Source organism: Homalodisca vitripennis, chromosome 2, assembly GCF_021130785.1.
Source record: "Homalodisca vitripennis isolate AUS2020 chromosome 2, UT_GWSS_2.1, whole genome shotgun sequence".
In the NCBI taxonomy this organism is placed as follows: Eukaryota; Metazoa; Arthropoda; class Insecta; order Hemiptera; family Cicadellidae; genus Homalodisca; species Homalodisca vitripennis.
The window spans coordinates 144,695,052-144,839,230 of record NC_060208.1 but is presented as its reverse complement, the minus strand read 5'-3'; the positions used below and the strand labels follow the sequence as shown (position 1 = coordinate 144,839,230).

At 32.3% G+C, this 144,179-nt stretch overlaps 2 protein-coding genes and 1 long non-coding RNA gene across 3 annotated transcripts; 1 reads left to right on the top strand and 2 right to left on the bottom strand.

Moving 5' to 3' along the window:
• Positions 1 to 18,554: 18,554 nt before the first annotated feature.
• Positions 18,555 to 22,007, top strand: LOC124356346. Its single transcript, XR_006921854.1, has 3 exons — positions 18,555 to 18,936; positions 20,308 to 20,617; positions 21,664 to 22,007. It is a non-coding gene; the product is annotated as an uncharacterized LOC124356346 (long non-coding RNA).
• A 1,798-nt stretch (positions 22,008 to 23,805) lies between these two features.
• Positions 23,806 to 27,182, bottom strand: LOC124354841 (apolipophorins-like). The gene is made up of 4 exons (XM_046805596.1): positions 27,046 to 27,182; positions 25,699 to 26,305; positions 24,747 to 25,038; positions 23,806 to 24,154 (listed from the first exon to the last, which is right to left on the bottom strand). Exons 2-4 carry the CDS (start codon positions 26,102 to 26,104, stop codon positions 23,821 to 23,823), a joined length of 1,032 nt encoding a protein of 343 aa, XP_046661552.1. The 5' UTR covers positions 26,105 to 26,305; positions 27,046 to 27,182; the 3' UTR covers positions 23,806 to 23,820.
• Positions 27,046 to 112,140, bottom strand: LOC124354840. Its single transcript, XM_046805595.1, has 27 exons — positions 111,878 to 112,140; positions 100,423 to 100,482; positions 100,106 to 100,269; positions 95,238 to 95,477; positions 93,283 to 93,452; positions 86,862 to 87,043; positions 86,277 to 86,479; positions 84,380 to 84,577; positions 80,617 to 80,871; positions 79,972 to 80,191; positions 76,639 to 77,896; positions 75,249 to 75,509; positions 73,402 to 73,541; positions 72,518 to 72,750; positions 71,452 to 71,673; positions 69,309 to 69,547; positions 56,971 to 57,201; positions 56,097 to 56,232; positions 53,494 to 53,657; positions 52,916 to 53,174; positions 40,420 to 51,428; positions 39,428 to 39,581; positions 35,057 to 35,339; positions 32,560 to 32,713; positions 31,993 to 32,152; positions 29,658 to 29,926; positions 27,046 to 27,269 (listed from the first exon to the last, which is right to left on the bottom strand). The coding sequence occupies exons 1-27, from the start codon at positions 111,942 to 111,944 to the stop codon at positions 27,182 to 27,184; spliced, it is 17,019 nt and encodes a 5,672-aa protein (XP_046661551.1). The 5' UTR covers positions 111,945 to 112,140; the 3' UTR covers positions 27,046 to 27,181.
• Between the last annotated feature and the right edge of the window lie 32,039 nt (positions 112,141 to 144,179).

The following is a 144,179-nucleotide window of genomic DNA, read 5'->3' as shown; positions in this document are numbered from 1 at the left end:
TTCTGGACTAGCGATGGCTACACAATGGTATTCCTCAACTTTCCATTAAAACGGTACAGCGAATTCCTACTTTTATTGGACTAATCTCAACATTTTGCATATTTACTTGTACTTTAATATAGTTTATATAAGGTAAAAGCAAGGTATGCATTTTGAAGAACTGGATTGAATTAAAAAGGGTTTAGAGTGACTTAATTTTGCACGATCTTTAGTTTTACAGTTGCTAAAGAGATTCCTTTGTTTTGGGTCTCCGTTTCTGTTTAATCCACATTTTGAAGGTCACTATAAAAACAATTAATGTCTTACCGTCTAGAGAAATGTTATTCTTGCCCATATTGGAAAATGTCCAGATAATATACAGATCCACGTTTTACAAAAGACAATTGTGTTTACCTATAAAACTAATCAATTCCTTTGTAAATCGTAATGGGCGGCACAGGGATACGAGACGGGAAAGTCAAATATAAGCATTTTATCAACTAGCTTTTTAATAAATTTAAGGTATTATACCTAACATAATAATAACTCATGAAAAGAATTATTCAAAAAAATAGTTTTGAGAAAGTTTTACAATTTTTTGGGTGATATTTTCAAAATAAAATCCTGTTAATTTTAAAATTTATGTGATGGTAAATTTTAAAAATTATAAAGTAAAGTAATCATAGTGAGAGTGGGAACTACTCAAACAATGAAACAAATACCAACTATTCATTAGCACGATAAAATCTTGTTTAAAAAAAAATATTTTGTGTAGGATGTGTAAATTTACGAATAATTAAAGTTTAAGTTTTAAACTTTGTCCCAATAGGTACCTAAAAAAATACCGAGACAATAAATTACGAGGCTCGTATCTCTTTTATACTGTGTTCCATCGGTCCCATTCGAAAGGGGAATAGATTTGTTGAATTGTTAACTTAACTGTTACAACCTCCGGTTGGCAGGCCTGTTATGCACCTGGCTTGGGCTATCCAATCGGTCATGGAAGGGAAGTAGATTTTGTTAATGTTAACTTAACTGTTTACAACCTCAGTGACAGCCTGTTATGCACCTGCGTGGGTTCCATCGGTCTCATCGCAACGGGAATAGGAGTTTGGTTAATAATTAAACTTAACTGTTACAACCTCATGTGGAAGGCCTGTTACGTAACCTGCTGAGGCGTATATCATTTTTATTTCAGGACGTTATTTCTCCCTCTTTTGGTAATTAATAGTAATGCAAACTTATTATTGGTTTCCCAAAGCCTAAAATGGATTAAGGTATTTAGTATCTCGGAAAAAAAGATTAGATTGGACTTAAATTCCTAAGGAAGGAAAAAGCACCAATTATATGGTTGTGTGTTTGTCGAGTCAACGGACAGTAAAGTGCCTTAACATTTTTTTAAACACTATAGCAATTCATGTGCAAAAGTAATAGATTATTATGACGAATTTTCTAAAATAAGGCTACAATTATTGATTTTATAAAGCGGTATACTTTTAAGCTATAGTATTATAGTAATAACAACTTTTTAAATAAATTCTACTAAAATCTATTTAAAAAAATAGTAACAAAATGTTTGACCAAACGATTTAACTCATGTATTTGATAGGGATTTTGTTTTTATTTTTGTAAATTGAAAATACTAAATACGTGTTCCATCGAATCCACACGTACTTCTTGCACTAAAGTATGGTATTGCATGTCCACAAGGCTAATTGTAACGTGATTTTATTGAAAATAAAATTTAGAATTTCTTTGATTTTTGATGATATTTAACGCTAATCAATACGCAAAATACTCGATTAGAAAGATACCAGTGAAAACCAGTTCATGTTACTAATATGAACTTAGGTTCTTGCACAATATATGATTACAATTTAATACAAGGTCAGGCGTTTTACTTTTAATCTTCATAAATTAATTAATACAACTCTTGCCATGGCTTTGCATTTTACTATCGTACTACTTAAAGAGAAGCTAATAGATTCTGAGTGTGTCCACTAATTATTTTCATAGACAATGGGCCAAAAAATATATAATTTTAATTTTAAAGATTTCAAATCTATATTACATAAACATATGACATACTAGTATATACATTATTAGAAACATTTTTTGTTTAATATTTATGTAATTTGTAAAAAGTTTGAATATAAGTTTTTCTATTTGAAAAGGTTTTAAAAGATTAGAGTATATACCAATAGTCAGTGTTTCTTTTAATATAACTAAAACAACATAATGTGTCCACATTTTAACAAAATAAAAACCACGGTCTTAATTTTTTTTAAATATATAAAAACATCTTCAGTATGCCAATGGCTTAGCTGTAGCGGGTACCAACGATTATCGGCAAGATAACCGGGATCATGCAACGTCCAGCGCAGCGTTGTCTGCTGCTTGGATGGGATGGACCGCAGAGCGATCCTGTCCTTGCAAAGCAGGCCCGCCTGCCCGGCCATTGGTGGTGGGAGGTTCGGTAAGTCACCTTTAAGCCGTTGGTCCCCAGGTTTAAAGTGTTTTATAGAGGGCATCTTCAGCCCTAACTGTCGCCTGGCCGAAATAACACATCTGTAACTTTATCTTTACAAGGGCTTAATTGTCAATTAAAATAAATTTATATAAAATAACAATTTTCACTGTTACCCTTACCCATGCTCTACTTACATATTTTGGAAGGTGTTTTTACTTTTAGCTTTGGAATGAGTTATTAAATGTACGCCAATAAACATTCAGTTACTATGTTTCCGTAATAATATATTTTAAATATGTAAGGCTATATGTCTGATCATTCACTTTTTGTGTTTATACAGAGATCTATAATATATCCTTGTAATAAAGAACCTACAAATTATCAATTGTTATGAATTTATCATAAACGATTCTATAAGGGTTTATTTAATTGAGATATTCGTGTCCAACCTGGAGACAAGTACCAGGGAAAATGTAGAATGAATAATTAAGTGTAACGTTTTGTTTTAAATTACGGCATACAAAAAACATAACATTTATTGAGTTATGTTTTTAACGGTGTATGGTTTTCGAGTGTAACAAATTTTCACAAAATAATAAGAACATTGTTTATTAACTTAATATACTATGCTACTAATGATTCATAATTTTCAAAATTAAAAAATACTTAAATTTACAATTGAAATATATGTGTGCTCTCTTTCCCCCCCTCCATACTCATCTTTTTATATTTTATAAATATCTGTGTAGCCAATAGTTCCCTCTTGCATTTAAAACACACACCCACACACACACTCACACAATTTTTTTGTTTGGAGCTTATAAAGAACATAAACGTAACAGACTTACCAAAACGTTCTGACGGACAGTAATCACTTAAACGGTTCCTGCAAGCATTGACGGTTTGTAATAATTACAACCAAAATTACGCGTACCATGTTCATTAATAACTTAATACATTTCTTAGAACAAGGAAAGTGCATGCTCATCACAGAGTAAAAATCAATGTTTAATATGTAAAGTAATCTTTATTAAAAAATTACGTAATTGCTTTATTCAATTATTTATAATATTGGATTCAGATTAAAAAGGAAACAAAAAGATCCTAAGACCGGCTGATGTGCATTACAGCTGGCCAAGAAATACACACTTTTTGCAGATTTTTCTTCATCGTTTGGTAACAGGGCAGGCAACAGGAAGAGCTCCTACCACGTACCAAAGCCTACGAAATCCAATGCAGGGTAACTGATAGTAATATAACTTAAGCCCACATTCTAAATACTTTATACCTATATATCATAAAACCCTAAGCCTGAATTTTTATGTTGAACAGGCAATGCCAGACTCTGTTTTGTAATATCCTGCGGATCGGATGATAAAAGCAAAGTAATTTTTTTCATTGAAACAAACAGACACGGACAGATTATGTATACGAACAGCTGTTTTTTAAAACTACCGTACATTTATTTCTATAAGTTACTGGCAGATATAATAAATGTTTTTTCCGAAAGTGGCCTCTTTAAATTTTATCAAATAACTCGAAATACGCTTATAGTTAAGATTTTTTTATGAAAAAATGCCAAAGGCGGATATGTCAAAAACAACCATGCCAATATCTCCTTCTGTTCCTGTATAGGTAAAAAGTTTTTGAAAAATTAATTTTTAGTTCGTTTTAGCTTACTTACTTACACATTTATCAGTTTTTGTGTTAATTTAATTTCATTAACAATATCCAGAATCAACTAAGGTAGTTTTCAATTCATCACAATCCGCACCATATAGTAATCATTTTCAGATATCAACTGTTCATTACTTTTTACACATTACAATAGCAGTTTTTACATTCAAAATTATTGTGACACTGTGTAAACAAAGTTGCTCCTGAACCTACGATCATTTACCCAACAAAATTATCTAATCTCTTATTTTAAATTGCTTTATTTAAGTAAAGCATTTGAGAATATTCAAAATTATTATTTTGGAAGAAAAGTATGTCTATAATTCTATTCTTATACCAAAGAAATGTAAATGCCAAAATATTGCCAAAATCCTTCCACTTTGATTTTGTTGTGATTGACTATCCGCATAATCCAAACATATTCAAACATTTTAGAAATTGCATACGCTTGCTAGCTTGTATCTTGCGATGTGTCTAAAGTTCTCGAACTTAAACAATGCACTTTTATTTAGAAAAAATATAAAACTAAAGATATGATTTGTCATCTTGAATTATCTATACTTCATAACACAAATATAAAAATATATTATTTTCGGTTATATTCTGTATTCTAATTCTAGTAAATCGGACCGCATATGTTTCTTTTATATCACAGTTTACAATCAAAACTCACACTTTAGGCACTTAATATTTCCCTCTTGGACTGTAATATGTTTACTATTTCAATTCCTATAAGTGAATCTTGTCATTGTCTGGTATTAATCTTGTTTGGTTTGTACGTTTTGTAATTTTGTAAACATTTAACACAAAAGTATGGAATATTTGACATGATTAACGGCACTAAGCCTTGAGGACATCGCTTATACGTGTCCGCGCCGGGAACCACAAGGACGCGAGGACTGAAAGAGTGAAAGTGATTCAATATTTGCACATCGTCTACAACACGAGTTAATACTATACTCAAAATGGCGTTCTTCTTGACACCGAGGGGGAACTATTCTGAATTTAGCGCTTGCCACCCACATTGGTTTCATCAACATTTCTAAAGTATCGGAGCAGCGATAATGGACACATTTTGGACTAATCTCAATAATAACTGCCATATCGGCTTGCTTGTACATATAATTTTACAGAAGATAAACGTGTCATGAAAGACTGGATTAGATCACAGGACATTTCATAAGCTGGACTGTCGCTCCTAGGTTTCAGGAGTCCATTATATTTAAAAACAATGTAAGAGTACGCCGCACCACTTATTCGTGGACAAGGTTTCGTGTGTTAATTGTATTCAAAATTTCAAGTACATAGTGTTTAGAATGTTTTTTCTCCATTCTTGTGTTCAGTTTGTTTGCAAACTTAAAGTTACCAAAAAGCCCGTACTGGTAAACGTTACGCGCGCAAGCTCGCAGCCAAAATACCCTGGAGTGACATTTACAAGCACCCTAAACTGGTTAATTCCTTGAAAATTAAATTATCTTAAATGCAAAACGTTTTGTCTACACGATATGCTCGTTGTTTCGAGAAGATTTTTAACCTACGGTACAGAGTATATACGAATTAAATTTTCCAGAGCCTCTTGAGTGACTGGCTTCGCTGGACGCTCAAGTCAACAATTGTTCAAAGGGCCTTTCCTTTATTTTTAAACCTCTCTAAAACTGAATAGTCATCATTTTAAATATCATCCCGGAAGTAAAAAACCAACTTACCCAAGATAAATTGAAATTACAGATTAAAGAATGTTAGACAAATTCCAGAAAAAAAGTTTAAAATCTCCGTTACATCTAATAGTAAGAAAGAGCCACTACACTCCGTATAATCTTCGATTGTATATTAATAGTACGGGATCATACGCATGAGTTTTAATATAGGTTATGACCTACGCAACTCATTCAATGTCTTTGAGAACTTTAATGATGACCCCGGAAAGAGTGAGAACGAAATATTTTAACTATAAATCATTTGTGAACAAATCTAACAACTAGTTTTAACAACACTGCCCCTTACACTATCATATAAAACTATTGTTTCAAGATTTTAAAAAAATCAAAATTTATCGAATGTACAAGTAGATTTTCAAAAACCACAATAAACAATAGTTCACAAATTCAATAAAATTTATTTTAAAAAGCTTAAAAATCTTGAAAGATTTTATAAAATTTTTGTAAAAAATAATTAAGTTTATAGATAAAAAATTATTTAAAAAATAATTTATTTTACTAAATAGTCCAAATTATTTGCGTACTAAATACAGTGCATGAAGAGTTATGATCAAACTTTTTTCTCTAAGGCTCTAAGAATACATATATTGAAAAAATCAAAATCCAAATATATTATAATCCTATTTAGCATAGTTTCATCTTCAAAAATCAACAACCCCCAATTTATAATATATAAATGACAAAAATTTTAAGAATTAATGAAATGTGTTAAAACCAAATTGGATGTATATCGCTACAAATATTAACACTTAAAAAACGTAAGGATTTATTGGGAGGAAACTTTTTATATAACAGATTACGAAATTCAAAAACAACCCAAAGCATCTAAGTTTAAGAAATAACTACATATATTCATGACTTAGGCCACTGAACAAGAATTGATGAATACAATTAATACAATTACTAATAAACTTTAATAATAATTATTCAATATCAAAAATAATATATAGACATTCTTACAATCTCGTCTGTAAAATCACATTAAAAAAATATTCTATCTCTAATTGCTGAAAAAACAATTTTTGGACATTACTACATATTTAACGAAGCTTAAAATAAGATTAAAATTATTATTGTATATTAAAATGTGTTAGTAGATAATCAAAAACTAAATGGTCAAATAGGTTATATAACGTGAATATGAAATATCAATTAAGTTAAACAATGGACTGAGAAGATGAACTTTCAACCTATAAATATGAAGGCATTTTAATGATGGGACCGATTTACTTTCGAGCTGGTTAATAATATAACTGTCGGTGAACAAAATGTCAGTATTTTATTTTTATTTTTAAACAAATTCTGATGAACATAGCTTTTAATAGCTACGATTAAAAACTAACATTCATCTATGTTACCTAAATTAGTAGCATACAAGTTTTTTTAAATTAGAGTAACCTAAACGAAGGAAATTATTGTGTATGAAGTTATACAGATGTAATAGTGTAACACTTTCAATTTGTTAATGCCCCAATGTTGGTACTGCTACATTAGGTTATTATTATGAAGGTTCAGGCGCCAATCATACTACCAGTTGACTGACTAACTACCCTAAACTTGTGAAAAAAATAGACTATACATCGGTAACAAATCAGTAATATATGAAACATATATTACAGTTAGCTAACTGTCCAACCCGTTTTGGTTTTTCATTGCAAATTGCCTCAAAATTTACATTCTAATTTCATAGGCATAGTGTTATAAAACAAAATGGTTGTGGTCTTTTGCATCCCAATATTAATTACATAAGAAGAAAAACCAAATAATTACATTTACCTTTTGAAAAAAAGTTGTATGTCTTGTATTATTAATTTCTGAGAAGTTATTTTTATTGCCTCTGTATTATCAGTTTAATTTTTTATATATGTTACAAAACCTGAGGATAGATAAGGGTTTAAACAGCCAAAGAAATTTGAAAGCTACATCAAACAAATGGGGTTAGATGCTTTTAGAGTAAACCTCTCATTTATTTTGGTTATCAAAACATTTATTTAAAGCAGTTCGTGTGTATACTAATTTATTAAACTGTAACTTTTTTAATAAAAACGTCTATGTTACTCTACAATTGTACCTTAGTCATTACAATGATAACCTCACGTAGGACATGATAGCGTTAAAATTATTGTTCAGGTTTTAAAAGAAAGGATTGAGAAAAACATTATATATAAAAAAGAGATAAGAACATAACAAAATATTTGTAGGGATGATACTTTATATCAGATTGTCGATGGAGTTTAATTTACCCCTAAAAATTCCTAAAAGCATTTTGTAAGAATATTTTCTTATATGCAGTCTTGGCAAAGAAATTCATGTATAACATGTTATTTTTCTAACTGCATGGTAATTTTTTTATTGAAATAAAATGTAAGGTTTTTTATTTTCTGCCGAAACCCAATTTATCATCCACAAAAAATACGATTTCGTAAGAATCAGTAATCTGATATTAACTTAGGTTCTTCTACGGTATTATATAATTCCACAATTTTCTTAACCCTCTGTACAATTCACTTTTATACCTGCAGTAGCAAGCTAATTACAAGTCTCTTATTGTGTGGGCACTTTTACTTCGATCTGCCTGAGTGATTATATTCCTAAACCGATGGCCACAATTTATTTATTTTCTTGTGAGTCTAAAATCCATGAACTATATAAATTTAGTTTAATTTATAGATATTATGACAAAACATAAATTATGTAAATTTATGTCTCAGTTTACATACCATTAAAAAACATTTTTAAATAGCTCTTTATATTTTTAATAAGTTTTTTAAATTGTATTTATATAACGTTTGTTTGAATATATTTGAAAACAACATATTTATAAAACAATTGTATAGTTATATATAGTTATAAATTTAGTTATAACTAAAACCTTTAATGTTGTGAGGAGGATTTATTCAAATTGAGCTTAACTCCATTTCAACTCAATTTGTGCATCTAATAAGACAATGAGAATAACTTTCACTTTCATTTGGGATTACACTAGATGGCTTTCTCGAAAAACCAGGACACCCGTTTTCCACACAAAAATTTTTATTTTGTCTCAGATAATATGGAATAAAACCACAAAATCGTATTATTAGTGAAAAATGTATTGAGGATAAAAAATGCATATCTATTTATATATATAAGAATATATACTTTTATATATGTATAGGGGTAGTTTTGAATATTATATATATCTTATTTATAGATATATTTTATCATGTATATACCATACATACATATATAAACATATAATACACACAACACATCCAAGTTGACGATACTGGAGATACATTTTTAAGATTTATGTTTTACTATATTACTATTTTTAAGATCATTATTTATTTATATGTAAGATCAAATGTTTGAATTTATTTTTGTTCAATAACGTCATCATAATTATGTAATGTTTAAAATTCCGTTTTTTAGGATATCATTTAATAGACATTCTAGCATTAATAAAGTAATAAAAGTCAATACTTATTAAATTTGTACGAAAAAAGATGACAATATTGATAATCAGATATTTTAACACCATAATAATACTATTTTCATAGTACATTTCTTTTTGGTTTTTTTTTTTTTTTTTTTCTAAATTTGGCCTTACAAAGTAAGAATGTTGGCTAAAAATTTAAATCTTATATCCTTACCAATTATAAAACGTTAAAAATTACAAAATATTTTTACTACTGTTTGCTAGACTTAATCATTGTTCCAACCAAAATATTATATCTCTGTAAAATATTTAGGAATACATAAATAGGTAGAGACATACTAAAGTAGTTAACTGGTTTTTATAATCAACAATCATCAACCCCTTTGAATTTAGATTTGTTTACCCATATATGTACTATCATCGAGAGATGTTTTTCAAACAATCACTAGCCAGATGGTATAGCAATCTCCCAAAAAAAATCCCAAAATCAGGATTTAAACAGCAATAATAAAAACCATGGGTGCTTACTAAAACTGGAGAAAAATAAAACTGTGAAAAATCTCGTTTACGCTGGGAAAACAGGAAATATTCTGTTTAATTATAAAGATTACGTTAAAAAATTTCATAAATTTCTCTAAATTTGGGGTTAGTTTTACGAATATTCAGTATTAATGCAGGATAGTATAATTCAAAATATTTTTTGTTAACCAAAAAACCCAGTATTTCACTTTTAAAAACATCAAATCCTGATAGAGTCAATTTTTCTTACTTATTACCATGTAAAAGGGTGTTTAAAAGTTTTCTATTAAAGACTAAAAAACCAATGTGTTTTATAGTAATTCATAAAAACACAAAAAAGAAATTTTAAAATTATAGATTAACCTGTCAAAGTCAATCGGAATCTAGGAGACTAGTAAACCTTTAGCAATAAGAAATAGGACAAATATTTTTTTTTATTTCCTGAGTCCTTATAAAAGGACCCCCTCTATTTTTTCGGAACAGATCCTATCTTTTTCCAGGATTTTTACAAGAGCTGTTACTGTAAGAGAGGGCTACAATATCTTAAAGATTTGGCTCTACCAGAAATGCTATCAGACTATCTAGACAAAGGGCGTACGATTTTTCCAATTCTTTAGAAATCGCCTTTAATAACCAGCACCCCAGTCGAAGGACAACTTTGTCACTTTCATCAGTTTTCCATTAGAGCATTTCGTGCTTCCCTCTGAGTGACTAGAGCAGGGTTGTCAAGCGCCATAAAATGCTTCCTGACTGTCCCTGATTGGTATTAAGTATTCCCCATCCTTCCAGCTCCAGAAATGAATTTTGTAGATTGGTTGCCTTTGTATTCCATTTGACTTCTTTTTTAAATGGTGGCATTGTGTGGAGGTAATGATAACAACGTCTTTACTCCGGAAACGTCTTTGTTAAATTAATGATGCTAAATATTTTAACCTCCTGTCTTAGAGGGGCGATGTATCATTGTACCACTTCCAGAGCCACAGTTGGAACAGGAGTTTTTATTGGCGCTTGTATATACAAGCCACAACAGTGCTCTGAGGTCGTATTTTAATTTTTAGGTCCCTTTTCATCTGGCATTTTTTTTCAAGATATCATCCACCACCTTCAAACATTAATCAGCATACAAAGGTTAATGGAAATAAAAAATTGTCATTATTCACATATTTACCAATAATTTATTTTACCATAGTATTTAATTATTATCTTAGCAAACATGGAAATCCGAACTGCCTAGAATATACTACTGCACTAGAAGGACAAAACCCATTCATATACAGAGGAGTTTATAATTTAAGAGTAAAACGTTTAGAAAAAACATTTTGTTGCAGGATGAAAAAGATGTAATTTTTTTAAATTATAAAATTAATGGTGCGATAGTTAAAATTCTTTTCTTATAATTATTATTCAGCCAATATTTTTATTACCCTTATCAAAAATTTGGCATTTAAGCTTTTTTATTATTTTATATATGATACTATGTCCACACACACACAAAAACATTATTTCTTCCACATAAAGGATAGTTTGTTCATAACGTTCACTCAGAGCAAGTTAACATAAATTTTCTAAATAACATTTTAAAATTTAATTTTAATAGAATAATACTACAATCTAAACAAATACGTTGTGTGGTGGAAAAGTGTGTGGTATGTGGTGTGTGTGTGTGTGTGTCTGTGTGTGTGTGTGTGTGTGTGTGTGTGTGTGTGTGTGTGTGTGTGTGTGTGTGTGTCACTTAAGGAGAGTTTATATTTTTTTAAGTGGATTTTATTTCATGTATACGAGTGTTTTGCATTATACGTTTCTTGTATACTATTTAGTATCTAGTGATATTAATTTTATAGAAGTCTTTTTCCAAAGAAGGCTAGGTTTATTCTAATATATATTAAATTATTGTTACCGAAGATGCTGACACTTCTCATTGACGTTTTCGTCTTCGCATTCCCCGTGGAGAATGACAGTCTCGAAGTGAGGGAGATTACAGATATAGAAAAAGATGATGAGGAACACAACAGATTGTACATCGGAGACTATGGACCAAGAGAGACATGACTCGGACTCTGAGGGTTTCCATTGACATATACATAGGGAGACGAAGACTTGAGCGGTGTAAAACCATCCCGGACCTCAGACGGAGAGGTCTATGAAGGCTACAAGAAAGATCAGAACCACCTGCTGGAGAAGAGACTAACATATAAACAAACCGGACTCGAGAGGACAGATAACGGAGAATGTCTCACGAGGATAATTTAAATGATGATGAAAACGGTTAAGATTTTCTTTTTTGTCTTTTCGTTGTTCCTTTAAAAATAATGCGACGAATTTTTGATAATATTCACAATAATTCCGTTGACAGCGAATAGACTACAACACAGTACATTGTATGTTGAAGAGATTTAAAGTAACACTGGTGTTAGAGTGTTTGGATAACTACACTTTCAGAAAAAAATAATCTCGATTTACTACTGTAGTATGGTATTTTAAGAAATCTTATCAACCTTAAACGTATGTAATTAACTTCATTGTAATCTGATATCTTCTTAGAGGAACGTAGGGATAATAAATGGCGTCTGTAATTCTTGTATGGACAATATTAATCCCAGTTTAAAAATTATTCAACCATTTAACGTAAAAAATCTTTAGTAAAGAAAAATTAAATATTTCCATGGGAGAAGAATGATAATTCGGATTTCAAAAGAATCCTAAAATATTTAAAAATCAATTAGTTTCATAGATTATTGTTTCAAGTTCAGATATACTATAATTAGTATATCTTAAATTATACGGTATTATATCTACAGTAAGGGTCATTTAAGTTTTATGTATTCATAGTTTTTAAAGTTAACTTTATTAAAGTAAGTTACAGTAGGACACTTGTATTTTTTTTGAATTAATTGATAAAACGTTTTTTTAAACAAGGATTGTGTTTACCGTCGTTGTGTGTAATATATTTAACAGATCGAAACTCAAATACAATATGTATAAATCAACTGTGTACAGTGTAAATTAGAGAAACAACTATACTAAACTGCACAGAGGAAGACTTCCAAAAAGTATTAAATTAATGTATCAACAATATTCATGAAAGTACGTTTTTTTGTAGCAATTGTTCCAATTAATATTATAAAAAATTGGTTTTTTTAAATGCTATATATAACAATACTCTTTATGAGACCAAGTTTTGGCCTTTAAGGATTATCCTAATCGTATTGTTATTTTTTACCAAACAGGTAACAACAACCATGCCAGCTGAGAAGTTAAAAGTAATTGGCTAACGAGTTTTGCCAGGGAGAAAGATGAGCAAGTTACGCTAGTAATCGTCCTGAACGACATTCCCGGGTCGCGACCTTTATGGTACCTGTTAAAATGTCTACTGTTGTTATTTTCGAAGACAAAATAATCAACGGTAATGAAGCATTAATGATGGCAATATTAATTTTTGTAATTAAAAAAATCAAGTATATTCAATTATGTTTTATCCAATCCCTGCTAGCCCATTTAAATTCGAATAATTTTATTTTCTAATATTGTAATATTTATAATGTATTTCTAATTGTACCTAATAAAAATGCAATTGTATTATGAAATATACTTTTCTCAACCAGCTTTACCACCCTGAATAACGATTCTGTAATATATTAAAATCAACTATATTTTCCTATTTCCCCCTCTGCCATGTGACAATGAATATGATTGTTTATGGTATTCGATAAATTGCCATTGAAATAAGTACAAACTTGATTAATAGGTACCAGTCTTTCTTATAACAGTGTAAAAATTACTAACTCAATAATTGGCTTATGAAAAATAATTATAATACAAATTAAAAAATACAAGAACAAAAATATCTTAATAATAAAACTAAAATCCAACTAATATTTTAAAATAAAAAAAATTTTAACATTTCAAATGTTACAATACAAATGTTTCTAATACTGGTATTTTTCATTTGTTTTTTCAGAGTTTGTTTACACTTCTATGTTTTAATTTACTACTGGCGCGCATAAATATATTTTTAAAGTATAAATTCATCATTGGACTTTGCCAAATTTAACGGTACATTCATAAAAATGTTAATGCGTAAAAGCTAATATTGCTATGTCCTACTATGTTCTATTTTTTCTAATTATTTTTCTACTATAGTTCTTTAAACTTCATTGTAATCTGTTATTTTGATGAGCGCGTCATTACCACCTCATTTCGCGTGCTGTGACTGCAGCATCAGAGAAGTGTCGGAGAAAGATCCCTGACTCTTTCAAAATTTATGTCAGTCGATGAATGAGCTCAGCATTTGCATTGAAACAAACGCGGAGAAATTGGAGAAATTTGGAAAATTGACTGTAGATAATGAGTTATTTTTTATATTTTGTTGTCTTACATTAATACAGTTTCTTTTTTAAGGTGTTTATTATGAAGGAAATGAAAGATTAATGTCTCAGGCCAGCATGCGTGTTTTGGCCTAATATGAAAGGATTCTCTCAATTTTCTCGGAAACGGAACATTTTGGTCATCCCCAATGTGTATTAGAAAAAAAGTTTGTATTCACATCCATTTTATCAACCACCTAGTGCAAAACATGATCAGAAATCCTCCTGTTTATAATCAAATATATTATGGCGAAATTCCAGGCATGATAGGAAAAAAGGTGTGTAGTGAAAAAAAACGTTTTCATCTCGTACTTAGTTCGTTACGAAAACGTCCTCAGGCAATTAAATAAAAGATACTATCTATACCCTAGAAATGAATTTTTGACCTTGATCCAGTTTAAAAAAAAAAAAAATACTGGAGTAAGATGAGAAGATTTGGTTTATTATAAACTGACAGCAATAAAATCTTTAATCAAATAAATTGCAAATTACCAAGCTTGTTAAATATGTTGATATGGTTTATTAAGCCAGAGAATTCAATGGTATTGGTAAATGCAAGAATTGTTTAGTATGGTTTCTATGTACATAATGTGTGTCTAGCACAACCCCCCCCCCCGGGGTCTCAATACCTTTATTTGTAAATGCCACTTGTGTATAAGGGCCCAATCACGAAAGCAAAGAGAGGGTATCATTGCTAACTTTCGATTTCCAAATAAACTAAAAGCATTTCAATTGGAACGCAGTATTTTAATAAATCTTCTTTCTCAACCTACATTTACCATTATTCACTATTAAATTCCTCTAAAAAGTTTTAGTTAAAAAGTTTGCATTTTTATTACCTACTAATGAAGTAAACGGTCCAGTGATTAATGTGACAAAAAGGACGACACTTTCACTGTTTTCCATTCATAAAAGAGGTTTATTATCTTCCTAAAAAATTAAATAATTCACTGGACAGTAACATGTCCCCTTGATTAAATGGAACTAAATACTAAAGAATGGTTTAAAACAAATAAATATTTAAAACAGGTTTGAAACTTTAAGCGTGACCACGACGTAGAAGTTATACTGTTTAAAATGGTAGTTGTCACTAGTTCGTCTACACGGAACTAACTAAAAAAACGTTAACCAATTCAACGTTTTATCACCCATCCTTCATAGATTTAAATCGGTGAATAGGATATAAACATAGCTTGACAAGAGAATCATATGGTAACATTACGTATATGTAGGAACAGGTTCGTAACTACTCGTATGCAAGTGACAATCAATGGCAGGTTCAAGGTAATGTTGCAGTCCTCTGTCGACTGCCTTATCAGCTATCCATAGGGATTTGAAAATCTATAAAGAAAAATGCAAAAAAATATATGCATTTTGAAAATTAAATACTCACTATAATATAAAATGTGAGAATGTGATGGTATAAGAATCTATTTAGGCAAGGTCTTTACTACCGAACAAGTGAGAATGCCAGTGGCCATTCACATTTTGACGACTATGGTTACTCCATCTGTGTCAGGATAGATATCGATCACTCTTCTCAGTGGTAATGTGTGGGTCAGTGAGTTTCGATGTATAAGAACTAAGTCATTTATTTCAAGATTAGGTTGATACGTAGTCCAATTTCCTCTCTTCTGTAGAGTGTGAATTTATTCAACCCTCAAATTCTGCTAAAGTTGCTGAGTCATGACTTGAAGAGCTGTCCACCGTTTCAAACGGTTTCAACACGTTTTCTTCATAGTTTAGTTCGAGGATTAAAACCGTGGGTCGACTATTAAGGAAATGACGTGAGGTCCATCCATTTCAATGGATATCGAAGGAAGAGTGGTCGTAAATTCAATATTGTCTTTACACATGCATCAGTTTTAAATTCTTCTATAGTAAGTAAATTAGTGCCTATGACTATCTTCAGAAGGACGTTAGCACTTTTAATACATGTTTTTATAAACTGCGTATGTGGATTATATGTGGGAATCAAATGAAATTTGACGCGGTAAAAATCCACTATTAATGAAGAAAATAAGTGTAAATGTAAGAAGAAACGGAATTTTGAAAAAAATTTCAAATTGGCATTATTCATTCGTCCTCCCACTCTTACCAAACGAATCTTATCCAAAAATACAAATAAGCTTCTTGACAGATTTGAGCATAGATTGTTTCACGTAAGATTGTCACGTCCATTGACAACACTTAATTTTTAACCATTTTACATATTTTATAGTGGCATTTTTTGTAGTACATTAGTAGAGAGACTGTCGTTGAAGTTTTAACGAAGGTTTGGATGCGTTGTGTTTGGATCGTGCAATGTGTCCGACTACTCGTTGAAGTTTAAACCAAGATTTTATTTGCAATGATCTATACATAGAATCAATTTATTGTCTAAATACGGGAAGATCAAACATACTACACCATCATGCCACATGCAGGAAAATATTCAGTGGGATCCTTAGTAGTAATCGCACTATTCTAATGATAAATGACTTACCGACTTACATCTTCTGTAACATAGACGGTCACTGGTTGGGTACTTTTTTTATAATGGAATGTTCCAAATTTACGTTGAAATTTAGACATTTTTGATAAAATAAAGTTTGTGTTTTGTGTCAATTACTACACAGGTAGGAAGACCAAGTAAAATACTTTCATTTTATAAATCGTTCTTTGTCATTTATAATAACTTCTTGTGAAAGTTATTTTTGTTGCTTTAGTATTATATCAGCTTCCTACAATCAATTCAAAACCCAAGGACGGAAACACTATTTCCACTGGTTCTTATATCAGGTCTAACGTGTGATAAAGTATTCTTGATTCTGATGAATTATATTAAAAACACAACATGATAGATTTTCGTAATTTCCACGATCAAATACATACTCGGTCTGAGAAATCTACTTTAGTCAAAAAGTGTGTTCATCCGAGCCTTATAGTCATCTCTCTTACTAAGTTATTCTCGATGTAGGGCGTCAATGTAAAATTTGCATTGAAATTACAAACAAAATGTGTGTATGTTTGAAAGACCTTCTATCGTTACTAACAAAGTTTAAACAAAGAATATTTGTATTGTCACCCCGATCAAGAAAATATTCGTACGTTTGTGTCAAAAGTTTACTTTTGAAAAAGCTTCTACTTTACGCTCAATTTAATCTACTTTGCAAGGCGTTAAAGAGCGTTTGCATTGTTTTTCAAATTCATAAAATATATAAATAAGTATATCTGCAAAGTCTACTCTGGTTAAAAAAAAGACTTTGCAGACTACTGGTTACAATGACCGAAAGTAAATTTTCGGTCACTGTAGTTTACTTCCGGTCCAAGATGTCGTTGAGACATACAAGCATAACATCGTGGGTCCCGACATAGAAAATATATATGTATGCAGGTTTACAAAGTCTTTGTTGGTCAATAAAGTGTACTTATTTTAAGATTAAACTTTTAGCCTAGGTATTTCGGCGCTATAGTAGCGTTTGCTTGTCAAAGAAGTTGGGCAGGAAAGTATCCTTTGGTCAAAATTTCCCAACTTCTGGTACCTAAGTAGCGTTTGCATCACTGCTCCGATAAAGAATAAATGTATGAACCCATTTCAAGTCCTATGAAATGTTTCATTTTTATGAAAGTTCTTTTCATTTTCCCTGTAAGTTATGAAACACATATGTGTCAAATGTCTCCTCTCTAGGACATTGAGAAATTTGAAAAATAAAAATATAGTTCTTCTAAGCGTTGCAACCCCACTTCAATCCCAATGGATAGTTGTTGATCATCTAGAAACTTATTTTGAGGGATTTTGAAAAAACCAAATATATTTCTTCTAAGGATTGCAATCCTCATTCCAGGCACATAATCATAGAAAATATGTACTCTGTATGTAGAAAGCTTAAGCCACGTGGGCATTTAATTTGCGTCATCAGGAAGTTGGAGAACAAAAACATCGTAGTCCTTATAGAGGTTCTAACCATATTTCTGCCCCAATGCATGGTTAATCTTACGAAAATCTTTTATTTGTCTGTGTCTAAAGCATAAGGCATGTGTGTGTCAAATTAATTTCTAGGACATTGACTAGTTAATAAACAAAATATAGTTTTTCCAGGGGTTGCAGCCATATTTCATCCTGTGTGGAAATTGATCTTCATGAAAATGCTAAAGTTATTTCTATTTAAGCCATGAAATTCCCGAATGCTAAATTTTCTTTGTTATCGGGATGATTGTGTAAGTGAGAGAGTGAGGGCTTTGCCTTTTTATATAGAGATTAATATTTCAGAATTTATTGAGATGTTTTATAAGGCTACAATTTAAAAATATAATTAAAGTGGTTCTTCAGGTTATAAATAAACATTGCCAAACTCCTTTAACTATACAAAACAACAAAATGTTATGCAATTCTTTTAATTAGATTGACGATCTATTTTATTTTATATATGTAACTGAAAAGTATTAAAAGCATGTTTATGTATAGTTGATACGCGCTTTTTGCAAGGAATTATGTACAGGGTATCCATTTTACTTTGCTAATTATATGTCATTTATTGCAATAAAATTTAATTTCTTGATGTGTGCTAAACCTATCTATCAACCTCAAACCGCATTCAATTTCGAAGATCGAGTAATTACCACGAATTTATGACTTGCACAATATATGACCACAATTTATCAAATCTCAGACGTTCACTTTTATCATGCAGTGCAGAATGATAAATTATCTTCAGTCTGCTAAGAGTGAAACTGCAAGAGTCACTACAGAGTACGAGTATGTTGGAAGGAGTTTCTTAGACCATGGCCAAAATATATAAGTTGCACGTGAGTTTCAAATCTATTACTTATATATTAATCTTATTCTGGACATTGCACTGAAAATAACTTGTGTAATTTTAATTTCCTTTTAATAAGTTTTAAATTGCAACTTTTAGTTTTATTAATTCCAATAGCCGACGATTTGGTCACGCATTTATATTTTTTTTCAAAAACAAGATTTATAAAACATAACAACAAAACCATGTTTTATCCGTTACGAGATAAATACATTTATATAATTTTTACAATTATACTATTCACTTTTTTCATGTACTACTACATTTTCTAAATGGTTATTTTTAGTTACAGATTTTCGTTTATAGTACATAACCTACATTTTTGTAGTATGGTCCAGTCAATTTATTTCAAAGATGTGAATATGATAATAAATAGTTCGTTATGAACAATTGTAATACTACGAATTAAAATTTATCATCATTACGAATTAATCATGAATATTCGTAATACTCATAGTTAACTGTCTTAATTAACAATATTAGCTACTCATTAGCTGTACTTGTTTTTAATCACTTACAAAGTACCTATGTTTATGGAAGATAATTAAGCATATTAGTGACTAGCTAACTGAATATATTTTTATTTGATGAGAAACAAAATCTCATTTTCTTATATCTTTGTTCATATAAATATTTTCCTGCCTTATTATATAACTGTGTCTCTAAAGTTTTCATAGCATGAGCCTATAAAGAACATTAAATTTATTAGTTATAAGACTACCAAATGAAGAACTAAGAAAATGAAGTCTAAAAAATAGTGATAGAGTTGCATTTTCTACAGCGAAGCCACCTCAAATTCAGTTAACTAACATTCTTCCAGCCTCAAGCATAGTAACCGTTTAACGATTCTATGACAATTTGGAATATCTATGTAAAATTGGAAGATTATTTAATTTTAAATTCATAAAACCGCTTAGTGAATTAATCTTAGTAACCCAATGTAATAATATAGTCTTAAAATATTATTCTTCCTTATATAATGGCACCTAAATTATTGTCATTATAGATAAATTGACTTTTCTTCTTGTACTTGTATGGTAAATAATTTGCAATATCGTGAACATTCTATGTATTCTCTATTCTTCAGCATCAACATTTAATTATTTCAGAAAGTATTAATAAAATATTAATTCCATTTTGCATAGTTATAATGTATACATTTTATAACATTCAGTGTATATGAATCACAGAGTATAATATTTTTAATGGTATAGTAAATTGTAAGCAATGATATTTCAAAAGTAATTTTTTATACATTATATTTTCTTTATTATTCACTTATATTATATTATCCAGGGAGTTTTACAGAGATTTCCCCAATGAAATTGAGTTGTTTCTAATAAATTACTTTTTATCAAAGACGCTGACACTTCTAATTGACGTTTTTCGTCTCCGCATTAACCCGTGAAGAAAGACATTCACCATCTAAGTTTCGAAGAGGAAGAACAAGAAGACACTGTGTACGGGGAAGGTCTTCAAAAGTACCACTCCACTGACTTCCATGATGACTCCACATTCCACATTGACTTGGTAGAAGAGTTTAAGCGATACCATCGTCTGGGACCGTAGGCGGAGATCCTTGGAGGCTACAGAGAAGATCAGTACCACCACTCTTGCTGGAGAAGACTTGGTTTACGAGCAAGCTGGACGAAGGAAAGGAAGATGAGACGGTAGGTTCTTCTTTTGTTAGTTCTATTATGAAAATACAGGCAAAAAGAGAACAATTTGTTTTCTGACAATAATCATTGACAGCAAAATACAGTAGTACAATTCTGGTATGTTACAAGATTGAACTAATAATGTATTAAAAAGCTTATTTATAACTGAACTTCCATTACTTAATTTTTGTTTATTAATAAACACGCTTAAACAATATATTTTAACGAATAAAGAATGCTAATATATAAAGAATATGTTTAACAATCTTAAACATATTCTTAGGCATATATATTTCAATCCATTTTTTTATCTTAACTTCACTGTAGCAAAGGGGTAAGGTTGTAACTCTCTATTCTAGATGTTAGACTTATTCTTAGTCGGTTCAATATTAGGCTACTACTTCGAGATGTCCCAAATCAAATCGTACAAGATAAAAAATGTTTCAATAGATCGAAATGTTTAAAATCGACGATTTATTAGATTACTAGCACTTAGTTGTTTCGCGCAATTTCCTGCTAGGTAACAAACGTGTCTGTATACGCATAACATTCAAAATGAAACACCAAACACTCCAGAGACAAGTAATGAGGATATGCTCCATCGAGAGGCTGTCAATTTCATGCTGAGTAACAAACGTGTCTGTATATGCATAACATTCAAAATGAAACACCAAACACTCCAGAGACAAGTAATGAGGATATGCTCCATCGAGAGGCTGTCAATTTCATGCTAACGGAATCTATGTCTATCCCTAGATTCTAAATTATTAATTATATTTATCCAAGATTCCATAATTATATATTTTTTATTTATTTATTATTGAGTTAAAACTGCTATTTTTGACTTTATTTGTTCTAAAAAACATTCAATATACTGAGAAACGCTTGTATGAACACTGTTATTTATCGCTGCATTATTAATGTATTTCTTACTTGTAAGTTTTACTTGTAATTTCCAGCTAAGCCATAACAAATAGTTTGTTTTAACATTGTTACCAAAACTGTTAGTGTACTGTGTTACTGTGAACTGCTTGTTATTAATACGTTACTTTCAATAGACAACATCAATGCCTGAGGATGAAGGGAAAATGGGCTAAAGAAGAATGCCGCAAGAAGAGGTGGAAAATGTTAACAGATGTTATCAGTTACAACAGACATTGGTTTATCGGTACGGTTTGCAATAAATACTGTTGTTTTTTACCAATTTTTGCGACCAGAAATCCCTTACTTGTAAGTAAGATCTCTAAACAAGTATTTCCTACTATATTGTTTTGTATTTTGCGTGTTTTTGTACTATGAATAAAACTTATATTTTTACTATGAGTCTTTAAACTAGTAATTTATTTTGTAATTATTAGTGTTTGTATATACAATCTATTCAAAGTCTGTCTAATTATAATAAAATTATTGGGGGGGGGTGGGGGGGGGGGGGGGTGGGGGGGGGGGGGGGTGGGGGGGGGGGGGGGTGGGGGGGGGGGGGGGTGGGGGGGGGGGGGGGTGGGGGGGGGAACATTATGAAATCTTACCTGATAATATTACGATACAAATGAATGATAACCTTGAGATCTATAAAAAGGAATACAATTTCAAGTAAAGCCAAAATTATCAGCCCATACTCCCTATCAACTCTCACTACCTTTCGTTTATTGATGTCCTATACCTATTTTATAAAAATATGTTATGATGATCAAGGTGACATTAAAATATTATGATGAGCATAAGGTCCTACATGATCATCAACAGCTTTCTACAGCTATGGTGGGAAGGGTTGATTCAATGTGATTCTTGGGTTTAGCTCAAACACCTTCCTCTTAGACCAGTGTCTGGAATCTGAAACTGTAATAGACCTACTTGACTCCTGGAATATGGAGTTATGTTCACCTGATTGTATACCTGAGAATGAGTATACTTCTTTACCTAGATTACTCTCTCTGGCTTTAATGTAGGTAAGAGATGTTTGATATTGTGGCATACAATTGTTTAGTTGTTAAGTGTGATTTTGAAGTGTTCATTACCAAGTTTACCAGTGAACTCGAATGTTGTGTTTTAGTTTTTCACATATGAATTGATGATCTATATATGAAATCCTTTTTTTTTAAGTATATTGTAGTAAATGCATAAATAAATAAACACACGCCTCATTAAATTGAACTCAATTTATACGGAACACTATATTACTCCAACTGAACTATAGCCACCATCAGTTAGTATTTTTTATCAAATTAGATGGTAAATATAGAATATATTGCAACACTACATTTTTATACAAAATAGGATTTAGAATTTTATATTAATTTTGAACACTGATCATTCAAACTTATGCAAATATTTATTTAGGGAGGTCTACAAAAAATTTATAAATATTATTAATAATACTGCAAAATCCATCTTCTGAAAATATTTATTGATAAGCGTTTCTCTTTAATACTAAAAACATAGGACTCCATCCTCAAGACTATCCTTACATTATGAACTGATTTGATCCCTTTTGAGTCCACAAACTAATCCAAAACATAAAATTTTGAATCTGGAAATGCATTAGCCTTAAATCATTCAGTATGTTTATTGCTGATATAACTTATTTTATATACAGAGTTTAAAGGTAAATTAAAAAAAGAAAGAAAATTAAAGCAGGCCATTTTCTATCCAAATTTAAATAACTCCATGACTCACTGAGTGTTAATGATTTAAGCCATTGATGTGCTTATTGGATGAGCATCACTCAGAGTACCTGGCTTTTGTCTGTCTGTCAGCAAGATATTTTGAGAATGAATTGAGCTGGTAACTTGAAATATTGCATTAGCTACTATATAAACAAGATCAAGTTGGATATTGATTCATGTCTTTCAATCCATCCTTAGTGAAGCTTGTCACTGACACATGGCAGCCTACTCCTATGTGACTATTTCAATCTTTTAAGGTTCTAAATTAGTGTGAGTTCTTACATTCTTAAAAGTATTATGATTATATTAAAATGACAACCATTTGAGTTATCATACCATAAATGTTACTCAAATTAACCTTTAAATTAATAATAAATCTTCAGATTGATATTTTTAGAAGACAGCCAACATTTATTCACTAAAAAAAATTGTAGTCTTAGAAAGAAAGCTAAATCTCACACAACCAATACATTCTTTATTCATATTTACTACGAAATACATACTTTAAGTATACATGTCTCAAATTGATAAAGGACAAATAGCATGCAAATTTTAAAACAAGAACACTACCTGGTGAAGCAGTTGAGGGTCTGGAGAGGCATTCCTAAACAGTCGTTTCCTTGGGTAAGCCCCACTCTTCTCCAAGCCTATAACCTTACTGACACCTTTGCCTTTGCGACCTGCCAGATGAGCCCTCTGCAGCACATGGAGAGTGATGTCGGTGCGTGAGAATCGTTCCAGTAGTGCACCATAGTTTTCTGTGTGTGGACAGTCTGAGCAGTGCACTAATACTGCAGCCTTGGTTGCACCTGGACGATACGGTAAATCAGCAGCAAACTGCAGTGCTGAAGTGTACAGCGACTGACCTTCCGAGCTCTCTATACGGCTGTAAAAGTTTTAAAATATTAGTTATTTTTGTAAATTTTTCACAGTTGTCCTTCCAAATTTAAGACATAGTAAATTAAGTTATATGTAGTGTTGCCAATGTACTGAATTTAGTATTTCAAGCATAATTTAGAGCTTATTATATTTTTGTAACTTTATAGATCTTATGTATAGTAGAACTCTTACACAAAATTTTTATTTTATACCCAATTAGAAATTTTAAACTTAATTAGGAAGAAAATAAAGTTTTTTATAAAATTTTAATATATATGCATTGCAAGTCTTTATGGAATTGAGTGGTAGTTTCTTAATGTCTTTCTTATCATTCACATATTGAATAAAGGCTTTTCATATGTTTTTTCCGTCATGTTAAATGCAATAGTGATTATCTTGAATATCTGCTTATAGACGTAATCAACTCTGCAAACCATTCATACTTCATCTATACATTTTCACTCTTTTTCATTGTTGATCAAAGTGAAATATAACATCTTCTTGAATAAATTGGTTTGTAAATAAAGTTTATTGAAAAACTAATAAATATTTATGAGTAAAAATTTCTATTTTCTGTCCTACACGCTCCATTTACTTACTTAACGGCAGCAACCAATCGTTTTTCGTCTCCTGTCCAAACTTCTCCGTTGATCGTGTGAATCTGGACATTCTTGCTGTTGAATGAGATAAGGGCAAACTTGTTGTCGGTGAGGCCCTTGGCATTCAGGTCAGAGTTCAGATTGGCCAGAAGAACACCAAAGTTCAGTTTGTCACTGGATAGACAGTCTGCTTCCTCCATGATAAAAACCACATCAGCTGACATCTTAGCTGGCACTTCTATAAAATCTGGATATTCAGATTCCCTGAAGCTGTTGGATATTGATGAGTCAACTGTGTGAACAAAAACATGATTTTTAAATACAATAACATAGGGGTTCAATAACAGAACTGTCTTTGGACATAAGGGTTCTTATCGTGAAATTGATGTTTTTCAACTTTTTTATGTGTTTAGAGGATTGTTGGATGTGAATATACTGAACAAGCTTTCCAAAACTATTTTAATGGTATGATGTACATGTTGAGTAATTGCATTGTAGAAAAAAATAAACATTTTAAAAACTGGTAATGTTGATGCAGTTAAGTTATGAGATCTGTGATTTTCAAAATTGAACAATGTAATACTTTAAAGTGAAATTTTACAGAGATTCCTTGATAATGTAAAATTTTTGAAACATAATTTACCAATGAATTATAAAGGAGTGTAAAAAGTTACAAATTCTCCAAAACCTATTCCAGAAATTAAAAAGAAATGTTGGTTTTAATCTTTAACAAAAATAAATATTATTTTAATTTTATTGTCCCGTTCTATACATGGAACAAGGGGAGAGACTCAAATAGAGGCAAGAAAATACAAAAATGTAGTTTATGTTATAAATAACATCTGACCGAATAACTCAAATTATAGAACATGTTGTAACTAAATGTAGCACCAATCTATCATATACTTTTGTAAAATTAATGTAAACCATTACTAGGTTTACCAGGCCTCACCACAAAATTCAGGCATCCATAGTTGTACACCTGCTGAGGTGCATTTGGTAAGATATGCCATTACTGCCGAACACGTGCTGTCATGGCTGGCAGTAGAAAGGCACATCTCGGAGAAGGACTTGGGGTCCACCACATGGAAGCATGGAAAGAAAGGCGATGACTGAGATGAGAAGAACATCTCACACATTTCATAATGTCTTGAGTCTCCGACAGAGGTGGACAGATCCCAGTCTGTCTCAGTCCCACACTGCTTGGCCTCAATGGACCAAGAATCAATGAACTCCCTGATGTTGCCACTCGGTTGTCGGTCAGGACTGACAAAGTCATCGGATGGTTCATGGTTGTAGGTGCCCAAAAGTCCTGCTGTTTTTCCCATGTACCAGCCATCCAGATGGAACTTGCACATATCCTGGAAGGAGCTGCACTCCAGACTGAACCCTTCTCCGCTCTTAATTAGAACACTGTGTACTTTGCGTTCTAAAGTAAGTTGTTTTCCACTGTGCAAAACCAATGGCAAGTCTTCTAGCTTTCCATTTACATGAACTTCCAAATTGTTCTTCACCAGGATTTCCAACTCTCCAGTAATCAACAGGATGTCCCTTTTGTTCTGAAACAAAGATTCATACGTTTATTTATTTAATACAGTACCTTAAATTAATACTAACTTTTAGGTTGAACTACTAGGCCTAGGAAAAGAAGATATATGACTAGTAGTTGGGATACTAAAAGGTCATAGCCTCTTAGAAAAAATCAAATGAAAAAGGATTTAAGCCAGAGTGATCAATGTAGACTCTGTGGAGCAACAGAAGAAATGCTGGCACATATTTAGCTAATTTCCTGTTACTTGTGCTAAGGAAAATGTGCCTACGAGTTTATATCCAGAGGCCAAAGGAGATCCAAAAACAGAAACTTACAAATCTTATGGGTTTTACTCTAGTCTCATATTTGATGAATAAAAGTTATATGCATAGTAAATATATTTTTTCCTTAAGTTGATTTTTTGAATAAGTGACATTGTAGATAGGTGTGCCAATATGTAGCCATCTTGATTTATACATCAGTCAAGATAAAAAAGTATTTCAATGTAAATTATGAAATAAATAAATAAACAAAAAGCAGGTATTATAGGAATCTAAGTTTACATGCAGGATCTTCATTCCATCCCTCAGAAGGAAAAACTTAGTTTAATTTCACTTAAGCAAACTTGGTATTAATAGAGGAAATGGAACAACTTCTTATTTAGAATTCAAACAAAAATCCAAATTGCTGTATATAAAAATTCCACTTCATTATGCCTAGAATTAGTGACTGAAATTGAACTATAACTAATGTAAATTTGCCACTGACCTGTTCATCGTAGTTTGCTAACAGAGAAAACGAGTTGTGGTAGAGGTCACTGGCTAGGAGGTAAGATCCACAGCCACCACGGAAGAGATAGAAGGTGTTATCGAAAGTGATGTAGCTGTCACCAGAGATGATAGCGTCAGATCCAAAGGGAGGTAGTAGATATGGCAGGAGTTTTGCATCTTGCCAGAGATAGTTTTGCCATTGTATGTACCATGTTGCTGTATCTTGGGATACAAACACAGTAATATACATTAATTTGTTCAGAATAAGCGACCCAACATTTCTAAATAATAAAAAACCTTTTTATATTTAGATTTTATACTAAAATAGTGTAAGAAACCAAATTTTATATACAATGAAAATATGTTTAACAGTTAGAACTTTGAATTTAGGACTGAAATTATTTGAAGAATAGTACAGTGCTGTTGTATGTGTACAAAATAATTGTTTAGAATGTGTACTGCAAACCTGTATCTTAAGTAACCACACAGAATTTTAATTCAAACCAATTAGCAGCTTGCTTAGTGTAATAGGTGAGTTGAATAAAGTTGCGTGCCTCCTTTCAGTTGAATAAAAAAACTCAGACTTGACTCAAACGATAAGTATGCTCTCATGTTGTGAGTTTGGCAATTATTCGTGTCTACTCCAGTTTTTAGGTGAATAAAGTTGAAGCCTACTCACACAACAGAGAACATACTCACAAATTAGCGAGTGTACTTGGTAGCAGATTCACCACCACCAAAAGTACTCTCACTGTAGTTATCATCTCTGAATTTATGCCAGTGTGTAAGCACAAATTGTACAGAGTAAGGAGAAATGCATAGGAAGACAATTACAGAACTTGGTACCGATTCGAGATGGGTGCTAAATGTTGAATAGATGAGTAAAATATTTCTTAAACAAAGATTTAGGAAGCCGTGGTGGGGCTATTTCAAATAAATCCTGAATGAAAATATTTTTCATTATGTTGGGGACTTATCAAAATATGAAGAAGAAAACATCAACGGGGTTGCAGATAAAAACATGCATATAATTATTTAGTTATTGTAACAAATTTTATAATAATTTATACAGTAATGGTTCTAAATAATAAAAGAATTTATTATTAATAATTAAAATAAAACATTATTATAAAAATATATTTGAATAAAATGCATCAAAATGTGAAAGAGTAGGCCTATACATGCATATTTTGTGTCTGGGCAAGTAGGCCCTCACGCATGTATGTATTGCTGATGTTTGAGATGGGTTTTGTTTTTCATATTCTTAAATACATTAGTGAAAATGTCGAAAAAGTGTATATGTATCTAATTAAGCAATGTGTGCTGTGGAGGGAGTCCCAGTGGTGTGTTAGAGGCCAGGGCTAGTCAGCTAGTGTTCCTGTTCGGACCTGTATGCTCCTCTTCACCGCAGGTTATGAGAGCATGCTCATATTTTATACTTCTCCGTGAGTGGACTCTCACCTTTTTGTCAAAACTTTACTCAACCGAAACTAGACTCACATTTGCATGTAGGCTTTCAAATCCTTAGGAATGCCCTCTCACGAGTGCCTCCTCAGCTTTATTCAACTCACCCAATATGATGTTTGTACTCATATTCCTAATAAGTCCATGCAATGGAAGAGTCCTTCTCATTGTCGAAAACCTCAATCTGATCATTCATCTAATATATTTTAATGAAAAATATTGTACCTCTTCAAATAGATTGTGATACTAGAGACGATTGCACTACTGATTAGTTTTCATGGATTTTTCTGAACAATAAAAGTAAATATATAAATTTTACTCTTTGGAGTGAAATCATGCAATCAATTCACTCATTTAAGCCATGTCCCTCAATGGAACAATACCTTTAAACAAATTTTAGGTCTATCTGACGCGATCCTTTAGATGGGATTGAAGTGGAGCTCCTTTTAGTCATCGATAAAAAAATATTACTGTATGGAAACTGTTCAATCTTGTTTTGCCGTATGATCAAAAATAGACAGGCCGTTTTGCATGATTCCACATCGATACAATGTGCATTTATAGGCAGCTGGCATGACAGGACATCATGTCAGTTCACTGTCCAGCTGTATATAAAACATTGTATCAGTTGTTTGTTGCACTTTCATGTTCATGCAATATGAGATGCATTTTTTGCACTTTGTCATAACAAAGTGTTCAAATGAATCTGAATTGTTTATTGCTGGAGAAACAAACTACTTATTTTGAGTAAAATTGATTGATTACAAGTTGACGCATGACGAAGTTTACTACAAGTTTTGCTTTAAGTATTGATATGAGGGGCATCTAATTAACAATGTAACCACAAGAATCAGAGGCAATAGGCATTCAGATTGAAGGTTAATGACTGATCTGAGTGTTAAGTAAGAAATAATTAATGTTTTGTACATTTTCCAACTGTTATTCTTGCATAGTCTAAATAAATTCCAAGATATTAGAAAGCATAAGTTATTTACATTTATATTTTTGTTGTGTAATGTATTGGCTGATATCTGTCTTAAAAGTGTCAGGCAAATATAGAATTGTGTCTTGTTTATTTCTCACAATACATTTAATTTACAAATTTTAAATTACCAACTAATTGCAACAGTAATAGGAAATACTTACTCTTGTGCAGGAAAGGACAATGGGTTGGAGTTCATCTCTGTTTTGTAATCCGGCAGTTGATTGAATCCTCGCCACTCAAAAGGCAACTCTTGAGTGAATGTCAAGGAATTGTTTTCTGCATTGTAAACATATTCGGACCTTAACTCTCCTTCGTCTCTGTCCAACTGTTTCTCCAGCTCATCCAGGTTTGCTTTCATATTCTCAAAGTACTGCTTCATGGCATCTCTTAACCTTTCACTCAGTTTCGCATAGTTCCAAAACCATTTGATCTAGAATTAAAGTATAAGGTTTTCATAACAATTTATGTACACTCACCTGAACTTTTGAAAATCCTACATAGAATTAAAAAGTAGAAATGCGTTGTTTTACAGTTTTAAATGTACCAATTTCTAGATTAGTAGATATACATCAAGACAATGACCATATTGTGTTTACATATTGGCATGAGGCAGCTCTTCTTATGCTCTACTGGAACTATTAGAACCATCAGTGATGTTTTATTTACAAAGTGATGTGTTTTAGCTGCATATGTGACACAGTACGATAAACTGTCTGACATGACAAATAGTCAATAGTCAATATTTCCTACTAACGATATCAACCAAAAATGTTACATTGTCAATAAATAATAGTAGTCCAAAAATTACTTTACTGTTCTTTGTGGCTGCTCAAGAAAATAATTCTTGTATGGTGGGGGAAGCCTTGCCTTACAGCCACTTCCTGGTGAACATTTTCCTTTACATTTTCTTCATGGTGAAAGGGTTTCAGTATTTCAGTCTTCTGGTAGGTTGTTAAATATCTTTACCCCTGCATATAATTAATTGATTTCTTTCAAACATAGCTGTTCTATGGACTGGCATTATATTGTTAGCTCCATATCTGGTAATATATGCGAACATGCCAATTTATTTTGGAGGATCTTTGGTCACATACTATAGGACTTTTTTAAAATGTAAATGCAAGGAACCATCAGAATGCTCAGAATTGAGAATAACAAAAAAAACTCAATTGAATACATTGAAACTGGAGCCTTGCACATTATAGCTGATCATTACATGGACCTCAAGTATTTGCTGTCAGCAGGTGATGCACGCATGTTATTATTATATTGTTTACTTTGTTGTTAACCTCATAATGTTTACTTCTTCATAGTTATGTGTGAAAGCAAAGTAAAGTGTGTATTACAAGTGTGACATGTTTGAAGTACCAGTGTGAAAATGTCCTATTCTGACAAAAAACAAAAACTGTGAAAACTTCCTCTAAGAACTGCCCTAACCAACCATTTTCATGCCTCCATTTTTTCAAACCTAAAACTCAAGTAAAAACTGTAACATATCCTAAGTAGTGCATAGCAAATAATTTTGTTAAGACTTTAATCCCTTTCTATTTAAAATACGAATTCAGTAATGCTATAATTGATAATTTAATTTTTAGACAGGTCTTAAAACTGGTAAATATAAGTATTTTGACTAAGACTCATCTAACTCTATACTTTCATTTGTAAACATATTTTCTGAAATGTTAACTATCTATAAATAATTAATTACTATCTGCTATTCATATACGGTATATCTAATCTAATATTCAAGTTGTATTCATACAAAATTGTTTAATTTCATCAACTTAAAAAAAATTAACTCCAAAATTCTTATTATTAGTGAGTATAGATCAACTGTACTACTATTAGATCAACATTTCTATGTGACAAGGATAAGAACAGCTAAAAACACTTTAACACTTTAATGTGTAACTAATCTTTATAAAGTTTATTTTAGTAATAACAACTGTGAAACATTAATTATGACCTGTAATAACAAATATTAATCATAATAAAAGGTTTTACTTTATTTAAATATACTACTACGTAAATATGATAAAGTGATAATTGAAAAGAAACGCATGATATAAAACAAAGTCCAGTGGCTTAGTAAACAAATATTATTTTATTGAATAAAACATACTAGGGTTTATTATTTATTAATTTTGAAACGATAAACTACTAAAAGAATAAAGTATTCTCACTTAAATCTATAGTTATCTATAGTTTAAATAGAGATAAAGAGTGTTATAGCATATTAATTTTAATATCATAATAGGTTTAAAGAATATATTGTATAAATATATAGGGCTTGTGTGTTATGTGGTTTAATTTTTTATATTTAACATCACTTATAAAAAGCCAAACAAATCTTTTTATTTTAAATTATTTGATTTGAAAATGTAACTAATAAATAATTAAAGATTTCTAACTTAATAAAATAAATATTCTCTAAAATATAATTATTAGGCTGTTAACAAAACAGGTATGCAAATTAAATTGATTAGTGTCAAATACCTTTTCATAAACCTGAATGATAGCATTCTTCATGTAATGAACCTGAGGTATTTTGCTCACTTCTTCATACTGTCCCTCCAACAGGTGCTTGACATGCACCAAATACACCTCGTATTCTCCAAAGTTTCTTTCTATGTCAGATGTAATAAGATGAACGATCCTGTAAAACCATTTTAGTTTTTATTTGTGCTATTATTTAATAATGTTTGTTATTTCTCCACAAATAACCACTTCAAGTCACACCCCTGTGTATTCTGATTTCTCTTGTAAACCCAACACTTCTGAAGCTCATAGTTCTTTGATCCTTGTTTTATTACTAGTCATTTACTATAGTCAACTCAATAAACCTCCCACTCAATGTTTACATCATATCAAGAAACTAATCTATAGTAAAACATCATTAGCTACAACTATTGCAGAAACTGTTATTGCGTACTGGAAGTATGGTATCCAAATTAATGGTGCATTTGATGCAACATCTAAAAGTGTATTAATAGTTTTATTTAACTTCAAAAATCTACAGATAATTTTGAAAATTTCTTGATTATTCCAATAGAATTTTCTCACCTGTCAATGTAAGCATCAATCTCCCTTAGGTAAGTCTTCAATTGGAAGTCTCTGTACCAATAGTCGACAACCTCGAGGCATCTGACAAGCCTGTCCAAGCCATATCTCACCTCTTCAATCTGATAGATGCCATCTGTGACAATCTCAATCATACCTGGAAAATATATTGTTAAGTGCAAGATCAGTTTCTGGATACTTATAAACAAATAAATATCAAGTTTTTATCTTTATTTCATCATCAGAAAGAACCTAAGGTGGAAGATTGAACAATCAATAGATTTTTTGCTTGGATAAATTATTTTTCATTAGAATTTGGACAAACCTATGTTATTGAAAGAATATCTTAATGTTTTTCTGGTTTTTTAGACAACCTATCTAAAATTACAATTTTACATACAAATTTTATACCAACTGAATGCTATTATCATTAGCTTCATTCATATTTGAAACATCAGCTATTATTATTAGATGAGCTAAATTTACACGATAGATAACATTTTGGTAAAAATATGTATACATATTGAAAAAGTAACCTGCAAATTGAGCTAAAATTTGTTTTTTTAAATAGTTTGCATATTTACATAATTTTACATTGAGTCCAATAATATTGCCTGTTATAGTTTCATTCTCATTAGCCTACTGCATGCAGTGGGGGATATCCTTGAGTTGACATTCACTATTATTTAGGTCTCATCAATTATACTATAGTCTAGTACATAATTGAGAGTGTATATGTGGATGGTGGTGAACCAACATTTATCCTTGGGAAGAAGGGCTTGCAACAAGACCGCAGGTTTTCTAAGCTATTGGCTTTAAAATAAATCCCTAATACACAAAAAGTCTCTGGGTGAAGTACAGGGTTATCATAAAAGAATATGTGGTTTCAGTAATTCGTAGGAAGATAATAGGGAAATTTCTAGGAGTTATATTGGTATCTCTGAAAGGCTTAAACCGAAAAGTTTGTTAGTAAGCTGTTCTAACCTCAAAATCATTTCTCGTATTGTTGTTGCGGTGCGTTAGTGAGTTTCCTATGTAGTCAGATAAAGATAAAGTGAAGTGTGTTTTATTGTTGCCTGAATTAAAATCCGTAATTTTAGTTCAACGTGCGTTCTAACGTGAATTTGGAAGAGATCCACCAAACAAAAATAACATAACAAGTTGGTTTAAACAATTTGAAGAAACTGAATCTGTTAAGAAACAGAAATCAACTGGCAGACCAGTACCAGACAAAACGGTTGAACTAATTAAACAATCAGCAATTAAAAGTCCTGAGAAATCCATCCCTCGTCGAAGCGTTGAATTGGATTTTCCAAAAACAACAGAACACAAAGTTTAACGTAAAAAACTCAAATTACACACTTATAAAATCCAGATACTGCAGAAATTGAAACCCAATGATTGTATAAACCATTAAAATTTCGCTGTTGACATTATATAGATTAAGTAAAAAAGAATCATTTTAGATAATATAATTTTTACAGACGAAGTTATTACCCATATGAATGGATGTATTAACAGACACAATTCACGAATTTGGGGCTCTGAAAACCCACACGTAATTGTTTGGAAACAACGTGATGCGCAAAAAGATAATGTTTGGTGTGGTGTGATGAAAAATCACGTAATAGGACTTTTCTTCTTTGCTGAAAAAACAATTAATGGAGTTGTGTATCTTGACATGTCAACCAATTATTGCTTTTCTTAGCTAGATGAACTCGAAAACATTCATCAAGTACATTTCCAACAAGATGGTGCTCTCCCACACTTCAGTGCATTGGTCACGGACGCTTTGAACGAAAAGTTTGGAGATCGATAGATAGGCTGGCAAGGACCTATGCTGTGGCCTTTTAGGAATCCAGACCTGATACCTTTAGATTTTTCTTATGGGGGGGGTACATTAAAAGCATTGTTTATTCACAAAAATCACGACCCAAACCACTTAAAACACAGGATTAATGAAGCAATAACAACCATAACCGAAGAAATATTAACCAATGTTTGGAGAGAAGTTGAGTATCGTTTGGACATTTGTCGAGCAACTAAGGGTGCATATATTGAAATTTATTAACTATGTAGAAAAAACTGTTTGAGGCAACAAATTAGATGAATAAACAACATTAACTGTAAGTACTTAGGTTTTTCTTTCAAACATGTTAGAAACCGCACCATTCTTTTGTGATAAAGCTATATATTAGTGACAACAGCTTCCACAGATGTGGAACAATAAATCTTAACATAATGGTGAGATGACCACAGATACTATTTAAATTTATAGTCATTAAGTATAATCATTATTTTACTATCTCATTAAGTTTTGTTAATATAGTGCACAATTTTAATATGTGCACTGGAGACTATTGGAGTTAATTTAGGAGTATAGACAAGTATGGGAAATAGTTTTTATTTCTCATACTACATTATCAGATTTCAAGTCATGGACGAATATTTGTTAAGCAACCAACACATACAATGAGAGTGTTTGTACGTTTTATAATACCTTGCACTGTGTCCCTAAGAACAGAAAACCCAGCCAGGATCGTATCCTTGTAGTTAATGGCTCGCTGTAGGTATAGGCCCAGGGTATGCTGAACATCTCTAATCAGATGGTTGACAGCTAGTTCAGCCTCTGTCAGAATGTCAACTGATCGCTGTTCAAGCTGAGTGAGCTGTACTTGGGCTGTTGCCACCGCTTGTCTTGCATAGTCCATCAGGCTGTGGCGGAAATGCTGGTAGTTGTCAATCAGTTTTGACAGGTGCTTCACTGGTGATTCTCCTCCAACCTGTAGCATACAATTCATATATTTCATTTACAAAATACAATAAGTAATCAAATCTCAATTTTGGGAACCATACAGGGAGTACCAAAATTTCCTATGGAAACTTTAGAATATTGTTCCCTGGGTAAAATGAAGAAAAAACTCAAATCCAACCAATGATCTATCTCTTTCTGTTAACCATCTGGATGTCTGTATGTGTTTTTCAGTTTTATTTCTTATTGTAAAAACTAGTATAGATATCAAACTAACATTAGATACATCTTTTCTTTCAATCTATAATCATAACAAAAATTAATATTATATTTTCATATCACGTTGAGGATGGCGGATGGTTAAAATTGTTTTAAAGCTTAAGAACGTAAAAACTAATAACATTATTTTTAAAGAATAACAAAAGTTGTTACATTTAATTATAAATATTGTTCCACCAATAATATAAAAATTTACCAAGAAATAACGTATATGTAAGCTTTTAACTGTTGTAATGCATGGAAAAATTTTCATACATGTTTATGTTATTTAGCAAGTTTTATTATCCTTTAAAAATGTTCATAATGTTGTTATATTTTTACATTAGGCTTAAAACTTCAACCATCCGCCATCTGGAAACATGATATAATAATATAATAATAGGTACATTTTCTCATTACTTGAAAACTTCAAGAAAAATTATTATTGTACTGAATTTCATTTTAATATCTTTATTGGTTTATAAAGTAAAATATAAAAACTTAAAAACACATATAGGTAGACAGTTAGCAAAAAGAGATATACCATTGGTTGCATTTGATTTACTATTTAATTTTACTTAAGGAACAATATTATAAAGTTTCTATAAAGAGTTTTGTTACACACTCTATATTTGAAATTATACATCTCACAAGATCCTATGAGCAAGACTAATTAAGTAAAATGATTTACAAATTAGCTGTGTTTCTTATGAGAAAAATATAAGATGGTTATTACTAAAATCAGTTCTTAATCTCTTTTATTTATAAGCCTTTGACAAACGAATTATACTAGAAAACATCAGGTTATTGTGGCTGCACAATAAAATATCTCATGAATAATTTGTCACTTAATTAATTATTAACTATATCTTGGATTATCAAATAGTTGGGAAACTGACTATAATTTGACACCTTGATTAGGAATTTGCAAGTATCCCTCCATATGTATTGTATAAGTGATGTTCACAAAATCAGCAATTGTCTTGATTGATAAGCCATGTCTGGATAGACAAAAATCAAATTTTTGGACAGTATTCTATTCCTATTTAATGTTGTTAAATACAAAAATATGGGTCTATTAAATCTGGAAGGTGTTTCAAAACTTTTGAACAATTTATGCACTAATCTGAAAACTTTATGTGTTTATGCATTCACTACTGTATGCTTTATTTGACAATAATTTACATTGAAAAAATGTATGTATACAAGATAGAGTGAACAAATTTCAGGAATGAATATTTTGTTACAAAGCAGAGGTTCTCCAAAAATAGTTTCCGTCCCGTGGCTGAAGCACCACTAATGGAGTAACACAGGTTGAGTTTGCCATTCTTTCTGTTAAAATTTGTATGAAGGACCTATGTCTGTCCAATTTTTAAATGTCATAAATTAAGCAACATGCAAATATGAAATTTTGTGTTTTACTTAGAAATATCCATTTGGCACCCTTAAATTGTTGAAGAAAGCATATGGAATTTCATACTATCAAACCCCAAAACAATCTAAAGATCTTTTATACATCAATATGGAATAAAACTGTTCAAAATTTTGGAATTTTACTTTGTACTGTCAGAGTATCTGTAGTATAAGTTGATCATGTGTGAAAAGAACAACTAAGGTGTGTTTCAAAACAGTATTTAAAACTGTAGTAAAAGTTAGCTACTTTGATAATTGCACTACAATAATAAAAAATCATTTCAAACATAATATTTGCTCAAATGTACAGTTGAAAGTTTAATTTTACCAAAAATCTTCAAACTTCTTATCTGTATGAACTCTGTGCTAAACAGCGAATGTAGAAAAGGTATGAACAAATTTCAAATTTTAGTTAAATTATTTAAACGTATGGCTGTGTTGTATTACAATGTTTACACAGAACACATTTATTCAATTACTAACAAAGGTTTGCACCAATGCACTTCTTATAAGAATTTTTCCAACTTTAGAGACCAGTAAGGTAGAGTCCTAAAAGCAGAGAGAAAAATCGTTTCTTCGAGCGCCTCTAGAACATAATGTGAGCCTAAAATACTAAATTTCATGGATTAATGCAATTAGGCTGAGATATTTTCAAAACTGTTTCTTAGGACTTGTTAAGAAGTAACACAAACTTGTGTACAAAATTACATGTAAATATGTCCTGTTATTTTTTAGATATATGAGTCAGTGGATTTTGTTTTTATATAATTAGATATATATTATTAACACACCAAACTGAAAGATAAAAAAACACTACATTTGTTTTTATATATAAATATGAGGTGAAATTTTTTGATTGACACTTATCTACAACATTAATAATTTTCTTAAAATTGAAGTACATGTGCGATATGAATTATACAAGAATGTATTGAAAAATAATGCAGGTATAAAGATATGCAATAAATGATTTTATACTTTTTAAAATAAAATCACTTCATACGTTATATTGTAATACCAATATCGTTACGCTGTTGAGTATTTAATAAAATGAGTATAAACGAGAAAGACAAAAAGAAATAAACATTAATATTTTTAAATATTGAATTCGTTTAATAATAATCCATAATTAAGATTTTATGTTAGGAATATTCCAATGCAGTGTGAACCAGTAAATTTAGTGACAGTCATGACACTGACCGTGTAAGCCAAAGACCAGAAATTGTGAACCGTTTCCTGTTTCTTATTATACAGGTAGACCACAGGACCTGACAACCCAGAAGGAAGATGCGTTAACAAATTTTTTAAGCTCTATCCCTAAATTATTTTTTCCTTTTGCAATATTCCCATTTAACATGTTCATGACGACATGTACCCCATCAGGTAAACACAATACTTCTTAACTGCCGTTGTGTAATATAAAACGGGTACATTCCGGGCTTTTGTAAAGTGTTTCCTCCACCCGATGGAGTACACGTTGCTATGCATTTTATTATTACGTTTGATCCTGCACTTAAATAAATACCTCAGACTATCATGTACCCTGTCGGGCACACGATTGTTTAATTTTTAAGGTAAATTAATATTTTTAGGTAGTCCTTTGGGGTACACAGAGAATAAAATTGAAAAAACTCATAATTAAATAATTGTTTTTTTGCAAAATTGCAAAGCCAACATATCTTTCTTGTTATACTCAGATGTTTTACCAATTAATGTTTTTTGCCATTATTATTGAAAAATTTGACGGCAAATAAAAAATTCTGGAATAAAGCTGACATCATGAACATGTTAAAAGTGTTTTTATCATAATATGACAATAATAGATATTAATAGATTTATTTCTTATGTGATTAACTTGTGATAAATGTGTCATCCTGAAAACCCTCTAAATTCTTCAATAACTGAGTTGAAAATGTTTAAAACGTTTTAACGCCTACCATAATAGAACAAAATGATATGCCAAGCTGGCCAATTAAAGTGGCTGAGATATTTATAAGATCAATTTTTGTGCTAGTAAGTTAGAACAAAGGATTTACATGAATTCAATATCTTGAAAACCGTTGATATACAAAACAGTTTTTAATTATAAAATATGTATGAAATGTCATTCCAGATCAACTTATACTGTTTATCCAAGTCCATAAGCAACAGAGTTGTAATTATTTTTAAGTAATGGAACTAAATGGTGTACCAAGCTGACCAATGAACTTAACCAAGATATTTATGTGTTTTTTACCAAGTTAATACAGAATACATTTTAATTATTTAATTTTAGCTCCTGAATATTGCTACCACAAAATTTCCACAATCTAGTAATATGTGAATAAATATTCAACTTCTTTTATATTTTGTGTACAAGTACATTCTTTAATAATCACAAAAAATTCACTTAATGAAAACTGCATAATTAAATAATATTTTAAGTAAAAATTATGAATGTGGACTTACACCAGCTTCTCTGATAAAGGTCCTCCACTGAACCAGGACTGACTCCATGACTACCCAAACCCTCTGTGCAATCTCAAATAATGGACCAAAAACATTTTTTGCAACATCAAAAATCACTTCAAATGCACACGACATGTAGCTGTAGATAGAAAACCTGAAAATGGAATTAGTGTGATGTCATCAAAGCTATTTACATAAGAAAATAAAATAAAAAATAAACAATAAACACAATGAAATGGTTAGTAGGTACTAATATATATATATATATATATATATAATAGGCAGGAATACCCCACACCATGTGCTGTGTGTAACAAACTTCGCTGAGGTTGCATGTGAAATTTCAAATTTGTAGTTCATTTCATTCTTGAGATGTTTTGAGGACACGTAGGAACAGTCAGTCATCATCATACAGTAAACAAATTTTATCATCCCTTGTGGGTTATTCACCATCATAGCATTTATTCTTGTCTATGTAGACAATTTTTTATCTGTCAATTTAAATCTATAAATGATCAGTCTCAAGATATCTTGCCACGTGATACACTCACATTCTTGTTCATTGAGTTAGGTTTTACAGCAGTCTTTAAATAATAAAAATTCCGTTGATGTAGAGATGGTACGGTACCCAACTCAAGAGTGCAGTCAGATAAAATATTGTCACCAACTTTTAACTTTCACTTTTAACCATATAATTATTTCTTTTTACTGTATGAATAAATTACTTACTTAAACTCAGTGTTGTTTATATATAAATGAAGCTTCATGCAAAATGTCTAGTCTAGAGGTTAGTTCACTTTTTAGATATGGTGCGGATAGACAGACAAACAGAAATGATATGTTTCCAGCCCCACTACTAATAGGATTCACTAATGCTTAGCCAATTAATCCTGATAGATAAAGTTCAATAAATTTAACCATAATATAAAATTATCATGATTTTGACTGAGGATAAATAAATCAACATTTATTTTAAAACTAAATATACTTACGCTGAGTGTTTTAAATACTGAAAGCAAGTCTGCAGGTAAAAGTGGTCCTCATCGTACAATTGCTGAGCAATGTCTCCCATGACTTCAACACTTTTGACAACTAATTCCATTTCCATGTAAGTTTGTGAGACTATGACATCAGCTTCATTAGAAATTGCATCAAAAAACAAAGCAATTTTCTTTGAGAAATCCTCTTGGAGGAAATCTGAAAAACCAGATAAAACGGCTTGTGATACCAGTGTGATGTCCGAATATTCCTCCAAAACACCATTGTAAAACTCTGGTCCTACTTGAGTCATTGGAGGTAGTTCAAATCTTCCCCATAGAATTCTGGATGTGTTCAGTCTCAGACTCGCAAAAGCATCGAGACTGGGTTTTCCATACATTGTGTGTGAAAGTTTTGCTGTAATTTCATTATCGTTAGGTATCCCAGCAAAAAATCTATACCTTCGGCTCAAACTGTAACTTAACTCTGTTTCAATGCTGGGATCAGCTACGTTCAGCACCATTTCTAGTTTGAATGGATCCTTTTGATTGACTTTGGTTTCAATGGTCAATCCTGTTAGGTGGTTGTCTTTCGTCCATAAAGACCCTCCTAACCCTATACTATTTCCATTGCTAGTCAACCCTAGGTAGATTCCTGGTGTTTTCTTATTCTTCTTTCCATAAACTGCCAGATACTTAGCTTTATTCACATCTTGGTCTGTGAGATATGCAACAGATAATCCTCCTTCAGTGATATCACTAGCTGTAGTAACATTGGCCACACCAAATACCAGAGTGTTAGTTGCTTGATGGATAACCACAAATCTCACACCAGATCTCTCTTGTTTATTGTCTTCATTCATCCAATAACCAAATTCTAAAGTGATCTCTTCTTCTTTAACTGGAGAATATCGCAAATTGATGCCATAGAGTGTAGTTCTGGCATAAGTAGTAAGAATGAGGTCATTGGGTAACGAAAAATGCTGGAGGGTAAAATAGTGCTTGATTTCATCTTCATTCATTTCTTTCACATAAAACACACCAATATTTTTAGGTACTTTATCACTAGTAGTTGCCCATCTGAGTTGTACTCCTGAATTGTACATACTTGTTGAAATTTCACTGGCAAGTTTACCTTCCAATAAGAGTCCAGGTAGATCTAGTTGCACCAATGAGAATACTCTATTTATATTGTGTTCAAAATTTGATTTGAGGCTCAGCTTTGGGACAAGTAATGAGGGAAGTAATAGATCGACAACACATTTGTATTTTCTGTTGTTCTTTGCAGCATTAATCACAACACCAACCTGAGAAGTATTTCTGTTTAGAAGATCCCAGCAAAAATAGCCATATATATCAACTTCTTCACCAACCTTATACTTGTAATTAAAAACCAAATTTCTCCACTTGCTCAAGATTTTCAATTCCTTCTTATTGGTTGCATCTTCTGTTATGTTTACATTAATTAACTCATTTGAATTCAATGATAAAACAAACTCTGACCCTACTATCTGCCGAGTTCCTGAGAAATGGACTTCTCCTCTTTTAAAACCCTTTAATGGTGTTTCCAAACCAAAGACTAGTTGGATTTTGTTTGCCTGTAAAAATGATTTAGCCCTAAGGAGGAATGTCTTGTTATTTAGGTTCAGTTTGGACTCAACTGCAAACATTTTCCCCTGCCACATGAATGGAGCTGACTCATGAAGTTCAATCTCTAAGCCAATGACTCCAAGATCTGTAAATTCAAAAGTGTAGTTCAACTTGCCAATGTTTAGATTTGGATGAATTTTGTGAAGTGAATAAATTCTAAGCATTTTTACTTGACATTCATACGGGATTCTGATTTGGGCTAAAATAGCATAGTTCAGCAAGCTATCATAATGGAATCCAAAATCAACGCCAAGATCATTTCCAAGTTGAGGAGCACTTCCAATCACTTTTACTACCTTTCCAAATTGTTGGTTTTGCAGTTCTAAATCAATTCCATATTTTTCATGACCCTTTAAAGACGTTTCAATTGTGAATTTACTTCTAAAGTGGCTAGTTTGTAAAACACAAGCATGAGATATCTGTAACATGTGTTTACCATTCCATTCCACAAAATATTTATAGTCATTACGAGGATCTGTTGGAGCCATCCAAGCACCTATTCGTAATCTTGATGCTGAATACTGAACATCCACTTCATCCAATTTGGAATAAAAAGGATTATCTCCATGTTTGAAGTTAATTTTCACAATAAAATCTTCTCGTCTAAATAACAGACTGAGTATGGTATTATCATTGGTTATACTTGCATCGAAAAAATTTATTGCAAACTCATAGTAATCAATTGAAGGCAATTGTAAAACAAATTTATAGTCCGCAAAATATCTTAGTGGAAGTAGAACCATAATTTGTATGTCTTCCTGATCTTTACTTTTCACTACCAAACCTGATGTAATTTTATCATCCTTGGTCAAATAGAAAGATGCTTTATATAACTGAATATCCTCTGAAGAAAGGGCAGCTGAGAAATTCAGTTCAATAGCATGCAAGTGAAAAACATTGAAAACCCCATTTATTTTAGCCTTGTCCATTTTAGAAAATAATGGAGCTTCAATATTGATTTCTAAACTGTTGTTTTTTCTGCAGAGTCCAATGTAGCTTTTAAACAAAGTTGAATTTTGTTTGATTTCAAAAATTCCTGTAACAAGATCTTCTTTTTTCATTCCTAACATAATATCAAGATTATGTTTCAAGAATTGAGAACTAGTTAATGAAACCACCAAAAGAATAGGATTACGAACATGTTTAATGTTTAACCCGTTTCTTTCAGCAAACATGTTACACTGGAATTGTAACTGGAAAACTTCATCACCATTTAAAATGTCCAGTTTTACATCAAAGATGTTTTTTTCTCCTTTTGATAGAGCCATAGTTAAAATATTATTCTTATTTACCTCAAGAAGAAAGTGATACAGTTCTGACTCGAAAAGGAAACTTGCAAATGAACCTTTCAATTCTTTAGAGCTGATTGTCACAATACCATTGGCATTTGGTGAAACCAGTGATAATTTAACTTCATTTTCATGACTGCACTGCATTTGGTAATTGTTGCCAAATATTATTAAATGCAACAGTCCTGATGTGTTGTCTTTAAACGCTTTGAAGATAAAGTCATCATTCATGTTCATTTCAAATTTATCACTGTTAAGACCCACTGTGACAATTAAGAAGTTTTCATCTATGGCTGGTGAATTTATTTTTCCTCTGACAGTGACTTCATTGTCTTTCTCCTCAACATAGACAGATGCTTCATGAGTTTGCTGCCAGATGTCTAGATACATTAGTTCTGCATACCGTGGATTGCTGTCTAAGTAAATGTTTACGAAAGCTTGCTGTGTCAGATGGTTATATATTATTGTCACTGCTGTCTCAAGAGATTGTGGACGCCTATCTACTTTAACTTCCACAGAACATGGACTATCAAATACTGTATGGGAGATGGTTAGTAAGTATATTGGAGAGTACTGTACACTTGCAAAAACAGTCATGTTTTTCTTCAGTTTGTCATTGAACAGATGCGCTGATACTACACTCTGCGTGCTGGAACTGTCTATGAATCCAGAAAATTTGTTCTCATTCAAATAAAACTCTGCAGACCTGTTCATTATAAGTCCACCAAATTTAAGGGTCATATATTCTTTATTCTGTTTGTAAGTGACTGATTTTGTTATTCTTTTCCACTTGACCATTGCATCCATCTTGTTCCGTTGCATTATCAAGTCAGCGATGGCTACATATTGTCTGGAGACAGACTCCAATAAGATATCAGCATGAAGCTTTGGGTTAGAGTCGACTGAAAAGGATTCCAAATTGGGATAACTTATTGAACAATTACCACTAAAAAATAGATTGTCTGCCAGGACCCCATTGTTGAATTGCAACTCATACTTAACAATAGATAACTTATTCATCTCTTTTGTTATGACTATCTTAGGATTGAAATCTTGGAGTGAAAATAGTTCTATTGCATTCAACTGAAATGATCTAATCCATGAATTGGTAGATATTTTTCTGTAGTAGTAAAATGTTGTGTCAATGCCAGGCTTATTTTTTCTAGTAAGTTTCATCTGAAACTTTAAATCTTGTTCTTGAACATTATAATCAAGTAGCAGAGTTTCACCTTCCCACTCTCCATGCACATTTCCATAATAATGAGAATCATTTGAGCTTGTCAGATTAATTTTTAAAACAGTTTTATTGTTAAATTGCAGTTCACCAAATTTGTGAGAAACAGAGTACTGATTTTCTTTAGTGACTTCTTTCTTCATGACGAATATAAGAGATCTATCTATATGATACCGAAGATAAGCAAAAGCATTGTCTTTAATTTTATTAACATAAGCTCTAAAGAGAATTTCTCCACCCATTTGGTGAAAACCAGGCATATTAAACCCAGAAACTTTGAAAGTAGATTGAAGAGCATGAGAAAGTTTGTTCTCATAAGGATACAATTCAAGTAAAATCTGCTTTGTTAGATGAGATAGGTTGATTCCATACTTGCCCCCATAACTAATATCTAACTGGGCTTTATCAATATTAATACTGTGAGTCTTGACAGATGTAGACAAAGAGACAACTTTAAACATTTTATTATATAATTCAACCTTTTCATGGGTCAGATCCAGTTCTAACAAGGAGAACTCATCATTGGAATTAGCTGTATAATGATTAAACCAAACTTTGATGTCTGCATAATCCAAGGGATAGAAAGGTGTTTTGTATTTGACAATGACTGCAGGATCAATATTCTGAGGCAGTTTATTTATGTACAGCTCCACGTAATAATCATCAGCTGGAGTTTTCACTTCTACTAAACTTTTGTGCTCTTCTGGTCTTACTAATCTTTCAAAATTTAGTGAATATAGTTTTCCATCAAATGTGAAGTATCCTTCACCTATTATTTTGTCACCATTGGGTATGGCCTGATACAATCCCTTGCCTTCATATTGTTTTTCATTTTTTAATATTTTCACAATCAATTCTTTCTTGTTATTCACATTAAGTGTAATGTTAACTTGAATGTTTTGGTCAGAAGTAATGTGACAGAAAATGGACCCATCCTTGTAGTTTACCACAGTATATCCCCATTCACAGGATTTTAAACCTATATATTTCAATGTGCCTAGACGTTTTCTGTTTTCCTCATTCATACTTCTTGTTATTTCCAGCATTTTAAATTCATCAAGTGAAGATTTTATAGTTAGACGATGTTTATTTGACGTATTATGCCATTCAATACTAAACCAACCTTTTTTCATTGTAATTTCAAATACCTTTACATGATCTGATTTTTTACCCATAAAGAACCAATCTCCAATAAAGGGAAAATTTTTTCCTTGTACTTTAATGCCATTTAACTTATTGGCAATTATATCAGTGACAACTCTTATGTCATGTGGATTTTCCTCAAAAATTTTAAGACTGGCATACAAATTATTTTCACAGTTGTTTTCATATTTGAGGTCAAATGGACTTTTCAGTTCATGATCAGCATACAAATTAAAACTGATATTGGAACACAGATGTGAATCAAATATTGAATGTTTTGTAAACTTTCCACTGAATTTATAGTTTTCAGATGCTGTAGATATTGCACCTAATACTTCTTTATCAATAAGATCCAATGAGTAATCAAGACTTTGTTGTTTCTTTGTCAAGCCAATCCATTTGCTTTGATGTTTCATTTTAGAACACAAATTAAATACACCAGCAGTAATTAAATCCTCACATTCATCTTGCTGAACAAGAGAAAAAACATTATCGTGCATACGGAGCGTCAAGTTTGTAAAAATAATGGATTTTTTACCATTTGAATTTGCAAAGAAATCAATCATTTCATCAATAACGTCAGTGTATTTTATACCCATTTCAGTTAATTCAGAATTCTTATAATACACTTTCATATACGTTTTATCTCCAAGGGTCCTAGTATAATCCAATTCAGACAATCCTGTTTTAGTTATTGTCGGATGTTTCAAATGAAATAACAACTCAAATGGACTCAGTACGCCAACAAATTCTAAGGGCTTATGTGATGATGAGCCCAGAGCAGCTGTGATGTTCAAAACATGAGTGTTTTGCGAGTTGAAGAGAATTGTTGGTAAAGAGTGCTTGTTTTTCACTACATTTGGTGAATCTTCCCAAACATAAGAGATTGAAAAAACGTTGTTATTTTCCCAAGATAATGAACTTAAGTAAACAGCAAGATCTCTTTGAATGCTATAAGAGAACTTAAACTTATCTGATTGCAGAATTTCCTCATCATTCATTTCAGATCTGCCAATATTTATATCACAATAATTGTTTTGTAACAGTAAGGAAAAGATTATTCTTTTCTCATCCGATTTTGAAAGGTATTTGAACAAAATAGTTTTTGCCTCCTCTGTAAAGTTGAATCCAACTTTGATTTGCTTAACAAATGGTAGGAAAAGAGAGTCTGGTAGAATGAGATCAAAAGACATTTGACTGGGATAAGAGATATCAGATGATACATGGAATAAGGTTGAGTCATCCACAAAGAAATTTATCAAATGCGAATACTTTGCATGCTTATCCACACTGTACTTGGCGGAAAGAACAGCATTTTCAAAACCATACCCACCACTAGTGTTCAGATGGAAGAATGTTTGAGCTGAAATATCAGTCCAGGTAAGGTTTGCAATGCACTTGTAATAATCACCATTCATTTTCACTACACTGAAAATACCAGAATTGGGTAAAGCAAGTCTATAGATAAGAGTAATGTCAAATGGAGTATTTATATAATTTGACGAAACAAGTGAGGACAAGAACTGAACATCATAAAGCGAGTTGCTCCTAAGTAAAAGATTAAAATATTTTACATCGTTCACCATAAGTGTAGTCATAACAAATGACTCCTGGTCAAAATTATACTCTCCCAAAATCTTCATGGATTTTAGTGCACCCAGTAAATTCTTGTTAACAATGTTAAATTCCACCTTTGAAGTTTGCTTTGAGATGCTTATTTCTCCCTCGATACCAATAATGTTTTCTTTATTCTGTTCAAACTTTATAGCCACAGTTTTCTTAGCACTCATTGCATCATATCTGGCTTCAAAACTACTAACATGAGGGCCTAACTGTAAACTAAAAGCAAGCTGAGGCATCGCAATGATTTTAACTATTGTCATATTCAAGGAGTAGGTGAAATCAGCTCCATGAAGGTAGCTCACCAAAAATGTATGTTTAGATTCCTCTTTATTAGATGTTATTTCAAAATATCTCTGATGATGGTACAGTGAGGAGAATGAGAACTTCAATCCTGCTGTCTTCTGTAAGTTGTCAGAACCTTCAAGAGATAGCCAAAAGATAGATTTTTGGTTCTTGAAAGCATGTATGTAAGCAGATGAAGATTCATCTTTGGTACCTTTCTGAGCTCCGAGGGATATACTAAACTCATCTTCTCCATTAGTTACTGTTCCTTTCAACTCAATCAGTTTACTCTCAACAATAGCAGATAACTCAATATTCAAAGTTTTTCCATTTCTCTGCAAAAAAAGTCCAGCTTTTTTGTTTCTTCTGTTGAAACTACTAATTAAAGTCATGTCCTCATACCCTTTAATTGGAGTAGCCAGATCGATCCTTGTGGTATCAGGTAAAAAGGATACTGTACCTTCAGCATGTTTCTTGTCTCCATTTACGTTAAACTTCAAATCAACTGAAAAATTAGAATGCAGATCGTAGTTGACATTCACATCAATGAAAAAACTCTTCATTATTACAGATAACAATATTTCACCTTTAGATTTAGTATAAAACCCTTCAGCAGTAGAATAAAACAATTCCTCTCTATTTTTACAAACAGTAAAAGAGACGTTATAGTTTTCTGAGTTAATTATTTTATAGAGAACGCTGAATTGACTCCAATCAGGAATGTTGCTTTGAAACTCTACCATCATCAATTCAAAATTTAACTTAAAAACAACATTTGAATGTAAGTCATTGATATCATAAACTACTATTTTGGTAATGCCAAATCCTTCACTAATATCAGTAAGTGTGAATTTAACTTTTCCTGTCCAATAGCTTTCAGTCTCAAATTTAACACTTCCACGACTATTTATATTGAGGTCCAATGAAAAGTTTGGCAGTGTTCCACTTGTAGTATTAGCAGAAAGTTCAAATGTTGAATGAGACAGCCTGGCTGTTAACCTAAATAAAGCTGGAAGATCAAAATCAGCTTCTAGAGTTTCGTAGCCAGTTCTATTATAAAAAAATGTATTAAAAGTGCTGCCATCTGTAATTTCCCCTTTTATATAAATCAGCTCTGAGCCTCTTATTTTGTAATGTAAAGTACCTCTCACATTTGCAAATCCTTCAATAGGAAGTGATAATAAGAAATCATGTTTGGTGTTTTCTTCAAATGTTTTGTTTTTGAATACTGAATAGTTAAGGGCATATATGTTATTATTCACATGTAATGAGCTTTCAAAATCACATGATATCGATGTTGTACGAGCTTCCATCATGCCATGCATACTTTCCATATGGATTACTGATGAGGTCATATCGTACTCTGCCTGAAGTAATTTGTCTTCTTTAGATATTGAAATGGTTCCACTAATAAAGTCACTGTTGTTGGAAATATGCCAAGAATAAGTATCTTTATCATCAAAAACACGCTTTAAATAAAGCTCAAATTTATGATTTGATGCTGAGAATTTCAAGTTTAAATATCCTGTTCCGTTGATATCAAATGTATTTTCACCTTTGATTGTCGCATACCAGTCATTTATATTTATACTTCCAGAAATCATTTGTTTCCCATGATTTTCAATAATTTTAATACTTAATGAGGAATTATTTATGTTCTCGAATGGAAGAAGTGCTCTATAATTAATTGAGTATGATATCTGATCATTTACTTTTCCAAGTTCTTTTAAATACTTTATGTTTACATCAAAAACGTTGACATCATTATTTTTATAAACAGTCATCACAGTTCCATTGTTGATTCCACTGTTATAGTTAAATAGGGCAGATTTTTTCTGAACTTCTCCAGTAAAAGTATGTTCAAGAAAAAGATTAATCACAAGTGAATTTCTTTCAAGAGTATTTTTTCCAGAAAGAATGAGATACTTTTCATTTATTGCAGTGTTAAGTGCAAAAGTCAAGTTCTTGTAAGACAAAACTGAATAAAAATCCACTGATGTTTTTTTCCAGTCAGCAATAGGCGTTTCTGCAATAAAGCCTACCTTTAGACTGTTTCTTTCGAAAGAGAAATTACCTTGAACATTAATTTTCTGATCAAAATAAGAGGCTACAAGTTTGGCTTTGTTCAATGGAGTTGTAGTATCATATCCACAAAATACATTAATAATATTTTGATTGGAATTGTTGACACTCATTAAAAAATAGGGGTTATCAAAATTTCGTGCTAATTCCATTTCTGATGTCAAACGTTTATCGTCCTTCCACAAAACTGCATTAGCTCTAGAGTTCCTTTCATCAACTTCAAAATGCAGTGTTCCACCAAGTTGGTCGCAATACGGAGAGTGAACATTAAAGGTAGTAGAGTATTGAAGTTCTGTTGAAGTTATGTCAAACTCAACCTTTATTTCTTGATCTTCTATGTATTTCAGTTGTATCTGGTGTTTTGAAGTAGCACCTGTATCAATCAGCAGATCATACCTTACTATTGTAGGATGTGTCCATGGTGTAGTGGTAGAAAATAAAATACTTTTTACTTTACGACTGTCACTGTCTAAGTTAACAGCCACATCAAGATAAGCAACTTCTTTATCCAGTGAGATGGTAGATTTGTGCAGAAAATCTGTCATTTCTGCATTTGCAGACTGTGAGTTCTTTACTATTACTCTATGATATGGTGTTGAAACAACCAAGAAGTGTTGCCAGGTTATATAGTCTGTAAAGAATATAAGGTGTTTTACAAAATACCCACCAGGCAACACTATATCAGTTCTGTAGTTTCCGTTGCCTGGATTCATGAAGAACAATTCAAATTTTTTATCATCATTTCTTTTCAATAATCCAGTAATAACAGAAATACCCTCATAAGAAAGTGAAGCTTCTATTTTATCCTCATTCCAAGAATGTATAAAGTAATGGTTGTCCACCACTCCACTCAACTTTATTTGAGACTTGTAAGTATAGTTTGAGCATGAGTAATGACCTGGAAGTTCAATCACAGTTTGAAGACTCTTGCTTCGTGAAGACAAAGAGGTCAGTTCATCAGAAAATGATAAAAGAGCGCGTCCAGACTTCATTACTTTGCCATTTTTAGTCAAAGTTACAGAGCCAAACTCTTTAATATAATATTCCTGTTGGTTTTTACGAAGTTCATGTTCTAACTCTACAGCCACATCGGGTAAGTATGATGATGATGTTAGGTTCAAGTCACCTTTATAGCCTGATTCAGATTTTTCTAAATTTATTGCAAACAATAAGAAGTCTTTATCTATTTTTGCAAACACTTTTGTATCCACTATTTCGTCATCAATTTGTATGTTATATAGAACTGCTGATTCTTCATATCCTTTGTATGGTGTAGTCAAACTTGCCATAAAACTAATTGGCCAGTTGTACTCACATGTAAAATAAATCTTTTCATTTAAAGGCAGATTTGCTTGGAGAAGAATACCATTTTCTACAAGGGTCATCTTTCCTGATAAAATAACTTCACTGTCAGTTTTGTTTAGTAAACCTGTAGAAATCAAAAGGTTTTCAGGAGTGTACGTGGAATTAAATGTTAATACAGCCCAGTGATTATATGCTGCTTCGATGGCACAGCTTTTTTCTATTGTGTTGGCTATGGAGTCTTTCTGGTTTTGAAGTTCAATCCTAAAATTCAGTATTTTCACAATGTCCAAAGAAGATGAAATATCTGCAGTAAATGTTGAAGATGCATATACGTTCCCATTGTTAAGAAACTTAAAAATGTTAGTAACTTGTTTGGAATGGAAGCTGATGAACTGGTCCTGCCACTTTGTTGAAACCTGGAAAATAAAGTAAATAGTGTTAACAAAGACAGATTAACTTAAACTATAACTGTATAATTTGAATGTTCAATAGCTTATTCCTGAAGTAAATTTAAAAAAATAGTAATCAATAATAGACACAAAATTCAAAAGTATTGCTAAACTTTAGATCCATCTGATACTTATTTGGCATGTGATAAATGATATAAGGATCTAATTATTAAGATGAAAATTTGTAAAGATGGATTTCCGTCTTTGGTAGTCAATATTAATATTCTTTTATACCATAAATTATAATTGGTACTTATAACAAAACAATATTAGAAAAGTCATTATTAAAAGTTGTATATGGTCGAGTCTTGGTCATCCAAGATAATTAAAATTCAAAAGGTGTCATCATACAGTTTACATCAAAGCACTTCATATTTCATACTCATATCAAAGAGTAATGTGATCTACACTTCAAGACCTTGAATACTACACAAGTCTCTTTTTACCTATTTCTCACCCTCCATTAAGTTTTACTGATGGGGTTATATCGTCTTGCAGTATATCCGATGCAGGCACGCAGCGTTCCTCAATATGCCTCCTCTCACACTTTTGAAACCCAGAATATTATTTTATTTTTTACCTACTGGTTATTAAGTTTTCATTATGTTGACTTTCTAGTTTTAATTGGTATTTTGTGTATAGTTGATTTCTGTAATTTTTAAAACTAGTAGCTGAGTTTGATTGTAATTATAATCTTTGTTATGTGATTTTAATGAGCACACTTTTATGAACCCCTAAGAAGGAGAGATACCAAATAAGTTTGTCAAGTGTGAAGCAAGAGGAAAATTGTAATGCTGTAGAAGGGTCAGACATGGACTAATGTAAATAAACTTCTTGATATTCTATCAGCAGAAGATGTTTTATATAATAGATGCCTAGCCTAGCCTGTGTATCTGGGAGAGCTGCACAGCCTCTCCTAACCTTCTTGTGGCAGTATCTGTGAAGAAATCACACTGACTGCTCAGTCACTGGGAAACTTTCATCATGTATAAACCACAACATAACTAATCTGCCAATAAATAATCTGGAATAGTCTAAATTTGTTCTGTTAAAAACTGGTAGAATCAACAAAACATTAATTTTGTGGTAGAATGATATTTTCTTTAAAAATTAAACAAAACAAACAACATCATCAAAAGGTATACCCTAAATAAGGATTGACACACTTGATTTAAAAAAGATATTTTATATAAATTTTCAATTTAAAATTATTATGTAAATTAAGATAAAAATGAATTGAGGGTTCTTAATTCAGTATCATCTTATTATTATTCTGATGTGTTATAGTAAAAAAATTAGTAGCTAGGTAACACTAAGAAAAATTGATAAGAGAAACATTTATAAAATGTAGCTGGTCCTCAAATGTCTCTAACTTTTAGAAAAACTGTACCACATTGCCCTATAATTTCTTGGATATAATCTTGATATAATAGTAAATAAATTTATCTACTCACATCGACAACCCTAGTGACACCATGATCAAAATTATTCCCCAGTGGCCACTGGGCAGTACCGTTTATGTTGAGCTCAAAGCTTTGGTGTTCGAACCCCACGAAAGGAGTCTGAAGATGTACGCTGGTGTGTACTGTGGGTAGCCACACTCCTTCATACAGAGGTGCCATGTCTAACAGCCAATAGGTTGTCAGGAGTATGGCATTATTTGCTGAGCCCTCATTTTCACCCCAAATTGCTGTGATATTCATCGACGAGAATCTGTAACAAAGATGATCATCATAAAGTGATAACAATTCTACATATGTTCAGCCCTGATTCTAGACAAAAATATATTTTCCTAATCGCTTTGACTTTTCTTAGTAACCAGTCATATTGTTTGTTGCTGCCTTGTTCCACAATCAGTCCTATGTTCAACTTTCACAAACTAACTACTTTTAGTACAACTTTAGTATGTTTTACAACAATGTTACTACTGGACTTCTCTTGAAATTTAACTGAAATAAATCAACAAAACTTTCAACATGTACATTATTTGTCAATTTGTACCACTTACTAAAAATACATCATAGCAACATACCCAGGTCCTAACTTGTCTACAGTGAGTGAAGCGTAGTGTCCAGGCATGGATAACACTGCTGTCTCGGACTTGATGTTGTTCCTGTACTGCACCAGCACTGACTGACTTCGGTCTTCCAGATAGTTCCAGAACAGTTGCATGTCAAATGCCATCCACATTTCCAACTGCCAACAAAAACAAATGATATAACAATATCAGTCTAATAAGGCTATTGTTTTCTTGCACCTGAAGTGTATATATATATGGTGATATATGGAATTGAGGCTATAATTAAAAGTCTTAAACCTAAAATATCAGCAGGGTTTGATGAAATCTCAGCAAAAATGTTAAAACACTGCAGTAAAGCATTGATCTTCCTCTGGTAAAAGATTACAAATTTATCCCTTGCTCAAGGACACTTTCCATCAGCCCTCAAACATAGTAAGGTATATCCAAAGCTTAAAAGTGGAAACCACACAGAGGCTACTAACTATAGGCCCATATCTCTGATCCCAACCTGCTCCAAAGTCATTGAAAAAGTAGTTTTGAAAAGACTAATGGATCACTGTGAACTACACAACCTTCTAACAGATAATTAACATGGTTTTATTAAAGGAAGGTCTACAACATCGGTTTCAGCAAAGCTTTTGACTGCCTATGGCATGACCTGATCCTTTACAAACTTGAAAAATTTGGAGTTAAAGGACATGCCAAAGAATGGGTTAAGAGTTATCTATAGGGAAGAAGCCAGACAGTAGATATTCAATATACACAAAAAAGGTTCTCACAAACAATAACATAGAGCCTCTGCCTGTTAAAAGAGGCATACCTCAGGGCTCAGTGTTGGGACCGGTTCTGTTTATTCTCATGACAAATGACATGTCGCAATACTTAGACATGTACTGTGCTCCAGTGATGTATGCCGATGACACAACACTTCTAGTGTCCAAATCCTCACCAAATAACTTAGCCATTAAAACCTATACCGCATTAAACATGGCCTATCAATACTAATACGAAAACGATTTAGTAGTAGTGGATCAGACTAATGGATCCTGAACTGAAAGAACAAAACCATTAGCTTTTGGAAGGAGACCAGAAGAAGTTCTAGGACTGCCTGACGTATCAATGGAAAGTGAGACAAAATTCCTCTGAATGATTATTGATAGTAATTTATCATAGAACAATCACATTGACATACTCTCCAAAAAGCTGAATTCATGCCTATATGTTTTAAAAAGAGTAAAGCATGCCAGTGATCAAGCAACTACAAAAATTGTCTGTTGTTTGTTATTCAAGTCACACTTAAGATACAGCCTTGCAGTTTGGGGAGGTACAAATGCAAGAAACTTAAATAGAATACTGTTACTACAGAAAAGAGCAGTCAGGATCATGTCTGGCCTGGGCCCAAGGGAAAGCTGCAGAGATGCCTTCTCTCACCAGGGAATCATAACGATTATTAAGTCATACATCATACATAAGATAAGTCATAGTCCATATTGACAAAGAGCATGACTTCCATACCTACAACACCCACAATGCTTCAAATTTTCACCTGCCATTACATTACACGGTACTATTTGAAAGGAAACCATCCTACATGGACAGAAAAATCTTCAACCACCTTCCTGAGGATATAAAAATGCTACAAGGACAGAGACTGAAGACAGCACTGACCAAATGTCTCTCTAGCCGTCCATTCTATACCATGGATGAGTTCCTGAACTGGAAAAGAGAAGAGTAATACTCTCAATAAAAACTAACCATGTAATATTTGACGCCATTGCATTTCTTGATTATTTGTAAATAAAGAATTTGTCTATTTCCAATTGTCTATTGTTCCAGTTGCAAAAAGTTACCACTATACTTGTTTTAAAGTTTGTTAACAACAATGGAAAATCTGAAGGTTTACAATTTTGTTATGTGTTATTTTTCGAACATACAACAATGACAAAGTTCTGAAATATTACCACCTCTATAATTGAGCATCAATCTGTCCCACTTTCAATTTAAATCTTTCACTAATACAAGCTATTAATTATTTAGTTATTTCGTATTAGTTAACAAATAACTTTGCTTTAAAATTTATTTTATAACCTGGCTGATAATTCGCTCACGTAAATAATGTTTGTAAAATACATCTAAATGTATATTACCACTTTTAACTACATAGGAATATTCGAAAGAAACAATAGTCTAAAACAACAATAATTGATATTTAACAGTCTTGAATGCAGTAACTGAAGGCCACTTTGAAGTAGGATTCAACATAGGAATAATTAGTAAAATAGTTCATATAATGTGTTTGTGAAAATATGGAAAAAGTTTTTGGAATTGTATAAGTTATCTATAGGCCCCATACTGTACATAAAGAATACAAAAACTCACAAGTGGTTTAATTTAATGTGTTTCAGAACAGCATTTAGTATTCAGTAATATACAGTAATAAACCTAGAATTGGATTTTAAAAAGGAAATGAAGCCCTAAAAACTTTATTTGTTGCATTTTCCAATTTCCATTACCAATAAAGAATAATATTAAGGCATTCAAATTATATATTTAAAAAAACATAAAATATAAAACACACTAGTAGAATATTATCATTATAACAACATTTCACATACCTGGGATGAAAAATAAATGGTCTTTTCTAGGTCCAGACGAACTATGATATTTTTGAGTCCTTCTTTATTGATCAGGACAATATTGCTGCGATATGTATTTTTTGGGAGTTCCAAGAACACCTTCAAATCATGTTTTCTGGAATAAATTATTACATTTAAAATGTGCACAGCTCTACTTATTCTAAGTTTGCTAATGGAACCAATAAATTAATTGTGTTTTCAAAAGGCAAATTGTTTTATTGCTAAAAACTGTATAAACCACACTATAATTTTATGTTTATTTAGCCTATGGAAGATAATGCAAAAATTTTGTAGAGAAAGCCAGACCCTGAAAATGCTAATGCAGCAACAAATTTTAAGCTATAATATAAATAGTAAAACAAATATTTACTAATCAATACAGCAATAGGCGTATCTAGGATGACTTAATGGGGGGATTACCACTAAACGTTTTCTGTATCTTCCAGTCAAGCTGGTGTACGGAAGCAAACCCTCCCTCCAGAGAATATGTTAAATGCTAAAATTGTAAGTTTGACATCCGTCTGAGAGCATTATTTCTATTGTTATTTTATGCTTTACAAGAATGGCCGTAACATAAGCAAACATTTAATCTTTTAGAGACCAACTGATAACACAAATGAATTGCATGAAAACGATGCTGTGTTAAAGATAATAACAGAGGCTCGGGAAAATGGCTTTATCTTAAAAGTAAAAGATACATCCTACACCTTTTACCTATATCCTACTAACTGCATGCTAAACTGTTGTTTTATATTGAAAATAAGCCAAAATAGATTTATGCACAGGAAAAAAAGGAATACAAAAATTCTGGTGTCTAGGGTAAAGTTTAGATTATTCTAAGTTATTGACTCACCCTTCTGGTAGATCCTTGATATATGCCATGCTCAGTTTGTAAGTCTCCTGGTTGATAGTGACTGACATTTCACTGTCACTCAGTATCATCCCCTCTCCGGACCTGGCTGCCCAAATGCCCTCCATCTGGATGGGCTGGTCCCACCCTTCACTCTCCAGACTTCCTTTCACTGTATGTCGGGTGCTCAAGGCCGTCTCTGCCGTTTCGTACAGTCCGCTCGCCATCAGCCATCTGAGACCATGCCAGTCTTATCACTCAATTGTATTACCAAATTCTACAGTTGTACCATTTGTTGCAGAATATAAAATATAAATCATCTGTCCACAGATGATATCTGAATAGCAACAAACAATACTACCCAAAAAGTACTGATTCAGAATGCAATAAACTAAATTGTATATCTACGTCCTGATTGAAAATGTAAATCAAGAAAAATCCTACTATAAAAATAATGAGTAAACTATTTTACATCCCATTATTTTTTCCTGATTCTTACAGGAAAAAATACTGTAGGTATAATGTTTAAAATAAATTCTATTTGTAGTATTATTTTAAACCATTACTATTTTTACCTTTAACACATTCGCTGCAGAAGGCTGCTTTTGCAGTACTGCCGCGCCATGTGACGGGCTGATAAACTGCCCCCTGCTCCACCCAAACTCAGTGCCTCAGTGTAAGATCAGTAACGGGTGGGAAAAACTGTGCTGCTTACCACATACAGTGCTGGTTTCACTTTCTTTTTGCGCAAACCGTTCTTGGATCGCCATCTTGGTTTGTTTTCTCTGTTGTTGTATTTATTGTATTATGACTTTGTATAAGTAACTGCAGTCCATTGGAGGAGGATATTGAACTCATTGAACACTTGTTTTCTGACGGATAAGAATACAATTCAAGTTCAGACAGTTCTAAAGATAAAGTTTTGAATAATGTGTGGGAATTAATATTTTTTGTGGGATAGGTGGGAGGTGGAGAAGGATTGTGAACTGACATAAGTAAATATTTTAAAAATATAAAAAACAAACTGATTTGTGGGTGCCAGTGGGGATGGAGCTGAAAAACCAGGAAAGTTTAGAGCACAGAGCGGATGAGGACCAGTGCCAGGTGAGCTGCTATTCCATCCGCAAAATTGATGTAATCAATTCAAGTCCACAAGGACTTAGTACATGATCATGCATAAAACATGGCTGACTAACTACAATCTTAGTGAAGTGACTCCAGAAAAAGGTGTATTATAATGTGGTGATTGTTCAAAATTATTACTATACTTTGATGCAAAACTTACCAGATTAAACTCAAGTCCAGTCACTTTTAAAATTTTTTCAAAATATTAGTTTATGAAGCAAAAGATGTAAAAACTAAATTGACAACATGAAAGCACTATTATTAATATCAAGTCTTTCTTCTCTTTTGTTCACAATATTAACATTACCAAGACTGTTTTTAACCAATATTAAGGAAAAATCATGTAATATTTCTCTTTAAAAGTTGACACTATCAAGATTCTCATTATAACATTACACATAATCAACAACTAGAAGTTTAGTGTTGTCACACTGATGTTCAAACTCGTAAGCAATTGTAGTGACAATTCACACCCAACTCTAGAAAACACCAACGGTCACCATGTGTACCTCAGTCTGAGAGTAATGCCCCACAGTTGCCTCAGTACCGACGTTGCTCAATGTTCATACTATATAATTACTCATACAGTCTTACCAGTGCTAAAAGGAGATTAATTTACAAAGGGCCAGGCACACCCTGGGTAAAAACCAATTTTACTCTTATTATGAAGGCCATTTTTCACAATACTTAAATGTAAGAACTGGTGTCCCACAGGGATCACTTCTGGGCCCAGTATTTTTTATTATTTACATAAATGATTTACCTGGTTGTATTACTACTAACAATGCAAGCTCTTATATGTTTGCTGATGACCTGGCTGTACAAGTTAAATGTAATAATATTTTATTTGCTAAAGATGTTCTTTCTAATATTAGTGACACTATCGAGGACTGGTCAGCTGACATTTCACTCTGTCTTAATACAGATAAAACCCAGACTCTAGAATTTTGTTTAAAACCGACTAGACAACAGAACGTTGACTATGTTAAATTCTTCAAGTAACAGAGGAGGAGTAACAAGGAGTTATTCTTCAAAGTAACATCAAATGGGATAGGCATGTTGAAATTTTATGCAATAAAGTGTCTAAGGGTATTTTTATATTAATTGTCATACACTCTCATACTTCTCATTACTGTCTACTATGCCTACCTTCAAAGTTTCTTGTCTTATGGAATTATTGTATTGGGGCAATGATTGTAACAAAAAAAAATTAATTTTACAAAAACGTGCTATTAAGATTATAGCTAATGTAAACATAAGGACTCACTGTAAACCTTTATTTAAAAGGTGTGGTATTCTTAAAGTACCTGCACTGTATATTTTAGATTGCCTATTGTATATAAAAAGAAATTTACATGCCATACCTACAAATAGAACCATATACTAACCATATGACTAGAAACTCAAATTCTTTAGAATATCTCAATGTAGTCTTAAAACCACTTTAAATTGTTTTGCTGAAACAGGCATTAAACTTTACAACTCTCTTCCTTCTCATCTTAAATCTCTTGAAATTAATTGTTTCAAGAAAAGTGTATTGCTATTGATATGATAAAAAAAGCTATTGATTAATATCAGCCCATATGACATCAGTGATTATTATGCTGTAATTGGATAGACACTTGTTACTAAGCCTAGGCAATGTACATCATAGATGATAGTTCATGCTGAATTTGTTTCTGACACTGCTATACATCGTAAAGATGTTCTGGCAATACAATTTAAGTTTGAATTTATCCACTGACATATCTAGAAAGCTGACATAATTATATAATTACTTTGATATAAAATACATTTACCATCTTAACAATCTTGACAACTATTATTTTCATTGATGATTCTCATGCTTTGTTTGACCTGAGTAGCCTGCAAAACTTTAAAATCACAGATCAATACTTTTATCCAAATTTTTAAAATTTTTTGGTCTGTGCAGTCTAAACAATTCTCTATTAACAGATAACAGAAAAATCAGGACACCTTTTAAAAAAAATACAGTTCTAATCTATGTGTTTATGTAGTTCAATCCTCATAGCTCTCAGTGCCTGCAATTTTGGAGACACAGTAATACCATAAACATCAGGACTGCTATTGCTCTTTACTGAATTGAAGGAACAATAATTGTGTATTGATTGCAATTAATTGAAAACTGTCAGCCATAGGCCATTGTAATCATACTCTCTCTTTTTATTAATACCATATAATAATGTGTTTAAAATAGGTAATAATAGTTTTTCTAAAATTAAAGTTTATCCTTTCTTATTAGCAACAATTAAAGAACTTATGGAAATGGAAAACCAATAAAATACAATGTTGCTCTATTTGGGGATGAAAATACATCTATTTTAAAAGAATGTGATCTATGTTCTTATATTGACTGCCCAAACCCAAGGCTAACTCACAACCTACAACTATAGAAATAAAAGAATTAACAATGTCCTATATAATGTAAAATTTTCTACAGAGACAACATTTCCACAACCAACAATTTACCTGATGAGCACCCCTCACCAAAAACCCACCACTCAGACCTCCAAATAGAAAATATTGATATAAAATTTTAAATTTAAATAGAGATGAAAGTAATTTACAGTCATCTCTCACCCTAGCCACTGAAGCCGGTGATCCTCTACAACTAAAAAATAAAGAATTGGAAAAGAAACTGCAGGCTATAACTCTCAACTATGTCAACCTTTATTCTCAAATCACTGAAATAAAGAGAGAAAATGAGCTATTGTATGAAGAAAAACTGAAAAACCTGCAAAGTGAAATCGAAACTCTGTTAGTTAGGAAAAACAAACACAGAGAAATAATAAATAACTTAGAAAAGCAGCTAAAACAGAAAAAACAGCAATGAAAAACTCTGGAAAAACTCTTTGAGGAATCAGACAGAGAAAAAGAGGAACTAATTTTAAAAATATGAAAACAAGATAAAAATCCTTGAACGTGAAACAAATGATATGAGGAATGCAGCACATAGCATGGAATCCAATAATAAGACGAAAATCTCTGTATCACATAAATCTCCATCCAAACACACCAATACAGAGGCATAAATGGTAGTCGAAGCCCCTTTCTCCTAACAGAACTAGTACTGTTAGAAGCTAAGGCTATAAAGATGGAGCTTGGCATCAAGTCTTTACAGACACAACTGGACACTAGGTGCCAAACAGAAAATGTCTTGGAACTGAAACATAATCTCCTGGAAGATATAAGCATGCACTGAAGAAACAGCAAAGTATCAGGACAAAAAAAGACATCTGGGAAGAAGAAAAATCGTTTTAGTCAACAGGCTGTAAAATACCAAGCTCAACTTTCAGAACCTTACTAAAACACAGACTATTTCTGTAACAAAACATAAAAAAGGCTATAACAAGCACCATCAACACTGTCACTTGCGTTGCATCAGTTTCTGACAACCACCGCACAACTAGGGAGGAGTGGGAGAGGCAGCCTAATTCCGACACAAAAACTGACTACAAGTATTGTAAACCTGAGAAGAAACCCCCATGAGCCAGAACTTCACTGAGTGATGATGATGGCTCGGAATCCCCAGACTGAAAGTCACCAACTGCCAAGCATCTAAGGAGAACATTTCTAAACATGAATACAGGCCTTATCTCCTATGTACAAAACCAGGATAGATCCAGTCTCCAAAATCTAAAAATGTTTGCTTCCCCCAGAAGAGACGTCTTAACTACACAATACATGGTTGACCAAGACACGACTCTAGCATGTAGTATCACAGTTTTTGATACTGAATACCTCAACTTGTTAAAGCATCCACGTCTACAAAAACACACAATATCAGATCTTAACTAGAGATTCCTTGACAAAGACATATCCTTCAACAATTTTGCCATGTACAAAGGGCACCACATGCATTACAATATTTTCCTTATCTTTACAAAAAACTGGAAAAAGAAAATATACAGATTCCTAGAATTTGCTAATGACTTTATCAAGTTTTCTGCAATCTTCTTCATGAAACTAGAAACACAACTCAACACCATTAGACTAACCCAATCAAGTGTAAGAGAACTGTTACACCTAATTACAGTACTTATGCAATGCTTATCTGCTTTCCAAATGTACACGGAAGACAAAAATATAGAAAAAAAGCAAATTGATGACATATTGGACGCTGTGAGTTGAAAGTTTCAAAGGCGAATCGAATTACGTCCTCAAACAGAGAATATCCTGTACATGGAGAACAATACCAGGATCACTACCTCATCCTGATACCTATGAACCGCCATGCCCAAAGGCAATGAACAATATAGCAAACATGCTGGCTGGCAGCAATAGAAGAGCGGAAGGAACTGTGGAGAGTAAAAGAAAGAAAATCCTGCAAGACCTCATTAAAGTATACAGAGAACATGACATAAGCTATATCTTTGAAGATAGTCTTGACATATAAAACTTCTATAAAAGAAAGAATGAAATAATAAACCTCAAGACAGGGAGAGTGTGGAAAAATAAAGAAACAAAAGAAAGCTATAATTTCAGATTCGATGGTGGGCATCTTCTGCAACTTATAAAAGATAAACATAGCAAATACATAGCAGCTCCAAATAACATTTATCTCAATGAACTTCTTCAAGCCTCATACAACACCCAAATACTCAATGACAATACTCTAAAACAGTATTAAAAACGTGGACACAGTCTAAGAAACTGAACAAAATATCCAACTCATTCAAAGAGTGCCTAGCTGAGGTAAATTCACCTTTATACCGAATAATTATCAACCTGGAGATCTTATTCTATTTCCATCATATGAGTCCACCCAAGATTTCAGGCTATGATTCAGATAACTCAATCCAGAGCAGGACATGAACACACTCAAGGACACTTTCATAACAGTTCTCTCATTTTTCATAAATTCATCTAACCATATTTAACAAGGACACAGCTGCAAATGTTAAAAACGGATGGGACACTAATGATTCATGCAGGAAAAATTCTATTTACAGAAAATTTCTCCTGGAATCATGCTTATTGGTGACAGAAACCAGATTCCCTACATAAACAGATTGGAAGACCCGGAAATGAACTTCCACAAAATTACAGAATTAGCTGAAACAACACAAGAAGTGTTGTTACATATGTACAAAGAGCACCACAGCCATTATATCTACATATTACCTACAAGGAATGCAGACAACAAACAAAACAGAAAACAACCTTAAGACTACTCCATTTGACTCCCTAAACAACCTCAATAAAAATCGTTGATAAAAGTAGACACACTTGCCTTGTACGCAATCAGAAAAACAAGAGCTGAGCAAACTAGGATATGCAACGTCAAAATCAAGGCAGACAAGCCAAAGATGTTATGGAGATACAAACTACCACCAAACCTGAACACATTTACAGCTCCACTCCCCACTGTCCTGTGGGAGTGATATACAAAATTATTTTTGTATAACACCTCTGCTTTAAATACACTATTAACAAGTGGATCCAACATATCAACTCTCCTGGGCCTGTTAAACTTGTTAGGTACTATGTAAATACAAATGCAAAAGTAAACCTCCCTCTAATAAATCTGCTGTGGAAAATGATGTAAACCCAGAAAACCCCTAAAATTATTAAAGGAACAAATGTTTTAATCAACAGCGTCTTAGGGAATACACAAACACAAATCAACAACTTTCTGAAACTCAATCCTGAAGAAAGTTAAGAGACAAGAAAACAGAAGAAACTCAAGGCTAGCAGAGCAGAGCCCAAGAATAAAAACTCACTATTTCTCATCCAGATATCAACTGACTCGAAAAAAGACCAACAAACTAGTACACTTTTTAGTGAGACACAATCAGACTTAATCATAATCTCTGAGCATGGCTTAACACAAGAAATGCTGGATAACACACGAATAGAAAGCTATTCACTGGCAGGAAATTTTGTGCAAATGATCCACAGAAAAGGAGGTATTGTTGGGCATACCAAAAAGGATATGAAAGGACATATACATTTTTTTGAAAGCAAGTGGAGATGAAACTAAGCTGATATGCGAAACTGATCTGTTTGAAATAAAAATCAAGAAGACTACAACTCAAGTAATGGTTATTTACAGACCTCCAGGTGCAAACCTAGAGCAAGTAATAGGTACCTTACATGACCAACTGTATGATGCACTAAGTAGTATGAAACCAACCATCATTATAAGAGACATAAACATGATCTTCAAGGTGATAATGCCAATACTAAGCTAGAGGAACTCCTAAGATCTCTTGACCTGATTAGACTAAAACTACCCCCATCCCAAATCACTGACATCCAAAAGATCAACAGACTGGATATGTAGCAACATCAATGCCCAACAAATACAAAAAACTGTTGTACTAACAGACCCATCAGACCACACAGAACAAATAGTCACACTAAACCTGAAAGCAGATAAATCAAAATAAAGTAAAAGAATTTTCACTCTCAAAAGGTTTATCACTCTCAAATAAAGACTATGGGAAAGTTTCTTCAAAACAGAAAAAAACAGGGTGTTCATTTGAAACTTCAAACTTGTATTAAAAGACTTATAGCCCAAGTATCAAAATTCTGTAAATGGGAGTGTACTAATTGTACTAATTGAAATGCTGAAAAAAAAACAAGTTGGCCGATTAAAATTTTTTTTACAAAATACTGCATTTTTAATGAGTTTCACTTGAAGGTGTCACGAGATATTAGTTGCCATTTCAAAATTTTAGCTTTGGGTACGGGGGGGGGGCATGGGGGTGAGCACCTCCATTTTGAAAATATTTTTGTTCCCCCAATTAGTAGCATACACTCCCATTTACAGAATTTTGATACTTGGGCTATAAGTCTTTTAATATGAGTTTGAAGTTTTCATATAAATGCCCTATATGAAGCCTATAATAATTTTCATAAAATTGTCCAAACAATGCACAATGATACCTGCACCCTAAAACTATCCAAGAAAAAACAAAGCAGAGGGAAGCCATACTGGGGTGATGAATGCACCCAACTTAAGAATCTGTATGTACAAGCTCTTGAAAAAGAACTATGCTATGGATAGCCAGAAGATAAAGCAGAAACTGCAGCAAAGAAAAATGATTATGACCACAGAATTAAAGATGTGTAGATAAAAAACCTTAGACCTAATCCATGGACTCAGACAGAGAGTCAAAGACGTTATAGAACATCATAAATAATGAAAGGAAAGAAAAACCCAGGGCCAATAATCAATGGAAGCTCCAAGTAGAAGAGGAAAAATTAGAAGGTGCCCAAGAAACAGCCAACCACTTCAATAATATTTTTTTGCTACTATAGCAGAAAAAACTTTAGAGACCAATAATATCAGGACTATTATAAACAATACCATACTAATACCTCGACTAACATATCAAGAGCTGCTCTGTCAAGAAACTACGGAAGCTGAAATAAAAACAGCTATAGGCCTTTTAAAACCACAAACATCATCTGGAATTGATGAAATATCAGGAAAACTAGTAAAAACATGTAAAAATGAACTAACCTGCCCCCTTTTAGAACTCGTAAACAAGTCACTCAAACAAGGTGACTTGTAGTTAGGTTCCTCATCTTGGGTAATGGGCACATACCCATAATCATAAATATCCCAAAGAGAGTTTTTATTTCTTCTGTACTGCAGTCTATCCACTGCTGCATCATAGACCTGCGTTTCAATTGGACTGAAGACAAATGCTGATGAGCATAACGGTTGGTTTCCTTTACAATGTGATCTATAATTTCGTCAGTTAAAAATTGACTGAAAACGGACATTGGATCTGTTTTGTCAAGTTAATCTGCAGGTTGGCAAGTCCAGTGAATGGGAATTCATCATTACTGACTTTGATGTCCCCCCAGTTATCAATAGGCCTACCTACTTCGGCTTGTGTGCGTTGAGGCTGTTGAGTTGAAGACAATGGAGCAATTTCTATTTGTCCCAGAATAACAATTATAATAGGATCGGACTCATTTTCAACACTGTGATTAACTAGTGTCAAGTCACTTATTGCATCACCGTCAGCAACACTTTCAAACTGTTCATTATCATTAATGTCTGAAAGTGCATCACCACTATCATCACTATTGTTGTCACTGGAAGGTAGGTATTCACTACCAGAGAACACGAAATCACTCAATTCAGACAAACTGTCATCACCTAAAGCTTCTTCGATATCACTTGAGTCCATTGTGAATGAAATTATGCACAAATAAACTACAAAAACAAATCTGCATTGTAGTTTAATGCATATGTTAGTGGGGTTGTTTTTATATTGGTCAAACAACCCCATGTATAAAAATGATGTTATTAAAAAACATATGACTAGGGACCGTTTTGAGATGCTAATCAAGTGTCTCCACTTTGAAAACAATGAGATGATCTACGCAGATGAGCCTCGTTTATCAAAAATAAAAAAAACTAGTTGAAATGATAAATAAAAGATTTAAGGAAGTGTACGTACCTGAGAAAGACATTGTTGTTAATGAAACAGTGGTGCCATGGCGTGGTAGGCTACTGTCTCGTCAATATAACCCCCAAAAAACCCACAAGTATGGGGTCAAACTGTACAAACTGTGTTACGCAGATGGGTATACGTTCAAAGTAAAAGTGTATGCAGGTAAGGAAGATCTTACAAGAAGTGTCAGCCATGCCCAGAAAGTTGTACTACAACTAATACATGATCTTTTGGATCAAGGTCGCACATCATTTATGGATAATTTTTATAATAGTGTGCCACTTACGGAGTGTTTACTTGACAGACGAACGTATGTATGTAGCACTCTTCGAAGAGACAGGCGAGGAAACCCCAAAAAAGTCTCAGAAAAGAAATTGAAAAAGGGGGAAGTTTATGGTCAGCAAAATGAACAGGTGGTTGAGGTTATAAAATGGGTTGAAAAAAGGAAGGTCCTTATGATATCAACTCGTCCTCAGGACAGCAATAGTCTTGTGCCATCAGAAAAATGTAACAGAAAAAAAGAAGAGATCCTAAAACCTACAAGCATATTAGCATACAACAATGTAAAGAAAGGAGTGGACATCTCCGATCAGATGTCATCTTATTATACTCCTCTATGTAAATCTGTAAATGGTTCAAAAAGGTAGCACTTGAACTTCTTTTAGGTACATGTGTAGTTAATGCATCTTTAATGCTGATCGGCAAAACCGGGACAAGTATACAATGCTTAAGTTCCAAGAATGTATTATCAAGAAACTCTTGGAGAACCAACAAACTCTTCAAGCAACAACACCATCCCCTCTTGGTACATCTAAGACCACTCAGCATGTACTATTGACACTAGCAGCGGGATCGTCAAGAAAAAGGTGCCTTCCATGCTAGAAAAAATGGCAGGTGATGATGGGGTGAAGAAAGCAAGAAATAATACAAAAAGTGTAAAGACGTACTGCAATGGCTGCACTAACACTCCTGCTATGTGTTTGGCCTGCTTCAATAAGAAACATTAACAAATTTGTTTGACTTCGTCCTGTGTTTATCTTAGCTCTCAAAGCATTGTTCATTAATTTTATCGAATTTATTCTGATATTTCATTGTAATAATGACGACCTTTAAAGGCAATTTTCTTATAAATATTGTAAAATAAAATCCAATGTAATTGTAAAAAATGTTTGTATATTTTGCCCTCAAAATAACCGTTAGTGGGTTAAATTTGACCCACTATATCTAAAAACCTTCCATAAATGCTGTTCAACAATATTATGTTGCTTAAAATATAACCGCACAGATTTTGGTTGCTATGGAACTAAACATAATCGTGGGTCACATTAGACCCACTTCGCGCCAGAGTAAAGTGTGGTGTGTGTCAAAACTGACCCATCACGTAACATAAAAATACTCGCAGTGGGTCGACATTGACCCACTGCGGCGTGAACGTGTTAACGTATTGTACTGTTCTCCAGGAAAATGCAAATAAAGATTATTGTCTATTGTCTATTTTCAAGAGTTTCTGGACACCTGCAGTCAACATTTTGTCACCCAGATATAATTTTTCGTTGAATAACACATTTAAAATTTGTTCTCATTTTGCAGTCATACATCATCTCATTTCCTGCAACAATTGTGTTAATGGCATTTTCACATTTATTCATCTAGGTAAATACTACATGTGGTTTTACAGGGTACTCAAATTAGTCTTCAAGCACGAGATTTTATAATAAATTTATAAACAGTTTTTCAAAGTAAGAAATGTGAAAAGTTTTAAGTAGGCTTAATTATAAAACTAAATTACAGGGTGTGATTCATAAACATCGTCACAAACCTAGTCCAAACACAGTTTCAAGTATCTGAGTAAAATTTCTGAAGATGTCCACCAAACTATATGCACTTTAAAGTTTGGAACTAAAACTAAATTTCATACCTTTGATAGGGAGTCCCACTTATTCTTCATTGCAAAGGTTTCATTGCAGTATTAAAACTAAATATTGTGTAATTTGAGGACAGATTATGTACAACCACTGATCATACACTATGCATGCTCATAAAATATAAAAATTGCATTTAACACTTCATTTCTTTGCTTAGATTTTACATCCATGCCCAAATACCAAATTAACACACTATTCTGGTGTGCCAAACCTTCACCTACTCAGTAACACTTCATACTGTGTCAATTATTCTGAGTACATTAGAATTGCCCATATTAAAGTAAAAAAAATTAAAATAAAATAACAGGACCAGCTTGACTTGAATATCCTGAAAAGTTAGTCCCCCCTAAATGAAATTTTAGTAAAATTTCTTATTTATTTCAGGAAACACTTGACATATTTCTAGAAAAATTCTTAATCTACCAAGTTTTACTATATCCTGGTATTTTTGGCTATTATCGTCATAAATTTTATTTTAAAACAAAACCTATACACTTCAACTGAACTTTTAATTAATTATTTTAAGGCTGTCTTAGTTACACATATTGAAACAAATTAATTGAGAAACACTTATGGTTTTCACAAAAATAAATCTAGGAACTAATAGCTTAAGAGGAATTTAAAACTTAACTTGGACATTTTAGTAAAAAAGCTAATCTGAAATGATATCAAGTTATTAATAGATTAAATTTGTGTGTGAGATCAAAAACCAATCATAAATTACCAATGCACTAAAACGTATACATTAGTTCATAATTTATCGATTGTTTATGTCTACTTCAATTTATCATCTTTTGCATTACAAAACAAATTATTGACAAATTATTTTACTGAGGAAAATCATATTACATACCGAGGATTTGCGATTTCACCCCACTTGACAGTGACGTTCCCATTGAAAACCTGACTTGAGGGGTCCGTGGATACTGGAGTCTCCAATCTGCCCTCCAATGCTGCCCGTTCCCAGGGAGTAGCTATCTCCAGCTCCAGACTGCGAAGAGGGTGGTAGTGTTTATAGTCTAACCGAGTGATAAACCGGCTCATTTCATTCAACTGAGCCAGCACATGGCTGTGTACGGTTTCATCAGTAGTCTAGAACAATTAAAGAAGCTTAATAAAAATGTATACAATAAAACATTGTGATATTTGTCTCTCAATAATTAAAAATGTCATGTATCCTACTTAGAGTAACTTTATGAAATAGTCCGTGATAAATTACAACTACTTTAAAAAGGAACACTTTACGGACATTATACATTACTATGTATTTCCTAATTTTCTTCAATCATGACTGCCATAGATATTACACAATGATTCCTATCATACTAATCTATGTTACATGCTTATTTTGTAAATATTTGATTTTGGTCTGAGTTTTTATGGTAGGAGTATCAATAGTCGCCATTATTTAGGATTATGTACACTCCGCTACATACAAAACAGTTTTAAAAGATAATGTGCTCACTATTTTCCAATTAGTGGGATTCGTCTTGTTGACATGGCTTTATTAATCATATAATTTAGTTTGATGTTTGAGTACAATAAAATATTGGGAAAAATCAAAATTACAAAAAACTTTGTCAGTTTCTAAGTAATTCATAAAACGAGTGAAACATTCACTGGACTATAAACAATATTACATTTTATATTTCACTGCGTAATATAATGTTTTTAGTGGCTAAAAAGTAACAGTGTAATTCAATTCAGACTAACAACCTAACATCATGGACTTAATTGTAGTTCTGACGATGTTGATTATTCATGCCAATTTATGTTAAAATATAATTTTACTGTCACTAAGGCGTAAATATAAATGGAGCCTGAATATCTTAAATTAAAAACAAAAGAAAAGTGTAACCTTTTAGATTTCAAAGTTTGATTTATAATTAAATGTAAACATTTTCTGTTGATTTTATATATTAATTATTTTTTAACTACTTTCACCTCAACTGTACCAACAGTGTAAAATAATTGAAGGTTTATTATATGAATAAAATTGCCCATGCGTTAGTCCAGCAGCAGGACCTAATTCATCTCTGCATGCCAGTCATAGAAGCTAACAGGCAAGTGTACAATGTTTAGGTAGTTTAAGGATAAGAGAAAACAGATTAAAGTATTTGTCTTAGTTGTCCTGATCAAGAAGGTATATACATATGTTTGTCTGAAATTAAATTTTTAAAAGTACTACTTTCTGTCACTGTAACCTACTTATAGCTAAGGTGTTCCCGGTACCTGTAGTCTTTTGAGGATGTAATACATATGTGTGTAAAATTTCACCTCTCTAGGACAGCGGGAACTTGAAAAACAGAATATACTTCTTCTAGGGACAAACATATTTCAGCTCCTATGGGTGGTTGAAATTCATAAAAAATCTTTACTTTGTCAAGATCATAAGGCATGTGTATTTCAAATATACTCGTAGAAGTAGGACAGGTGCTGCGCAGAGCTTGATCTTGAAACCAAACCCGTGAAATGTCGCCTACAATGTAATCCTTTGAGTAAAAATGCCTGGATGAGCTTCCTCGTGTGGTACACTGATAGCATTGCCCCGGTCATGGACTTTCAATGAAACACAAAGGCTGAACTGAGTCATGCTGTGAGTGCTTGCCTGGATGGGTGAACACGCCCTGACTCTGGCGATGGAGAAGACCAAAATTGTACTTCTCACGATCTTTACAGATCATTGAATGAGTAAAGATTTCAGTGCTTGCTATATATTCATTTAAAACTAGTAGTATGGTGGAGCATTGTAGTCAAGAGCCCATAACCTTATTCTTAATAGCCATTGATGATGGTGAAGTGCTATTAGGCGATAATTGTGTAAACTACGAATATTTAACATATATATTAATAATCCAGTGTTTAAACTGAGTTCATGCAAAATTTGAATGCAATTTTACACAGTAGTTTTTTGCATAATGGAAGGTCCAATTCCGTCTAAACTTTTACATTTATAATACTTATAGTATTTACAGCAAAAAATATTTGAGGCTCACTTTGTACTGCAATTCTAATCTGTAGTCCAAATTCTTAGTGGGTGATGCCAGACTCAAAAGCAACTCTAAGTTCTTGTTCGTCTCCTGCAGACTGTTGTGATACAACTGCTGGCTCTTCCACTCCGTCTTGCCCACTTTCAGTTCTACACTGCTGTCAAAGTACTTCTCAGTGCGGTAGAGGATCCATCCTAGTTTGCTGCTGAACTGTGGCAATTCACTCATCTGTTGAAGGACGGCCCATTAATAAATGTAACTATAATTATTTTAAAGCAAACAATAAAAAAATAAACACCATGAACTACACATATACAGATTTATAGTTTGATCTGGACTAAATAAGTTTTTGGTTCTTAAAACATAGGATCATCATCAGGACAGTTCACTACATACTTGAAACATATTCAAAACCTTTTACAAATTAGAAAACTTTAGTTTTAGATAAGCAAACATTTCCATTATACACATAAATTTTAAACTAATCTAACAGTAAACATCAATTGTAATTTTATGGGTTATAAAATTTCAGTTTCTGAAACAAACATTATATTTTTAACATTTGTATGATTATACTTAAGACATCAATTTGCTTTAAAAAGATTACCAATATCAGTATTATTATAAATTTACTTTTCTATTCTGTTTATGAAATAATTTCAATTCTCATTAACAAGGAACATAATTTATAACACAAGTTTATTTAATTTAATAATAATAGTGGATATTATTAATAATCATAATTGTTATGACAAATATATGTGAAAATTATATCTTTATTACTGATATACACGATTCAAATAATCATTTTGATTACTTATAAGCCAGAGAATAATTGAATATATGCCAATTAATAACAACATTAATATTTAATACTCATATTTAAGAGAAGTGTACTAAATGCTTTACAACATCAACATATTTTAGAAAAAGAAAAATATTTTAAAGATAATACTGACAGATTCGAATAGAAGTAAAAATGTAGGAATTTATATGTAATTTTCAGATTTAATTCTGTGATTCATACCAGCCTTGATTAGATTTTGCTGAATGTACAGAAACAAAATAATACCTGTAAATTAAGCAGGAGCTGGCGTTTACTGAAGCTTCCCTTCTTGTGGTGCTGAAGTTGTGCCATGAAGTCCACATTCTGTACAGGCTGCTGGCCCAGAACATAGCGTGCCAGAGTCTTGCAGCTGGTCACTGTAGGGTTGGTTATGATCCTGGTGGTGATCTTTACATCTAAGGCCTCTGCTTTAGCAGTGAGAGATGCACCGTAACGACCCTTGGCACTAGTCACATCAGCTGCAATCCAAACAATACTAGTGATTAATAAGAAAACTAAACTATTTGTCTTGGTGTTTAACATCATTTTAAATGAAAGACAATACCTTTTTAAAAAATATAAAACAAAGAAATAAACACGTATATATTGGAACTTATTCCAAAAGTATGTTAAAATTGTATTTTCATGCCATTGATCTAATTTTTATTAATTTTCTTTCTATTTAATGTAATATTATGAAAAAATGGAGCTTCTTAAATTTGCATTTAGAATTTTTTTTATGGTCTTAACTATAATTTTAATAAATGATTAATTTTTTCTTGGGGTTTTTCTTGTTCTCTTTTAATTTCTAGATACCCTTGTTTTCTTGAATATTTTTGTAATTACAGTTAATTTTTTAGATTGATAGCAAAACTGAATTTGATTATAGTCGTATACACTACTTTCTGTAATCACTGCAGCTAATTTTGTGCAATCCAGTCCTATATTTTAATATATTATTAAAACGTATTTGCAAAAATCACAGGTATGAGTACAACTGTAGAGACATACTTCATCCCTAATATCACTTTTGGTAAAATCACAAAAATATATTATGTGATATTAATGAATTTGTTGCACAAGCTGTGGTTTACTAGGAAGTATAATGAATACTGGTAGCTGTAACTCACCAAAGACAGTAATGGGTTCCTTGGTGAGACCGGCAGCAAACAGGTCAGCACTGTATTTGTGGCCCAAAACAATGTTCAGTCGGCCAGTGATATTCACGTACAGGTTAGGTTGGGCCTGCACCAGTAGTGATGGTGAATACCTAGTTTGAAGCAATGTATATTGTAAAGTCAGATGTATTTGCAATACAACAGTTGGGTGTCTGAGATAGACAGGGACTAAGCCACAAAAATACACGACTGCTTATTTTCTTAAACTAACACCTTATTTCTTATTTAAAGCGTTCAGAGTAGTTGGGAAAATGGTTTAAAACTAATTGTATATATATATATATATATATAAAAGATTTTGCTTTTCTTCAAATTTAGAAATTAGGCTTTCAATTGGTCTACTAACACTCACTTGTTTCACACACACACACACACACACACAGTGTGAGTTAAAAGTATGGATACACTCTGTTTAGTTTTTGATGGATAAAGCTGGAGGGATGGAACGCGGGACATATTTCTAGGAAATAGAAGTGAACTTTTTAGTCACAACTACAACACACAACAACAACAACATACAACTTTACCCATGGGGAGGAGCGGCTCAAAAGTTTTAAATTTAAAAACTCATTAAGTGACACCTCATTCGAATGCTGTCGATAAAAGAAGAAGAACAGTGGAAAGTAGAGCTTTCTATCTCAACCTAGTACAAAATGCCAGGTCATTGAAAGTAATTTTTTGCATTTGAAATTTGTGTTGTAATCTGCTGTTGTTATTTATTTGAATATTTTTTTACAATCTAGGGCAAACTTCAATTTAAGACTTTGACTTATTGAGATTTTTAAAGTATGTATCAGCATTTTTTTCTACATCATATTTTTATATGTCACTATTTAAAATGTTTAAAAACTACTTCTGGAGAAAGCATTAGCATAGAAACTCAGCAAAAAACATTTAATATTTGTAATTAATTATAGTTAATTTCTAATAAATCTGCATCAAACTTTGATTTTGATTGTAGACATATTACTAGTTTTAAATGCTTGTAAGTGTTCTTTTAATCTTGTTCTACATTTTTTCAAACCACTTTTAAAGTTTCTCTAATATAGTAGCCGGCAATGTCACTCCAGTTTGAGTATGTCAATCTCATATACAATTTTAAATTACAGTTTTGAAAGAATTTCAACTTTAAAATTATTAAATGATGGCATCTTAAAATGTGATTTGTTTGAAAGAAAGTTAGAATGTGTTTTAACTACATGAGACCCAATTTTTCCCAATTTTTAAACCATACTCAGAGAGCAGAATATTACTAAAATTAAAATTTGACTGGTATTTGAAAACTAACACATCATGTACTGTTGTAAATTTGTCTACAATAAAGTTCCATCATTATTAACATTAAAAATCCTAGTAAAACTGAGTTTTGTAGGGTTACAATAATTAAATTATCCCTGTCAATCCTAAAATTAGAATAAAATGCATATGTGGCAAGGTAGATCATACTAAAGAGCCACCACACTACGCAGCAAATCTACATACTTGTTTACTTAGGCCTGTTTTCAATTTATTCCATTACCATATAAGAAACAAATCACAATTCAGAGTAATCTTTTATGCTTTACATAGTTTTATTACTAAAAATTTGAAAAAGTTGAATAGAATATTTACCATACTGCTTTCTTTTATGAGTAAAATGAAGTATAAAGAATCATATTTGAACTATTTGTATCATTAGCTGTGTTTGAAATATACTTAAAAATACATGAACATTGCCTTAACACACTGTGTCATTACAAGATATTTGTGTAGCAGTTCAAGGGTAAATTAAAAAACATGCCTATTTATTAACTACTTACTTGATCGTCCGTGCAGAGTTCTCCGTCTGTAAGCGTAATCCAATTATGGCATAGTCTTTGTCATTCATACGAGCTCGAAGATCCAGGAATCTGTCTACTGGAGTCACTCCCAACTTGCCACTCAACTGGACACTTCCCACTGGAGACTTTAGGTCCAAGTTGGCCTCTCCACTCTTAGAGTTGAAGGCAAGATCTGCCAACAGTCGCCGGTTCAACTTGGAGCCAGGGGTGTCAACTTCTACGAGAAACTTTCCAGAGTACCTACACAAAAGCTCTCTTTACTTTATGTATTTGAAATACATTAGCAGATATAGTATTGGAGTGTAGTTATAGGAATGATCTTTAAAGGCATTAAACATATTATTGAAATTGTAAGAAGTATTAATTTACTATTATGTTGAATCTACTGTAACTGGATGGAAAACATGCTTATTATACAATTTTTTGCACGATAATAATAAACAAATAATACAAAATAGTAAGAGAATTCAAAATTCAAATTAAAACTACTTTTAATAAATCACTTATGTTTCAAAATAAATATATTATATATATATATATATTCAAAACATTCAGATATAGTGCATAATGATAAGTTATTTTAAAATTCAGTATATATTATTACACAAAGAAATCTATTTTATGATTAATATGTGATTTTATTTTGTGACATTTATACAAATTAAAATATAACTATGTTAAAATACATACATATAATCAATTTATAATAATAATAATAAATTAATACTCTTGGGTTAGTTTGGGGCTTAGATAAATTGACCAATAAATTCAGGCTCAACCAAATTTGGGATCAGAGTCAATGTCACAGAGTTAATTTCATCAGAAAGGAGTATTGCCCTATTTCAAAGTATTATTATCCACACTGTTTTAATTTCTCATTGATTTAGAGTAATTTGAAATCTCAAAACACATATCATTAAGATAAAAAATTTTTATTTAAAAAATTTTTTGTTTTGCTTATAAAATACATACATAAAGCAACATCTTAGCCAAATTTTGTGTGGTTTCACCAAGTTATTGTTTTGTTTCATAGCAGTTTCAATTGTTCAATGTATTTCTCATGAGGATTTTTAAAATTTTGACCTTAAAAGCGTGCTCTTAATATCATCATGTGAGCAATTATAGAAATATTTGGATTTTTCACAAAGAAATCACATATTCTAGCATAAATTCATTCAGCATTCTAGTTAGATTTAGTTTTATTGTTGGGCATGTTTTTCCTTGTAAGGTGTTGTTTATTGCTATAATAATTAAATGACTGTTTATGTTCTATGTACTTTATGTGTTTTTTATTTGTTCTTTGCACTGGCTATTGTATGAACAAAGAAAATGAGGAATGATCACAAATTATACAATAGAATTGGCTTACCTCGCACTATTGAAATCAAACATCTGTTTCAGGTGAACTTCATAGGTATCAAAGCTGTCAGATTTTTGAAGGGCAAGTGCATAATGGAACTTTCCAGTCAAGGGGAAATATGGCGAATTTTCTGTGCCAGAAGCATTTCTCACTGTGTACTGAGAACACACCCTCATTCCACTCATTGTAGGTAGACGTTCGCCTGAGCAAGTGTCATGTTCTGACATCTCTCCCACACCTTCTATCTCTGTAAGCTTACTGCCACGATGTATGTAAACCTCAGATTTAACATTCACTATTTCCACTTTATCTCTTGGTACATTCACAATAAAATCAATAATCTGTCCTTTCTCAATAGATATTTTTGTGTCCAAGTAAGTATTTGAACTCAGGGATCCTTTGGTTTCAACTCCAGCCTGTGTGAAAACAGCGTCTACCATCATTTTTCCATCTATTTTTAAAGCTGCACTCGGATTAATGGACAAACCAACATAGCCTGATTTAATTTTGAGCAAACTCTCCACATCTACTTTTGTGGTCAACTGCATCCCTACTGTCGCTGTAGCATTTACTTCGAGATGTAAAGGAAGTCCAACAATAGTGGGGATAACATATTCTGTGTTGATGAATCTGAATGATTTTGTGTAGTCGATATTATTGTTAGCAAAAAGTGAAGATAGAGATTCCAGGAAGTACTTGAAGGAGTATTTACCCGCTGGTTTCATACTTAAAAACTTGTTCAAATCATAGAATTGTGTTACAAACAACTCATTCCCAAATATTCTTGCAAACATCTGGCCTTGTGGCTCATTTACTGTGCCCTTTGTAAATTGCTCTGAAAATGTTTGGATCACATCATTTTTACTGTCCTCTTGACCTCTCATGTTTTTCAACATCTTCTGCATCCCCTCATCTGGAAAGTAACCTTTAGGACTGAACAAATCCTCCACTACTGACTCAAATCCCTCAAGCCTTGTTCCGATTTCAAAAATATTTACAGCCTCCCCAAAAAGATCCAACGTCAAGTTCAAGGTGGCAGATCTTGGTAGATATGACTTTGTGCTGAACACAACATTGGAATCGATTGTTGCACCAGTCTTTAAAATGTCAGAATATGTGGACATTTCATAGTTTCTTGAGAACTTTCTTGCATCTGTTTTGAATTTGTTTGCTAAATAATTGTCCTGAAGCATTTGGCGGATTTCTTGTTTCCAAATGCTCGTTGATTCTTGGAGATTGGTCAAATGGGTCCACACAAAGGAAAGAACTGAAACAAATTAATGTAACTTTAAACAAATAAAAAGTTACAAAAACATATTTATAAGACTACGGAAATCAGTAAATAATTGATTATATAGAAAACGTAAGTGGCATTTTCCATAGTTTACAAGAAAAAAAGAAAATGATTTTTATAAATGACTTAAACCCTAACTTGATTTATATATAATTTTATCTAATGCTCGACACTCTTGTGAAATCTGGAACACTATAATATTATAACAGTATATCACGTTTTTAATCTGTTGAAATCCCTAGCTATATTCAGTGAAGTTCAATGTCCAATTCAATGTTTATAGAGCAAGTATTTTAACTTATTATGATTCAATGGACCATCATTGGTTTGGACCATAAAATGCTTATTGGCAAAACAGGGATAATTTGGAGCATGGTAAAATTTAAATTCTTTTAGTTTGGGAGCTGATACTACACTGAACCTTGAGCCTACATGGAGTGTTTTATCTTTTTTATTGAAGGTAGCGTAGACCGAAGCAGGTACTATAATGGTGTCTTACCTAGAACTCACTTTTATCAATCGGCCTTATAGATGACAGAAATGAACATATCAACATGCTTTCTCAAAGTATTTTAATCCTTCCTCTTACTGTGTTTCCTTCACAGTCCCCGCTATGTGATTTCCTTTATTCCTATATTTCCTATGAAAACTGAGTGCTTGATTTACCAAAGAGCTCTTACTGATAAGGTTGGACCGAGCCTATTGATAAAAGGACATCCAGATGAGATGAGGCAGAAATTCACATTGAGAAAGATTATGGGTGGTATGTATGTAGGGGTGTGGGTATGGAGTATGAGGAGTTGTGTTCGATTGAAGCTTGTTATATAGGAAGGTGTTGGATTTTGTTATCACTATGTTCCTATATGTTAAAAATGTTCCTTAGCATACTCAGTGCAATCAAGGATGTCGTTCTGAGTGGTTGTACAGTAGTAGTCCATGACCAGCTGTGGTAGCTGGCATGATGGACATCACATGGGCTGTAGATGTCTTTTCTATTCTGTTGTCTATGATCTTTGGAGTTCTTCTTTGACAGAACTCTCAGTCTAGCACATATCACCTCATCCAATATAACTCAAGTGAGCTCTGCTATCGATTTTCTATCACTGAAAGTAGAAGCTACTAATAACCATAACCTGACACAGTTTCTTTTCTAGACTAATCTTTTAGTGGAAGGAGAATGGAAGCTTGCTTTCCTTGCAGTTCAGATTGTTTCGCATAAGGCAAAGGTGCTATTCTTTTACTAATGCTTAAAGATGTTTAGGTAATTGGAATATGTTATAATTAACATATGTTGTTTCATTGTTGAGAAGTTTTCATAGAATTATTACTGTATGATTCAATCTTAGTCAGGATAATATTCCTCCTGTAATTGTGATGGCAGAGCATTGGGGTTTTGTTTATTGGCCAGCTATTTCTCCCTATTCCAACTGATTGCTTTGGAGGTATTTTGCCCTTTCTGTGCACTTTAGTGACCCATTAAATGTTTTTGACCACCACAAACAGTTGAGGCTTGAGATAGAATTTTAGATTTTCAATACTGTATGTGCAGCTCATGAAGACTGAACTTATAAAGCATGGAATCCTTCATATGGAAATTTACAGATAAAACTTCCTCAAAATATGTAAAAATAGCCATCGCTGCAGTTATTATAAGGAATCATTTAAGTTTACATAAGGGTGCTGTCCTTGGTAGGCAAGCTTCAACAACCAAACTGAGGTTGTCTTCAACTGATGGAGAATGGACACCATCATACTGGATCAAGAAGGCTGTTAAGTCACTTACAGTAAAATTTAAAACTGTGCTTACATTTAATAAGCAGATTTCTAGTGTTATAGACCATGTAGTGTGGAACAAGCTGTCTAATAAGTGCATTGCATGAACATTGTACTTGAAAAACATTATGTTAAGTAAAATGTGCATTAAATATTGGGACAAGTACGTACTTAAAATAAAATATATGTTAAGGAAATAGTGCAATTTGCAAAAAAAAAACTACAAATGGAATAATATTCAAAGGGAGAGTGAAACATATGACTGTCAGTGGTACCTTGGTTTGTATCTTCCTTATAGAGTACATCTCGAAGTCTGCTGATGGTAGCTGTGTCAGGACATTGTACTGCAGCCAGATAGGCAGCAATACGCAGTTCCGTGTCCTGACTGTGTTGTTGGAACAGTGGCAGCATGGACAGTTTCTGCAATTTGTCACAGGGGAACCGACGAGTAGCCCCAACAGCGGCAAGTCTCACCTCCATTGGGTTAACCTTGTTCTGGAACAAACCACACAAGTTATCATAAGAATTGATTTAAATATAATTAAGCTTGTGCAACATTTAAATACCTAGGGTATAGTACTACGAGGAAATGAAATAAACATTTAACAAAATTACAGGGTTAGAATTGAAAAAATGTGTAAAATATTTTATTGTAGTGCACAGATTACAGAAACTTAATACCATATTTCCACTATTACAACAAAAAATAAAAATTTGTTATTTGAAATTATTATAATGCTCTGAACTAGAATGTATTCAAAATGTGAATAGGTCTATTCACTCACATCAGCATATTATGAGGGTAGTTTATGAGTTTATTTTTTGTTTATTGTTGAGTTTTTAGATTATGAATAAAATACCTAAAAGATCCCAATTGCTTATACAAAAACTCCTAACAAATAAATTAAAGGTAAACTGACCATGATGCAATTCCTGAGTACACTCAAGGAGCTCATGAATCCCATGTTTCCGATTGCTTTAAGTGCTACCACAACAGTCTCTTGCTGTTCTCTTGTAGTCGAGATGCAAGACTCTCCCAACGTCTGCTCCAGTGCAGACATGATAGCTTGTACCTGTGGCGTGTCTGCACATGCAGGATCTAACCGACAATACGAGTGTACCACAGAACTCACTGCCAACCAGGTTTTCGGATGGTAACCATCTTGCATGAACAGCTGGAAACATAAGACAAACAGTTTAATTTACAATAGTGAGAACTTGTTTTAGGGTTCACTTGTTTATATATTTCACCAATATATCAACCCTTAAACTCTGTATGGATAAAAAGCTATAATAATCTTGTAGCAATCATATACCATTATTAGGTTAATGCCAACATTATTTATCATAATGCTTTTTCTTACATAAGTCACAGAAAAATCTGTAAAAATGTTGGTATTTGCTAGAAACCACTAAAATTTCAAATCTCTAAATCAGAAAGTGAACTAAAAAAAATAAGTTCCATAAATTAGAAATGTCTTTATTCTAATTTATAGCTACACATAGACCTAAGTACAATAGAAACTGAAAAATATAGATCAAAATAATGAAGCAGTATATAGATATAAAAAAGTAAATTATCGGTTTATTATAATTAGTGATAATTTTTACAACAAAATGTTTAAATGTTGTTTGAACTTGTTGTACTTGTTAAGTTTGTATACAGCTTGAATATTATAAATAAAGGCTTTTAACAATATGTGTAAATTATAGAAGGAAAACCGATTTTACTAATAAATGAGTATTCACTAAACATGGTGGTCATCCAGTAGTGCAGGTTGTGTGCAGGATCTGCTCTTTCTTTTTTAGTTAATGTGGTTGATTTTTCTGTAAAACTATTATAAATTATAAAAAAAAATCATAATTTTCTTTTTACAAAAAGGTGCTAAATTTAAGATTTTCATAATTATTCTCACATTTATATCTATTTCCTAAAGCAGATAAGAAGGGTCTTGAGATAAGTACTGATATGTGAAGTGATCAGAACTAGCCTTTGCCTTGTTCATCTGACTATTATAAGCTTATAATTGCAGTGATCTGTCTAATGCACCTGTAACAGGCTCTAAGATATCATACCTGATAGCTGAGTAGTAAAGTTGAGAACTTTTACATTGAAGATACCTAGTTCAATTCCAACAGACATAATTTTTAACTTATTGATTCACAAAAATTATTTATTGTGTTAGGTCTATATTTTTCCCACTGTCCATATTTACAAAAAAATTTTTTCCTCAACCATTTTTATACGTATATATTTATCTTCATACTTTGAACTAACAAGTATTGTTATATTCTTTGGGACTAAAGAGCGTAGTGTATGAAAATGACAGGACCTCTTTGCATTTGATATCTACAAAGAGAACTATCTCTCTAAAAAGAAGAATACTATTAAAAATTATTTGAAAATAGCGGCTAATGAAACAAATAATTTTAAGGAAAACACTCTCAAGGACAAAAATTGTATAAATATGACTGGAGAACTTATGAACAAGGAGGTTGTTGATTTGTCCCAACTACACTACAACACTCTTAACAGCATATGTTAGAAACATTCCAGTGAAGTAATTACCTATATTGTATATGAGCTTGTGCTTCTTTTAAATAAATAAGACTTTTAACTTAAGGACTCAAAAGGCCTTAGAGTAGCTTTAAGAGAATTCTCAATGGAAAATGAATCATTAAAGGGGTCACTTGAGACAGAAAAGAGGATCCAAAAGAACTGATCTGGAAGCCTCTATTTCATATGAAGATGGTGTAAAAAACTATGTTTCTTTTGAAGAACAAGATCAAGACCTTAGAACTGAACAAAACAAAATTAGTGAGTAGACTTATTCATTCACAAAACCTAAGTCTGTAAGTGCATTTGTGGACATACATACTGTTGATAATTTGAGACCAATTTCCATTCTATCTAGCTTTTCAAAGGTATTCAAGAAGATCACCTTCAAAAGACTCTGTGATTATTTTGAAAGCAACATCTCATCCCTTTTCAGTTCGACTTTTGCCAAGGGAGAAGTACAATTGATGCCAATTTTGAGTTTGTGGACAGGGTTTCGAGGGCAATGGATCAGTCACACTTTGCTATTGGTGCTTTCTGTGACCTATCCAAGGCCTTTGTTGACTGTGTTGATTTTGAAGTGATGCTGGGTGAGCTTAAATTGTATGGCATTGGCAGGGTTGCCCTGAGCTGGCTAAAATAATTTTGATGAACTGTCAACAAAGGGTGGCTGTGGATGATAACATTCAGAGCAGCTATGAAAAAGTCATTTTAAGTGGTCTCTCAAGGGTCAATTCTTGGCCCACTCTTCTTCCTTATCTATTGCAATGATCCCCCAAACTCGTGTCTAAAGTGCAAATTCTAATGTATGCTGATGACACTTCCATAGTTGTTTCAACAAGTAACAAAATTGTCCTTCATTAATCCTTAATTCAAAGTATCCAACAACTCAATTCCTAATTCAATGCTAAAAACTTAAAATTAAATTCTAGTAAAACACAGTTTACAAATTTTCGTTTGAATAATTGAAAAACTCAAAAGACAGAGCCTTTATATCTCCAATCTGACTTCAATACTATTGCTTGTACTTAATTTCTTGGCTTGTACATCGACGACTCCCTCACTTGGCATCAACATATAGGTTCCTTACTTCATAAACTCAGCAAAGATTCCTATTCATCTATTGCTCAAGTTGTTGATCATCCAACTCTCCGCCAAGTGTACTTTGGTTATTTCAATTACTTAATTCCTATGATTTGATTTTTTGGGGCTCCTCCAGTGAGTCTTCAGAGAGATCATCAGAGTTATGACTGGTGCTGGCTTCAGAGAGCCTTATAGGGAAATGTTTTAAAATCTCAAGACTTCACCCCTTCCTTCCTGGTTTGTATCACAGCGTGTAGTTTTTGTCAAAAGTAATTTAGACAAATTTTTAAGTATGAACAAGTACATTCCCATGTTACTCAAAATTCTTCTTTGATACAGTATCCATTACATAAATCCACCTTCTATGAAGAATCTCCATATTATACCTGCATTTTAGTCTGTTTAATCATTTTCCAGATTACATAAAAAAGGATACATATTTTACATAGTTGAAGAGAGAGACTTTGGATTTTATATCCAGGCACTGCTTTTTAGTGTTCAAGAATTGCTGTCTTTTACTTTAAGATCACATGTCTACTAAATCGGTCCTTTACTAAGGTATTGAAATTTGTTAATTTTGAAACTAGTTTTTAAGCATGAACCATATTGTGTTTGGCATTTTTAGTTAGATTTCAAGTTTCATCCAGAGTGGGAAGTTTTAAAAACATTAGTACAGTCTTACAGGCTGAGATTTACACAATTTTCACTTGCACCCATTTGATTAAAGAGGCATTACAACAGTAAGAGCACCTACATCTTCTCATGAATCCAAAGCAGTCAACTCCTGACAGATCTTGGTCTTAAGCTTACATATCCATCTGGATCATTGGGTCTTTGACAATGAAATTATAGATTTACTAGCCAAGAATAGTTAACTAAGATAGTTACTAGCTTATGATACTATTTCTTGATATTTATAGAAAATAAATAATAAAAAAGGTGTCAGCAAGAGTGAAAGAAGCTAAAAGTTGAATGTTAGAAAATATCCATTATATAGTTTAAACATCACATAAAAATTTTAAACATCAATTCCTGCCACTCACTTGCAACGTGTCTAGAATCTCCAGGGAGGGTTGCTTGTGGAAAGAGAGAGCTGTCAGCCAAGATTCCAGCTCGTCCCGGGAGACCTCTCGTGCCGCATAGATCTGGTACATAGCCTGGACACTGCCAGCAGATCCTACCAAAGGCAAAGCATCCAGCATATACTTACGCGCGTGTTTCTCCTGTAGCTGGTCAAAAATCTGAAAGTAATAATTCATTATAGTATTGCACAATAAATGGTCATAATGCCAAATTATAATAGCAATACAATTAAGGACTGTTTATATAACTCGTATTAAAGATCAAACAATTTAGCATCTTTTTACATGTCAGTTTTGCAAAATGTATACAAATTAATTATAAACTATAGTGCAAATGTGTGTTAGCTTACAGGTTTGTCATGTTTGTACTAATAATACCAAGTGGTAACTTATATCAGAGAATAGACAAAGATTTATTTTCTATTCTTGAGATGATACAAGTCATGTAGTTGTAAAGGTAGACTTTCTCATTAATGGCTGTGTGTATACTTATAGAGTTGTTGAACACCTTAAGTACGTAAAAGTATTTAAAATAAAATGTTGATGTGTAAGCAGCAATATCTAAATCTAACCACTGAGGAATGAAATTGAAAAAAAACCAACCTATTCTCGAATTTCTCCTGTCCCTCACAATTTGGGAAAAGAATATTCTACTGGTGGTTTTTTTATATTTGGGCACTGATATTTATTATATTATTCATTAATTTAATACTCTTTTAAAAAACTAATAAAGAAAGTTGTGTAAACTTGTTTATACAAATTATATTGATCAAAAATAAGTGGGAGGAATCTTTTCCATGTTATTTAGAAGTAAAAACCTTATCGGTTCAGCATCTGTTTGTGTTCAAAGTTTTACAATTTTTTTACATTAGAAGTGGTAACAATGATACAGAATTATTACGTCATAACTATTGTACAAGAAGTAGATCAGCAAATATGGTAAGAAAACCAAAAGTTTTAAATAAATGAACAGCACATTAAAAAAAGCAAATCATTACAAATATTTAAAATTTTTACAAAAAAGTGATTGCTTGAACATGAAGACATAACGCATTTATCAAATATCTTATAATGAACTATAAAAATAGTGTAAATTTTTAAGAGCCTGTTTAGGCTATGAAGTTTATTTGTGCATATTTTATTTTAGTAATATAAAATAGGGTTGGATGAATGTTGACTACAAAATTTGTAATTTTTGTTTTTAATTATTTAATTTTTGCTGTATTGAGAGCTGGTTTTGTTATTTATTATTGATATATAAATTTTTGTTCAATAATTTTTTAAAGCGTTTTCAGGGTAAACTATGTATATGTGTGTTATGTTTTTAATGATTTATATTATTGTTGGTATAGCTTTAGTCATAATTCATATTCTAGTAGTGTTTGTACAAAAAAAAAAGTAATATCTCATAAGCCCGATATAGTTTCTGTGTGAATTGTATAAAAGGTGGACTCTGATATTTTAAATTTTAGTTTTGTATTGTTAGCCTTCATAAATTGTTAAGGAAGGTTAGTATTTTCCATCATTAAAAACTGTAAAAATTATACGATTTTGAGATGGAAATAAATCATAATCATTATCATATTTGATTTATAATCCCAGAACTATTTTAAGATTAGAATTTCCCATTTAAAAATAGAATACAGTCTGCTACTGAATACAACCTTTTGAAATACAGGAGTGAATTTGGAGGATAACAATCTCTTTATAAATCAGCAAACACACATAGCCGATGTGGTGACACTCAAGGTTAAGTCAAGATCATGAAATCTGTTAATAGTACAGTTTTTACAATACTTTAGAGCCTGACCAAAAAGAATAAAATACCTCCACATGAATAAATGTAAATCTAGGTTACCTTGACCAGTTGTTGTTCTCCCAAACTAGCCAGTTGGTGAATTAACAGGTCAAATAGCTTGGGCACCTGACTGTCCACTCCTAGCTTACTGTGAGTCACAAGCTGCATAAGAGTGTTCCAGACACTGGACTCAGTCACTGGAGTCTCTGCTGACATGGAGGAAGACTCAAATTGCAGGTCTGTCCGCTTGTTTACAAACAGGTCTGAAAAAACATTTGATTTTTAACTTCCATTACATCACAATCACTGTTGAAACTAATACATTATCTGTGTTCTACTAATAGACCAATGAAACTAATCAAACCTACTTTAGATGGATTACATTTCATTACTACACATGGTGGATGTACATGGTTGGCTGCCTTGGATGTTCAGTGCAGAGTATGATTTTTATACATATTACCTGTTGCTACAAGGTGGCAGATTATTAAAACATCACATTAAATATAGTGTAATAATATCATAACAAAACAAAATTTAGAAACCAATTTTATAAGTAATATAACTAAACTAAAATAGTACAACGTAGCTAAATTGATTCTATTTTTAATTGCGATAAATGAAAACAAATTAAAAGATACAAACCAGTGAGAATAGGTTCAGTTGACTGTACAATATTGTCAAGTGACAGTGAGAGCTCCGCAGTTGTTCTGATTCCCGATTGGCCATTGGAGAACGGAGCGAATATGTGTGTCTCTTGACACCAAGAGCTGCTCAAATACGTGCCATCATCTGACTTGATGGTCTGCTCACAGAATTGCTCACTTCTGCAAAGGTATACCACTGTTCATCATTTCAATCTCAACATACCTACTGTCTAACAATAGTTTTTGATATAAATTATAAAACACAGTTAAAAATTCCCTACAGAAAGATGATAAATACTACATAACAATTATAAATGAAGAGCCTTTGTAAAAAAATCACATTTTTGCAAACATTCTGCTTTCCTTGATATTGGTCATGCTGGTAATAATTTTCATTTGTTGCTTTTTAATTAAATGTTAAAGATCAGAATAAATTTATTTCTTAAACGTGATATAGACTACTAAAGTAAATCCTTTTTTCTTACAGGGATTAAAATGTTCTCTAATTTGTAGTGTAGGTTTTCCATAAAACTTCAATAAGCTAATATGGATGTAATAAATACATTTAAAATTACTTTCATTACTTTATGTTTCAGTAAGTAAACTTTTAAAATAATAAAAAAATGTAAATATAATATAATAACTATTATATTTTTAATTTGAACCCTGAAATGTATCATCTTTTGTATTCTATCATCGCTGAATTTTGAACAGCAGAATAGATATGCCATCATTGTAGCAATGACATCTATTTCAGTGTTTGGGCTAGATCAAGGCCACACTAGAATCCCAGGCCTCGCTGCTGCCCTGCTACTGGCTGCGTGACGTCACGGTAAGGGGCGGGCTCCGGCTCAACCATCTCGGCGTTTCGCACCCGGCGTCTCATACTTTTACTTACTTTCACTTGTCATTGACACCAGTCTATTGTGAACGTTTGTTGACTACAGGACACATCTGTTGGGGATAATGTGTGTGTGTGTTGGGGATTTTGTCAGAGCCTGGTTTAAGTATGCCGAGTAAATGTTACGTTCCAGAGATACTTATGTTATGTTATGTTAAGCCATGTTTTTTCATTTCCGAAAGATCCTGAGACATTCCGTACGTGGCTAAGAGCGATTCACAGAGATAGTTATGAGGTTACGTCCAACTCCCGCGTGTGCATTAAACATTTTGACGAGCGATATATAATAAAGGAAGACACTGTAACTCGACCTGACGGCACCATTTTAACAGTAAAGCGGGATCGGCTAAAGTTAAGGAACGATGCGGTTCCAACAATTTTTGAAAACTTGCCTAACTACATTGGAAAAGATCTGCCGGCTGAGAGGAAGGATCCAGAAGGAAGAAGAAGGGAAGCAGAAGAGCGACACCAAAAACAAATCCAAGAGGAAGAACGGCGGGACACAATTGACTCATTCAGCTGTCTCACAAATAATTACAGTAAGATGTGAAACTTAGAACTTAACAATGTATATTCTCAACAGGACAACAACCAACTATTTTTATTTTTAGTTTCCATTAAAGACAATATTTACCCTACAGTTACATTGTCCTTAAACATTAAAGACGACTTGTCCTTTTATTTAGTTAAAAATAATAACTTGATCAAGAATAGTAGTTATTTGCGAACGTTTTCACAGAACTTAAAAATTGACAGTTGGTCCAAGCTAAGAAATATAATTAAAAAGCTAATCTCTGAAGTAATAGACATACCAAAATCAGACAAAGTAGAATGTATAAGCAGTTTGTTGGATGGGATGTTAGAAGAAATAACAGACACTAATGTTGCAGAAAAGTTAACTTTCTTTAAAGAACAAATTAAATTAGCAGCTTCAGTTAAAATTTCATATTGTACGTCTTCCTTAATTTGGTTTGCAACGTTATTCTTTTGTTTTCCAGCTGCATACAAAAAGATTAGAGATGCCAAAGTTTTGACTATGCCCCATCCACGATACTTGCAATCTTTTACCTCAAAGTTAGGAACTGGTAGCTCTGGAATAGATACTACTCATATTAGATATCTAAAAAAAGTTATCCTGTACGAAAGAAAATGAAAATGTATGTAGCTTACTTATTGATGAAATTTATGAACAACCAGAAATGAGCTATACAGGTGGTAAATTGGAAGGACTAGCTCATAATCAAAACCAAAACTCTATTGGATTACCAACAACCATTCAGTCATTTATGATAAGCTCACTACTTTCACACAATAAAGATGTTGTAGGGTTATTTCCCTGTAGAGATTTAACCAGTGATTATTTGTATAGTCTAATTTTACAAGTATTGAAAATGTTAACTGATGTTGGTTATATAGTGTTAACAATTATTTCCAACAACAATGGTGTTAACAGAGCTATGTTTACAAAGCTTTGTGGTGGAACACTTAAGAGTAGTTTTTCAATCCTTATAACAAACAACAGGAAATTTTTGTTATGTTTGACACTGTTCACCTTTTTAAATGTATAAGAAACAACTGGCTGAACCAATCAGACAGTAATCAATCATTTATCTTCCCCGACTTTTATGATAGTGAAAATACTCATTTTGCAAGTGTTTCACATCTAAAAATTATTAAAAATTTAGAAGAAAGTAATGTTGTTAAAACAGCCCCATCATTACCAAAAACAGTTTTATTTCCAACTAATATTGAGAGACAAAACGTAGATTTATGTGTGAAACTGTTTGATGTTAAGAACATAGCTGCTCTAAAGCACCATGCTACTCAAAATAACAATAACTGATTGTCTTAAACTCTTTAAACTTGTTGTAAGCGACAGGTATGAAAAAATGTTTCTAATGTTAAAACAACAGAGAAAAGTTTTGAGCAATTTAATGTTAGATCACCTTAGCGACTCATACATTTTTCCATGTAAAACTTGTTCTATTAGTTCTTTGATTTATGTAAAAAAGTGCATAAATATCTTTACTAATATTCTTTTAAATAACTATAGCAAACAAACAAGGGAAAAAATTGTAGAAAAGGAGCGTGGCAAATGTAAAAAAAGAAAGATTAATAAGTTAAGCCGATAAATAGTAACTTTTATAATAAGAATAACTTTTGTATTGCTTATTTCATTTACCTAATAATTCCAAATGAATTAAATATTTATGTACTATGATGAAGTATTTGTGCTAAAGGGATACTCCTGAGATGTGATAACTACCTTCACCGGTTATGCTGAAATATTGATAAGTTTCACGGTGAGTCCTGGCGGCCAATGCTATTCTTACGAGACGAGCGCTGCTCGCCCGCCCCTTACTGTGACGTCACAACATGAGCAGCGCGGCCTGGGATTCTAGTGTGGCCTTGGCTAGATGCATTTAGACAGGCATATTCATTGAGCAAACCAATATCATATTTGAGTTGTGTAAAATCAATCAAAATCTCACAATATGTAGAAGGGTAAGTAGAGTAAGCAAAGATCGGGGACGAATCGGTTACCATCACGGCCCGTAAAGGTTGCCCCAAGGAATGGGTTTTGTCTCTGCTCCTGTGGGCGATGGTGGTTGATGACCTAACTAAAGCAGAGATGAGGGAAATAAGTCTATTATGCTATGCTGACAACCTAGTGCTTATGGTCAAAGGAAAAAAAGGCATGCTGGAATGCTTAATTCAAGAAGAATTAAATTTCATAAGCAACTGGTGTCATGGGAAAGGTCTTCGGATTAACCCATCAAAGACAAATATGATAATCTTTACCAGGAAAAGAAACTTGTAGCTTTTACAACCTGTCCTGGAAGGAATCAGGATAAACCAATCAAAAGAAGACAAATATCTGGGCACAGCCCTGTATGAGAGCCTGACTTGAAACCCACAGATTGAGAACACAATATCTAAAGTGACAATGCCCCTCGGAGCCTGCAAGAGACTTTTTGGATTTAATTGGGGTTTGAAATCCAAAATTATTTAATGGATATATGATACCATTATAAAAACCAATGGTCACATATGCTGCATTAGTGTGGTGGCCGAAAGTAGAACAAAAAACAGTTGCCAAGAGGCTACAGAGTCTTCAAAAGCTAGCTTGTGTAAGCATCACAGGAAGCGATGAGCTCCTGTCCAACCCTGGCACTTAAAGCGGTCCTGGGATACACTCCTCTGGGGTAGGAGGTGATGAGAACAGCTGCTCTAAGCACAATGAAGCTTCTAGGTACACAGGTAATAAAACTACCTCCTCAGAAGGTCACATAAAAATAACCTAGGAATTTCCTGAGGTTGAAATGTTAACCAATGTGTCAGAAGCAATGGTTAAGAAATACTCCTTTGAAAACCATATACAGTCTTTATTGAAGAAAGGGAGAAATAAATTTAAAAGGAGGCCTACCCTACAAAAGGAGACCAAAAGTTTTACACAGATGGTTAACGCCCTTGACTCTAGGGTGGGATTCTGAATATATGGACCAGGAGAAAACCTAGCAGTGCCCCTGGGAAAACATGCCACGTTCTTCCAAGCGCAAATCATGGCAATAGAATCATGCACCAGAAGACTCATACAAATGAGTCCAAAAGAAGCAAAGTACTTAATACCTTTTGACAGCCAAGCTGCACTGAAGGCACTTGTTACCTGTTCCTTGATTCAAAAGCAGTCTGGGAATGCAAGAATGCTCTGGTAGAACTGGCTAAGGAAAATAGAGTAACACTCGGTTGGGTGCCGGGCCGTGAGGGCATTCATGGAAATGAAATAGCAGATACCCTCACCAAGCAGAGTACTTTATGGTGGGGCCAGAGTTGGGTTGCGGGATAGCTTTCTCCTACAGCAAAGCTATTATAACAGATTGGGAAAAGAGGACAATTATTTTTAATTATAGTAAGGCCTCAGGATTAGGGCAATCAAAAACGTTTATTTCTCTTTATGCTGAAGGGTGGGTATCTCTCCCAGAACATGGTAAGGAAGATATAAGAATGATAGTAGGGATGCTGACAGGACATGGTTCCCTTAGAAAAAACCTCATAAAGGTGGGCCGTATCCAGACTGATGAATGCAGACTCTGAGGAGAAGAGGAGGAATCAGCGGAGCATGTTTGGTTAAACTGTCCTGTCGTATCTAAACATTCCTAGGAGCATATCTCCTCAGCAGCAAGGACATCAGAGAACAGGAGCCCTCAAATCTGATTGGCTTCTGTAAACATCTCAGATTCTGAAGATACAAATATAAGTTAGGATGAGGTAAAGGTCCTTTTAGGTCTAAGTGCGGAGACAGTCGTCTCTTTCTCTCAGAAAAAAAAGTAAAGTAAAGATGTCTTATTAATTTTACCAGGTGAAGTTAGGGCTAAGAAGACCTCTTTAACACTTAACCTGGGAACCAATGGCATAAAGGTGACTTCTGAATCACCACCAATAGCCAGGCAAGTGGGCTGCTTGCAAGGACAGGATCACTCAGCGGACACCCATCCAAGTAGCTGCCATGCTTGACGTTACTTAATCCGGTTATCTTGCGATAACCATTGTACCCGCTACACTGCACTATTGACTATGTTGTGTCAACGACTCACCAAAAAGCAAAGAGCAATAAAAGAAAACAAAAAAGTCAAAAGACAAGCAAAACCCCCTGCCTACTTCAAAACACAGCACACATAATTTTTATTGAATCTATTTCTTGAATTTCCTGTTTTTTTTTTTTTTTTTTTTTGTATTACTTGCATGAATTGCTCCAGAACTTTCAAGTTTATTTACTTATGTTGAATATTTTCACTTTGCGGATTGCTTTTTGCTTTAGGTGTACAAATAAACACTAATTTTTATTTTATGATTTAGCTTAAGAACATCCATCTTTATCACTGTACCAATCAATAAAATCTGAAGCACTGTCTACTCAGTTGGTTAAAGGCAATTCAATTAATATTTCCGAAGCACTGGGAGAGCACAACTTACATCAGTATGTGTTCTCGCTGTAGAAATATTCTAAAGTACACTTCTTTCAACTGGATGAAACTTAATGTTGTACTAGTTTTTATATAGGTAATAATAACATAACAAATTAAGTAGAGGTCATACCATATAACGATTGTTGGTTTATTTATTGTATTTGTATAAAGAAAAAGAGAAAATAAACAGTACAGGTACATCACTATAATAAATAGCTAAGATATCCAGTGACTGGGAGGACGAAAATATTCTGAGTATGTTTTTTCTCAAAAGTGGTAACAGTTAATTTATAAATTAAATTTAAATCCTGTTAGTTGAATATTAAAAACTTTAAATTACTCTTACTTGTTACGTTATTTATTTTTATATTTTTAACTTATTGTGAAAAATAAATTTATGGTTTTGTTTGTAAGACAGAGCATATTTTTTACCACTAAAAACCACCAATGAACTACCACTTACTGATGCAATTTTTATTCCTAATACCCAAACAAATGAGTGTTTTCTTGACGGTTAATAAGGAGAAGCTCATTTAGCTTTAGTTGCTTACTTAATTATCGGAACAGACTTGGCCTTGGTGGAGAAGGTGCTCAGAAGCCCCAGGGTCTGATGGCCCCTTCCAGAGCAGGACTGGAGATCTTTATTCTTTAGGACCTTTATATCACTCCACATCGATGACTTCACAGAGTATGTTGTTTCACATGACCCACTCACGTCTCTCTGTAATAAAGTTATTGCATTTAACTCGTGTCTCCTGAGGCATAAAAGCAGTTTAATATTATTTATATAAACATTGTCACTACTGTAACATCTGAATGTTGAATGTAGTTCCAGTTCATCTTCCTCTCAATGTTTTTTGTCTCTGGAATTTGAGTCATAGTCGTCTAAGGAGATCCACAAAAAGTTAGTGACAAAGAAGCTCAAAATGAACTCTGCACATTGTTTTGACATCAGAACCCAAGTACACAAGTACAACGTATAATGTAATCTAGATGAAAAGGAATTCTCATTGTCTCATGAGGTGCACAACTGAGTACACTATGATGTTTTTGACATCATCTCTGAGCACAGTGGAGCAATTAAGTTACATAATTAAGCACATAACGTAGCTATGGTGGGAAGGGTTAATTCAATGTGAATGTTGAGTTTGGCTCCAGTTCACCTTCCTCTCAGTTGTTCACCTGATGGGACAATGAGAATGCTTCTTCACCTTGATTACACTATACTTTGTAATTTGGGTGTTTCTGATGTTACAAACAGATGTGGAGAGTTTGTTGTGAGCTTCATCGTTACTGACTTTATTGGATATCTCCAGACGAACATTACTCCAGATTGCAGGGGTCAAGTCTGTAACAGCGTCAAATTCCAGGCTCTAAGAGGAAGGTGAACTGGAGCTGAAGCCAACATTCACATTGAATCAACCCTTTCCACCTACCCTACGTTATGTGCTGTAACATATTATTCTAACTAATACTAACAAGTTATGGAGAAGGATAAACATACCAACAAGCCAAGTGCTAAGAGGTAAATGGAGGGAACATCTATGGCTACTGCCATAAAGTTTAGGTACTTATAAGTTGCTATTGAGGTAGAGTATTTTTAAAAAGTGAACAATTTATGGATCAGAAGCTTTTAAAATAAATAACTACCAAGAAATTCTTTTATAAAAAGATGAGATTGAGAAAATATTTTGAAGTTGTACTCTTTTTGCTGAGAGCTTAAACTCTGCTAAATAGTATCAGTTCACAATAACTTCTATTTCATCAATAAGTTTTGTCAAATTTTAATTAACTCAAACTAAAATATCTGTGTTTAAATTAATAACTTAAATTTATAAGAGTAGGTTTGTTCTAAAGCTTTATTATGTTGCTTAGCATAATAGGCTACATAAATTCCACAACGTTTTAAGAGAACTGAAAGCTGGAACTTTTATTACAGTTACATAACATAAAAATCTTGTGCGACTACTTGAAGGGATGGATTAACATCTTCACTGTGGCTCTAATACTGAGTGTGCCCAACTAGTATGAATCTGATTATGCGCGGTGAGACATCTGCCGCAGTTAATATGTTAGAGTGGTGTGCACATTTTGTTATTCTTGATGAAGATTGACAAAAAAGTCCTTTCCTTTGTATGTTGGATGAAAAGGCTTTTACTGTACCACCTCTTTGAACATAAGAAAATGACAGGAGCTCTGTCAACCAATTTATTTTGTGGTCTATATATGGTAATTTGAACTATCACTTTCTATCCTATGGGATTTAAATCATTATCCTCTGCCCTTCACTGTTTGATGCTTGTAACTTATCAAAAGAATTAATGGGATTAGTAGCAACAGTTCAGAACAGGCATAACAATATAGCATGGAATTTTTGGAAAAAGATATTTTACAGTAAGAACATTAGTTATAATTATTGGCTTCAATTCAAAATATGTTGGGGACTGGGGTGTATTAGACTCGTTTCCAAAACTCTCACCTGACCTAGAGTATTCAGGTTCCTTACCTCATACAGATGAGCATCCCTGGACAAGTCAGCCATGGAATTCTGGAAGGCAGACAAAAGGCCTCGCTTGAGGTTGAGAGCCCACACTGCTTCCTCTGCAGCAGGACACAACTGCTCCACCCGCCCATCCTGATAACTAAACCTCAGGGGATTGGCCTCTAGTACCTTGGCGAACTCCCTTTGTCGGTCGGCACTTTGCAGTTCCGTCATTCCGGAATCCAGTAAACTGGCTTCATGAATCTGCAAAACAGCATTGTTACTAATCCCGGATATAAAGTTTATTGCCCAGTAAGAACTTATTTTACTAAAGACAATATGTGTTGTTGCAATATATCTCTTTGAACAGTTTTTGTTGCAAAAACACATGTAGGCTATTACTATGTAGATATGTAATATATTTTGTGGATAATTAACAAAGCCAGAATATTAAACCCTTTTAATATACATTGTAATGATTTTAATTTTAGAAATAGCTCGGTTTAAAAATAAAAAAAGTACAAAAGTATAAATAAAATATAGGTATAACAATGTGTATAGATATACTTAATACATATTACTCTCTGCAACATTGAAATTTAAATTGTTTTAAAAATAAACACTGTTTATAATTCATGGATGATTTTACTCTTTTTATAAAAACTCATATATTTTTATATCGTTATGGTAGTAATTTTTTTTAGTTTGATTGATTTTTAATCTATATTGTAATGTATAGTTGTGTAACACTAAAGAAACTAGAATTGAAATACAAACATATATTTATTTCAAACATATATTTATTTTGCAGCGTTTCTTGTGGTTTCCATTGCTATTATGTTATTTTTAATGAGTTATTAGTAATAATCATAATTATTATATTGTAAGTGAAAGTGTACAAAATTCCCCTATTTACAAAATATGTTTATCATTTAGTTTCTAATATCATAAAAACAAATATAATTGATTCTAATACTACTCCTGTTTATTTATTTGCTTTCTGTTGTTTTTAATTTCTGTTTTCTGTCATTTATAATAACTTTATTACCAAATGGTTTAAAAATGAATGCAAAAAACATTAGTAAACCTGTTTTACAAGTAAATCGGTAGAATAGTTCTTTTATGCATATTCTATACTTAACAGGTAATATTTGAATAATTAGTAGGGAATGGATTTACAATTCATATTTGGTAAGTCTTCTCGTTTAAGAATTTTATTGCTGTTTTAATATTAGTGATATTCTTATACATATACATTTGATAGGAAACTATACAAAGTTTTTCTATGAGATAAACAATAGGTAAAATGAATCTAGATTATCTCTGTACTCTTGCCACTATATATTACATAGGGTGATTTACAAAGATATGCAGAAACTGTGACATAACTTTGTTATTCCACCAAGAAACAGATAAAAACTTTTATAAAACTTGTAGAATACAAGTCTATATACATAAAAGCCAAGTACCATCGCCTGACTTATCACAAAATCTCCAAAATTACAGAATGGGTTATATTGAATCTCTTTACACACATTTGTCTTACCTCTTACAGACTCACTAAGAAACCTAAAAAAGGTTTAGAAAGATTTCCTAATTAAGAAAACCTGTGACACTATTTAATAGATTCAGAATTGTTCGAAATATCAAAACTACCAGTTCTATAGATACACTGAAGAAAAGTTTGTTTCATTGTTTTATAATCGAATATTTTTATAATGCTGAAATTCATGAAAAACTTATCTTCATAATATATTTGAATATTTATATATTTCAAACCAAAAAACAGATTTATATCAAATCTTGTTCACATGTTTGCCTTAACTCTTATATGCTTGCATGATTCTTTTTTGAACATTTTGCAGCCTAACTGCAAAGCTTGTCAAAATTCGCATAGTTTTAATGGCAATTGTTATCACATTCATAAACATGAAAAATTATCATTAAGGCTCTACATGTGTCCTAGTTGATAAGTTTCTTTCCATGTTTTCATAACCATTTGTGAGAACTCGTGAAAAATCGCTATATCACTCATGTGCACTCAATACTCTTAATAAATATTGAATACTGATGCTTGAAATATGTACTAACAATTTTTGCTTACAATAATGAATGTAATGGAGCTAGTAGTAAGCCTCTCCATATTTGATTCCACAAGATTACTAGAGGGCTTAGTGAAGTTAGGTAAGTTAGGATGAGAAAACGGTGACAATAATATAACTATCATAGATTTTAGTGATTTTTGGGAACATATAGAAATTAGCACAAAGGTTTATGCCAACCAACAGCTGGAAATTCGGATGGCCACTAGTTTCTCATAATTATACATTAATTCGTTCCCTATCGGTTACTGGTGCATGAGCATAACCTAGTGCGTATGAGTATTGGATTACTCTTACTCGTTATGCAATGAACTTTCAGTGCATCATTCTCTGCAGCCAACTACAATGGAGTGCTCTTTGTTAGTTTGAGGGCACTATGATGTCCTAGTTGCCAATACGATAACTCAGGAACAATCGGACATCATTAAACAAGTAACTGGTTACTGGTAACGGACACAAATAAAATGTTGTTGTTTATTAGTAACAGAAAATTTTTTATACAACAAAAATTAGTTTTTTTTAATAAAATCTAGACAAATATATCACATATTTAAAAGAAATAGAATAAAAACCACATGGATAACTTTGTTTGTAGATGTATTACAGGAAAAAAAACAAGGTTTAGTGTATTACACAATGTATGTACAAACTAGAAACAGAAAAATTCAATTCAACACTTTTAGAGTACAGAAAAATAATTAAATTTATAACTGAGTACTCTCGTATTTACAATTTTAACTTACAAAAATTTCAATTTAAATCATCAATTTATTTGTGTTTGGTGTAAAAGCAGCCTAGGCACTTGTGTGATTCTCCAGGGCACTCATTGCACTATATGTTTAGTTAATTTGTCCGCACCTTTTGATGTCACCCTGTGTTTTTAGTAACACTACACAGTGGCGCTTAGTTGTTTGTCCTCACAAGTTTTTCCTTTTTAAGAAAAGTGTGAGGTGACATTACAATTTTAGAAATGTAGAGAAGTTCCGGACTGCAGTGCTTGGTTCAAAATATGGGTTAATAACACTGGGCTTATATTATAAATTAACGTCATCAAATTGATTTCATCCCAACCACTGGATTTGCTATTTTATAGATTTAATATTAGTTTTTCTGATCTAAGTCAACTTATTGTTATAAGTATATACTCATCTATAATAGTTTTACATTCTCTTCTTTGGTTTACATTATTTGTCACACGTTGAGCATATGGAAGTTGACAAACAGTTTGTCAGTTAAAACTGATGGAAATATCAATAGGATTGGTTATTTTTGCATTAATACAGTGACACTGTCTAACACTTAATACAGTGTCAAGTTGCTCCTTATTATGTAATCCTAATTATGATTTTGGATTTATAATTGACCAAGTAACTATTTATTTATTGTTGTATTTATGTATAAATTTATTACTGGCCATTCTCTGAGCTCTATTTACTTTTGCTCCAAATAACTTTCTATATTGTTTCAAATACAATTTAAAATTAATATATGTTGCCAATAAATGCAATTGTTTCTTGTGTTTAGCTTAAATATTTTCCTTTGTAATCAATTTATTTTTCTAATTATTGTTTAATTACTATATTTCTTAGAAAAAAATTTTCGCCCATATATAAAATAAACATTTTCAGAAATCATGCACAATGTTCATGAACAGAATTTTCCAATGAGACAACTTTAATAGTAGTGATGAAGTTTATTTAGAAAAAAGGATAACATTTGTTTCCAAAAAATCTATTATGTTCTTTTTTCACAAGAATTTTTTCTTTTTTGTAGAAAGAAGTCATTTAAAGTGCACTATGATCTGATAAAGATGGTTCAATGTTGTATACATTACTGTGCCCAAAATTTGCACTAATTAGTATATTGTCAATGTACCTAACAGTAGTAGGGATCATTCTGGTAGAGTATCTATTTATACTTGAGTAAATCAATGTTAAAATTGGAGGTAATGATTACATTCTTGTAAAACAATTCTTATTCAACTGTTATAAATAAAGTTTTTAATTTACTAAGGAACAATTTCGTAACATAGGTATTTAGTATAGTAGCACCACATCACAGGTGAGTAATTTTATTTCAATAAAAGAGTCATCTAAAATCAACTCTTCATTTAGAATAACTATATAATGCCTCACACTGTCTTTAAAGTCAGTGTGTAAGAGAACACAGGACTTTCTATGTGACCTGGCTCTAAAATATCCATCTATAGGAGAAAAGTTAGGCAATCTATTTAAAAGATTACCAGTTTTTGTTAATATCATATTAATATCAATTCATTCAGACAAATAATTTTCATATTTAAGTCACAATTTGAAATAAACAGTGCTAGATCAATACATTTATTAGTTAATCCTTGTATGTAGTATTGGAGCAGTACAGAAGGCTTTACATTAGTATCAGTATTTTGAGCTATCTTAAAAACGATCTTTTCCTTAACTTTAAAAAAATAGTTCACCAGGTTCACTAGAGCAACTGGATTGATGATGGCAACTGGCAGTTGGGTGAAGGCATTGTGGTCTGAGAAGAGATGGGATTAACTGCAGAGATATCTCCCTCCTTCTTACATATACAGTACTGTACTTGCACAAAAATAGCCCAATGCCATTTGAGGCAGTGTTGTCTTATATCACTGCTGAGAACTAGCTAAAACAGATTAGTAATTTTTCATAAATCTAAAACTAGCAACAGTGTTAAGTGTTGGGTACAGAGGGGATTTAGGCCAACCAATCACCATTGGACTATTTTTGTGTTAACTGCTCTAAGAATTAGATACCCCTAAATTGTTTTCACCTGAAGTATCAGCTCGCATGGACTCGCTGTCACCTGTATATGAGCCTTAGCTGTGACCTTGATAATTGATGTTTCATTACTTGCACCATGTACACCTGATGTTGTTGTTCCTTCATAGCTGTACACATATGTCGAATCAGGTCGTAGACTAAACTTACTGCTATCTGAAACATATATATTTTTTATTTGTTTCATCTAAAATTTCTTAAAGGACTAGTTTACATTCCTTTCAACAGTTCTTTATGTTCCTTATTTACATCCAGAGACAATATAAAAAGGTTTTTTAAAAAGAAATTGTTTTAGTTTGTTGATTTTACCTTTACAATAACCTGCACACTGCTGGCTGATCCTCGACCTTGTTATCACCTGAGGAGGATCTGCAACATATAAAATGCTGATGTTAAGCTTTAACCTTATGCTTCCACTTAATAGTACTTAGGTTTTTGTAGTGTCGGTAATAGTTCACTGTATCAGACATCAGTGAACATCATGCTTGAATGGCTCCAACAATGTTTCTAATATTTACTCATTGAATTCCACGACCTTAAACAATCAGCTAGCTACTACATTGAGTACAAAGTATATGATTCTATTAACCATCATGCATGGGGAAACAATAAAACAAGACAGATTTTTTGACCAGGACAGGGCATGGTAATGTGCAATAATACAACACTGAATTCCTGTTAGAAAGACTCTTTCAGTGTTTATAAGATTTTATTTTTAGATTACAATTTACAACATTCGATTATGCATGGCTTAGCCTAACACCTATTACATAACAGAGCAAAATTTTTGATGGTCTGATCAGGAATGCTTACCCCGGCATCAATGTTGCTGTAGTCTGTACTGAAAAATTTATTTTTAGTTAAACATCAATATGTGATATTTAATTAAAATATAACTTAAAACATGGAACCTATTTGTCACCCAAATAGAAAGAGAAAGAGCTAATGTTGGCAAAACAGTGTATGATCATATCTATAATGAGATGAAAATTCTGAATAAGGTAAGATCTCAATGAGCTATGTTTATGTGAATTGCTCCACTAACATAGTTGATCAATAAAAGACGGTGAAAAATTCAGGGAAATGTATTTTATAACAATAATTTCTTAAAACATTTAATTTGAGACTTTTGATGACAAAACAGAGTCTAGTAACAAAATATTTCTCTACCCACAAATACCTGCTCTTTTCTGCAAACTACATGGATAGCCAGATTATTATGGTATAGGCAGGCTAACTAATTAAATTCCTTAAGGCAAATTATTTTAATGTTTGCCTTTTTTATTGTATTAATATATTCATATTCAAAGTCATATTTTAATAAAAAAAACATTTTTATGGCCCCAACAAATATTAATATTAGATGTTTGTTAAGTAGATGCCCAATACTGAATACATTCCTTCTCATTAGAAAATCCTCATTCAAAAGGTACATCAGTATAAATTTATATCAAGTAAAAATGGTTTTTTGAGCCATGAAACCAAATGAGTATTATATATATATATATATATATATATATATATATATATATATATATATATATATATATATATATATATATATAAATGATTTAATTTTGAACAACTCTTTTGTATCAATTTTATTTCTTGGGAATTTCTAGAAAACTGTATATTAACTGCAACCTTAGAAATAATTTTATAATATTGAAGTAACTATGTACACGTATTCATAAAGTAAGTGCCGTTTGTTTATAGTTAAATATTAGCGCCTTGGAATACAGTTTTACCCCTGCAATCATCTTTTGATTGATTGCATAGCTATAGCACATTTGGTTTGTTTCAGAAGTCGTCTGCTTGTCCGTGCATGCAAACAACAATATCCGCGACAATCGTTGATCCTACTAGCTGTGAAGTGCGTTCTGTGATACGATTCTTGTGGCCAAAAGGATCGTCGGCTGCTGAAATTCGTCAGGAGATATGTCTAGTTTATGGACCTACAGTTATGAGTGAAGGAAAGGTTAGACAATGGTGCCGTGACAAATAAAATTCTATGATGAAGAGCGGAGTGGCAGGCCCAGTATCCTAACCGTGTTTCGCAAAGGGACCAAAAACTACGGTCTGATCGTCGATTGACGATTATTGGCCTGGCTGTATACAATATTGTCGCGACAACCAAAAATTGTGCGCAAGGTTGTTACCGAAAATGCAAAGATCACCAAAAAGAGCAAAGAATGACCATTGGATGAGAGTTTTCTGGGGTGTTTCCAACAAGATGGAGAGGATTTGTTTTCGGGGACGAGACGTGGATATCCTACATTAATCCAAAAACAAAACAGCGATCGATGCAGTGGTGGTAAACATCTTCATCAAAACCGAAAAATTTAACCCAACTCCGTACACAAGTTAAAAATTGATGGCTACCGTTTTTTTGGACAAAAGGATGTTTTTTGTTAGTTTTTAAGAAACGTGGAACAACAATTACAGCTGATGTTTAGGCCTACTACAAAACGCTTAACTTATGAATTTATCTTTTTCTGTGACTAAACGGCCTTTACTTTATGAATATGACTCGTATAATACAGGAACCCAATGAAACTATTCTGTCATTCGTAACAAATGGATTACATAAATATGATACGAGTGGAAGGTAAAAGAAATCCAGCATAGATGTAATACGATATGGATCTAAAAAAGTAGATTTATTTTTATGATTGTTCAAGTAATTGTATTCAAAGACAAATCCATGGGCATGAATATTATATTTTAATAACAGGTGCTACTCTAAAAGTTTGATTGAAATTTACATATTGATAATTAAAAAAATACTATAGATTGTTATAAACGATCTAAAATGATAGATGTAACAACGATGATGCATATGAGCTATTGCTGTTTTCTTCGAACAAGTGCTGTAGTATTAGTTTGTGTAATGTGGCGAGGCGAACCAAATGGACCGGAAGTGAAGGGTCTTTATCAAGTACTTCCTGATCTATTCCCTGCTCTGTAGAGAGACGGCGCCTGCTACTATTTTATATTTTTTATTTCATGGCCTATGAATTTCTCTTATAATTCCATTACAGAAGTAAATCAATTTATTTTCATTTGTTAATTTTAATATGCAAGTAGGCAGTAGAGTGCAGGTTTCAAGTAATGCCCTTCTTTCTAACGCTTGAGACTACTTTTGTAAAATAACGGTGCTTTTTAGGTCAGCAGGCCTAAATATGATTAAAATGTATAGTGAATTACGTTCATATCATTCATGGTGTTATTTGGTCCCACCTTGGTCTGATCAGACGTAGAAAATAAAATGAATCTAATAGCCTATTGTCAAGTAAAAGGGCACAATGAATAAGTTTACGTGCGATATAAAAACTTTACAAAATCAACGATCATCTTGACTGAATCACCTCTTTCACGACACTCATCCACCTCTTACACCCAGTCATCCTAACCACTCAGCTTAGCCAAGATCATAAAAAAACAGTATGATTCTCATACCTTAAAATCTCCCTAGAAAGTAGCGAATACCCTAATACCAATAAAGGATTTACTAAAATAAACAGCTACCATCAATCAGTACCAAACCACAGCAAAATGTTAATAAATTAGATTCCTGCAAACCCTAGCAGTACAGTATTAGAAAGATACAACAATACAAAACATTTTAAATAGCAACTTTAAAAATCGATAATTCCTAATCTATTTTCTCTCGGGTAGTCACAGTTAGCTATTTAATACTTTAGAAATAAAACAGCAAAGAAAGTTAAACAGCTATAATGTACGGGTACTTTGGTATTGGGGCCCACTATTGTTTTTTTAATTATAAACTTATTTTGCCTTTTTAAAATTTAAAATTTAATTTTTGTAATTTATATACAGCAATTATTATTTCATTATTATTGCTGTTATTGTTATTTTGTACTAATCTAAATTGACACTTTATAGTACGCACAGACGTTGCTTTATGTGCTGTCTATTCCCAAACCTATTGCATGAACAAACTTTTATTTGAGTTTGATATTTTTATGACTTCTTGACAGATTCTCAGAATGAAATGTTCTTTACTGAATTACTCTTTTTGGAACATCCGATTGTTATAGCTTATGATAATAACTATTTTGTGGAGATACTGTGTATATACATAGAATAATACTACCTAACTTTTACCGAGTCTCCAGCAAGTTTATTGGTTCTTTGTTTAAAGTTTGTTTTTGTTTAGGTTAGCAAGTTTATTTGTTGTTATACACATTTATATTTTGTAGACTCCGTTCTGAGTAGTTTTCTACGTTTTGGTATCTACTTAAACATTTTGAAGGAAAATAATCTAAACACTAATTGGTGAGGCCAATACTTCAGTGTAGAATAAATGTGTGCCCCCTGAGTAGTTTTCATTACTACTCATTGACTGACTGTCAAAAGTCATCTGATCATCAATGAAGTAATTAATTATGGCGGAATAGCAACATAAGAACTTATAGTTTAATATAAACTCTGAACCAGTTTTATTTATTCATTCATAGAGCTTACTCCATAATTGTCCCACAAAAGTACATGAAAAACCTTATATCTTACCCCTTCATACAAGATTTTTTCCTAGTTAGTTCTTCAATAACGTCACTTTATTTAATAAAATTTCTGTTCTTAAAAACATACCTGCAAGGATCGCTTAGTAATGGAACAGACAGAACAACTGCAGAAGTATATTCGATAGAGAGGCACTCTTCCACTTGCCTTGTACTGTGCCATAGTGCACTCTTTCTTTAAAAATAAGAATATGTTTCCTTCTTTAAAACCGTACGTACAAATCACACGTTAACGTACATCGCCTATGATTGATATTGAGTACCAATTTTGGAGTATTCATAATATATTTTATCCCAAAAATATTTAATTCCTTCCCACTAAATATTTATTTAGTTTACTTTAAATAAACAAATCTTTAAAAGTATTTGGTTTAGAAAGCCTTATATTCTTTGAGTAACACTATCAATACTTACTTGTAGTTTAGTTTTCTTTACATCTAGAAGTGTACACTGACTTGATTGCTTGAAGAAACAGTTTAAAGTCGAAACACATATACTGAAGATGCTTTTCGTTTTTCATAACATTTCCTTAACAACTGGAATAGGAATAATTTATCAACTTTATAATCTTTTTTAGTTTCAAATAAATTTACAAAGTAACCGAAAGTACAAATACTATAGTTATTTTATTGTTTCAATAAACTTGTGAGATGTTACTTTTATTTTTTATAAGCCCTTCAGCTGAACTGCTCAATGCAAACATATAGCAATGGTAATGTATTTGTGGTAAAAACAATGATTTATTATCATTAATAGTTGATCAAGAACACAGCAAGCGCTTTAACCAGAGAGGTCACCATATTTCTCTTGCCACTTCACAAACTTCAACATCTCTTTTACGATGTCTGAGTACTCCTCAGCTGTTATTTCGAAATGTCAAATTTTCCGATGGGGCGGTAATTATCAAGGTTGGCGTGTTCCTAATTGTAACACTTTCAAATATTTAGAAAATCCATCATCCTGGAATCTTAAAAAAAATGTTATAAGAATAAAAAACTATTTGTATAAACGTTGACTACAATCAATCAGTACAAAATTATGTAACTATGTTATGTAATTAGTAAAAATATATACATGTAACGACATAATATTGTACAATTCTTAAACGTTTAACGGCCGACATCATAAAACCTTAGGAGTTATTGAAAAATGCGTAAGAATAATTATTGCTTGAAATGAATTAACAATTTTTAAAGCGGTGGCAATTTGTATTATGTTGTGAAGTGCCCAAGATTAAAATATTCTGTGAATGACCACTATCTAGAAAATTTTTACTGGTTGATACTAATTATCGAACATGTTCAAGTAAAATACTTGTATAAGTATTGTCTTTATACAAAGCTTTAATCGGCAAGACATTGCTACATTTATAGTATTGACCACAATTTTTACAATGTTACTGTATATTACTTTGTACGTTAATTGTCAGAAAACCTTAGAAGATATCAAAATCCACGGAAGATCAAACATTATTGTAAATTACTAGGGAATTCTAAAACACTTTTGTTTTATTCTATGATACTGATATACAATCATTGTATTGAAAACTTTACACGGCCATATAGAAACGTTAAAGGATAGAACGAAGTAGAAGAAAAAAGTTGTGTGGAATCACTTAATATATAAAAAACGTTTCAAACTTAGAAACTTTTGCATAAATGTGAATGGCCGCCATTTTGAAACGTTTAAATAAACAAATCGTTTGACTGGGTAACAAACTCATCCAAACTGTGTGCAAATATTGCCTATGTAGCAGGTTTAGTCCGCTTTTATTAAAAATCACGGCAGTTATCGCGTTTACAAGCTCGCGTTATATTGAATTAGCACATACATATCCACTTACATAATTATTGTATACATTGTCGGTTTGTGGATATTTTTAAATCTGGAGGTCATGACCGGAGAAAGTAAAAAAAAAATGAAATGCCGACATGAGGGTGATTAGACACATCTCTATAATGGAGATTAAAGTGTGTCTTTAACATTAGACAACTACTTATTAAATATCTCAACAAACACACATAATTCACAACTATACATTCACACGCACAAAATTCAAATCATGTTATAAGGGCCAATGACATTAATAACGCTTAAAGGGCCCCAAAAATCTGTAGAGTGTTTCGTGAAAACCAGAGGATGTAAAATTGGAAAATAATATCTCTTCTTCAAATAATTATATTAAACAACTTAGGATATTTACGGAATTTACGGACCCCATTTGTTACAGATCAACTGGAGTGCGAGCAGTTTGGGTGAAAAATGGTGGCTGCAAACGGAGCATTACTTTCGGAATGTGTTTTTGGTGGTCGGCCTCTAGGGATGACCGAGAACAGTCTTGGTGAGATTTAGTCTTTTCAGAGTCATATTGCTAAAGCAATAAAGTAAACTTCATTGTCACGAGTATATTTTCAATAGTATAGTTTAAATTAAGTACAAAATATAACTGAGATTACATTATTAGTTAAAGAATTTAAAATAAATAGTTTTAATGCTTTATACTTAACATTTGACTGTCAAAATGAAATGCTTAAAAATGTATTCATTTGGACATATTTATTGTCACACACCTTGTTTTTAATCCATAAACTATTTTTGTTAAACCATCTCATGTGCTTTGTTAAAACATTTCAGTTTTGCTGATTACTTTATACCTCAGGGAACCTTAGATTTGAAGCTACCAAATGTTTTCTTGAATTTCTCTTGACATAAGAAATAGTATGATCAGAAGTAGCATGCCAAGTGAAACTGATGACAATTAAACAAATAGTGTTAATGCAGAACATGTATATCTTATATAATGAGAGTCTAATGTAGGCGCATTGCTGTTAGAATAAAACATTTGATTTCTACGATGTGATTTCTCTCGCAATTGATATAGAACTCCAGATGAGTGTTGGCCATCCCCATTTACTCGTAAAGAAAGAAGCAAATAACGTAAATGCTTGACAGATCAGCTTGTTGGGGATGTTACACGGATGATAACAAACAGCGGCAAGTACAGAGACATGTTTGATTGACGTCAGTGAAGCTTGTCATGAGGTCGAGTGGTTGAAAAGTTTGCTTGTGAGAGACATCACTGAGGTAAACTAGACACTAGCACTGCACGTCGACTATGGAAAAGCAAAACGAGCAAAACAATATTGTAATACAAGAGCTTTATTGAGGTGATGCATTTCTTTATTGGCGTTACACATCAGAAACTTTTGTTAATCGCACACTTTCCAAGTTTTAGTTTTATATAATGTATAACTGAAACTCATTGAAGGCAATCCTAATAACTCATTTAAGTTGCCTGTTGTAGGGTATCAGTAGAATGTTTATATCACATTAGAGTCTACTTGTAATATGTCTAGTATGTATGGAGTCATTTCAAATTCAGTTAAATATTTTGTTTAATTCTATAGCAAATATTACTTCGATCATTGATTTATTTTGGACTATTAAAGGATGTTTTGTTTTACCAGGCGAAGTAAGAGCTAATAAGCCCTCTCTAACACTTCAATTGATGTGGAGACCAACGGCTGAACTATTAGTCTACATAACATCAAACAAAATTTTATCGATAAAGAGTAAATAATAAAAAAATAATATTTCCTACGAAACTTCAAAATGTTGCCTAAACAGGTGATGTAGTTTCTACTGATTTTTAAAACAGATAGCAATACACTTCAAATATTGTGGAATTTGAGCGAAAGAAAGAATGTTATTTCCACTGCCTAGTCTGGTAACAAAGTTTCCGTTTTCGTATTCACCGAAGCGTCGAGTCACACATTGGAATACGTAATTTTCAAAGTCCGTCTGAGTAGAGACAATTCTTATCGCGGACTCCAAACATACGAGAACACAATAGTGAACGATCTACTTCTCGTGCAACTATCGCTTCCTCATGTTTACTCCAAAAATTACGTCACAGCTGTATACATATTCTCACATACAACCTGTGGGTATACGTATACTCTCGTGTGTCAGACATATTGTAGAATAAGTTCATTTATATGAAAACTTAAATTTTATAAAACGCTTGCGTTTCAAGAAATCTATCTATTACGTATGCGGAAATTTCGTAAAATGACTAAACCGTTTCTGTACCGTAGTAGTAGAACTACTTAATAAATTAAATATTATATCAAAATTATTAGAGAATAACCTTATATGTTGAACAGAATTAGTAAAGTACGGCTTCTAAAGTAAAACAAATATATCGTATTAAACTTTTCGTTAGGAGGATCATTGGGTGTCAGAATAGTATTTTCGTAAAGAATTTATAAAACATTAAAATTCGTTTAAAATTTATGTTATAATATTAGTTAAAGTATTTTAGATCATATAATAATTTGTTATGCACGGTTGTTTATCTTAAATGAAGTAGGTTATCACAGTTTAGGTTACATAGATTAGGGTGGTATTCTTAGAATATATAAGATTAGGCAACAGCAAGTTATTGCAGATGAGTAGGCTTTGAAAGAATAGTATTAATTGGAAGTTTATATTGGCCGAAGTAGGTTAGGTTTTTGATAAAATATCTAATCTAGTATAAGATACAAAAACTTATATACTTATACAAAGTTAATTATACTGCTAGTAATTATATGTAACTTAGCACGCAATTTTCTGTTGAGAAACAGGGATACCATGGGCATAATACTTTTAAATTCAATTGGGAACATTCTTGAGATAAGTCAAAGTCACTGAAAGATATCTCTAACCTTCCATGATGTTTCATTGAATAGCTCCAGAAACTATTCAAGCTAGTAAGGAGGCATCCTAATTTCAACATTCTTAGCTTTTAAACAATAATTCACAAGGCTCTATGTAATTTATAAACGGAAGTACAGCTATTCTAGATTTATATTATTTCAATATTCATGGTTACAACCTCAGATGTTAAGCTAAATTGCTTGCATCAGTGTTGTTTATAAGAAACTGTTTTTTACATTTAACAGGCTGTTTTAAGTAATAACACGTGTTTACAGCAATGCATTTCTTCTGCGAATGTTTGCAGGTTTAGGGATTACTGAGGCGGAGTCCTGAGATCTGAGGGTATAATCGCTCCTTAGATAGATAAGATAAACAATTTATGCTCAATTTTTTATGATTTAAAAGCATATTTTTGACGCTCATTGAATTCAATTGAAACCGTACATACAATAGTGTAGAATGTTACTGTTGATACATTTATACGCATTGCTTCATGGATAAGGAACCATAATTTTTATACCTTACGTAACGTTTTTGTATCGGTGAACACGTAGTTTCCTTAAGATAATTTTGTAGCTATGACTTCACGTTCCAAAATTAATTTGACACCATTGAAATCACGTAGCTTGTCAATAACCGACGTACATACATATTACCGCACTAGCTGTAACACGGTTATCTAAAGGCATGAGACGGTACAAGCATGTATAATTGGTAAATTACCTATAAGGGGAGGGCGCTTCAATTACTCTCTTGTCTCTATTGCCCTTGTCTCGTCGTGTCTAGCTGAACACTATACTAATACCGCGTTCCTAATAACCTGTACTCTAGTTTGCTCCCTCTAAACTACGAACATTGTTGTAGAACGTTGGTTCAATCCAGATCAAGTAAGGTGATTACAACATTCAATATTAATTAAGTATTTTAATTTACTCATATTACGGTCATTTAAAGAGGTTTATAGTTAAATACAAACCTGCCCAACTTTGCGTTCGAAATCAAAATAATTTTTAAGAAATGAAAATAATATAATTTTGATATTTATGACCCTTATAAGAAAAGTAATTAATGTTATTAAGGTTTAAGTAATGTACTTGATGACCAAAAACCCGTCACTTTAAAATTTTAATCGAATATACATGTAGATGAAAAAAAGAGAGTTTAGCAATATTTTCATATTAAAGAAATACATTTTTGACCAAATTATAATTTTTAAGATCATATTTCTAAATTTAGAGCACATAAAATTCAAAGTTTAAAAAATGCAAAAATACTTTTTGCTAGTACTTATATTGAAAGGGAACAAAACCGTAAATTTTGGCACACACAGAAGGCCTTTTGATTTTCAATATCATATTTCCAATTGAACATAATGTATAACCCTGATTAAGGTAGCTATTGGTGACAAATACTGACAACGTACATAAGAATACTGGAAGTACCACCGTTAAAAGTTTGAACACCTAATAGCAATATTAAAATAGTTTTTAAACTTAAGTTTTAAAACGAACTTTTTAAAATATTGATTAGAAATTATCCACTGATAAATGAAAATACAATTAAATTTGTTTCTGTTTTTTAAGTTCCCCATTTTTAATTTCAAATTATTTTCAACAAAATTCTTATGTTCTGAATCAAGTTGCTTTTTCTTAACATTAAAATGTCCTCTCAGCTGTTTGTTATTGTCTTACGTTATTGTACATTACGTTAATTCTTCATGCAAACTATGAAGTATAACATGATTTTAAACAGATTTGTCTTCGAAATGGCAATTTATGAAGGAAGTTAAGTGTAAATAGATTGCTGTTAAGAAAAATGGTACTACTATTGCTTTTAATTGTAATTTGTACACCCACGTTCTTTAAAATGTGCAGTATCGATTTATGTTTACTACTATTCAGTGTTGAGGTTGAAAACTTCAATTATTTCTATACGCATAAGGTGGGGCCAAAACCATCGAAATCACTTGTATATAGGGATTAGCTCCATCTTTATATAGGGATTGATAACTTAAAATTGTTTGTAAAATTCCTACGGTAACTTTGACGGTATTAGTGGTCTATCGAACTTAGTAATATTTATTTTACTCCTTAACAACCTACTGAACCAGGCCTGACCCCTGAAGGATAACCTTTGGCAGTTAGTTTATCCTTATGTCTCTGTATAAATTTTAGTATATAGATGTATATTTGCCGGGCAAATTATATTTCCTTAACTACATAACGTTATAACGTTTATAGAATCATCATAATAATTTTGATTTTAGTAACTTCGTAAAATTGTATTAAAGCTAGGTATAACCTATTATTAATTAGACAATCATTTATACAATGGGTAAGGTGTAGACAGTTTATCTCTTATTACGGAATTCAGTTACTTTATTATTCTTCGTTACTGCACTTTCTTTTATTTGAACATGTTTATTGTCTTGTAATGTGGTTATTACGAAGAACCAACTATGCATCTAATTGTAGGGTTGGTACTCACGCTAGACTCAGATAGCACATATCACTACTTACAGGTGTCACTAGCACTGTTCGCCGTTGTGACAGCCGCTAGGGCCGCCACGATCACCACAGTTAACATCACCACACGGAGTCAAGCCGCGCTCCGGGACGCTACCACTTTATACTCGACCCTTGATCAGATCCGCTGAGGCACCAATCATAGCCAGACAACCCACAACTGCACAACTGCTGAGCTGAGTACCGCGGAGATCTGAGAGCACCACAATCAGTGTGTAACCGGCGACTGTTTGACACCGAATGTCCGACAACGTCGTGTAGGAGATAGCGGAAAGTTTTTGGCCAGAAAACAACGTCAGAGTTCAAAGATCGCGCATTTTTACTCCCCCACCATGGCCGGAGACGGCTATCAATCTCCATTGTTTATTGGTGTACAAACTCACTTTTCATCAGGAAGCTGAGGGTAAATTTGTATTGAAAAGAACTCAACTAGTTTCTTGAAATAGAATGAATGGCTAGTGATTTCCTCTAAGAATGAACTCGATCGTCAGTCACATGGTTTTAATGTCGTAATGGGAGGAGGTAACAGGTTAAAAATACAAAACGATACACATTTGTTCACATACCTCAGATTTTATGTTGTCACACTTAAAGCAAACTTTTAGACATGTACCTGATGCTTAAAACCAACTTAAATGTCCCTTGTCATATTGTCTCATTTCGTTCTGTATACCTATATGTGTATATGTGTACCTAAATACCATGGATGGAAATCTTCCAAAAAGTCTCTTGTGGTGTCTACAAAAATTAACTATCAACTCGCCAAAGAAATACAAAAAAAATAGAGACATCCTTAAGTCTGTTATTAGAAACATTATATTTTATATTTTTCGGAAGGCAAAACATTGCATTGCGCTGTCACCGCGAAACTGAGCTAAAAGAGCCTACGAAGATAGGGTATAGGGTAGAAAATAGTGACTCTACTGAGTCAGACAGAGAAGCTGATTCCGAAAGTAATATTTCAACCAAAAGGTTTAACAAAGGAGGTACCAAACTAAACAAAGGCAATTTCAAAGACCTGCTAAGCCTTATCTCCATTGAAAATTAAACCTTAGACAAAAGTATTAAAAGTTTGTCATAAATGCAACATATACATCACAAATAACACAAAATGATATTATACTGGCTACTAGCAAAGTAATTACTGATCAATTTTTTCAGAAATTAAAGCAGGTAGCAATGATTACAGTAAAATAATTGATGAGGCTCGTGATGAGGGCCACTGGGAACATAGGAGTGTCTATTGCAGATCTATTCACGATTCTAAAGTAAAAGAACGATTTCTTGGGTTTGTTCAAGTGCACAAACTAAATACACAGTACTTGGCAAACAAAAACTGTGTTAGCTAATCATTTGATGGAGCCAGTGTCATAATGTCTGGTGAATTTAATGACCTACAAGCTGTGATTCGACAGCTAACCAATAACTCATGGCCATACATCCATTACCATGCTCACAAGCTGAACTTTGTCCTCGTAGATTTTGCCAAAAATGTTCGTAGTATCGATGAAACTATTGCGCTCCCTGAAGCTATTTATGCCTTTCAATCGTCATGTGTTTAACGGCAGGAAATATTTTATTTAGAGAAGAGGACAGCATCTGATAAGAAACACTTACATGTACCCCAGCAATGTAACACAAGGTGGGTTTTCAAATATAAAGGTTCCCAAATTTTTCCATCCCCCAGACTCCCGGCCATAATATATTTACTCGTATATATTTGTGTGTGTGTGTACATGGCTCCACCCAAAATAAAATTCAAAAATAAAATGCCGCCTCTAGTCAGGGCAACTTTTTCATAAACTTTAGAAATCGTTGATATCACTGATACTGGCCGGTAATTACTACCGTGCTTATAGAGGAGAATCACTTTGGAAATTTCGGTTGTGTCTGGAACTTTCCTTTTGAAAATGATCGGTTGATCAGGAGAGTTAGGGGTTCTGTCAATCATCAACTAAAAACATTAAGCGAACCTTATATATATAATAAACAATATATATATATATATATATATATATATATATATATATTGTTTATTGTATTGTTTAAGCCGACATTATTAACATTATTGTTTAAGCCGACATGTGGGAAAAAGTAGATATAATAAAATAATATACTAGATAAAAACAATGCATATAATACAAGAGTCTATGGCTTTGCCCAATGTTTGCACATGTTAGTCGTAGGATGTGGGTTATACTTATTGCAACAATTCTAAAATTACCATCATTTATTGATCTTGACAAACGATTGATTTATTTGCAAAACTCCTTATAAATTGCACTATGAGGCTTACTACATAATTACAAAGATGTATAACATCATTAAACATGCATATTTTACAGACATTACCTATAGTCATGAAATTTGCAATTGCAATATTAATAGCAAACTGGTCAATAAATTAGAAACTGACCAATCGATGACTTAAAATTACTTATATCACGTCTTTCAGCATAGATAGTCTTATACTTGGAACTGTCATAAATTGCTTACAAGAAACTGATATAAAGTGGTTATCGTTTATGTTTTAATATTAATTAATTAACAAAAATTGGTAGGCAATGTCATTACTATTAAATAAAACCAAATGTGCTAATATTCTAAGAAATGGTGCAAATAATGTTTGAACTGGCTATCGGAAATAAACAACTGTTTTTAATACAGCCCAGACAGATAACTTATTGACTCCCTAACCCATGGGTGAAATACTCAGCACGATCTCCATTGAAGAGTCATCAACCTTGATGGAAAATTTTTTTATTCCAAGAATGTATTATATTGATAGTGTTAACTAACATCTATGAATGAAGCAAATTGTATTAAAACTGCAGTTGCTTTTAGATTCTCCATTTTTTAATAAATAAAGGCTGATAACCGTAAACTATAAATGGTGCAAAAATTAGATAACACAGCTTTTTTTAAATCTCAGAATGATCCACCCGTATCTGGTTTATACCTCTTCAGTAGCATATGCTATGGGACATATACTGATTGGACATTGAGAACGTCAAAGACGATAAAATATCGAAATACAGTAATGTGCGTGACACTCGGTTTGGTACAGGGGTTAAATTTGATTAACCCCTAACTGCTGGTTTACTTGAGACCTGTACTTTACGTAAATATCCTTATCTAATAGCTAATTAAAAATATCATATACATGTATAGCTTAAGATAGGGGAATTGTAGAATTATACAACTATCCTAAAATTATAAAGTTTTTTAAGATTTCGAGGGAAAGTAGTTTTGTAGGTAGTTATGAAGTGTAATTCTGACAAGCTTTATTATTAAAAAAATATATAACTGGGTTGACTTAAGATGTTGTGGAACTCAGGTGGAATTGTTATTTTTGGTAGTGATAGGTGGGGGAGGTGGAGGTGAGGGAGAGGTGGTCTATATAAGTTTATGTGGAACACAAAAAAACAGAGTAAAATACTATTTTATTAATATTATTGATTATTAAATAAAAAGTTAACTTCTACGGAAGAGAATGGTCGCTAAAGTATACGGCATTCTCCCAGTGACAAAATGTTAGTAAGTATTGATCGCGAGGAGTCCTTCACAAAGCTTAACCGCTTTATCTGATATGGGTAGCATGGCACCAATCTTTCCTTCATTCAAGATGGTAATGAGCTGAGGCAGAACTTACACCACGTTTTGAGAATAGGCTGTACGGATTCAGTTAACAGTTTAAGGATATTTTATATAATTTTTCCTCTTTCTGGGAAATCTATCATTATGAATACTATGACAAAAAAGTAGCCTTATCGAATAAGGAAAGTCTCAGCCCTCATAATTCAAATTTGCACGTCTACGAGTATAATCTTGGTACTGGAAATATACGACCATGTGTTCTGATCGTCTGGAAAAGTAATAAATTAAATATTAATAAATTGGGGAGTCTTAATGAGTGAATTTAGTTTCAATAGGAACTGAATGACACAGACTTTCACAATTTCATCGCATCGTAAAACTGTAACAAAATTGTATTGTTTTACAGATATACAACGGAAAATTCATCTACAGATAATTGAGGATTATCATATGTCAAAAGGATTACCTTACAAATTTATATTTGTGAATCATAATATGAAAATAATCATATAATTTTGAATATAATCCGAATAAAACAAGTTCCTGAGTTCCTATTTATTACATTTTGTCTATCATCCTACTGAACTTTCTTTTCAGATTATTGGCAATTAACAATAATAATTATAATAACTATTGGAAATAAATAAAAAAATTTAATGCATGTTATGTTTAATGATAGTGATTATAGTTACATGTTTTAAAATTATGTACGTGGCTATTACATGAAGAAATATGCAAAGGACTATGATAAGATACCTACAGTATTAGGTAACATCCTATTATATTCGTAAATAAATAATCAATTTTTAATTTCCCATCCAATATTTGAACAAGGAAGTAGATATTCAATATAAGCGTTCAAGTAGGTAAACCAGCCTGAGAATTAAAGGGGACTTTTCTTAGGTACAAATTCAACACAGTTTTCTGTGTTTACCTTCTGACCACGCCAGAGCGGGCGCAATATATACTTCAGGAAGCAGACAGCCGTGAAGTCCTACTTGGTCTTTTGTCGCACACATTGCATTCTGGCACACTAATTTATCCTCCTAAAATACTTTATATTCTTATATATTATTATTAGAAAAACCCCATAAGGTTGTATAAAATCATATGTTATACGACAACTTTCTTTTGAGAAATTCTTTGGTTTTGGGTTATTCTATTATTTTAGATAATTGATGAATATTATTTTTTGACAACTGTTACTTGTAACGCGTTACCAGTATGACATTGAACCTTACTTGTAGACTGCCTAACATATGTCTCTCTGATTTAAATATCATATACATTTTCTTCGCGGTTACTCACATCACAGTACTTCCTGAAAATCGGTTAGTTCCTTCTCCAGTTACAAAATAATTCTTAGGTAACCCTCAGTTCCACAGTTTATTTATACATCACCAGTTGAAACATGTCACTAGGTTCAACATATTTATACTGACAAGATTAATTGAACCGTAATCCTGTGATGTGTAACAACATTTTGTAGAATGAACGTTACCTTTCGTAAGCCAAAAGTGACGAATCCTCATGTAGAGAGTGGTTGTCCTTGTCTTGGACGATTGGGTCGATTTCTTGGTGACATCCACTTCCTCTCCTGAGCGCTGTATGGCGAGTAGGAAAAATGGTTTTTCTCTACCACCAGGAAAGTGGTCGTAAGCTTCATCAACCAGAGGTTCATATTTGTTTTCGCTAACATAGCATTTTAATAACACTGAACGAGGATGACATAGCAGGACAGGAAGCGACCGACATAGAGTTGAACGTCTGTTGTGGTTAGACATTCTTTAGTGAGGGGCTATATTCGTGAAGGTGCACAGAGGGAATCTCACGAACACCATGGCATCTTTGCGATGGGCATCTTGTAATGCAGATTCCCATTTATACATATTAAGTCCTCTTAACCTTAGGTCAGTTTATTGTTGCCACGTGTTTCGTTCTACTTGACCATTACATTGAGATTTATACGGCGTGGTACGACTTATAGCCATACCGTGTGATATGCAAGGATTGATTTGATCTCTTGGGACACGAGACTTGATCCTCAATCAGAATGGAAATAGCTTGGCATGCTGAACAGAGTGAAGATTTGGGTTAGACATTGTATCACTGTTTCGAAGATTTCATATTATCACATGGATAAACAAAGGAAACAAAAAATGCGTAAAACAGATTTCGCGTATTATGTGGCAATTATTCTTAAAAATATGTATTTAGCCATTCAAACGTTGATGTAGTTTTAATTAGTATTGCCTTACTTATAAAATTATAGGCTTGATTTCTTCCAAGGTTGAACAGTTATTTAAACCTTTCATTTCATCAACACGAAAATGATATTTTTACTTCTCACCCATTGGTTCATTCATATCACCCTGATGACATAAAGGGTTAGACATTATATCACTGTTGCAGATTTCATATTATCACATGGATAAACAAAGAGCAACCGAAAATGCCCGTCGACTATGGTTAGTGAAAACAAATTCACGTAACATATGGCAATGATTCTTTAAAATCTGCACCTACGCGTTCAAAAGTTGATTTAGTTTTATTTAGTGTTGCCTTAGTTGTAAAAATTTGGCTTGATTTCTTCCAAGGTTGAACAGATATTTACGTCCATAATTTCAGCAACTCGGAAATGATATTTTTACTTCTCGTCCATTAATTCATCCATATTATCACCCTGATGACATAACGCTTGATGTAGTTTGGTTAGCTTATTGATGTATGTGGTGGCCATAGAGCACAATCGAGAGAAAGCATTAGCTGCATTATTGTCCTTATCAGGATAGTAGATGATAGTGTATTGAAAAAGGAAAGTTTTAATTTTCACCTAATTGTTCGATAATTTTATATTTTCCACTGTAATCAATATTAAATTTGAAGCTAACAGATCGTTGATCGGTTAAAACTGTGAAGAATTGTCATGTCATAAGTTGCCCCAACTTACGTAAGAACTTCCAATACAGCATACTCCTCTTTCTCCATCGCAGAATACGGTGAACGAGTTCTTTTATTCATGTATAGTTAAATTCCACTTGTTATCAACTGCAAGAAACATTTGCATATTCTTATGGTTTCATCCGCAAGCAGCGAAATCATCTAGGTATACAATGTGTCAGAGAGTCCCTTGTTTTTAACTAAATTATCAATAACAATTTGGACAGAATTACCAATTAGATATTATAAGAATTAATTTGTAAATCAACAACTTGGAAAAAATTCTTTATTTTCTAGCTCATAGGCGTATCCAGAGAGGGGAGTTGTAACCCCTCCCTATCGATACGAATATTTAAGCAGAATTTAAACGTGTAAATAACATCGTAGTCTAGCTATTTAATTCAGTTTTAATTTAATTCGTTTCTATTTTGTAACTATAACAGCTGTCAGACAATATATCACAAGACTCGCGCCTGAATAATTCGCGGAAGGACAAGTCCATCTGCAACCTTTAAGGGTTGACAATAATTTCAGCATTGTTGTTGCCACACCTCCCGCGCTTCAAGTGAAAGAGATAGTGTGTAATGGCAATTGACGCATACGGGTACATATCATTGAATGGCTGATTTTAACAGTTCACTTGATCTTCATCAACCCAAAAGCTTACGTTGTGGTCGCTATCGTATATATTATTAAATTTTGTTGAAAATAAGTACCAAGAGCGCTAATATAAAGTAGTGGTAGTAGTATTGTAATATTTTAAAATATTTAAATTTTTTTAAGTACGCTTGTCCTTTGTACCAAAACTAAACACGCACCTGTCCACAACATATAAAAGTAAATTGGATGATTAGAAAATTTGTTCTAGCCAACCTACCAGTAAAAATAAAATAATACACTTTTAATCCCTTTTAATATAATTATTGGACGCTACGCAATAATTCGCTTAGATTGATTTTATTACATATTTTGATATTTTGTGATTTTATGATAATTTTTATACATTAATATTTTTAATTTACAATGCATTGTATGGGCTGCATTTCATGCAATGGCGACTATTAAATTATCAAATGTTCTATAGAAACTTTTGTACACAAAAGTACAAAACCGTGATAAGAAAATATCGTCTTTTAAATTAATATGCGACTGAATGTTTGGACCCAACGGCTACAAGATTCAGGTAGACTTTGATTGTAAGCTGAGTGTGTAGCGAAGCCTCTTCCGCCAGATTATGATGAAGAAAATCCGATTTCTGTTTGCAGCCTACGCCCGTTAATAGGCGACAGAGTTGACCTTGCGGTTTGAAATTTGGTGTAAAACTCTACCTCTTTTACCTTTACATCGCTATTGAAGATGGTGAACAAATCGATCAATTGGGAGTTCCGATTTATCTCTGTGAAAACAGTGTTTCTGGCTACGTTGGTGTTGTGAGTCATCATGTTTACAACGAGAAAACACACATTGTAATACATAAACTACTAAACAAGCTTCCGCTTGAGGTTTAATCATATGAAATGTTTCAGTATCTTATCAACATAAGCAATTGAGTATAATCTACAGATTTATAATACATGTAGAGTATGTATCACAACAATCAAACAAATTGAGATTCAAAAATATGTGAACTGAAATCTTTTTCGTCCTTGACAAATGTAGATGTAGTATTATCAATTCCAAAATATGCATCTAAATAGAACATCTTAGGATGATTTTTGAAACGTTTGCGGCGAGTGCCTCTATAGATTTGAAATTGGCGCGCGTAATCTTTCAGTAGCCGCGAACACGATAGCCAGCTGCGCCGACCTCTAGGTCATAGCTTATACAATAGGAGCCTCCTACTTTCCGGAATTCTTCTGGAAGGTTCTGGAAGGATGATTCCTGCTAGGTTAGCAAGCAGAGAGCGGAGGTTGTTGGGAAGTCGTTGTGCAGCGATCAGGTAGAAGTGAATGTACGTTGTCTAGGTTTAATTATAATTGTTAGGGAACTTTCGGAACCATATCTAAATTATTAGTTTATCTTTCGTCATCAAAGCTGGTTAGGTTGGATAGGGGGAATCTAGTGGCGGATCCACGGTTAATTATTATTCCTCTGGAAGGTGCCCTCTTCCGGTTGCGACGACACGAGGTCGCAAATATTGGTAGCGCGAGCCGTCCGCCTCGGATTCCCAACACCATTCCTAACCAGCATTAATTTCAAATTCACGCATTGCGTCAATTTTTTTTAGTTTTCGAATAACATACCAGTGGTAATTTTTCAAACAATGGCGTAAATCACCCCAGGGCAGCGACCGACGCCACGAGGGAAGCAGCGACCTTCACCAACAGGATCAGATAACTAAATTAGTTCTAGTCATTTAAAATAAGCTTAAAGTATAAACCTTTATTACATCAATTAAATTAAGCATTTATTTTATTGTTCACAGTTTAACTTTAATCATAAAATTTCATAGTTCAACCTTAATAATTTAATATTTTTTGCCCTTTTTATAAATTACTTCTTAAATAACTTAGTATTTTTTAATTTAACTACTAACAGTAAAAGTCTCCTTTAAGCTTTAACTAAGCAGATTTCGATTTGTATAACCAAGTTAAATAGTTTTTTAATTACTAGTAAGCTGAAGTACGCTTGCTATTAGACTGTAACACTATTTATTTCACTAATTATAGGTGTTTTGCAGTATTTTTCTTTTGTTAACTTTTAGTTACATAACTGTCCTTTTATTTTTTACAGCCTCAATTCCTTTTTTAAGTTTTTCATAAGGCTTAAGTAATTTAAAAATTATTATCTCGGAGTTCGTAATTTCCGTCTGTCTGTCTGTTTCAAACAAGAGTTTCTCGTTTCATTTTAAGACAGTTTCACAATTTACGTAATTTGTCAATGTTCCTCGTAGTTATACTTATAGTTTTATAAGCTCACAATTGTTATAATTATTTTACTTAATTTTTTATTCGATTTAGATTTTCTTCTTATTGGAACTACAGTAATATTTCTTGACACAAGATTAGTCAGTTTGCCCTGCAGGCACGTAATTGTGTAAGCAGTTCCTCAGATTCGGTTTTGTATCACTCCGTAAATAACGAATTATAATTATGTTACTCTACGTTGTGGATTTAAAGAGGTTAATATAGATTTTTCTACTCAAGTTAAGCAGGAATATTTTATAATTTCCGGTCAGTATTTTAAGGTACTACGTAAGTTATCTTTGTAAGTCAACGGTGATTTGTTTTCGTTTTCACTTAAATAATTTGTAAACAGAATGATTTCTTTAAATTAATGTTACACTGTAGCCTTTTATATGTGTAAATATTGGTTATATTATTTAGTGTTAAACACACAATTGTGACTGGTGCGTTTTTTTAAAATGTAAATTGCAGCTTGCGACGATAATTTGTAACTAACATTGAGTTACGAATACAGGTAAGATAATTGGTGACATTGTTATTTGTTGTTATTACCAATATTTTACTTTCGGTAGAATCTTAACTTTTGTGGTCTAAATATCACTTCGCTTGGAAATATGTTTAATGTTGGATACGAGCATTTGTTTCAGGTACTTAAACAGTTGTTACAATTATTATAAGTCTAACGGTGCAATTGGAATGTAGGCTAATAAATTTTTATTGATTCAAAAGAGACAAACAAGCTAATTTACAGAGTAAATGTTATAAAAATTAAACTACTATAAAAATTAAACTTTTTTAACATCAATATAAAACTAATTTATAAAATATTAAAGTAACTACCTGATTTTTTTCCTCCCCAGTAAGTGTTGGTTTGCTATATTTTCCTCAAAGCTAGGTCAGCCCAATTTGTCTGAAACAATTGTCTTATTACTATTATTGTTTTCAGACTCCTCCAGTCTAATAATTACAAAAGTAAACATATTTTGGAACCAGTTTTCTTGGTTTAGCTTGTTGTGTTCCTATTTTCTCTCATCAAATATGTATAAACCAGAGAATATTCCCAAAACTGTAGCGTGGATTAAAGAATTAAAAGCAACTCAGGCCCGTGATCAGTGCTCTCTATTGGGCATCACACCAACACACACACACACACACACACACACACACACACACACACACACACACACACACAATGTAATGGCGAATTGGCGAATAACTCACTACATCACCTCAACCTATGCTACTTACCAAAATAGGTTTATAAAACCTAATAAAAATATCACTAGGTACAATGTACCATTGCCAACGAATATACCACAAGGATATAGGTACATGGCATTAGTCTAGCCTAACCACAACATTAGTTTCTACAGTCTACGTGCTGAAAATCTGATTTATAAGCACTCCACAAGATAGTAATTAATGAATTTTTTGCAGCGAAATGATTTAAATCTCTGAGGAGCAATAAGATAATAAATTGTCCACCCAAGCCTAAAGATAGCTGTATATAACTTATGGCTTTTAGTTCATAGTTTGATTTTGACGATGGAAGGATTGTGTAAGAAACTGGATTTAACGGATATTCAATTGAGTTTAAGTTATGTAAATTGCACAGCCATTTGCAACACGCTATAATTTCAATATGCAATAATGATTTAATTATCATGGAATGTGATTAACGAACTGGGACTAATAAATGCATTTCACTCGCAATCGGCGGGTTTGAAGCTCTTTCCCCAAAACTTATTCTTTAGCCAATCTAACTTCTTGTAGAAATTGCAACTTCTTGGACCAATCTAAGCACCAGAAAGAGCTGTTATTTGTGCAGTATAATAAAAAGTGTGATTGTAGTGTAGAGGATAAGCAAATGTAACAGTTGCGCAATGTTTTGATCTTTCTCATAGCCTTCTTTGTCTATTGAAAGGTTAAACAAACAGACTAAAGTCGACAGATCGAACTTTGTTCTTTACATTTATGTATAATACGATGTCACTCCGCACATACTTTGGTTTCATTGAGGTCATTGATAGATTTAATTAGAACATCATTCAATGCTTCTTATCAGTTGTCTGTTATTTAAAATATAATACAGGGAAAATAGGAATATGAAAACAAACAAAGCTTGTAATAACTCGTTTTTGATTATTTAACAAATTATCAATAATTTGTGAAATAATAAAAAAAACGGGTTGTTCAAGATGTGATATAATTTATTTCATTATGTACATATATGTGTATTTTATTAATGAGGCAAGATATTCGTGGAACAGAGAGTAAATTTGCATTCTAAAAGCACACGTTTGAGGTTTTCGGGAAATAGATACAAACATTTCGCTTTAAAAAGAAATATTGATCTACAGCCGCTTTAAATTTGATTATGTTGAAAATTTGATGGTATCGCAAGTGAGAAAATCGATAATAAGTAATACAATTTTTTAGCTTGGCACACTTAAATCAATATTATTTTTTGGCACATTTACATTATTATTTATAAAGGCTTTAATCTTGGTTAACGAGTGAAGCTACTTTGCAACTAAATAAAGCTCTTTAGGTTTCTCCAGGAAATGCCTTTATACAGGTGATTGTGATAAAATTAGACCTATGTTCTATAAAATAAACCTTAAATAAACAAAACCAGCAAAATAATGAATGATAATATTATTGAATTAAAGTCAAGATTTAAGTCACTAAGAAACGGATTTATATACAAATAATTTTCGGGCATGGTTTACATATATTTTTATAACAGAAAATATAACGTTTAAACAATCTAGTTTATACTGCGTGGAAAGTTAGAAAATAAAACGATTCAAACAAAAACCGGTTTAATGTATATAGTGGGCGTATTTAATATTATAATAACATTGTAAGCCAACGTTATTCTCTTGTTAGCCAAAAGTAGCAGAGCTGTAACACACACATACACTATTTGTCTTCACTCGTAAATATTGTTTGCAGTGTAAAAACATTGAGAAGGTGTCAACGAAAACTATCACGTAAGTGGCTAGAAAATTTGTACTTAAAGTTTTCAATAAATAAATAGAGCCTTTTAAGCTTGTTTTTATATGGGGATAGAATATTTACTCGCCTGATATTTATGGTTTGCCTGATTGCTGAATAATGAAAACGTTTTATAAATTTAAATCTCAGTATACGACTTCAAAATCATGACACACATATTGTAATAAAATTAATAATAGTTACTATTTACAGTTTTTATTTTCAGAGAAACAAAACAAAAAACCAATACAAGCAAAATCATAATAAAGTACAAATATTATTTGTCAGCTAACAGTAAGTATAAAAAACAATAAATTTTATAATTTCAAACTGCAGTAAACAAAGATTCAGACGAACTAGTGGAGGTTAGTTGATCTGATGTTTACATTACTTATAACAACAAAAATAAATATATCTTAACATGTCGTTGTGAAATATAATCGTAAGTTGGATTAAAGTATGATAAAGCCTGAAAAGATTTACTTTATAAATCTATAAAGTTCTCTTTACGCAAACATTTAATTTTGAGGTAATAATAAACAGCTAATTCTCCTCTAACTAATTTTACAACTAAAATATTGTTGGTGGCGTAACATAAGACAGTCACAACAAAATTCAACTACAACTCTAGAACAGTAACAGTTCAAACGTTATTGCGTCGGGTTGAAATGCACTTACTGTACTTCGTCACAGATATTTAACTGCACAAAAGACATTTATGTCAGTAAAAAATTAATTAATGCTTTTAGAGGATAATTAAATAAAGCAGGGCGGCAGGCGATAATAAGGTTATCACTGATAAGAGAAATGCGCACAGACACTAAGGAGGCCGCTTGTTACCCTAGTGCCAGAGTTCAGTAGTAAATTACTTGTTCTAGGATGTTTGTCGTCTGTTTTGGCATTGAATTCAAGGTGAGAAAGCACGACCTGTATTAAACGGTCATGGCCAATAGGTTGCAATTAAATTTGGATTTTTACATCAATGGTATGGTTGAACAATGAACAACATTCAGTGTTATTGAAACCAATGTAAATGAAGTAGAATAAGCGTAGTTGCCACACAGATTCTTCACTCCAAACGAATATAGCATAAACGTTTAAAACAATTTTGGGCATTTATCATTAGTCAACTGAATAATAGCATTTTCGTGATCTATGGCAAGCGAGATTGTCTTGGGAAAAAATGAAGTGGAAAGAAGTATTATGTGAGTAATTTGAATAATTTTTAATATAAAACTTTTATGAAATAAACAGAATATGTTCCAAAACAATGTTTCGTTAATAATAAAAGTACTTCTGTAAGTTATTAATTATATAAGAACTGTATATTACTGAACATGTAACCACACATTCGTACAGTTGGAAATTATAAACATTCCTAAGGAAACTCGATGACAACAATATTTGTTGCAATTTAGCAATATCTACCTACCATTTTACCTGTAAGTCATGGTCACTATGGGTTGAGAAGGAAACTACTTGTGTTATCAAAACCTTGACTTACGATGAAAGATAATAACTATTTACACAATATAAAAAGAAGATCCAATTTGTTTCCCTATTTACAACTCAGCGGAGATTTTGAATTTCGTAAAATGTCAATGAGTTGTAAGAAAACCGGCAAGAAGTAGATCGATGCGGATCAAAGATAGAACCCATATATTATCTACTACTATACTGTTGTCTGTGATGTCACCAATATCATAGTATAGTGGGTATGGCGGTTATCGGGTGCTACTTGGATGAGTGATCACTGAGCGAACCTGTCCCTGCTGCATGCATCATAACTTGTCAGTTAGCATCGGTAGTGATTCGGAACCTTTAAGCCATTAGTACACAGGTTAAGTTAGAAAGAGCTTCACACACACACACACACACACACACACACACACACACACACACACACACACACACACACACACACACACACACACACACGCACACACACACACACACACACACACACACAAAATTTTTTTAAAAATTTAAAGGACATATGTTGTATGGTCCTGCACTGCAGAAATATTAACAAATAATGCATGTTTAGTTATGTATTTACAAATAATTGCATGTTTATAGACCTTGAAATTAATTTAAATTGGATAAATATATTTAAGATGAGTAATTACATGGTATAATTTGATATGTACAGCAAGTGGTGTGAAAATGGACTGAAATAGACTGCATTCATCAACTCCACTCCCGCACGCGCTGACTGAAGCGCACTGGGAGTAAAATTGTATTTTTTGTAATATTGTTAAATTTTGTTGAATAAAGGAATTTTGAACTTGATCTTGAACTTGAACAGTTGGCTGTGGATAACTGGCTGTGGATGTTGTCTGTGTACATAACCTCAAAATGAGTGAATGTTGTATAGTTTGTTCCGACCCTCTTCCAGCTGAGGAGGATTATGCTATTTGTTCTATTAACAGTTGCAAATTGCATTTTGAATGTGCTGGAATTGCCCAAAACACTTGGGCTACCATGGGCCAATCTAGAAGAGATACATGGAAGTGCAAGGTTTGTCGCAGTAAGTCAGTTACTAATGATGCTATGAGTAAGTTGCATGAAGATTTTCTTGTCAAAATGGAGCTAACAATTAAAAGAACAATTTTCTGTATATGCTAAAAAGTTTGACTCTCAACTAAAGGAGCTTACAAATTCTATAGAGTTTTTCTCTGCCAAAATGGATGACTATGAGAAGCAAATTTCCGGGTACCAAACTCAGGTAAATACTCTAGTTGATTCTAATGTTCGTCTTACCACTGAGAATAAAACTTTTAAAAAGGAGCTTGAAATTTTGAGAGTACAGCTTGAGGACCTTGAGCAATACAACCGCAATAAAAATTTACAAATTGATGGTGTTCCTGATTTGAAAAATGAAAATATTGAGGAAGTTGTTAACAAGCTTTCTGACATTGTAAGTGTTCCATTAGATTTTAAAAAACGATTTGCAAGCAGTTCATAGGGTTCCTACTAAGAGAAAATCGGGTGTAAAACCTATAATTATGCAATTTTCAAATAGGCAAAAAAGGGACTTGTTTCTGAAAAGTGCAAAATCTGTAAAAATTAGATCAACTTCTTTTGGACCTGGCTTACCTGAAACTTTCATTTATGTTAATGAACACTTGACACCTCATCATAAAGAACTTTTATACAAAGCAAAGCAATTGAAGGAAAAAGGGTTTCAATTTGTGTGGCCAAAGGATGGTAAGATTTTTGTCAGAAGAAGTGCGTCACAAAATGACAAAATTATACAGATTAAAACTCTCGATGATGTTGACAGACTTTTGAATTCTGCTGAGGGGTAAGGACTTTGAATTCGTTGGCAGACTTCCTGTTGCTGTTTTGTTTGTGTTACTATAAAATTTTGTTTTAATTGTATGTGTTCAGTCAAACATAAATTTCAAGGAAAATTACAAATATTCCACTTAAACATTCGTAGCATAAGAAAACATTTTGACGAGTTGATGGTGCATTTGAATGGACAAAGTAACAAATATCACATTATAATCTTATCTGAAATATGGATTAAGTCAGGGGAAGAGGATCGCTATCAGATTTCGGGTTACGACATGTTGATGCAACCTAGACTGGAAAATCAGGCTGGTGGAGTGGCTCTCTACGTGGACAAGCGACTTGGCTACTCTTATCAGCTAACGGCTCTTCCTACTGCAGAGATAGTGCACATCGCTCTCCTGTTTGATTGTACAGTGGGCTCTAACTGCAGACTTCCTTTGTATGCAATGTATCGCTCATGTAGATATACGTTCAACCAATTTAAAGATAGTTTTATAGAATTGTTACAGCATGATAATGATCCTACTGTTATTGTCGGTGATATGAATATTTGTACTTTAAAGGATGCCGGTTCTGGGCCGCAATACTTGAGCATACTTGCTTCATATGGGTTTAAAAATTATATAGATGTTCCCACAAGAGTTATAAATAATACAAGGTCATGTCTAGATCATGTTTTAATTAGAAACTCAAAGCAGATATGTTTTAAATGTAATGTAGAAATATTGGGTATAACTGATCACTGCGCCGTGACTGTGGATATTGCAATAAATAAATTGCATGAACATAGTCAGGGATTTCAAAATAAATTTTATAAGGTCTTGGATGAAAATATGTTGAGTCGTCAACTAAAATTTGCTGACTGGGACAATGTGCATAACTGTAAGATGTTGATGACAGTGTATCAGAATTTTACAGGATATATAATAATTGTTATGATAGGTCATGTGTGCTAAAGAAAAACAAGGGGAAATTTAAAAAACGAAATCCTTGGATTACTTATGATCTAATTAATTTAGTAAACAGGAAAAACGAGTTGTACATAACGTATGCTAGAAACAATCATAACTTACATGTTAAATTGCAGTACAAAACTTTATCTAAATTAGTGACTAAGGAGATAAAAAAAGCTAAAATTAATTACTTCTCTTCTCTTGTTGAAAGAAATAAAGGCAACACAAAGCAATATTGGTCTATTGTTAGGAATATTATGAATAAACAAAAAAAGTCTTTGTCAGTTATACATATGAATGGCATTAACACGGAAGTGACAAATAACGAGAAAATAGTGGCAAACTATTTTAATGAATACTTTGCAAATGTTGTGGGCGAACTAAAATATCAAGCTTTCGGTGAGGATTTGTTTTTAGACAATGAGTTGGATTTTAAGTTTAATAATGTTCTAAATAATTTTAATGTAAGTCAATAAGATATTAGTGCGATTCTTATTAACGCAAAAAACAAGAAAATTTGTGGTATGGACAATATTAGTATTATTAATATTAAGAAAAATAGCAATGTTTTTATTCCACTGCTATACAGCATATTCAATAAGTCGTTGAAACAAGAAAAATTCCCTAACAGTTTTAAAGTAGGTGTAGTGGTGCCGATTTTTAAAGCCGGAGATAGCAAACTTGTAATGTCGTATCGTCCCATCACTCTAATAAATACAATGGCTAAGCTTTTTGAGATGCTTATAAAAAATAAATTATTACAATTCCTCTTAAATAATAATATATTTTCAAAGAACCAGTATGGATTTTTACCAAACAGGGGAACTGATCTAGCTGTGGAACGCCATGTCTATACCATTGTGTCATCCATTGAAAAAAGAAATTTAACTCTAGCTTTATATCTGGATTTTCAGAAGGCTTTTGATGTGGTTGATATTGAAATATTGTTAAATAAACTAAAAAAGTATGGAATAAGGGGACCAGCTTTAACTTTATTAAGATCTTTTTATGCTGGGAGGAAGCAATGTGTGAAGATTCGGCAGGAATATAGCGAATTAATGGAGCTTAATTATGGGGTGGCACAGGGGGGTGTTTTGGGACCATTATTGTTTAACCTGTACATAAATGACTTATTGGAAATGAAGTTAAATTCAGAAATAATTGCTTATGCAGATGATACTACCTTGGTATGTTCAGCCTCAAATCGTTATTCTCTAAAAATGAAAATAAATGAAGACATTAAACAAATTTCCCAATGGCTTATTAGTAACAAATTGTTAATCAATAACTCCAAATCTAAGTGCGTTATATTTTTCGACACTGATATACCTAAGGAAAATTTGAGAAATGAATTTGACTTAATGTGTCACGGACATCAGTGTTTATATAAATGTTCTTGTTCAAAAATTGAAATTGTAGATTCAGTTAAATACTTGGGCTTGTATATTGATGATAAGTTGAAATGGCACCAACATGTGAAATATTTGACGTCAAAGCTAACAAAAATCAATTATTCTCTTTACTTCATCAGGAATTTCTTGAAGAGTGAACATCTGAAACAGCTGTATTTATCATGGGTTGAGAGTACGTTAAGATTTGGTATTATACATTTTGGAGGTACGTATCCTACTGTTTTGCAGCCTCTTGTAATGACTCAGAGACTTGCTCTTAGAACAATATACTTTATTAAAAAAACTGAAAGATTAACTTACTTATTTTTACAAACTAATATTTTAACATTCGAAAAACTATATACATTGTCATGTTTAATGCATGTTCATAAGTTTCTGAGTACCTACGAGATTAAAGAATTCACTGTAAGGACGAGAGCTGCAAATACGTTCACTTTAAAACTTGATAATTTTTTTAAAGATATAAGCCGTAGACAGTTCTGTTATAAGGGGAAGGAGATTTACAATGGAATGATAAGGAAGTTTGGGAATAGTGTCACCTATGACAGTAAACCGAAATTTAAAATGAAAGCAAAGCAATTTGTAAATGATGGCATTAATGTATAGACATTAAGTAGGAATTTAATTTATATGTATAAGTATTGTTATACTTCTTATTTCCTGTTTTTAATAGTACCTTTTGCTTCACATGTTTGTTATTGTTTATATTTATTTTATATTGTTGTTATTGTTTATATAATCTATTTTAGTTATTGTTTGTATATTCTATTTTAGTTATTGTTTGTATGTATATTCTATTTCTTGTTGTTCCGTTCACGTATTGCTTGATACAGTACATTTTGTAGCTGTTGCGGTAACAACTATAACGTTGGTAATGTGTTTATTTTTTATGTTTAATTGTTCTATTACTTGTTGTTTCATTCAGCTGTTTTGTTGTCGTTATTTGGGTATTTTTTATTGTTGTTGCTTTCATTATGTTCCGCTGTTATTTGTAACCGAGTAATTGGGATTGGGTAAAATGTGTTCGGGTTTGTGTGCCCAGACCGGTATCCAGCCCTATTGTCTGCTGGAATTTCCTGAATTTTAAGTAATTTTAAGTAATTTGTTTCTTGTTATTTCTATTTATATTTTATTGTTATTTATATACATATATTTATACTTATTGATTTATTTAATAATTCGTATATGTAAATTTCTTATTAGTTGGTCATTGTTATTTTATTTTCTATTACATTTAAATTTAATATTGAATAACATTGGTAATATTGGCTGGTTCATAGTTACGCTATGCTATTTGTAATTGCTCATTACAATTTTAAAAAGATAAAATTAAGAACATTTGTGAATAATGTTAGTTGTATAGAAGAATAGCTACATAGCATAAATCACATGCCAACTGATTGTTTCTTAAGTATGTTTTAGTATAAAAATTATTCCGCGCGAGTTCAACAGAACTCATGGAATATGTATGTCTTTCTATATTACAAGAAAATAAACGTTTTTGAACTTGAACTTGAACACACACACACACACACACACACACACACACACACACACACACACTCTCTCTCTCTCTCTCTCTCACACACACACACACACACACACACACACACACACTCTCTCTCTCTCTCTCTCTCACACACACACACACACACACACACACACACACACACACACACACACACACACACACACAAAATATTTTGTAGTGAACATATTGAATAATGTCGGGTAACCTAAGATAAAAACGTTAAAACTTTTTTATTTATCTAACCACATTAGATTTTAGAAGGAAACAGGATTTTCCCGGACATATGCCGTCGTTCAATAATACAAAAAATCAGTAACACTACGTTTCGAGATCTGAAAACTTATCTCTTCCTCAGTTGAATTACTAACCTAACACATATTGTAATATAGGTTAAAGTAAACAAATACCAGAGCGTTGTGACTCGCATAAATCAGGAATAAAAACCACAACGTGTGTCAACTTCACTAACTCTAAAACATGCACCTAGGACATCGTTGGTTGGTCGGGGAATGCAGATCTCTTGTGACCTGTATTTTGTTTTTTCATTCAGTTTAAACAATTAATATTGTGTTTTGTTTTTATTAAGTGCATGTTTTAGAGTTAGTGCTGTTAACACATAGCATGGTGGTTATGTTTCCTGATTTATGCGTGTCATAAACGCTCTGGTATGATTTCCTTATTTTAACCTAGATTATAGTCATGCGTTAGGTTATTTAATCACCTGAGGAAGAAATCAGATTGCAGATCTCGAAACGTAGCGTTATTTATTTTTATATCACTAAGCGATGGCAAATGTCCGGAAACTCCCGTTTCCTTCACAATACTTACATCGCCAAAAGTATTAGATACTTCCATCGTATTTCAAACAAAGTATTAGATTTTTGCACTAATATAATATATTACGTAAAACATCAAAAACAAAGTACAGTTGTAATAAATATATAAATATATTATTCATTTAAAAACTTAATGTTAAATTTATAAAAATGGAGTTGTTAAAAATAAGAACACCAGTTTGGATATATAAATTGACCACAAATTGACATACAATCTTTTAGAAATGTTTAACGAGAACTTATTTATTAATAATTACATGTAATAATAAATATGTAGCAATAAGTAAGTAATACGCAATGACATACACACACGTAGAACGTATCTCTTTGTTCTAATACAAGTTACAGATGTACTTGCCAGACTTTAATAACAGAGGGCAAAGTCACAACCGTGACAGAGTGAAGCAAAGTGGAGTCGGTCAAGTCGACTCAAGCAGAGGAAATTATAAAGACTGAAGCTTCTCTCGACTTTGTCCAATTTCCTTTGAGGTAAACTCGGTTACCTCGCCGCGATGAATCTCTGCCATCCATTATTAATCCCCAAGTTATGGAGAGGCTCCATTTCATAAGTCAGGAGTGCTGCTTTCACTTGTATTAACTTCCAGTTGTGTCCTCACTAAGTCACTTGGAAGCTTAAATCGCCGTTTGCTTTTCTAAAAGTTCCTTTTGGGACTCATTAATACAAATAGGTTTTAACTTAGCACATATATTGCGTTATAAATATTTATTTAATACTGTTCTTAGTGGCTATACATGTTTATGTTTTTAATTTAACATTTCACAGCTAACACGTTATTATCTAACTACATATATTTTAAGATCGAATGGGTTAATTATCTGTCTTGCTAAGACCTTTGCATTAAAAATAGGGAGTCTTTGGTTTCAAAAGGGTGGCAAGGCTATATTTGTTCATATAGTGTAATCCAGAAGTATCAGTCTGTGTGTTGATAAAGCCAGGTTTTACTCAGCAACGAAAGGATAAACTCATTAACCATAATTAAAAATAACTGTCAAAAAAGTTACAACTTTCAAAACATGAGCATTGTAATAATGTTTATTGGTATGCTTATACAAGTATAATAGGCATATGAAAATCAACAGGGATAAATGTGTACAAATATAAATAGATAATAATGTATACAAACAATATAACTTGACGGTTAATACACAAATAAAATGTAGCCCTTAACTTTTATGTATACGATATTTTAATTATTTAAAACTATAAAAAGAGGGTAAAAAAATAATATATTAGTATGCGATTAAATATAATTTTATTTAAAAATTATACAAATTTATCTGAAAAATTGCTAGAAAGTCAATAATACGTAATCGTTTGTTGGGACAGTTGTCAGCTGATATATCAATAATGTTAGAGGTGGCAAATGGGGATAAAGAACTTTTCATTATCATTTTGAATTCTTGTTGTTACCAGCCGCTTTAAGTCACTGAGAGAGTGGTTCTATAACCGAAGATAAGAGTGTGTATAGACAGTCGGTGATGCCTACACTAACAGTTGTTGTTGGACAGATAAATAAGAGTGCTTGGGGGTGGGGAATAGCATCCCTGTGAGAGCAGGTTTAAAACTATATATTTCTACTAAAAAAGGTAAACCGCTTACAAAAGACACTGGGCGATTTTATTTCTCTTAGGTTGGAGTAAATATCCATCCGCCTTCTCACAGTATCGCCATTACTGCTAGGTACTCGCCCGCTCTATTCCTGACCTGGCCACCGCTACTGCGCGACTAACCTCACAACAAAACGCAAGCTCTCTGGATAAGTCTATGGCTACATTAGTCTGTCCAATTAATATTTACTCTTGCACTGCGACACATAGATGCCTACACACACAAATAAAATATAGTTATAGAATAGGTAAGAAACTGCATTAAAAATAGTTTTGAACTGATGGTGTTACTTCTGCTCTATTAAGTACTGGTTTAACACTAAACGAAATGAACTTCAGTTCTTTTCTCTTAGAAATAGTTTTTACAGTATTGTTCAGGACACCCACTATCTCTATTACACATTTCTGGCTCACTTTATTTTTTGTAATTCTATGCTGGAACATGCTGAGTTGGCTGAGAATGAACCATACCTGGCTTTTAAAAGGTTAGAAACAATTATCTTTGTTTTCTTCATTTGGAGAAAACATCTGTTAAGGCTTCAAGTAGCCTAATGATACGTTCAACTGCTGATATTAGATAACCAGCGAGTTTTTGAGTGAATATATCATATATTCAGTTCCTACATAATCACAAAACTTCTTAAGCTTCTCTGTTCTGACTGTGTGTATACATTATTTCTTTTTAAAATATCTTGGCAATTATGGTTTCAACATCACAGCTCATAATATCATCAGCTGTTTAAATACAGTTGTGTAGAAAATGCGCAGGGCAGCTATCCCTTCAATGTGTTCATTCAATATAGGCTATAATTTGGTAAATACATTACATTTCCCTTTTCTTTCCACACCACCAAAGTTGGTATTCGTATTGTCTCCACAAAAAGGGACACATTTGCTTTTTAAAAAATTACAATTTTAAATATTCAACAAAGTGTTGAAATTTTCATCAGTTGCTTCACTTGGTATGGAACTCCCCATCAAAGGTTTCGACTGGAGGAATTCATTGATACCAATAAAGTTAATAAAAATTGGTATCTTTTAATATAATTGTGTAATAATATATAATGCTTTATCATTTGTTAGCTGGCATCAGTATTCCATAAAAATTACTTCATATTGTCAAGTCTTTCCTTTAAGCTCTGGGGAGCAATTGCACCTTTAAGTAAGGCTGATACTTTGGTTCATGCCGAACTAAACTGTTTTGCAATGGATGAGTCATCAAACATAAAGCTATAAGTTTAATTGTACAGTCACTAGATCTATAACAAGTGACAGTGGCGCTACAAACGGAGGTTATTCCGATGTTGTCGGTAGTTCACATGATTGCCAATAGAAAATGAGCAACAGCAACACCGATTGAACAATTGCAAATGAGGCAAATGAATCGAATAGCTTCGTTATAAAACTCAAACAGTCTATATGAATTTCTAATAGTTCCATAAAATACTTTTAAAACTGAATTCGGAACTTTTAGATATCCCAAAACGATTTTTCATGACAAAGTATAACATGATAAAAAACCGAGACAATCTAGATTTTTTCCGGGACGATTAGTCATCCTAAACTACTACCAATTGAAAAAATGGAGTTAATATCAGCAGCCATTCAATAAAATTATATAGATTTTTAACCCTTACAATCTCGTCTAACTTTAAAGAAAATAAAAATGCAAAAAATGACAGTTTTATTGTTTCTTTTGCACTTTTATTTATAAAATAACTCTTCTATACCACATTTAAGCATTTGGTGAAGCAAAAATAAAATAAACTTCTCTTCTAACTAAATAAATATACTGAAACCGAAGGCTTCAGCCTAAATAGAATGTATCTAAAATTCTACTTAAGGCATTTCTTGCTTGTAAACGGCGTATGTGAACTCTTTCAGATACTCTACATCATTATTATACCATAGGGTTTGTACACTGGCAATCCTAGTTGCTTTTCCGTTACCACGTTTCGTCCTACAATATATTGTTATGCTCCGCCTCTTCATGCATGGTTGTGGACACCTAGAGAATAGCAAACGGGTCCTTAAGTATTGTCAAATTGTCAAACCGTCTGGTTACTGCAGAGTCGTAGAGGGCAGATATGAGCAATGAGACAATGTTGGTGGAGGAGGAAGGGTAAATGACGATGGATGTCGTCAACTATGGCAAACATTTTGTGGATATACATTTACATATTGACTAATAGAGCAGCAGTCAATCAAAACTCCTCGATAACAGGGAATTTGATCAGCTCAGCAACATGGATAATCTCAACTGTGGTAGTTTAGGTTAGGTAAACATATTTAAAACATGCAGATTTGTCTGACCAAACTTTGGCACCCTTAGGGTAACGGGTCTCATTTATCCTCAATATTCTCTATAAGTAATTATAACCAAACTATCAAATATATATTAGTGGTCTGGATTCAGTTACCAATATTACACTACGCGTGTAATACAATACTGATACAGACTCTAGAGACAGTTTGAGCTAACTAATAATGGATTGATGAACCAAAATACATACTGTTCTCGCGTTTATGGCTAAAGTAATAATGTATACTAACATTCAACTGATTAAGGAAAGTTTTCATCCTATTTTCATACTCTTGTAACTGATATTTATTTGTTCTAGGATGGCATAATTAATTAATGAAACTGAAGAATCATAAAATATTAAGAATAATGTAAAAACACAGGTTTTTTCCTTGTGTATAGTTTCAAAAATAAAATAAAAATTCTCTTGATTTTTCAGATGAAGTTAGACTATATTATAGACCAATGAGTTTCTTACCCTGCTGAGACGGTAAGTACAGGGTAATTACAAAACTAAAAAAAAATATTCTAATGGAGACTTTCGAGAAAACTCAATGCAGTTTTTGGAGACACTCAAAAAAATGTTTTATATAGGAAAAAGAAACCCAGAATTAGATATCCAGAAATCATTTTAATTTCAAGTTTCTTTTAGTGACTTGATAATGGCACTATTATAGAAATTCAGGCTATTGAACACACATTTTAAGATACTAGTAAGAATGAATGCAATGTTACAAAATGTTTTTATTGTTGCAAACAACGATTTCCTCATAATTATGTTGCTATGTTTCAAGGAAAGGTCCAAATACTGTTGAAGAAATTTATGAGGGTACTCATAAATGTTGGCTCCTGTGATTAGTCACAATATTTTATTTAATTCTTTGCAAATTTACCCTGGCCAGAGTGAGTTTAGAAATTTGAAAATTGAGACTGTTTTAATAATGAAAAATAAAACACTTCATTTAATCCTATCCCCAAAGTAACATAGCATAAATTATTTTCTAGCAGTTTACAACAAAATCACGCGAGTAATAAACAGCACAGAATCCACCAAGATGAATAATGCCTGACTCGATTGTTCTCAAGTTCGAATTAGAAGTGAAGTTTGTCTTCGTCATATTAAAGCTACGTTTCCAAATATAATAGTCTTTCTGTAAGCTTAACCTTATGTTACAGAATAATATACTGAAGAAAAGGTAACATAATAGTCCTTGAAACTTTGTGTTTATTTTTTAAATACAAATGGCACATTTTTGTACTAATCCGGTTTTTTATACTTGCAAATATAACTACTTACTTCTTGACACTGTGTTAAAATTTATAAATTCGAAGGTTTTTGTAACCTCCTAAGTGAAAAAGTCGCGTAGTTTAATCCTGAAAAATTTCGTGAAACGTGTGAAATAATATGTTCTGATAAGCTATTTTGAATATTTATTCTGTAATATAAATAAAAGTAAATCCAGTTAATGTAAGAAAATAGGATTTACATAAACTGGTAAAAGTAAGTATTTTGGAAAACGCAATCATAGATTCGAGAGGCAAAGAAATATGATTAATTAGCTCTCTGGATCACACCTGCTTGTTCTTTTTCGTAGTTTACTTTACACCAATCTTGTATTATTTTATAGATATAACAAGACAGTGAAATTTCGCAAAAATTTTTAGAAATATATTAAAATATTTTATAAATGGCTGTTAGAAACTTCCATTGCAGCGGAAATTCTAAAATTCACTGACAATGTGAATATACATAATAGACTGAACGTGACCCGTACAAATCGCGTGCAAATACTTACATATATATCAGCGCTACGTCACTCGGCAGCTGATAAAGAGAGTTCTACGAACAAAGAGATAACCGAGGTGCCAGCAACCCGACTGATGCCACGACTTTGGCCCCATTATCTTCACACTAGGGACACGTGTGTTATCCAGTGCTTTTTTGCACTTACTATAGAGTTTACAATATATAGTAAGAGAAAGTGGAATTTATAGGAAGAAATAAGTAATCATAAAATATTATAAATAAAAAGGTGTGAAGAATGCTATTCGAATATTTTGTATATTTGGATGTTTGTTACTCAATCAAAAAAATCTATTCGACAGTCAGCCGAAATTTGGCACGCATATTGTTTAGATATAAGAATGACAAATACTCATATTTTCATTCCGAAATAATAATAATTAAAAACATTTGTAGAACTAATACCAAGGTTACAGACAAAAACGGTGAGTTGGATAGCCCGCAAAATAAGCATGCATAGTATTAGGAAATTAAAATAATCATAGATTATTAGTTTATTGGGACAGTTCAAAAGGTCTACAAGTGAAGGTGTGTGGGTTTTCATTATATTATCTCAAGAAACATTTGGCGTGCAGTCAGGAGATTTAGCGCTAATATCGGTGTATTGAAGTGAGGCATATCCGGAAGTTCGTTTTTTCAACTTATCCCTTACATTGAAGTACATTGATTACACGCGCCGGAATTAGACTTTTAGGACTGGAGTCGACTTTTTAAGCTACTATCCTGTAGCCCCTGTTCTGTTCTATATTTATATACAATAATAATGTATACATTTTATCGGCGCCAAAAGGCAGACTTAACTGTAGTGGTGGATATGTAATTTGAACTAGAAGTGCTCTCGCACGGGTAACACATAATAAGATTCAGTCACAGTTTCGCTTTACTTCTACTAGTTTTAACCATAAATACAGGAATAATGTTTACTTAATACTTACCTATTTCCGTTTTAAAAGTATCATGGGGCTACATAACGTTACATTATAACTGCTTTCACTAAAATACTGCAGTCAAGATTTTATAATTCCTCCACACAGGTCTACATATTTCAATTATTACTGAAGCCAGTGGAGGTATTCTATTAAATTTAATGTGAAGTTGCCTAAGAGATATTCAATTTATTTTATTGCTACTTATGGAAAATGTTTAACAGCAACTACAGAGCCTCTTTAAACTTAAGTGCAATCATTCAAGAATGGATCAGGAGATAGTAATATCCTCCAGTGACCAACAGTAACAAAATAGTGTTTGGTATATCATTTAAAAATAATATGCCTATGGTGTCCCAGCTGGAAATTGCGTGCGAAGCTGTGGGTAATTGCTAGACAATGAATAAATTAACCATAAAAGCATTAAAAAAATACAGTTACAAATTATAATGATGTTTAGAAGTCTGTTGTTTGTTTTAATCAATGACTTTAAAACAAACACTTAAACCTTCACGATCCAAACAGTAAAAATGCTATAAAATTTAGATTATTGAACTAATTAATATAAGTACATAAATAGTGCGCTATAAATTGCAACATTTGTTTATCTGTGTCGTGAATCCTATTAGACACAAGTTTGCATTTATAAAATTAATTTATAACACACCATCAAATTGGCAGATATTGCTTTCAATTACCCAAAATATTTAAAACTGCCATCCAGGTAGAAATAAAAACACATGCATTTACAGACATCTTTATAATGTTATTAAATTAATAGTTTTAATTGAAGTGCATAGTTGTAACATTAGCGTGACAATTAACAATTCAATAACACAATGTTAACGTAACGGAATAGATCTTTCTTATAAAGTTTTTATTTCCAAAATGAATCTAAATATACGTTAACAATAAATTGGTTGATGAGATAGCGTTAGAGTCCCTGCAATGCAATGAGGCAAACATTTTGACGATTCATTGCCGTCACTGTCAGTAGGCGCTCAAACATTGCTAGAGTGTGTATTTTAAAGTCAAAAGCTATCTAAAGGCAAGTTTCAAGTTAACATAATTACATGCTTCACTATTCTCAAAATTCATAAATCATGGAAGTATTGATTTAAGTCAATAAATAGGAATTAACCTACTCCGGCCCCTAAAGAGCATTCGTGGCTCCACGGGCTAAACGATCTTGGGTTTCCAGATCCTTATTACTTAATTAAAACAGTATAAGAAAAATTTTTTTACTTGGACGACGAATGAATCGGTTATTTCTCACAAGACTCACAATCGTGTAACTTGTCATTCATTATTAACTAAATATATTCACAAACGTTAATTAACGATAAATATTAATTTATTTGGATTTAAGAGGAGCAGGACCAACCAATTTTCGCAATATTTAAGGCGTGGGATTTCGAGTAGAATTTTATAATATATATATAAATAGCGTATAGCGTATAGCGCGGATACAAATTTATAGTCAGTGATATAGGGGAGAGTGAGATGAAAAGGAGATCATCCTCTCCTTTACTAAACCAGCTGTAACACTTAGCATTGTGTTCGTAATCTTTCGATCTTCCGATGCTTTCATTCGTCTAAACACAGAGAAAAACAGATAGTTTTAGAAAAGTATGCAGAGAAGACAGCGATGACATAACGAAACATCAAGGTCTTATATGAAGGTAAGAATATCACAGGAATATATAGAGTATGCATATAAACTTGATTATGTTTCTGTTAACAACAGTTTATAGCTTGTTGTAGTCTATTTTGTTAATGAATAAATAAAAAATATAATTAAAGACAGAATAGTTGTGACCGGCCAGCAGTCATCATAAGCATAATGTTGTATGCTGCAGACCCTTGCATTCTGTATTTTCTGAAGCAGATGTTAAATAGTTAATAGTTAAGCACTAGAATAGTAGTTACTTCTTGAATATGGATGTAGCATTGGAAAGAGAGTTAAGGAATGATATGTTTTTTCAGCGCGATAATTTCATCCTTGTTACTGTTTCTTGTTGTATTTTAAAAAGTAGAAGACCTTAACGATATGTTATAAACATTGTTTATAACGTGAAGAAACTTAGTATTCTATATCGTATTTATGATTAAAACACAACTGATAGCACGCTGATGCTGATAAATACTATTTGCGTCTAAATGAAAACGAAGGGCTAAGCGGCCATGTTATTCTCACACGTAGGATCATATCTAGAACAACACTCGCCATGAGCTGTCGTTTCCCGTTCCGAGTGATTTGATATCGTTATTTATACATGAAAGAATAATAGGATTATGGAGCTTTGTGTCATGATTAAGTCCTATTAATTTAAATCAGGCTATACCTTTGTGCAGATACAAAAATAATAATTAGGTACAATCCATACATTTAATTTAAAGTTCAAGAGTTTAACGAAACTATGTACTTATTTTATTTAAGTACAAAACTACTTGAATTACATATTTACAGAAACCAACGAAAATTTGTTAGAAAACTATACGTTGAAACAGTTATGTTATAAGGTATACAAGTAAATACAAAGTCTAATTTCTCAAGAGGATACCAAGAAAAGTATAAGAGTGTATTGGAAAATGTGATTTTACAGTTGATCCAGAAAATTGTAAGAAGACGTGTTACAATAAAACGCCCGACTATGTTCAACAGATCCTCTTCACCGTCGCGTCTACTTTTTATTTTCTTGATTCCTTGTCTCTTTAATTCTTGTGTACTCTAAAATAATTGAATGCCACACTATTCATGCATGTATTAAAAAATATTTTTATGTATTTATGAAGTTACGGTTTTTGAACATAAATATGTGGGACATTTATAGATATTAACGTACACATGTCTCGCAAACACATTGCAAATATTTATATAGCGTACCTATCTTAACTGTGCAACTATTTGTATCTCAAAACTAAGAAAATCTACAAGAAATTTAATATAAGGGACTTCACTTCCCCTAACAAGAATGCTAACTACTCATAATCCTTGTTCATATTTTTCCTTGTTTCATATGTTCCACGCACTTATCAAATAAAAATTAGTACTTTATTCCGTGGTTGTAATTCGAATTCAATTTTCCAACCGAGTATTATAATAGTCCCGGAAATACTTTAATAACTAGTTGCTTTGGTCAAAAGACATATGAATTCCATCTAATTTAATCAAAGATAATAGTTATGAGGAAAGTGGCAACATTGACTTTAAATGTTGATTAATTTATTATTAATTGGTTCAGATCACTGAAGGATTAAATGTTTTATGTTATTCAAAATATACATTTTCACAATCTCTATACTAATAAATAAAACAAAGGAAAATATCTGTATTTTGGCGTCTGTTCTTATAAAATATTTCGGGTTCACTTTATTACAACTTAATGTTTGGTTTTGTTTTAATTCAAGCACTGCTTATATCTTACCATATATCTTAACTCATTTAATAATGCTATCTAAATTTCAATTGGTACATATTGTTTTACTTGCTTAGTGGGGTTATAAAATTTTATCTGGACTTGAATTCCTTATTTTACATAGTATTTATCATCACTTTTTGTCCCTCCTGATGAGGTAAAGAGTCGCCAGTGGCTTTAAAATTAAATGTTGATTATAGTTATAAGTTTATACGTTAGGACATATTATATAAGTGGAGTCCTTTTTTGAACGTGACTAAACATATTCAGTACTTTTCAGTACTAATACACTGTATCAAAACGAAGAACTATGCACAATACTTTAAACTGACTTGAGTAGTATCCAAAATGGTCTTTGGTCAGGTTTTTGAGAAAGAAAAATTACTTTAACTTTGATTACAGCCTGTCCCAAATTGATGCCGTTAATGCGTCTCTGAACAGTAATCGACTTTTGTTGTCATGTCGGAGAGCCATCCATTCTAATTTAAACAGAGCCATCCATTTAATTCACCAAATTAATGAAACTAAAGTAGATGAAAGGGCCGAGGAGTTGTTTTTAACTACCTCAGCAGTTCAGTATTGCAGTCAGTTAAGTTGAGTGTATTGCCCTTAACGGCGTTTATTTATTACCCATGAACAAGTTGGGACCGTTACAGAGTTTTTACAGTTTTGTGTAATTTAATCGTTCTCAAAGCTAGGCTTTATGTTGAGGTAAAACCAAACAAACGTAGAAATAAAGTAATATAACACTTTGTTAACAAACGAATAATTTTATAACTAAAATAATGTAATCTAAAAGTTGCACTTTTGTGTAATTTGTAATGAAACATAACCTCTATTTATAGTCCGGATGGGGGAAAAAATTCTGATGCAAGTTAAATTCTCTGTTATTTGAAAGAGGGATTTGGTCCGACTCCACTTCACTTACACAAGATAAGTATAGACAAGTCTTGCTTCCGTATCTTATATTATTTATCAGCGCCAGCTTAGTTTGATACAATCACATTTGTTGTTTTAATCAACGGAAGCAATAGAAGAAGAATAGCAAGAATAGTTTACAAGTACGATAACATACAAGGGTTTTAAGGTTTGAGAGGTTTCAAGATAATGATTTTAGGAGAAAAAACTACAAAAGATCTTATGCATTTATTACCTAGCATTGATTTGCTTAAGCCTTCATTATGTAACATAGCGAGCTATGGAATTTTTTCGAAAAACTAATTCAATGCTCCAACTTAAACTCAGGGAGATTAAATACAACAATCTATAGTAGAATGTATATTATAACTTGATTTAAAATCAATGCATTCCATAACAGAGATCTAGGTAATCTATAAGTCGTCCATACCAGCTGTTAGAAATATTACATATTCTTTCAGTCTCCGTCCCTTGCTGTAAAAATTGCGCAATATTATTAGAACATTCAAAATATTATAACTATGTAATATTGCAACCATATTATTAGCGATTACGAACAGAGTTTCATCCCTCCGGCTTAAGAGGGCTCAAAGGCCAATGTAATTTTTCCCTAGTTACATTTATTTCAGAATATCCTGTCAATTATGTTTCAACTCCCCGCACCCTAGTAAGGATCGATTGAACCAACTTTCTCGCATATTAGTATAAAAAGTAGGGGTTTCTTATTAATTTTGTAGAAGAAATTTTGTTTAATTGATGATAGTCTTAAAATTATATAAATAACGAAGAATAATAACCGTGCGTACTTAAGACACCCATAGGA

What these genes read in the sequence shown, in the direction of transcription:
- LOC124354841 (XM_046805596.1), bottom strand. Translation starts at nt 26,104, where the DNA reads ATGTGCAAGTTCCATCTGGATGGCTGGTACATGGGAAAAACAGCAGGA. An exon ending in ATGGATGCCTGAATTTTGTG is followed by an intron (nt 25,039 to 25,698) that starts GTGAGGCCTGGT and finishes TTGTTCACACAG; the next exon opens with TTGACTCATCAATATCCAAC. An exon ending in CGATTGGTTGCTGCCGTTAA is followed by an intron (nt 24,155 to 24,746) that starts GTAAGTAAATGG and finishes AAACTTTTACAG; the next exon opens with CCGTATAGAGAGCTCGGAAG.
- LOC124354840 (XM_046805595.1), bottom strand. Translation starts at nt 111,944, where the DNA reads ATGTTAACTGTGGTGATCGTGGCGGCCCTAGCGGCTGTCACAACGGCG. An exon ending in GTGTCACTAGGGTTGTCGAT is followed by an intron (nt 51,429 to 52,915) that starts GTGAGTAGATAA and finishes TTTATTTTCCAG; the next exon opens with GTTTCAACAAAGTGGCAGGA. An exon ending in ATTGATGCTTACATTGACAG is followed by an intron (nt 32,153 to 32,559) that starts GTGAGAAAATTC and finishes ATGGTTTTACAG; the next exon opens with GATCGTTCATCTTATTACAT.